This window comes from Gastrolobium bilobum, unplaced genomic scaffold, assembly GCF_033153095.1.
Source record: "Gastrolobium bilobum isolate Gb01-03AN ecotype WA unplaced genomic scaffold, APGP_CSIRO_Gbil_v1 utg3810, whole genome shotgun sequence".
Lineage (NCBI taxonomy): Eukaryota > Viridiplantae > Streptophyta > Magnoliopsida > Fabales > Fabaceae > Gastrolobium > Gastrolobium bilobum.
Genome location: NW_026899073.1, coordinates 378,313 through 505,591, shown reverse-complemented (window position 1 = coordinate 505,591; position 127,279 = coordinate 378,313). Strand labels below are relative to the sequence as shown.

Sequence of the window (127,279 nt, the reverse complement as noted above, 5' to 3'; positions counted from 1 at the left end):
TTTTTGATAACCTAATTCATTATGCAAGGCAACAAATTTGATTGTGATTGCCACATTTGCTCAGAGCAGACTGCCATTTTGACCACCTAGTTCGCTAGTACCAATAGCGAATTAGGTGGCTAGCAGAAATGTGCCACGTCTGCAAACGTAGTTTGCTCCATATCGTAGCGAATTTGCATGCGTGTCACTTTGAAAAAATTTACTATTCGCGTTATATTCGATAATTTTTTTTGAAAGGGTGGCAAATTGATCACTGTTCCACAAAGCAGACTATACAAATAATTTTTAAAATCATTTTAGGCTGGGCTAAATATAAGATCAAATTAACTCCAAAGGGTGGCACAATTGGTAAATAGATTGTGCCCAAGGAATAGATGAGTTAGTGGTAAAATTTTGTACGCTTTACACCATACACTAAACTATTTTTTTCACGGTTCATCGTTTCATGACTAGTCAGATTCGGGGTGGGTCCCGGGACTAAAGCTTTAAACTCCTCTCAAAGATGGTATTAGGGAGGATTGAACACATGCTCTCATCCTCACTTGCTCAATTCTCTAGAGTCAGCTAAGCTACCATCATTTGGTACACTAAAATATTCTATAACAAAAGTTTAACCAAATCTAAATAATTCAATTAATTCAACCACCGGTGATAACTCAGCATAACTATATACAAGAACATTATTTATACGAAATTAAAAATTGCTAGAAATTACCAAAAAAAATTGCTAGAAAATAAATAGCACTATCACACAAAAATCCAAAACGATCCATATTGTTGAGTTATTTATGTTCTTCCAAATTACCAAAAAAAAAGTGACCATATTGTTTATTTTTATTTTTATTTTTATTTTACAGATTTCACAGTAAATTTTATACATCATCCGAAGACTTCAATTTTGTTTTCGTCTGAATTTTATAAGAATACACAAGATGACGACCATATAAATTAATGTAAGTTGGTGACCAGAATAATTTGTTATCAATGTTTATTGAACTTATGGTCTTTATTCAGGTATATCTATTGTTGTCAATAAGTTAAAAATAGACATACCTTTTTTATAAAAACATAAAAGAATAAACATTAATCATAAGTAGCTATAATTATCAAGATTAGGGTCAACACGGTTGGATTCAATTTGGTTTGATATTTTATACTAAACTGTATCAAAAAGTGGTTCAATTCGAGCTAATTGGTTCACTTTAATAAATTAATTAATTATTGAATTGGTTCGGAAAAATAGTTTAATTCTTAGACTAATTCAGAAAAATATAATATGACTTACAAATATATATATATATATATATATATATATTATGATTTGAGGTCTGATCATGATTTGGTTCATTTGATTTTTTTCACTTTTAAGAAGGAATATGGTTCCGTTTCAAATCTAATCAAACCAAATTGATAAAGTATTTCAATTATTGACAAAATCAATTTTTTTTTTAAAAAGTTCAATTCTTGAATTAGTTCGAAGAAATTAATTTGTTTTTTAAGCAGATTTATTTGATTCATTGATTTTTTTTCACCAATCTATTCAAAACATCTCTAAAAGAGTAATAATGCATTTTTTTTTTCAAGAGGAAAAAGTCTCAATGTGTTGGACATAACTAGTTTCGAGGAAACTTCTCAATCATGTGGAAATACGGTCAATATATGTCCCCATGATTGAAAATGTCAACGTCTTGAAGAAAATATATGTTCTAGTCTTCGCTCGTTTATCTTATAATGGTCTTAATCGTAAATATCTTGCGATTTAAAGAGAAGGATAGATCCTGCACCTTTTTTATGATTTATAGGTCATACCACGTGCAATTAAAATTCAGGGTCTTGAAAAAAAGGACTAATCATCAAATAAATCGACAAATTATAGTCAAATACGTACTAAGAATTCAAGAACTTTTTTTTTTTTGAAAAAGAGAATTCAAGAACATTGTTAGAGTCGGCAAAACGGGCTCGGTTCGGCGGGCCAATCCGCTAAACAGAGCGGGGCAGGCTGAGTTTTTCAACCTATCTCAAAAGCGATATGGGACGAGCTCATTTTTTAGCAGGTTGATGGCGGTCATAGACGGGCTGAGACGAGTCAGTGCAAAATAGGCTCAGACTGGCGGGCCAACGCGCCAAAACGGGGTAGGACGGACTGAGTTTTTGAGCCCACTTTCAAAAATGGGGCGAGTCGTCCACTTTGCCACCTCTAAATTGTATAAGGAGAACGAAAGAAAGACGCGTACTTTCGCTAGTTGATACATCACTTGTGTAAATGGCAATCACACACGCATAGTATTTTCCCGAATAAAAATGAAAATAAACATCAACTATGGTTGAAATAGTGATGGAAAATTTAAATGATCATAACAAATTACAAGTTCAACTTTTATTCTTATGTTTAGTGTCGAGAAAATAAAGTTTTCTGAAATTCAAAATGATGTCAATTTAATATTAATTTGAATAAATAATAAATAATATTTTGAAAAAAATATTACAAGATAAAAAAAAATTCAAAACTTTTTTTTAAAATTTAAAACGACTTTTTTTGTGATAAAAACACCTTTTTCTTCATTAATATTCTTATAAAACAAAAGTAAATATTAAAATTGAGCAGTTAATTAAAAAATTAGAATTGAGGATATTTCAGTTTCCTGATAAGATACAAACGGACTAAAGAAATATGTGAATTTATACATAAGGATTATACGAAGAGTATCTAAAGAAGACAAAATAAAGGCAAAAAATGTACACGATCATTAAATTATTGCGAATTCGTATAAAAAAAATTATATGACACCGCTCGCTTAAATTTAATAATATACAAAACATATGTATGAATTATTATCTGTATAAATTGTTATTTATATAATATTATCATTTAAAAAAAAGTAATTTACCCTTTGCATTTGTGATTACTAATTATCTTATTTTTTAAGAGTAGTACATATATATATATACAATACTTCAACAGTTATGAGTGGATTGAAATATGAGATATTATATAAAAAATTTCCCTCTCTTAATTGTTAATACCTTCTTTCTTAGTCATCGATTTTTTTAAATGAATTTAGATATTTAATTAGAATAAAAAATGGCAGAAAATGATAAAAAAAAAAAAAGAGAAAAAAAAAAAGCTCCTGCTCTTGCTAAATAGAACAATATTCAAGGGATCTGCTACTGTTACTTCATTTAGATCTAAGGTTATTTTTTATAGAGGGGGTACATTAAAGGCTGCATATTTTAATGGGCAGACATATTGGAAAGTTTTGGCCACACCCCAGAAAAATATATAATACAGAAGTGATGTAGAAAGTTCTGTATGCGCTTGTCGTTTTCTCTATTATGTCTTGTCAACTAGAAGGTTAGTTTCCTACCTTCCAGTCCAGCGACTTCCTTTCCAAATTTTCTAGTTACAACATATTAATATCCTTCCTTAGAAATGTATAAAATAGCTGCTATTAACATTACTTAGATATAAATGGAATATATGATCATTTTAATTGCTTATCGTTATATAATCTAAAAATAAATGATTCCATATTAAATAATTAAATGTCAGAAACACAAACTGATATGTTTATTTCCTCATATTGAAGTCTCTCTTCGAGTGTATAGTCATCGGATCCTATATTTAATTCACAAAGAAATGCGCTTTGTTTGATTGATTGATTCAATATTAATGTAATTTACGTTTCTTATTTCCGACCGTGATCTGCTCAACATTGCTATCTAAAATTTTGGCTAAGTTTGAATACTTTATGTTATAGCAAATTACTACACTTAAACATCTTTTTCTGCAGTTAATACTGTGATAAGTATGATCTGCAGTAAGTCCAATACTACGTTATTTTGGACAGAAATCATGATATTTTTGTAATTTTAATTTATTTCAGGGTTATAATAATCTTTATATTTATAATTTTTTAAAATTTCAATACCAAAAGAACATCATTTAGAAATAGATGCAGATAACTTATATGCAGTAACTGCAGAAATATTTTTCCCATAAAATATATAAAAATTTCAAAGAAAGATTAAAAAAGTTATTGGAATTGACCCATATATCTTTATTTCCTCTGATCACTTGCTTAGGGGGACCGGAGACTTTGAACATTGAATTCAAATATTTTTCCTCTTGTACGGGATTATTTTCTCATCCTACTTTCCATTTAATATATCATTTCTTCTAATAAGTTGCTAGCTCTAAAATTGTACTCCGTGAACAATAATGTACAATGTATATAGAGGTAGTTGAGTGGAGATACCTTATACGTACGCATACAAAATACATTTTCTTCCAATATTCTTCTCAATAGTTTTAATTTAATATTAATTAATTTGACATGTGCCTATATTGAGAATTTGAGAGCATAGCTTGCTTTTCTTTTAATACATTTGTGGCAAGTCACTTTTGGTCGGAGTAGAACTTCTCATATTACTTACCAAAAAAATATAATTATAATTCAAAGAAATGTTAGAGATATTAATAAAAAATTATTAACGTGGTCTCATTTATAAATTTAAGTTTTTAGATTAAACTAATTTTTTTAACAAGCATATGCATTATATATGCTTCAAGTTCAGAAATTTTTTTGCGTAGGAAGATGTGTTAGAAATATTAATATAAAATAATGAATATGATCTTACTTATAAGCTTAAGCCTTTGAATTTAAATAATTCTTTAAAAAAATATTTTTTTGTTGTTCAATCACAAATAATCCTTCAAAATGAATATTTTTAAATTATAGAAAACAAACTTTTTTTTATTTTTTAAGTAGACGAAAATAATCTTTTTCATATTTAATATAACACAAATTAAGTTTATGAAAAAATGAGGAAAAATATGGAAACACGCAGACTTAATATATAATAGGATTCTCGAGTGAGGTCTACACTTGAGAACGGAGAAAATCATTTTGGAGAAGCTACCCTTGTACGATTCCATGGAGCTCGATCAAATTAACCTAATAACCAATAATAAAAAAAAACACATGCAAGAAAATTCAGTCGAACCACCACGCATGCATTAGATTAGTTGAAAGAAGACACTTTACTTACTCTAGAAACGGGAGACCGTAAAACTTTGGAGTGCGGATTGAGGACTAGAGTTCTAAAGTGACAGTAATGTTAAAAATATATAAAATACGAAACGAGTACTGACTACAAGGACGCAGTCATTTTAGAACGAAGGAGGCATGCAACCACCTAATGAAAGTGCCATATATATATATATATATATATATATATATATATATATATATATATATATATATATATAAAATGTAGGATCTTTTGACATTGGTGTCAAACTTAAAATTTAATATCTTATTTGAAAATCGTTAGATCAAAAAAGATCAATGGTGTCATATGCTTATAAAAAATTATACACCTCATCTTTTTTGATCTAACGGCTCTTAGATGAGGTGTCAAATTTCAAATTTGACACCAGTGTCAAAAGATTCTGCCTATATATATATATATATGAAAAAGTATTTTTACAGCTACTTTAGATAAGGTTATCTACAGCTACCATTTTTAATTAAGTATGACCGGTCATACTTATTTATAACAATAAAGCTGTTCTTTTTTTCTCTTTTCTCAGACACTGTCGGCTGACGTGGCGGAGAGAGAAAATACAATTTTAATGCATGACCGGTCATACTTAGTTAAGAAGGATAGCCGTAAACAACCTTACCTAAAATGACTACAAGAATATTTTCCTTATATATATATATATATATATATATATATATATATATATATATATATATATGAGATACATTGTACATAAATATAGTATCTAATGTTGGTGGTGTCCACGCAACAAATTTCATAGTCAATTCCTCCGATTTTCCAAATTTGTCATTTTCCCAAGCAATCTTCGATCTTTCTCGGAAGCCTCTTCCCTATCTTCCTGGCCTTAATTATTGATCGTCACTAAGTTGGAAAGCTATAAAAGCCAGCACTATGTACACATGATCATTACTCTTATCAAACCATAAACACATAAAAATTCATTTTTTGAGTGGATAACAATATAGCTTCTGTTAACTGTTATAGCCGTGTACGTGCAAATGGGAAAGCTCAGCGTCAGACATGACCCTAAACATCATGATTACCCCCACAACCAGTCCAAGACCTTAAAGGTCATGAATAAAAGTCTCAAGAAATCTGTTAAGATAACCTACATATCGAGTCCATTGTTGGTGAGGACCTGCGATGCTTCTGAGTTCCGATCAGTGGTTCAACAACTCACAGGCAAGGACTCCAATGATTTTATTGATGAAAGTCCACATGAGGATCCTGCAACATGGGACATGCAAGTTGGAGATCTACGTGCAACTGTTGCTGCAGGAGATCATGAGAATGGCTCGTCTTATTACAACAGATTAATGAATTCTCTCGAGTTCGATGAAGATCACTTCTGGAATGAAGTTGCTTACTCTGTTTTTCAGTCACCCTGTGTACTTGTATGAGTATAATCAAGCCATATTTATGATCAAATATAGGCTGTTGAGAATATTACATTTTGAGTAATTTTAATAATTTTGTACCAAATATGGGTAACAAGTAGGGGTGTTCGCGGTCTGTGTTGGATCGGTTTAGGAAGCAAAAATCATCCGATCCAATCCCTTCGGTTTGATCATGTAATCATGTAATCATCTATTCGGTTTGAATTTTTTTTCAAATCCGATCCGATCCGATCCAATTTTTTTCGGTTTGGATTGGATCAGTTTTCGATTTTTTGAAAATTCTAAAATTTATTTCATGATTATTGTGCAAATAACATCTTTTGTATATATTGACTTTGTAATTTTATTTTTTTTAAATATAAAAGCAGCATTAAACGATAATGTAGTTTTTTCTTTTTTGGCAATAAGATATGAAGCTCTACACAAATTAAATTTTGTTAATGAAATGTGACTAGGCTTTTTCTTGAGTTTAGTTGATGGGTTAATGAGTCTTTGGTTTAGAAATTTTTGGGCTATGATTAGGGAAAAACCCAAGTAGGTAGAGGGAAATTAATATATTGGATCGGTTTGGATTGGATCGGTTTTCATTGACCAATCCGAAAACCGATCCAATCCAATTAAAATTTGCGGTTTTTTTTTTTGTTTTCGATTTTTCAGTTTTCGATTTATTTGGTTATTGCGGTTTGAATCGGTTTGCATCGGTTGATGAACACTTATAGAGATCAGTGTGAATCTAAAATTTATCCAAAATAGATTATCTCGTATCTAATTTTAGAATGACATATAATGAATATCAGTCATTCAATAGCAAATTAATGCGCACAATTTTAGTGACAAAATTTATAAAATAAAAAAGAAGAAATATTCAAATTAATCCCTGATTATTGATCTAACATTGAATGGTTGAGATTCGTATAATCTAATCATTTTAAAATTAAGAGTAAATACCCTTTTTGGTCCTCAGAAAATTTCACGAGGCCCGTTTTAGTCCCTAGCAAATAAAAAGGCCTATCGTGGTCCCTCAAAAATTCAAAAGGATCCATTTAGTTGAAATCGTGGTCCCTCACAAATTCAAAAAAGACCCATATTAGTCCTCAAAAGGACTAAAATGGGTCCAATTTAAATTTTTTAGGGACCACGATGGGTCGTTTTATTTGCTAGGGACTAAAACAGGCCTCGTAAAATTTTCTGAGGATCAAAAAAGGTATTTACTCTAAAATTAAACATCAGAGAATCTATTTCTAAATTCTTTTAAATCCTTCTCTCTTTTTTCTGTGTTAAATGAAATGACAATTTCTTTGTCTTTTTAACTAGCAATTTCTTTTGTAAATTTTTAAATTTTTATTAAATTTAAATGATTACATATAATTTATAAAAAATTAATAGGATATTTTATGTTTCTAAAATTTGTCATAATTTAACCAAGTTTTTTATTATATGTTTTCTAATTATGAAATTATATTCGTATTCTTGAAATCTATAATAGCCTAATAGCTTCGGTAAATATAAATTTCGATTTATACTTTTTTATTGTAGATATCACCTGGTGTCTGCAACCCTAATGAGGCCTTCTAATGCGTTTTAAAGTTTGTCTCTCTCCACCCTCTCTAAGAATCATGACTTTCACGATTCAATCTAATCCAGTGTTTTTTGGAAAGGTCAAATCTAAAGGTCTAAGTTGCTACTAAATTGATTTAAACTTTTAAAAATATTAAAAATATAAAAAATTAAATTACAAATAATATTTAAAATTTTAATATTACTTGATTTGTTTCACCAAAAAAAAAAGTTGAGAAGATTATACAAAATTATGTTTAACTAATTTTTACGGGAAAAAATCAAATCGTTAAAATTTTCAGGAACAGTGACCATTTTGTCACGCTTGACAAAAAAATTTATGAAGTTGTCACACCAACAGTAAATTTTGCTAAAATGTCACGCGGCATATTTCGTTACACTGTGTAGCGAAATATGTTTGCAAATAATTCACTACACACTGTAGCGAAATATGCCATGTCAGGCTGCACAGTCAGTAAAAATGACACGTGTCAAGCAGGCAGAAATTCGCTACACTGGATAGCGAATTATGCTTGGATTCTACCTGCTTGACACATGTCATTTTTTGTTGACCATGCATCCTGACATGGCATATTTCGCTACACTGTGTAGCAAATTATTTGCAAACATATTTCGCTACACTGTGTAGCAAAATATGTCGCGTGGCATTTTGACAAAATTTACTGTTGACGTGGTAGTCTGGTAAATTTTTTTGCCAAACGTGACAAAATGGTCACTCTCCTTGAAATTATTACTGAATAATAAAGATCTTCAATGAAAGTGTTACTCAATAATAAATATTATTATTCAAGGACATAATAAAAAATGAGGACTTTAACGTTTTTGATATAGAACCAACTGATTAAGGATTATTGAGAAAATAATTAAAATATTACTTACATTTTGGTTGTATATTTATGTAAAAATACGATTTTATTAAAAAAATAAATTATGAAAAATCAATATTTCATCTAAAATATTTTAAGAAAGTGTTAAATATTTAATTACTAAAATATATTTAAACTCATTGAATATAATGAAAGAGATTAAATTTTCTGAAATTTTAATTTTGATGGCCCGTGGACCCACACAAGTCTTTATGTTGTGGGCATCTTAACCCTAACCCACATAAGCTAGGTGCTAACGTAGGGTTGACCCATGTGGGTTTTAACCCTACCCACGGAGATTTGAAGGCTCTAAAGAGAACAATGTGTACTTTTATGCATATCAATTTCATATTATATGAGTAAGCTAGCTTTAATAGAATTTTTCATCCTCCTCCTCTTTATTATTTTTATTATTATTGTAACTCGCCATCTAAAGATGTCACTTACACTGAAAGAAATGTAGTTGAGCTAACACACACATATATAGCTCATAGAACAATGTTCTCCATATGCAAAAGAACAAGATGTATCAACCATGGGCATTACAACACTCCCAAAATGCATCAGATTAGTCAACCATGGTTATTAACCATGTTAGGCGGATTCAAGTGTTAGAGAAGGGGGCAAGTGCCCACCCTTAAAATTTGATGCAAAAATATAAAAATATTTTTTTCTTAAAATTCAAATTTTTCTAATTTAATTTTGGGATAGGATATTGGAACAATCAAATAGTGTTACCACCAATATTACTACCAATTAATTTCACCATTAGATCGGTTATGTTGATCCAACGGTTATATTTATTTCTATCTTTGTATAGTTATGATTACCCATATTTAATACTTTATATTTATTTTCACCTTTGTATGATTATGATTTTTCATATTTAATGATTTTGCATTAAATATGGGGATCATAACCATACAAGATGAAAATAAATATAATTGTTAAATCAACATAATCGTTCTAACGATGGAATTGATTGACAGTAACATTAGTGGTAACCCTAGTTGATTGTTACGATATCTATATCCCTTTAATTTTCCTCCTATTTTATTTTCTCGTAAGTTTTTTTTTTCCTCCTCCACCTTCATTATCCAAACCTAACAGTGGAGAGCTCGTTTGCATCTACATACTGATTCATCTCCTCTCAAACCTCAATCTCCGTTATTAGAACTTGGAACATTTGTTTCTTTCTCCATCATCGGTCAAATTGAGTCGCAATCTGTCCAAATCTAGATCTAAACCAGACCCAGCCAGTCGGCACCTACTCGCAAGTCACGTTACAGACCAGACCCAGATCTATATGTACTTAAAGAGTGCCCACCCTTCATTAATTTCCTGGATCCGCCACTAGTTAGCATCAGCCAAAACGTCAGTGCAAAAGTAATCAAAACGTAATGTCCAATGTACACAATATCAAGCGTTCCTTAAGCTCCTATTAAAAAGGTGAGATGTGAATCCCAATTAATTGTAAAACTACTAAACATACTCTACCATAATTCGAGAACATGTATCGAATGACCTTATCTAATAATGAACAACTCAGTGGTATGATTCGTTAAGAAAGAACAACACCATTATATACATATAAGGATTCACTAGTCCTCTAAACTAATGTATAGACTCTTAGACCCAAATACAGCTATTGTATATGCATATCCCTTATGGACCTATATGTGTATCGAGTTCAAATACAGCGAAGGGTCCCTCATGAATTGTCACTAGGGGTGTAAATGGGTCAGGCTGGCCCAGCCCAGCCTACGGCTCGGCCTACATTGAGCCCAGCCCAGGCCCGGCCTTTCAGGAAAGTAGAGTAGGCTTAGGCTTATAAAAAAAAAATTTAATAAATAGGCCATAGGCCAATTTTGTCAAGCCCGGCCTACAGCCTTGTAGGCTGGCCTATTTAATTTATTAAAATAAAATAATAAAATAATATTTATTTTATGTGGCAAAGACACAAAGTACCAAATACCAATATCTCTTATTTTTTGTGCTATTTTATTTTATGAAAGGAAAACTTGTCTAATGTCTCCAAATTTTACATGTTGTTGCAGCTTAATACCATGTAGTAATGGGTACCTTGCTGAATTATGATGTTACTGATGAAGATCTTTCAATAATAATCTTCTTTCCCTTGTTTTGATGGTGGTTTAAAGATTTTTAAATGAATGACATTCTCTTGTAGACTTTATTTCAGCATCCAGTAATTGTATTTTTCTTATTTTTCCCATTTCTTTGACTCTATTCCTCTATGATATACATTCTAGAGCTGAGGTATTATGTTGACTCTTTCTTGTTTGTCATTTTTTTTTATGAGAAGTACTAGTGCATGCATGAATGGAAATTTCTTTGCTCTATACAATTATTGTTTTTGCTTAGTATATATAGTGGGAGGCCTACAAGGCCTGTAGGCCATGTCAGGCTTTCTTATTTTTGAAAATGGGCTGGGCTTGGCCTACAAATAAAGCCTTTAATAGGCCAGTAGGTCAGATAGGCTGATTTTTTTTTACGTAGGCTTGGGCCAGGATGGCCAAAGCCCAGCCCAGCCCAGCCCATTTACACCCCTAATTGTCACTATATATAGCACCTGATAACTCTTAGACATTATACCAGTAATTGTGATGTATAATGGAATTCCCATAGACATACATAATTAAACATGACAGTTATGTAAATAAAACCAATAACCAATAAACATGTTGATAGAAACACTAGATGGTAAAAAAAATTGTTCTAGAGGTCCTCGCTGAAGCGATCTGCACTAGCGAGGAAGACCTGAGAGAGCAGTCAAGAGAGGACTGCTTGATGGAGCAAACTAGCTCAGTGAGGAATGACAGAGATCACTCCTTTTGGGCGAGTAACACCATAATACAGAATGTGAGTTCTTCACTTTCCAGGGTTCAAATCCCAGTGTTACCAGTTCCAACATACCATGGTTTTATTGAAACACTAATGAAAGATTCATTTATCAAGTAGTGTGATTATGCATGAGCAGGGCAATTCAAAGTCAATAACGATTCCATATTTCTATCTTCCTTTCCTGAAAAAAGTGGAACAAACTAACACATAACCAACAAATAGATACATGTTTTCAGGGCTCAATTTCGAATCCCTAATGAAGTGATGAGCATGGTTGTTTTACAACTTACCTCCGTTGAATCCCTTTAGGTGGTTGATTTGAGGGTTGGATCCTTAACTTTTGAAAGTTGTTGCTCTTAAAGTGTGATGTATCCCTTAACTCTGCGTTTTCTTCAAGCTTCTTCTTCTCTCTTAAATCTCCTAAGCCACTAAGTTTAAGGAAATGGAGGTATGAGTGGTTTAGCTTTTAATAGGAGGAAAGGTTGGTGATTTTCGAAGAAAATTCTTAGTGATTTACTAAGACTCCGTTTCGATGGACTTTTTTTTTCTTCAAAAGCTGTTTTTTTTTAAGAAAAAAAAAGCACTTCTCGAAAAAAGTCTTTTTGGATGTCTGTTTTTAAAAAAAGCAGAAGTCATAAAAAAGTCAAAAAATAACTTTTTTCGGAAGCTAAAAATTTTAGCTTTTAAAATAAGCAGAAGTCAAAAGTCAAATATTTTTTTCAAAAATCAAATATTTTTTAAAAAATCTAAATAGCTGTAACTTTTAAAGAAAATACTTTTAAAATAAAGAAGTGATAAAAAAGACTTTTACAAAAAGGCAATACAAACGAACCCTAAGTCAGAAATTTGAGGAGGGGAGTAATTGCATGTGAAGTTTAAGTGGAATAAAAATTGAAGGAAGTAAGGTGTAGAAAAGATAAAACGAGAGATGGTGGAAAAGAATATGTAAGGAAGGAAGAGTGTGGGGGAGAATAATGCTATTTGCCCCCTCTTTTTTTTTTATACATAACAGTTACTCATTATTAAACCTTTGTTTTATTAAGAAGTTAAAGTTAAGATATTACCATTATTATTAGTTACATTTTATTTTATCAAATTTTTTAATAATGAAATTAATTAATATCATTTTATTGTAATATACTTTATTGTATTCTTTTTCATCAATCTAAACATAGCCTAAACACAAGTAAATTTATAGTAAGGTGGCATAATTAATTGATATAAAAATATACAATGAGCCTTGATAGAATTTGATTTTAAAATCCGTTTTTTTTTTTAAATTTTGGTCCAACCCCTCGATATAAACTGAAATTAAAAAGTTTTTAAATAAGTTTTTGTAGATTTAGAAAAAAAAAATTAGAATGTAAAAAATAAGCTTTTGATCACTATAAGATAATTGAAAATTAAAAAACAATATAATTAGAAACAATTTTATTAATATGATACAATTTGACTATGTTAGTGAGATTGTGGTGTCACATAGCAGCAGCACCGTGAGTCTTGCTAGGCCCATTACCGAGATTGTCACATGAAATACGGAAGTACATAATTGACTTGAGCAATTTTTTTATGGGAAAGTTTTTTCTCCTATAACCTAAAACAACGATGTTTTAGGATTTAAGAAGAAAAAAAATGAAGAGTATTTTAAAAAATTTATTTTACTTTTATATCATAAATTTTATTAAAATACTTTGGATTTTTTCCAACTACAAAATAATGTTGTTTTAAAAATTGCAAAACATAACTTTATCTTCTGTTGCTAAAAAAATATTAATCCCTTCTTTTATTCAAATAAATGCGGAATAACAATTACTATCAATAATAATTAATGAAATTCCAAAGAGGTGATGTGGGGGACGACTCGTGGTACCCTGACATGCAAAAATTTTGTAAAAAATGGATACGCTCTGACACGTTCCGAGACACGCTCGACACGCAGTCAATAATTTGGAACACGCGATCAACTCTCTGATACGTTTTTTCGACACGCAGTCAACTTTTACTGACATACGGTCAATGTTTCGACACACATCCAACACGTTTTTTTTTTACTCTTAATTTTATTTTATTAACTAAACATAAAAAAATAATTTATAAATCAATTTTTTTTTTTATGAAATTTGATTTTAAAAATTAACAAGGTACGAAAAATTATTTTTATTTTTATTTAAAAATTATGAAATTTAAATATTTGATTGGTTATTAAATATAAATTATATTATATATATTAAAAATATTATTTAATATCAAATCGTGTCGAAATATAATACTTTTTAAAATTAACGTGTCGTGTCGTATCGTGTCTCGTGTTCCGTATCAGTGTCAGTGCATCATAAGGGACGACGTTCAATTAACTATGGGTATAACTTATTATAAGTAATTTAATATTATTTATGGGTGTCAATTTTTATAAATTATCATTATATATGTATGTATAGTTAATCATGTAATTACGAATGAATAATTTATATTTTTAGAATTGATTTATGAATGATTGATTTCATATTTATAGGTGATTGATTCTGTAATTATTGATGAACAATAGAAAAAATATGTGTTTTTGACGAGAAATGAGATATTATATCTATTTTTTATATTTATTTTACTTATTCATCTTTAATATCATTAAATTAAAATCTAAAGAAGAAAGAGAAATAGTAAATATTAATGGAGATTTTGATTTAATAATATTTGAAATAAATAAATAAGATAAGCATAAAAAATTTCCTATTTTTTTATAAATATTCAAGCATCAAAAGTAATAAGAGTTTTATTTGATTACGGTGGCGGAAGTCAAATTTCTTACAACATTGTTGGCATAGATTGATCTTAGTTAGGGCCGTTGAAATTTTTTTCGTATTATCGGAAACTGAATTTTTTTAAATTTTAAATTTTCAGATATTATCGTAAACTAAAGGTAAAAATTATATTTTTAAAAGATCGAAATTTTTAGACAAATAAAAATTTCTATTGTACCAAACGCCCCCTTATTATCTTGTAATGGATTTTTTAACTCCATATCCAATTTTTTTTATTATTTATCTAATTCTATCAACAAGTGTCCTTACAGGTTTCTGCCCCATTTGATTTGACATTTACTTGTCTCTGCCCTTTCTAGAACTGCGTGTCCCCCCTCCCTTTAAAAGAATAAATTTTTGGTATTACTATGTACCTAGATTCAGTGCATCTCATTAATGAGAGCATTACACATCAGAGGAGAGAAAAAAAATTTAACAAAAATAAAATAAAATTAACTGACATTTCATATTTTTATTGGTGAGATGCACTGAATCTTTGGTACAACAGTAGTATAAATCCCCTCTAAAAAGTAGGTCAGAGGATAGATGAGAGAGAGTATCAAAATAATTATCTCTTTTATTTTTGGTATCCTAAAATGAATAATTATATCTTATTATATCATATCATAACATATTAAATTAGTAAAAAATTATGTCAATGCAATTCAAGATATGTTATTAGAAATTATAACAATTTATATATCAAACATTATTTTATAAAATATAATAAATAAGACATGAAATAAGGTTTGAATCAATAAACATGGTCAATTACATTACGGATTAATTCAAAACAATCGTCAATCAAATTTATGATTCATTAAATATGATCCAAGTATTCAAAAAAATTATGTGCTTTAAATATGAAAAATATTTTGAAATTGATTTATTGCAAAAAAATTATTTATAAATTTTCCCTTAATTATTAAGTGAGATTTGATTTTAATTTTTTTCTTATTTTTTGACATAATTATTTCTGATTGTTTTGCAATTAACATGTAAAGAGATATTTAATATTTATATCATAAAAAGTTGGATATTTTTCTATTTTAATAATTATAATTGAAAACATAATTTTTTATTCAGTATTTTTTTTTGTTTCACATCACATTTAACACACGCACACACACAAAATTATTTCCCCATTTTTTTATATATAATAGTTACTTATCAACCGAATCAACCGATTCCAACCGCGGTGACCAAATCGAAAAAACGTTAACTGAATAAATGGAGAATTGAAAACCGAAAAAAAATCACAAATTTTAATTGGATTGGATCGATTTCGGATTGATCGAAGAAAACCGATCCAATATATTAATTACTTTTTATCTACTTGGGCATTTCCCCAACCATAGCCCAAAAATTTCTAAACCCAAGAAAAAACCTAGTCACATCTCATCAACAAAATTTCATCTAAGTAGATTAATGTTATAAAAATTGGACCGACCCGGTCGACCCGAAAACCGGTGAACCGGTCATGTAACCGGTTCGATTTTCATATTGAATCGGTCATGTTACAGAACCGGTGGGACCCGGCCGGTTTTCGTAAAAATCGGTGACCCGGTCAGTTCAACTGGTGACCCAACCCGGTCTATGAAAAAAAAAAAATTATTTTCATAAATTAATGTCTTCTTATTTTTTTACTCTCAAACACAAATGATTTGTTTTCTTTTGAAATATTTGAGTGATTTGTAGCTTATTAACTTATATAGATTATATACCTACAACACTAATATTATCTTGATTATGCAATATGCAGAAAATTTTGATTTGATTTATAATTAGAGATATAGTTTACTGAACCTGAAATACTAGTATCACAAATATTATATGATCAATTTCATAATACAAATTTAATCACTCATTTACATGATCACCCATAAATATAAATTTAACCCCAAATTTCGATTTCATAAATACAAAATCAATTATCTAAACTTACATAATCAAACCCATTGGATGGGATAGCTTAAAAGTGATTGTTTGAACTCAAATTCGATAGTTCGATTCAAATTGCGAAAATTAGTATATCTCCAAAAAATATATATATATATATGATCAATCAATTATTATGTTAACACATAATTAATATCTATATAATCATCTGGGATGTAATCTGGACATCTCTGCTGAAAGAGGGACTACAGCGGGCTAATAAGTAGAAAGGTGAAGAAACAGCCAACGGTAGGGTTTCTTCATACATTCATTAATAAAAGAGTATATTTAAGTAAAATTGAATCTTCTAAGTTCCCTAAACTATCTTATGATTTAACTCAAAATAAAACAATCATGTCTTATATCAATTGATCTATGCAACAATTTAATTAAGACATGCTTGGAGATTGACGTATAACATAGATGATGCAACAATCTAATCTTTCTAATCTCTGGAGCCACATTTTATCAGATAAAACTAATCGAAGATGTAAGAAAAACAAAACTATTCACCTTAACCCGAAATAACCACGATATTTGACCACAAATTAGCGCAAGAACTAGAAGATGCATTAATTTATGTTACTACTGTAGAAAAGTCAAGGCAACGATTTTGATTGTTTCCCTTAAGCACCACAAAACCAAAAACAAACATTATCTAAGCAGGCATCAAAGTTTTTAACCCTAGCTACTACTTAATCTTCATTGCCTAGTTCTGGTAAACTAACTAATACAAGCTAAACTTTAACTAATACAAGCTAAACTTTGACAGTAATCAAAGCAATTTTTCACTGGCTAGTTCCCATCATCAGCAGATTTCAGGTAAAGGTTTTCACCACCTTCACCAGCATTTCGTCCTTCAGATGAACTCCCAATATCATGCTTGCTACTTCCAATGATACCCCTACCAGCACTGTGCAAACCCTCCCCAGAGGAACCTCGGGCAAAATCAGGAAACCCTCCAGAACTCATTGTTGCACTGCCTCCCACATTGACATTGTTGCCATCACCATGCAACATGTGAAGTCCTTGACTTCCACCACCTGAATTCATACCAAGTTGGCTGTGCAAGGCTTGCTGCTGTTGAAGTGCTGAGTAAGGCTGTTGAGTATACAGAAGGGAGGACCTTGCAGCCATTAGTTGCTGTTGTGTCAACTGTTGCGCCTGCTGACCCTGCAAGTAGTGTGCTCCCTGCTGCATCATTCCACCAGGAGGGTACTGCAGTATAAAACCCAAAATATTGACCATTAGTATTTAGTAGTACTGATATAACAGATGAAGTCTCTCTCTCTATCTCTCATATGAAAGAAGCACAAATTGTCTAGGAAAAGCAAGAGATTGATAGTGATCATTGTAATATACTAAGTGATCAATTATACTAATCAACGATCTGAATATCAAGCATGTACCTGACCAGGCATGGTGGGTGGTTGGGGTTGAGAATCAGCTATTGCAGCTAGGTACATGAGATTTCTCTGAAGCCTTGCTTGGTTCCTGAAATAGGGGCAAAAGGATTATGAATGAATGACCCTTTAACAAACCAACAATAGGGACAAGTATGTTAAATCAGACCCATGACAATTTAAGATGTTTGGGAGAAACTCCAATAATCCGTTCTTTCTCTATCTCTAAACAAACAAGCAGAAGTTTGATTTATAGAAGAAACCTTCCCAAGATGAATAAGTAAACTAAGATCATACTCAATTACTTCCAGCTGCATAGAACCGCGACCAAGCTTTATCCCACTCAGTGGGTTCAGCTATAAAGATCAATTAACATCATTCAGCTATATATCCAAAACCAAATTTTCAATATAACCATTTAAACCAAGGTCTTCTTTTCAACGGTTTCTCCTATTCTATTGTCTTCACTTCCAACAGCATAACACTTGCAGTCCGCAAGAAAACCTTAAAACACTGCAGATTCCTTCTGAACTCATATAGATTCAAAATTTCTAAGAGCTTTCGTGTAGCATTTGTTTTAATTAATGATTGGCTACTTCCAAAATGTTCACCCAAATAATACTAGAGAATATCAAATTTTATTAAGACTTCTATGAATAATGTCTCACGATGAAAGAGCTCAAAAATTCTTAAAATCAGTGTTCGAATCTTTTATTTAATTTTGCAATTATGTTCACATCCTAAAGCTATCCACGTAAGATCAACTTAATCGGCCTGCAATAGAAGCTCACAACAGAAAGTAGATATTTGTAAGTTTCAATGTCATGCAGATATATATTAAGTATGACACGAATCAGCCACGTACACACATTCTTTGCACACACACTATCATGTAATAAAGCTGAAATCCAAACATAATAGAGCAGTGCAATTTCAAATTCTATTCGTTAATTGGCTGATAAGCTTAAAATTTGCCATTATATCATTACATAATGTTGACGGGGTGGGAAATTCCCCGGTGTTGTGTTGCACCCTATCTAGCTGGCAAGGCTATTTTATAGTTAATTAGTTTGAGCCTAGTTATCAAGGCCCATTAGCTGGCATCTAACGATAAATGACCCTGCCAACCAGTTATTAAGAAATGAAAAACAATAAAATCAATTCAAATGACAGGAGAATTAGACTAATTCTTACTCGGCACACTCGTTCATCTTGCCAGCATTCTGGCTTTCCACAATCTTCAGAATTAAGGACTTGTTCTCATCCAGGAACTGCTTGTTGAATAAAAGGGGGTTAAGGGTCAAAAGAAAAAAGATAATATCATATAAATACTAGGAAAACATCCTAATGAATTGGAGGGTAAAGGCTAAAACGTCCTCGCTGAAAATATGAAAAATAGTTTATTTTAGTTGACTACATATAATAAACACTAAACCTTTTAAGGTATGTGAATTCTATACAAGTAATGTTTCCTAAATTTAAGAAACGTTCCATATGATGCAGCAAAGAGATGTCACCTAATCAAAATCTCAAAATCAAAAGCTGTAAGCTCAATCAATGACTATATGATAAAGAAGGAAGCACGAGGACTCGCAGTTGAATACAGAAGTAGGGGCGGGCATGATATCAAAATCCACTAAACTGAAAGGAAAATACTTCAAACATTCAGAGCACACCATGTTCAACAAATTATTCTAGGACCTAGAGCATTACAATACAAAGTCCAAGTGTCTAGACAATGTAATTAAAGCTAGTGATACAAAACAAAATAAGAAACATATCAAAAATAGGCCCAAGTATTGGTTTTGATGATTAAAGACAAGGATTTTGATCTGATCAACGGAGGGTAGCAGATTCAGATTGAGATAATGTAATCTGAACGGTGAGAAAAGCACAGGTCATCATAATAAAAGCTGTGAGGCAGGCAGCAGCATATAATATATTTGGAAAAAGCAAAGGAACCAAAACTGGGTTGGTGGGTGGGAGCAAAGAAAGAAATTGATGAGATTGTCTGGCAAAGACACCAACCCACATAGGATCAATTACGTAAACTGGTACCAGAAGCTGACAAGGGGGAAGAAGCAGAATAAAAGAGAAGAGATACTAATGAGTGAAAAAAAAAGCATCACAAGCGGTACTAAAAGTAGGCATAGAAGACCCACAAGCAGTGGTAAGACAAAAGGGCCCTGTGCAGAGAGATAGATGACTTGAGATTGTTGGCATGGTAGACCGACCAACAAGCAAAAGACATTGACTTGGAGAAGGAGATGAAGAGATAAATTAAACCTGTTGAATGTGATCAGTGGTGACGTTGTTTGGGTAGTAAGCTGCCATCATAGGCTGCATCTGCATCAGGTGCTGCTGCATTTTTTCACACACTCTTTTTATATATATATATATAATTTTTATATATATATAAATATCTCTCACTTCACTTAGTCACGCCACTTAGCGAGTCTTTCTTTCTTTCTTTCTTTCTCTATCAAGTTTGAGCTGAGCAGAGCAGGAAACACCCTCTGCAAGAGTGCAACTGCAAAGAGAAACAAAAGGGTCTGTGTTCCCACTTTTCCCTTCTCTTGGCAATTATAATGATGCTACCACACACGGAAGAAGATGTTAGAAAGCGTGACTAGAGAGAGAGAGAGAGAAAATAATGCTTTGGGTTTGGGGCCTTTATTTTGGTTCTATTACTATTTTGTTTGATTTGACTCTTTCTTCTCTCTGCTCCTCTCTAGAACTGCGTGTCCCCCCCTCCCTCTAAAAAGTAGGTCACGTGATAGATGAGAGAGAGAATCAAAATAATTATATCATATCATATTAAATTTTGTAGTAACAAATTATATCAATGCGTATCAAGATATGTTATTAGAAATTATAACAAATTTAATAAAATGTAATAAATAAGGATTGAATTGGAGGGATGTTCTTATAAAAAAAACTCACTACTAATTCATTGCCTATGTAATAACTAATAATTATTAGATGAATATTTTTTCTCTTTTCATAAATTTTTAAGTATTTTTTTTATCCAATAACGATTACATAAGTAACAAGTTTATAGTAAAAAATTTTTATAATAAGAGTATCCCTCCTCACCTTTAAACATGGTCAAGTACATAATGGATTAATTCAAAAATTTCGGTCAATCAAATTTATGATTCATTAAATATGATCCATGTATTCAAGAAAATTATCGTGATTTAAATACGAAATATATTTTGAAATTGATTTATTTTCAAATTTTTATTTATAAAACTTTGCTTTAATTATTAAGTAAGATACTTTTTTTGGTGGGATTATTAAGTAGGATTTAATTTTAAATATTTTCTTAATTTTAGGCATTAATTATTTCTGATTATAATGCAATTAATATGAAAAAACTGCATACCCAGATAAATAACTGTTACCCAAGTATCCAGGTGCCTCATCCGGTAAAAACTCAACTTGTACAAGAATAGTTATATTTCGCGAAATATACCGGATTGGAAGGAGATACTTAGGTATCTTTATGGTCAACGGTAAAACATGAACAAATTAATGTTATGTTTGTTGAAAAAGTTAAATTTTTGCCATACTTTATAAACCAAGTTAATTTGATAATTACAGTGGCCAAAAAGCCAAAGTACATATGGTACTTCATATTTATATTTATTATCTATATACTTAATAGATGCTTGATAATATTTTTCAACTAAATAACTATATTTTTATTCTCTAATTGTATTATTTATAATGAATGTGATGTGGCGTGTTTTGTTGGGATACGTATCTAGCATTTTTCATATAAGAATTTCTCGTAAAACAGAGAGTATCGCATATTAAACGTGACATTTTTGTCCGCTTTGGTCTCACCATATTAATGTTGATGACGTTGAGCTTGGGTAAGAGATTCCAATACTTCCATTCAAATCATTATTTCACGCGCTCTCTTTAACGCGTTCCACTCCTCTACTAATCTCTGTTAATTAACCTTGAAGTTCGTGCAAATCATTGCTCTCCTCTTTTTCTGTTTTCTTTTTATTCCATGTATTTTCTTTTTTGAATCTTTTATGCAATTAGGGATTTCTTTTCGCATGTACAGAAATAAAAAATATAAATCATTAAATGATAATTAAATATGGGAAATAGTTTTCTCCAACTGTAGGAGATAACTATCTCATGTCAGTGAGATATAAAAAGACGTGCCTGTAATTTTATTTCTTTTTTAATTTTTTTAACTTGTGGGCTCTACATTTTTTGTTAGTGTAGGAAAAAAAACTTCTCTCATGTTAAATGAGAGAAGTATTACCCATTAAATATATGTTGAAATTAAAAAAAAAGTTTAAATTTTTCTTATTCTTTGTTGTTAGATTTTTGTTGATATTCATAGTGTTAGCTCTAAATATTTATTAATAAAACCCTTATTATTATGGTTCTTAATAAATAACTATTTAATGTGTTTATCATATTATTCAATTGAAAATATGAAACATTGAGATATTAAGCAATATTATTAAAAAAGGCCCGGTCATTGATTCGGTTGAAGTACTGGGTCAGTGTCAATGGTTCAACCAGTGGGTCACTGGTTCAATCGCATGATCCGGTAATTATATGTAATTTTTTAATATAAATTAAAAAATTATAAACATACTCAAATATCTAAAACAAATGATAAAAATTTCAAATATTTTAATATAAAAAATAATAAATAATAAATCACATATTATTATCCAATAAAGAATCAAACAAAATATTATGATGTTGATACGGGGCTTTAGGTTCATGAAATGACATATCTAATTATAAATCAAATCAAAATTTTCTACATAATGCATAATTGAGATAATATTAGTGTTATAGGTACATAACTTATGTAAGTCAATAAGTAAAAAAGTATTCAAATATGTCTATTGGGATTTTTTTTTAAAGAAAATTGAATTTTTTTTTTGGGACCGGGTCGCATCGGTTCTGATACTTGGTCGATCCGTTGCTTTAACCGGACCAGTTACATGACCGATTATCAGTTATCGGGTCGACCCGGCCGGGTCGATCCGGTTTTTATTAACACTGATATTACTTATATATCTAATAATTTATTGTTAAATATTTCAATTAGTGCTCTTACGAAATTTGTAAGCAAATCCCTATTGTTATTTGCATCATCCTAAAATTTATTTACATTGATGCACTAACACTTGATCCACGGTGTATAGCTCCCAAATAATGAAATGGTTCAAAAATTATAGAATCAAATATAATTATGTAAATATGGTTGGCATTTAAAAGAAGCAACAATTTGAACTTTTAAAATATTACGCTTAAATCCAAGTTTAAATGAAGGTTCTTGTGTTTTGTTTGGGAAAAAAAAGAAAATTTGATATTTAAGATTTCAGAAGTATTTTGAATAATTTAATTGTAACTATTTATGTTTATAAGAGAGGTTATACTTACTATTTTTTTTTTATCTCTTACTACCAAATCTTAACCGTTGATTTGTGTCAATCTAACTATTATAATTTACTGGGAATTAATAATTGTGACCAAATAAATTATAACTGTTTAATTGACAAAAATCAATGGTTAAGATTTAATAGTAACAGATAATAAAAAAAATATAGTAAGTATAACCTTTCACGTTATTTATATACTTATTTATTCTTAAAAAATAATTATCGTTATATTTATTTTTAGAATTTTAAATTTTGAATTGATTTGATAATCAACCTATAAAAGGGTACTTAATAACTTTACCGTGGGAGTTAAATATTTTGTTATTTGATAATAAAAATTGAGAATCAAAGGTTTCTCTTTTACTAAATTCTATTTTTATATTTAGCCACTTTTTCGATCGATTTTGGCATCAGAATCATTCTTCGATTCTCAATTATAATAATCAAAATAATAAAATATTCAACTTCTTTAATAGAATTTTTAACATCATTTTATAAATTAATTATAAATCAATTCAGAATTTAAAATTTCAAAAATAAAGAAAATTTATAAAGATAAACATAATGATAACTAGCTCTAGAAAATAAAGAAAATTTCTTAAAATACAGATAATTAAGTATAATTAATCATTCAAAATACATCATAGATCTTAGATCTAAAAGCAAGATAAATTTATTACTTTTTTCAAAAAATTACAATTAATTTCATTGTTTCATTTCTGTTTTGGTTGTAATTTGTTAAATTTCAAATTACTATTTATTTTAACCTGTGAATCGTGTTTAACAGGCCATAATTTTATTTAACTCCAAATTTCTTAAATCAATTGATTAACTGGTTGAGCCATGGATAATGGTCAAGTGTTAGTGCATCAATGGATACGAGTAGTATAATGTTTTAGTTGGACATTATATTTTTCTTTTAATAGTTATATTATATAAGAAATGATATACTTACAACCTATTTTTGTTTATAATCTTTTACAATTAGATTTTAACCGTCGATTTCCGCCAATCAACTATTATCATTTATTGTGAATTAATAATTAATAAATAAATTTGATTTGATAAAATAATAACCATTGATTGGTGAAAATCAACGGTTAAAATATGTTTGTAAGACATTACAAACAAAAAAAAAGTTGTAAGTAAAAAAAAATCGTATTATATTTATTTGAAATTAAAATTATTCAATTTATATATTTAACTGATGTTTTTAAAATACTAATATTTTGTATAACAAGCAGTGGAGGAGCCAGTTAATTCATTGAGATAGGGTCAACAAAAATTTAATTGGACCTGACAATAAAATTTTTTCAAAAACTTCACCACAATCATTCGGTTAGGTTAAAAATATGGCTAATTTTCAAATATTAGCTCGAATTGAGCCCGAGCGTGCCCCTAAGTGATAAAAAGCACGTAAAACAAAAAAAAAAGTTCGTGAACAACCATAAACATAGTGCTATTTTAAATTGATGATTACATGAATTAAAATCAATAATGAGAAAATTAATTTTTTATATCATAAATCCATCCAAAATTTAAAGACTCACAAAGGAGTCTCTAAAAAGCAAAAAAAATAAAACTTTACAAAGATAATGTATCATATATGTCAATAATCTGAGTTGTAAGAAAATGCTCATGAAAAGAAACGATTTAATATATCTCAAGTATGATTTAGTTTGAGTTTGAATATAAAAAAAGAATCTTATAAGTTAAACACAATCCCAAAATCAGAAATTAAACTATATAAACTAACATTTTACAAATATTTAAGTTAGTAATTAATATTTAACACATATATAAAATTATGTGAATCATATTCAAAATATATTTTATCATGCTAACCCTTTAATTAAGTGTCTAAAAATAAGAAGCGACGGATTAGGAATTTCTGGTCCTACCTAAAAGGATTGAAAGAGTGCTATGTTGCATTGAATTGAAGAATAGTAGGGAGAATAATTGCCTGAATCTTGGTTTCCTAGTCACAAAGACATCGGATAAGTACCCCGGAAATTACAATGCCATTCCCATCAATCAAATCAATTGATTAGAAGAGTTGGGATTGGGGCCCAAAGGTTCACATGCATGCTCTTTTATAATTGAGAGTGTGTTGTCCCGTCCATTTCCAACTGTAATAAGAGTATGACCCTATGATTTCATGAACAAATACAAAGGGTCAAACTGAACTCAAACTTATCTCTTTACCCTACCACATACTTTCCAATGGTAACTTACGTGGGTCAGGCAATGGCAGGGCTCTGCTTGCTCTTATACACAAATACAACAATAACCTGTCTTCCCCCTTGTGGGTTTCTGCCTCTCTTTTGTTTTGCCTTTTAATGGGAAGCTCTCTTTCTAAGATTCCCACATCATAATATCTTACGCAGATAAATTATATCAATATATAAATATATATATATATATAAATGCAATACTGTATTGATCATCAATGTAGTCAAATCATAAAAGCAATTGATTTGTGTCTCAGTTCCTCAAACATGATGGGTGGTTAGGGTGTCACAATTGGTTTGTGTGCTTAAATTCCAATCCTGTCTTTTCCATCCATCCTTGCTTTTCTTTTCCATAGCCCCATGCTCCTGCTCCATGTAGGTCCTCTTCCCTTCTTCCTTCAACCAAGCAAATATCTATCACGCGCTTTCTCAATTCTCACTCTGCTTGCTTTGCTGGATATATATATATATATGTTTTTCTTTCACCTCCACCACCTTACTTTCCTTTTTTTCATTTCTTCTCTACGATAGTGTTTGGTTGAAGGTTTATTTTGGGATTGATGGAAAAGTGTAAGTGGATATTAGAAAATATCACGTTTGGTTCATGTTTTTTCAAAAAATACCAGACAAATAGGATAGATGGAAAAATGACTTTTGTGTTGATTTTTGGATGAAATTCACTGTTACAGAATACCACTTGAGATATGGTATTTTGAGATAACTGGATAAGTGAAAAAAACAGGTGTAAAGTTTCTCCCGAACATAGATTTTGCATATTTAAATAAATTTTCCTGGTAATATTTAGATCAACCAAACAATTTTTTTTACATTTTCCTACCAAACTCACTTTCCAACCATTTCCCTATCAATTACATTTCACTAGTAAAAAAAAATTTCTCCCGAACCAAACACTACCTAAGGCTTTTTGTTTTCTCTTCTTTTTTTGAAAGAGAGGGGAAAAAAATATCAATAAGTATTTTCTTTTAATTATTATAAAAATTCACAAATAATTTAATATGAACTCTTATAATTTTGATATATATAAATATATGTGATACCTATATCCAACTTAATTTTTTTTTTGAAATATATAGCACGCAACAGCATTTCCCAGAAGCTCTTGTTTTACAGAAACCCCACAACTTTTAACGGTACGAAATAGAATTTTACTTTTAATTACAAAATGCTGGGAAGTTTACAAAAGAAAGAAAGAAAAGAAAAGAAAATAATTGAGTGAATGGAACCAGGCTGAGTTATACCGAGAAAGAGACATGGGGAATACTCCAAAATCCATTGTTCAATGTTATTGAGAAGAGGGCCGACAGAAAATTTGAAGGTGAAATCTGAAACAAGAAAACTACGTCAACAAGTTAGATTTGAAATAAAAATCAAAGTAAAAACTAAAACAACGAAAGTGGTTGATTTAAGTACTACATACGTTATTTCATTTAAGTAATGTCTTGGATTCAAGGTATTGTAAATACAAAAAATTCTTTTTAGAAGAACTAGTCTTATCACAATACAATTTTTTTTTATTCGAATAGAATTATCTCTTATAAAAAAAATATAGTTAATTAAAAAAAAAAATTAAAAGGACACGTTGAGTGGAGTTTAATACAAGAATGAGATGACAGCTAAGAGTGGAGTGTGTTGATGGCACACTTTCACGCGTTTCGTGTTGTTTGCAAATTGCAATTGAAATTGCGATGTCAACACCACATTGCCTTTAGGTAGCATTAGTTACTTGCATCTTCCACCAGAGTCCACAGTTCTGAGGCCACGGCTCTTTACCTTAAATGCCTTTGCAATTAATGTGCGGTACTATAGTTTTTTTAGCTAACTCACTTCTGCACTTCACCATGTGACTTGTTGGGGGAAATGCCCCCCACACAGTTTTGACACTTTCTGTCGCCGATACACATTTCCATGCCTCAGAAACATTGAATGATTAGCTCACTAGGTACTGGTGACAAGATTACCCAACAACAACAGTAAAGATTCAAAGATCAATAGAAACATGATTGAGCTTGCGTTTGATTAAATTTTAGTATGATTACTTTTAAAAATACAATGTCAAACGAATTTTTTTGAAAAAAAGAATTGATATTAAAAGAATTAATTAATTTATGAATAATATTTTAAACTTTCATTTAGGATAGTTAATTTTATTTGAATAGTAAAGTAAAATTATTTTTGAAATGAAACTAGGAGACGTTTGGTACGAGAGATATTTTTTTTTATAGGAAAAAAAAGTTACAAAGAATATGACGAAATTTTTTTATCTTGGGCAAGCTACAAAAAGATGTTTGGTAGGAAAAAAAAATACCACATTTTGAATTTCATTTTGGATAGTTAATTTTATTTGAATAGTAAAGTAAAATTAGTTTTGAAATGAAACTATAGACAATTTTAAAAATCACATGAGTTTTACATCTAAGATTAGTTCTATTTCTACTTACCTAAAAAGTAAAAACAAAACAAAAAATCATATATTCAATTTTACTTACCACAATCGTGAATTAATCCAGAAAATACAGCCATGCAAACACAAATACTACAGTAAAATGGGGATATGTTGAACGCAACAAAAGTTTATAGTCTTTACAATCTAATCAAATAAACATGCTCAATTTTTCTTTTATTGATAGAAGTGGTAATTGAACACATAATTTAATTGTTCTGTCTTAGGGATAAATATGTCCAGTCATGTGATTGATATGTTAATATTGGATCAGTGTGCCCTTTCTCAGATACCAATAGAGGAGGTGCCTTAGAGAATATGGGATCAGTGTGCATTATAATAATAATAACGACGAGATAGCCAAAGGGTGGGGTGTGTGCATAGTGACAGCTAAGAAAGAGGATTAAGAATGTGTGTATCTTATTGGTTTAACCCCTTATTTATAAATGGATTACGTGGCAAGAGTGGACTTCTGGGCCTATAAGGGGTTCAATTGTTGATCCATTGCTGTCGTAGTAAGATTAATATAATTAAAGAATATTTTCTTAATTCCTTCTTAGCCGTTAGCCCTTCTATAATGTGGACCTTTGTCAAGTCCGTAACAGTTGTCCCCCAGCTCGGTAGTCTGGTTGTTCGGGCTCCCGGGATGTATATTATGTTGAGCTTTTATTCTATCTGATAGGTATAGATGGGTCATTATGCACCGCTTTTGATCATATTTGCAAATATTTTATTATTCTTAGTATTTGGAAGTCAGTCATGTTCTTGGTCCGAGCCTTGTTAGCCTTTGATATGTGACGTGTGGCTTTGGCTATCTTGTGTAAAATTCTTACCTCGAACATCCTCCTTTGCTTGCCTACCCGGTAGCCTGGGTGTCCGAAGTGAAGCATATTGAATTATTAATCTCGTTGATCAAACTTTCGTGACCGTAGTCTCTATTAGAAGTGGAGGAGTTTTCCCTTTAACCTCTTTGTCGGGGTATCTCGACCTTCCAGAGTTATGAAGTTTTAACTAGAATCCATGTATTATTGTCGATCCATTTTCCAGATTTATTCTTTCTTATTTCACTTTCTTTTGTGCCGGGCTTCATGAGCCGGGTACCGAGTATGCTATTATAATATTCCTCCCTCAATCTTTTTGGCCGAGGTACATAGCTCAGACTAGTTGACCAGTCTTTTTGACCGTCTTACCAAGATCTTGACTTATGAGGATTTCTGCTTTCCTCATTCAATTTTGATTGTTGTGTTGCTACACTTGCCCTCCAATTTGGGTGTCTGGAAATCCGGGTTGTTGGACTGCCGTGTTATTATATTCTGGTCATGTCTGGGCCCTTTTTGTTTGAAGACTTCTTATTGATACTGCAATATCTAAGTTTACTCTGGGATTCAATCCCATGTGCAAGTGACCAATATTACCCTCCAGCCTAGTAGTCTGGATGTTCGGGATGCCGGGATGTAATAGTTGTCAGGTAATCCTCTTGAGCCTCGCTCTGAATTTTGTTCTTTATGTATACCCTAGTTCATGCTTGGGGGATTTTGAGGGATTTTCTATTTGTGGTTCATCATCCAAATTATATCTCGGCCTCTGAATTAAGAGACCCGATCTTCATTTTTTGATCTTTATTGCAATATATGGCAGTTTCTATTATCTTTGACTTGACTTTTCGTCAAAAATATAGTAATTAGCCTCGGTTTTTATTAACCTTGGCTTACATTTTGACATGACCAAGGTCATATTATTCATATATGATGCGAAAATCTGTGATTATATCAACCCGGTTTTTATATACCGTAGCTTTATTTATTTGAGCTCGACTTATGTGTGGAGTCATGTCTATGAAGGTGTCTATATGTTCCTTCGTTATATTTTCTAACCCGGCTTCGTATGACGTGGCTATATCGGTCACAGACTTGGTTTTACCACAATCTTGCGATGATATCGCCTTCTGCTTTCACAGGTTTTGACTTGATCAGAGGAATTTTGACAAATTTAACCTCTTTGAATTCAACACACTTTGCCATGATGCTTTAGTATCTAAGCCCCGCTTCTTTCGTGATGGCTTTATCATTCGGGGTCGGCTTCTTTGGCCATGATCTTTGGCTTCTCTGTTCAATTTACTCCCGATTTCATGTATCAGGATTCTTTTGAGTTAGGAGAACTCCAACTTTGATGACATCTTGAGCTTGCTCATGATGAGCTCGGATGCCATGGTGTTGAAGTCTTTCTCTTATTGTTGACTTGGCCTTGGCCTAAGTCTTAATATTGCGAACGTGTTCAATATCTTGTGTATATCTAGCCCGGTTCATCTATCGTGGTTTTGACTATTTTTAACTCAGCTTTTTCACCTAAGTTTTAATATTTCGAAGGTGTTTCTGTCCTTCGATCTATTTAGCTTTGATTCTCCATCTACGACTTCTATTTTCGACCTGGCCAAGGTGGCGTTATCTGGACTCGGCTTATGTGCGGAGCCATATTTACAAAGGTATTTATTTGTTCCTTCGTTACATTAACCCAGATTTATATGGCGAGGTTAAATCGATTTCAGGCTGGGTTTCGCCAAAATCTCGTGGTGATATTGCCTCCCATTTTAGCACGACTTCTCTGTCGCGGCCATTATAGGTTTTGATTTCAACCAAAATCATTTTGACGATATGCACTTCTTCAAGTTCGGCTTACCTTGTCGCGTTGTTTTAGTATCTGAGCCCTGCTTCTTTTGCAGTGACCTTCATATCTGAGCCCCTGCTTCTTTTGCAGTGACTTTATCAAGTTGACTTGCAAGTCTTAAGTGTACCCCCCTCTCTTTTCTAAACTGGCTTCATATACTATGATTTCATAATACTTAACTTAGCTTTTTGCCAAAGTTTCAATTACTAAGGTGTCATGATGACTTGATCAGTGTTGCTTCACTATGCCCTTTAAATCTTAGCTCGATTAAGTCTAACGTAGCTTGCATGTATTGAATTGGTTAAAATCATTTTGTATCATAGAAGCATCCTGTTGCTATTCACGGCAAGTGCACCGATCGTACAAGTAATATATGATTAAGTAAGAGATCGTTCCCACGAGGATTACGGTTCAAGCACTAATTCGCTATCGCAAACTTAGTTGGACAATCGAAAGTGTATTTGGAAACAGGATTTGAATTGCAAAATTAAAATATTAAATATTAAGCTAATTACTTGCAAGAATTAAAGACAAGAAATTAAAGATGTGATTTAACTAATAAAATAAAAACGTAGCTAGGGGTTCGATTTCCTTTAATCTCCTTATTATGATTCGAAGTCCTTATTTACGTTAATCGTCCTTAATATCAATCTAACCAATTCTTTCGCGTGTTATTAGAGCTCAATCCCTTGTTACCCTAAAATCTTTACAAACTTGAAAGAACCCTAGTTCCCCGGTTATTCCCCAAGAATGCAAGCATTAAGTTCAAGAATCTTAAGGTTACGCAAATTCTATGTCTGTCCCTAGAATCATAGCGTTTACGATGAAGTTATCAGATATGGATCACACACCAACATCCCTATTGTCATGCATTTACCGATGATCATTATATAAGATTCAAGCCTATATAAAGCATTAAAAACAGATAACTTCATTCATGATAAAAAGGAAAATTAACGTATGAATTATTCAAAGCATAATAAATCGACTAAAATCCATCTAACCCTAACTACTTAAAGAACTAGCCGGACATGGCAAAATCAAGAACAAAAGAAAATAGAAAAGCTCCCCCAAACTCCATAAGTGATTGGTGGATCTTCAATATCTCCAGTGAAGACTTGACGTTGATCCGTCTCCGCCGCTCACGAACATGAATCTGATGTTTCTCCGCGTTCCTTCAGCCTCCGAGCACCCAAGAGTTGTTTAGCAATGTAAAAGTTATGTATTTCTGGTCCCCAATGGCCCTTTTATTGGCCAATAGTTCGTATCCTAGTAGAAAACTCGAATGGGCTTAAGTTGGGTCTGTCTGGGCGCTTAAGCCTGTTGTAGCGCGCTTAAGCGCCCTAGGACAGTGAATTCTGACTCGCGTTGCGCGCTGAAGCGCTCTGAAGGGCGCTTAAGCGCGCTCCTCGCGACAACATTTCCTTCTTGTGGCGCGCTTAAGCCCTGAGTTGGGGGCTTAAGCGCCCAAAGGCAGTAGCTATTTGTGTTTTTAGGGAGCTTAAGCTTCTGAATGGGGGCTTAAGCTCCCACTTCTAACAACTTGATAATCTTGATAAGATCTTCAAATATTTTTGTTTTGCTTTCCATCTATCCATATCTTATCTGATTTGATCTCCCTTTATCCAAATCTTCATATTTGAATCATTTGTTATCAATCCCTTTAAAAATAGCAAATATATTAATTAGTTCCAACAAACAGATAATGTTCATGATTATTAAATTAAACCCTAGTTTTTGACTTATTTAACTTGATATTTTATATTAATTTAGTCTATAAAATAAGATAAACTAAAGGTTTATCACATCCTCTTGTTTTGCCCGAACTCGGCTTAATGCTTTGGTGCATGCACTGTGCTATTATTCGAACCTGGATTAGATTCGTCTTCTCTTTATCTTGAATTTATATCTATTCCGGATTGGATTATCTCGGATTTATGAATAGAAACATATCAATAAATAAATAAACCGAATAAATCACTTTGTTTTTATTTCCTTTCAAAACCTGAATTCCCTAATTGGTTCGAAACAGAAGGGTACTTTGTCGGTGCTCTGTCAAAAGGATGTTTAAGGGAGTTAAATGACATCCTCCGAATTCAAAGAAAGTATCTCTCGACTTTCGGATCAAATTATTATGATATGAATTTACAACATTGTAGCTGCTCGATCTTTCCTAATAATTTCGTTACCAGAAATATTAGATGGTGGCGATGATCCGCCAGAGTCAACGGTGGAGCTGAAATACAGTTTTGTTAGAAAGAACCGACGTATATGTTTAATGTACAGAATCAATTATGAGGATCAATTCAGTTAAATTTATGTAATTAGTACCTTTTTCCATTTCATTTTCAACGTTGTCTCTATGTAATTATATAATATTACTCTTTTGTTGGGTTACGATAAAATTATTTTCATCAACCTTAAAATTACATCATTTTAGAAATTGTAGGTTGGGAGAATTAATTAATAGTATTTTGTTAAAATTCATACAACAAAACATAAATCAAAAATCTTAAAATAACCTTCATTAATTTTTCTAACTTCCAAAATGACGTAATTTTGAAGTTAATAGATATAATTTATCTTGTGGAAAAGCGATAAAGCCCCTTTCGTTTTGTTGAACTATATATTATATAACCAAATATTTTTTTTTTTTTTTTTTTAACTTTCTATTAAAAGTCTTGAGATAATTTTCAGCAATGTGAGACTGAAAAACGTTGACATAAATTACCTACAAATGGTCCCATGATTAATGTTCTAAACTAGTACCAAATATTGGAAAGTCGTTTACCACGACAAAGTCAAACCCTTCTTGAATAAAGTAGCGAAAGTAAATGTCAAAACCTGTTCTCGAAACACGGCATGCATGCATACCACTGCCAGCCCGCAAATTTGACGAGAATTAAGATACGGTTGATGAAGTAGCTAGAGGGAAACATGTAACGTGAAAGCCGGAAAAAAGGAAAGAAAGAAATAACTCATTTGTTGCATTTAAACCGAAGAATTATTACCTACAGGCTACAAATTAGATCCACGAGAAAAATAAAATCTCATTATATAAATTTTTTGCCCCTTCTGTAAAAAACTATTGCAATGCTCGATGGATCATTTTGAAAAACATGTAAATATATTTAGTTTCATGAATTACAGAACTGATCATAGGAGATACATGATATAACATGTATATGCTATATATATATATAGTAAATTTGAAAAAGAAAAGAAAAGAAAATAATATATAAGAATAATAAAATGAATGTAATTGTATAAAAAAAATTACAATGATGAAGTTAGTTGTAAATGTCCGATGAGTATTGGACAAAAATTAAGATATATAACACCAATATATTACGGTCATCTTTGAAAGGGTAGGCCAGTTAAGATCTTGAGCCCTTCTTTTGGGGTGTCATTAGCGTTAATAGAAGCTGCTCCAAACTTGGGAACAACATGGCCTGCAGCGAGGTTCATTTCACCCAAAGTGCAACGCCCTCTACTGCGTCCAGGTACGGTTGAGCATGGATTTTTTTGAGAAGACCGTACGGGTCCTCTTTGAAGTGACTGGATCACTAGATTCTTCTCCAACCATTGTTCCCCTTCTAATGTCCTTGCTCCCCATGTTTTCTCTAAACTCAATAGCAGAATCGTTGTGAATACCAACATCTTCATGGGGCAACCCATTTTGTGATGATGAGAGGAATTATCAAAAACACAAAAGAAGATTAGAGATGATGATAATATATGACGGTGTAGTGTATGTTTAATGGAATTCAATGATGTTTATATAAAGGTGAGCTTTGATTTTTTTGAATGTTTTAGTTGACCAAAATCCGCGGTTTGAAATGTTCAACATGGTTGCAGATAGTCTAAATCTAACACCCTGAATTTTCCTTTCAAATGCCAAGCATTCACATATGTAATACGTTAATGTTATTTTAATTAAGTCTTTGTTGAAAGAGTCCACTAATTATGTTAATATTTAAGTTAATTAAGTCTTAGTTCAACATTTCTACTTTCCGTCCTTTTTATTATTTTTCTTGTCATAGTATGATTTTTTTTCTTTCAAACTCTAGTGATGTACAATTCCAAGCTTGAAGTGTTGAATTAGTGTAAGAGCATGATGACTATGCCATGGAGAGTCCACATTTCTTTGGCCCACAATATAACTCTTTAAATGGGCTTGGGTTTGATTTTGCTCACAACTTTAATTTTCAATTTTTGGTGACATTTCATTTGTGTAGATAATAGTTACTTGTGAGTTAAGAAGTGTTCGGTCAGAATAAATCTTTGGTACTACTGCTGTACCTAAATTAAGTGCATCCCATGAATGAGAGCTTTACACATCAGAGGAGACAGAAAAAATTTGACAGAAAAAAAATATTTTAACTGACATGTAATATTTTCATTGGTGGGACGCACTGAATCTTTGGTACAACAGTAGTACCAAATATTTATTCGTTCGGTCACCGTTCAGCTGTGTAGCCGCAGTTTAATTTAAGCGGCTAAATTGAAAAGATTTATTTTTTTAAAATATTATATGAGAAAATTCATAAAAAAAATACTATATCAAAACGATAATTTATATGAAGGAATTATCTAAGAATATAATACCCCTTCCTTATTAAAGAATTATTCGTATTAACCCAGTGGAAATTGGATTCTCTCATGTGAAAAAGTAGTCGTGTTATTGATCACAGTCACTCATTAATGATGAAATAAGAGAGAAAAAAATGCATAACTTTTAAACGAGTGATTGTGATCAAATAACATGATCACATGACCACTTTTTCATATGAGAAGATCCATTACCAACCCATGTGTAGTTGGGATCAAGTTAACTTTAAAATTTGACTTGCAATAAAGGTAATAGATTTAATTACTGGGAGTCACAACTGCTGAAGAGAGTGAAAAGACTCAATCTCAAAATCAAATTAATCAAATTTATTAGAATTTTAGACACCGATTTATATTAAAATAAATTGTTTGTATTAAGTTACCATGTCATATATGATGTTCAAATCTCGTAAGTTTGAGTGGCCAAATTGGTCCATTTTATACTGTTAATGTAGGGGCCGAAAATAAATATTAAAATTATAAATGTTGTTAAGACTAATAAAAAGAGCTGATTATTATAATTTTTTAGTAAGGAATTAATTATTGAAATTAATAATATATTATTATTATAAAGATACAATCATATATAGAAAAATAACTATCTTATATTGCATAATATAAAATAATTATCTTACGCAATTGAGACAAGATAGTGAGATTTTTTTTTTTAAAAAGATAATAAACTTCATTATTTTGTTTCTATTACATAAAATCATCTTATATAATATAAGATAAATAGATCTCATATATATAATATATGAAAATATCAAAAATTAGGAAGGAGACAACCGCCGACCCATATCTGTTCCCTGGATCCGCACTGCATAAAGCAACGCTACGTGGCATTGTCTTAGTTAGTATAACCATGGGTGAACTGGGTAGGTGGTCAAGAATTCGCACCCTTTTTGTGGAACCATGGAAAATTGAAGTTAAATTTTTGTAAGTCAATATGTGGTTGCCTCATCAGCTATGATATTACCTATTGATTTTCTCCGTGCCTAGTTTAGTGCATTGGGTCAAGGACATTACGAAGTTGTTCGGAATAATTCAAATAAAAAGTTTTACTCTGTTTTAATGGAATAAATATTTTGATAAATATAAATAATGTATTTGTAAATATTATAATTAAATTGTAATCATTAGTGAAAAATATTCTATTAATAAACGCATTTAGTTCTATACACTTATCTTATGCCATCCTATATTACTGAATGTTGAAGAGGAAAAATACTAAACTTAATGCACTTAAGGTGATTAAGTCAATCACATTATTAACTAATAAATAAGTATTATATTTAATTAATAATTAACTATTATAATATACCATAATTAATAATATGATTGACTTGATATATCCAAGAGAGCCTTATTTCTCTTTTCCATATGCTTGATTTTTCCACTACTGAGTTGAGTACACTAAATTTATACAAAGTATTTATTATTGTAGAGAACCTAACTTCTCACTCCCAAATGCTTTTTTTTTCCACTACTTTTACTCACTTTTCAAAACAACTCCATTGGCAATGTAATCTTCTGTACTTGTGCTGTCGTTGAATATTCATCAAACGCAACCTTATATCTATACTTAATACTCGCCAAAATAATTGTTGAATAATTTTTATTTATTTTTTAAGGAAAAATAAATCTTATGTTGTAGGAGAATTCTAATATCATGTCATAAATACATCAAGTGTGAGACTCACCTATTTAAAATAAAAAACAAAAAACAAAAAAATGAGTTACACACCTTTTTATGGTGTGTGTAGAAAAGATTTGTTTTCTCATGCAACATTAGAAAAACAAGCCCTTTTCTTTTATGATATAAAGCATGAAGGTTTTTATCACTATTTCCAAAGTGCTTCCTTTAGATATCAAAATAGCACCCTTTCAGTCATAAAAATTAAAAGGTTCACTCTTTGAACACAACCCGCTTACCAACTGCGCCACCCTTAAAATTTTATAGAGATAAGCATGCTTTATCATAAAAACTAATATTATTTAATGATTTTAATGTTGTATTAAAGGAGGTGCCTTCATGTGCCATAGCCCATATATCCTACCTTGTTTCAATTTTTTCTTCTTTGATTTATCTAAAAAAATTAAAAATTATTCTTCATCCAACCGATAAAATACTTGCACTCGAACTTTTATCAATAAATCATATCGTCCTAAGATTAAATGAAAAAAAATATGAAATATGAAATGTGTTAATTTTTTATTTAATATTTTATAGTTATTAAAACGATATTTTAAGAGGATACTCCTCCTCATTCTTTTCTAAAATTAAGAACTTCATATATATTGGTCATAAGCCTCATGTATGCAATTGTTGCCAACTATACGAGACACAAACCACCGGTTTTTTAACAAAAACAATTCAAATATATTACAATAAAATATTTGATAATTATTTTTGTCGGATTAGATTAAGGAATTTACATTCATCATTTAACATGACACAAAAAAATTTCCTACACACAATATTTTATGAGTCCCACACTTTTTGAAGCAAAAAAAAAAAAAAAAACTACCGCACGCAAAACGAATCTCTATAACATTATACAATCATTTTTCCTACAACATAACTCTTAGATTAATGAAATTGACCAAGTAACTAGTAACTAAACGAGATATTCTCTTTATCGCAAGGGCTTTATTAATTTCATGGAAGCTCTCTCATGCTATAGAGACAATCATGTGTAGGATTTATCCACTTATAAAAAAAAGTAATACGAAAATAGATGTATGTGTAGAAGAGAAAAACACTCTCATATAACATAAAAATATATTTTGCCTTATCTTAAATATCAGAGTTTCGACCTTGGGCGAGAAAATGTATGTACAGCACGAAAAATCGACCACTCCTAAAACCCGGTCAAATTATAACTGTTCACAAAGTTTCAATTAGGCAAAAATTATTATGAGAATACCCTTATATTAAAAAATAAAAATAAAAAGGGAAGTTATACTAACTTGAAAACACCACCATACCACAGAAGAATGAAGTTGTCTTACTAAGGCTTGAAGAGAATCAACAACATTATGGAGTGCACTGTTTCACTCTACATTTCTTTTCTTTCTAATCTCCCTATCTAAATTCATCACTTTCAAAATAAGGCAAGCAGGGGAGGAAAACATCGCATAATTTTATTAATGAAGCCTCACATATCCATGCCATTGGGGCAATATTTATACAAACAACTGGAGCAAATAACGTCCATATAATTTTTTTTTCACAGAATCAGTATAACATACTAATGTTAGTTCACTTTGTTTCCAAAACACTCACTCCGAAACCAATTAAACAAGCAATCAGTCATTGCTTGTTTAGTATTTTACAATGCAAAAACGGAAAAAGAAAAATTGCAAAATGACATTTCAAATGGCCAGATGAAAACCTTACCAATTCAATGCAGCAAAATGTCCAATCAAACTAACCCCAAATAAAAAGGCAAAGGAGAAAGTGGGGAAAAAACTCTCCATACCATATAATTTGATAGCAAGCTATTGTTACTGTACAGTTGCACTTGCAACCAGTCTCGGTAACCTGGTTCAGTATTGTACAATGTACCTTCCTCCTGGTCGCTGAGCATTGGTATATGAATCTGTAAATATAAACAAGCAAATATTTACTAAAAAAAAATGCAAACAACCAAAAGGTAAAATTTTTGTATAAAATGTACTAAAATCTGATGCAAAATTGCAAACCGCTTGGATTAAGTAATTTGACTCAAGACGCCGTCATTGCATTTTACAACATACGACAAACGATGAGAGAGAAATATTCACAACAAATGTCCTATATCAAGTAAATAATCTTAATATGATGACAATTCGCTCTTTATAGAAAATACATATACTATATTTGAACACTGCACCATCTATTTGGCAGTAACAACATTATATGTTCCTAAAACTCAGACTATTAGACATGTGGAGTGAAGATTTAACTTCATATATGATGACCACAGTCATTATTTACTTAAATTTTGGTCTCTCTAGAAAACCAAGCTTCAGTTGTTCATATATGTATCAGGCAGTTTTCTTAGTCTGCAAATAAACATGTTTTGAATATATCTGCCATGACCATGAGGTAAAAAACTTAGAAGCATACTTATGAGATTCTGCATGGCATCGGATTTGACATGACCTTAGATATATTGATTAATGATCTTCCCATTCATTAGTTGACTCTCAACCAACAAAAAATCTATAGGGCATAACAGACACGAAATAATTGGTTACAATATGCTGAATTAATTTTTTTCCACATTATCCTATGATTTCACACTTGTTAACTATAGTTAGTCTCTATCCATATAAGTAATTACATGATTAATCTATAAACAATCACTAAAATCTACCAACTAAAGCAATAATCTATTCCTCAAAACAAAATTCCACTTCCTCTAATCTACGACTGCATATTAAAATTCATAACTTTCAGAATTGAATCATACTTTCGTCTGGAATCCTTTTCACTCCAGAACAGAACAGCAGTGACATACGAACTACCAACTTGATTTACTTTATTTCCTAACTGCATGTTATCTCAACATTGATATTCCTTCCCCTCAAAAACCAAAAATCATTAATATAACAACACAAGCAGGTCAATTTATAGACAGCTATTTATTATTTGTTAATTTGTAGTAGTGTTATAAGACAACATAAAAAAATCACCCAATTATTGCCCAATTAGAAAATGATATTTTTTATTTGTGACCTACTCAAGTCAATGAAATTTGCCTTTTTGAAACAGGTCACTAAGCATTTATCAAACTTAGTCAAACATTTTCCTCCATACTTAATATCGTAAACCACATACTTATAATGCACAAATTTCTTTACAAATTAGTCCAAACAAACAAAACAGAAAAAGCAAAATGGATCAATCTAATTTCAATGAAGAAAAATAAGAAAAGAAATGCTTTGATTTGTTGCCTAACAGTTCAGCAGTAACTACTGACCTTATATACAGCTTCAAGCAACAGGTTGATCTATTTCTCTTATCCCAATCCTACGTAATTGTTGCAGGTGATCAGCTATTTCCTGCAATAATTTAAGCCCTTCGTCTCTATTGCTCAGTAAGTTGATAGCATGCTCAAGGAAACTTTGGTCTTCCTCAAGAACTTGCAACCTTCTAATAAAATCTGAAATCAAACTTCCAACAGAAACTAAATCATTATTTCCACGGAGCACAGGGAAGCTATGTCTATTGTACCCAAGTTCCCCTTTTTGCTGGCAAATTGGGGTCTTCTTGGATGAGGGATCATCACCCATGACATCTGAATTTAATTTAAGTGAAGAAACAGAATCTTGCATTAGAAAATTATTGTCTAGCTTTTCACAGTTTTTTGGGGATTCCTTTTCAGCATATTCATAATTTAGCCAATTGTCTTGAGATTGATGAATATTAAGGAAAAAGTAAACTTGCTTCTCCAACTTCTTCAAACGTTGGGAAATATATAGCCTTTCATCTTGAAACTCCAATGTTGAACTTTTAACATTCTTTTCCTCCAAAGATGTGAGTAGAACTTCGACTTTGTCAGGGATATTAGGAATTTCTGTAAGTGACTTTCCAACGCCGCTTTCATCATTTTCAATAAAAATACACTCTGAATGATCCAATCCAATATCTTTCACCTTCATTTTAGAGTTTGTGTACACCATGTTCTCTTGCACTGATTCATCAGGTAATTTCTTCCTATAAAACCCAAGCTTTGCTTCCAAGTCTTCTATCTCTTTCTCCTTCTCAGCAAGAAGGTAGTTCGCTTTTTGCAAAGCTTCTGTTTCATACTCTGACTGCTCATCCATCATTCTTAAGTACTGCAAGGCTTCCATATGTAATGCTGCCTTTTCTTCCTGCAGCCTAGTGATCATGGCTAATGCTTGATTTGCAGCAACTGCAGAAGCATTTCTTTCTTCCTCCAATTCTTTGTACAAAGCACTCATAAGTTTCCTGTCATGTTCAACTTGTCTTTTTAGCCTGTCAACCGAGCTTTCACCTTCAATTTCACTGACAATGCTTCCATCAAGAGACAAACCAGACTCATTTCGCTCAAGCGAAATCATTTTTTGAAGGATCTGCATTCCAGCAGAGTTAGAAACATCAGAAGTCTTCACCTCATCACTATTTACAGAAAACCTAGGACTCATGTCATTAACAGACAGATCAGTCCCTCGAGAGGCAGAAAATTGTGACAACAACATCTTCAAATCTTCACTAATTTTTGTAGAATCTTTCCCAAGCCAATGTTCCGCAAGCTTACCAGACAGCTGTCTTCCTCTGTTGCTGATAGCTAGTTTATAAGCATCGCCAAGATCCAGTAAAATGGGATTTTGCTGACCAATATCACTATAAACAGAGGTTGGTTCTAAACCTGCTTCAGATGTTGTCAGCTTATTGCCTGACTTAATGTTTTCCACACAGTCCATGGTGGGTCTTTGCTCAGATGTCAGCCTCACTTCATCATCTATAAAATAAAAATAGTATTATGATTTTTTTTTCATTAAAAAAATGGAAAATAGGTTTATGGTCAGCAGAAAAGCTCATGTAATTATGGACTTAAGATAGTGAAAAACTAGGGTTTTCAGTTATATAAAGGTATAATGAATTTTTTTCTTTTTTTAAAAAAACGACTTGGATATTAATAACTAAGTCATTCCTTTTCATCAATTTTTTGCAAAGAATTATAACATACTCCTCCATCCTTCAAATCCAATTGTTACATGGTACAGAAAAGCAACAGCTAAAAATAACTTACAGTTTTCACTTGATACTTCAACAGGGACTCCCATCTTATTTGATAATGTAGGGACATCATAAAAGGAAATAGGCTCACTTGATGAAGGACATACAGAATTTCTTTCAACCTGCTGCCAATCAGGTTTCCCCAAACCATTCCCACTTTCCATTGTTGCTGCTGCAGATTTAGTACCATGAATATCTGTCTTTTCTAATTGCATTTCTGACTCAGGTGGTGATTGCTCAAGTATAGAAGCTGAAGACCTATGCTTCCCTGAAACCAAATCCTCAGGTAAATCAATGGTGCAAGGCTGTTCACATGGAACTTTTATATCTTCCTTGGTATCGTCCGTTCCACGAATTGGTATGCTTATACTATCATTATCATCAGATAAGGGAATTTCAGATTCGGACTCAGTATCTGAAGTAATCTTGAGTTCTGTGTAGCCTACATGAGACAAAGGATCCACCTGATTATTTCTCAGGTGTGCAGCTCCGGCTGATACAAATGGTTTTGCTCTCCTTTTCTTACGAAAATTGTTTCCAACAAGATCTGATACATCAAAATCAGCAGCATCAGACCCAGTTGACTTGGTGAATACCAACCTTTGATCATAACCATTTAAAACCCATTGCTTATCACAACAAGAACAGTGTTTTTCATCAATCACATGCTCGCCAAGCAATGGAACCTGATCAAATCTGGCTTCAGATTCCTCCCCTAATTTACCCTCCAATAATTGGTAAGTTTCAGCATTGGATTTATTGATGGTAGCAAAAGAGAAGAGGCAACTTTCACACATTCTTTGAACATTTGCAAGCTTATCATGTGCACGACAAAGAACTAAAGAAGAAATCTCCGACTTATGGCCACCACAAATCAAGTCCCAATAGTATCCTCTTTTCTCCTTGCCTAACACATGATCAAGCCTTGAGCAGAACAAGCATGGTGTTTGTAATTTGCAATAACCAGCAAACTTTGTAATAACATAAGAGAATATGGCATCAATAAACAGGAAAAAGATCAGCAACCATTCGAGGAAAGCTGAAGCCAAGGCTGTGGTAACACTTGTGGAGAGGTTATGCCAGTCAGAAGATGAAACTCCCCTGGTAGTCATTGTACAACCAACTCAAGTGACCTCAAAAAAAGAAACCAATTACTTGAAAGTTGAAACGGACAAACTTCGACCTTCTTCCCGGTATGATATAAACAATTCAAGGCAAAAGGTTGAAACTGAATACAATTAGGAAGGAAAAAAAGAAAAAGCAAGATTAGAAAGATTGTTTATTTGCTTACTATCCCCATCCAATAATCAGAAATTTTATCAAAATCAATATTGAATTGACAGTATTGGTCAGAAAGAGAGAGAGGGTGGCAGTGCATAAACAGGTTTCATAAAACAAGATCAAGCATTGAAAACTGAAAGTAGTCAGAACAATTATTTTGATCGTAATGTACACTCTAAGTGAGATGCTAAATTAGAAAATAATGAATCAAAACCCAGAAAATCCTGATGTACACAAAAACGTTCAGGTAAAAAAGTAAGAGAAACAAACTGAACCATAAAATCCTATTGCTACCAATAATTTAAGCAGTTGAAACGTAATTGAAACTTTCTATGTATAAGGTAGATAATTAAATAAGGCACGAGATATAAGAGAATCAGATCAAAAAAGGAGTTACTAGTTACTAGTTAATAGTTATTACTTATAACAGGAACTGAAGGCAATAGAAAAAATCATCCATAGAAGCAGAAACAGAAAATGAAGTGAAATATACCTTATATGATGTGAATATTGAGAGAAAGAGAGTTGAATCAGATTGAGAGAACAATATAAGCCATTAGCAGGAACAGGAAGTTTGAGGTAAGAGACCGATCCACACAAAGTAAACCAACCAACCAAAAGGTTGAAGCTTTCCAACGGAAATCCACGCAGGATTCACATTAACTTTTTGTTTCTTTGGAAAATTAAAAGAAAAAAAAGGTAATGAAGCCGACCAAGACAAAAGGTGGCAAGTTGAAGGGCGGTGATGAGTGATGACTGATCACTGATCAGAGAGAGAAAATATTCAAATGCCGAAAATACCCCAAAAAGAGAAAATAAAAAAATAAAAAAAAAATGAAACAACATTACAGCAACATCGGAAGATTAGAAAACAAGGAACCTATGATTTAGCTATTCAAAGAACAGAGAACATTCCGAAAAAAACAGTGCAGTTGCAGATGATGTTTCTCTTTCAAACTTCAGTATTCATTGAAGAGACTAACATGCTGAAGCAAGAAACATAACGTGCGAGGATGAAATTGACAAAAGTTTATATTTATAAATTTTATAAAATTCTAAACGTATGACAGTTATATTAACTGTAATTTATAAAAAAAAAAATTGTAAGCCGAATCGATTGACAGAAACTAAACATATGTAACAAAAAGAGATTTTTAACTTTTTTTTTTTTTTTTAGTAAATACCATTTTTGATCTCCATCAAATTTTACGATATCCGCTTTAGTTCCTAGCAAATGCTATTTGTGGTTCCTAAAAAATTCAAAATGGACCAATTTTGTTGAAATTGTGGTTCTTCGCAAATTTAAAAAAGATCCACATTAGTCTCTAAAAGAGGACTAAAATGGGTCTACTTTGAATTTTTTAGGGACCACGAATAGCTTTTTTATTTCCTAAGACTAAAGCGGGCATCGTAAAATTTGTTGAAGACCGAAAAATGTATTTACTCTTTTTTTTAATAATTTTTTTTATGAAATTCTAACTTATTTTATAGAACTATTTAACAAAATGCAAAAAAGCATAAATTTTTTTTACTTAAACTCTATTTTCGTTTATAATTTTTTATAATTATATCTTAACTGTTGATTTTCGTTAATTAATAATTTTTTTTTTGCAAATCAAATTTATTAATTAATTATTAATTTATAATAAATAATAACTATTAATTGACAAAAATCAACGGTTAAGATATAATTATAAGAAATTATAAATATACCCTTCCTCAAAAAGCAAAATTAAAAAGCCAATTCGTAAGAGAGAAACAAAAGACGAAAGTTTCAATTTTTTCATTCGTGTATATTTTTTAGGGAGTTATCAATAGAATCAGGCATGACATGTCAAATTGTCAATATTCAAACTTCAAAGGTTAAAAAATATGACATGTCAAATTGTCAATATTCAAACTTCAAAGGTGAAAAAATAAGCAACACATGGGAGTGAGTCAAGTAATTATTTATAATGTAACAAAAAAAAAAACTTTTGGAAAGGAGAACTAATGGTAGGTTGAAAAGATGAAAGTTGAAACAGACGAGTGCTATATGGAGGAGATTGAGCAATGGTAAAAAAAAATAAGCTATGGTCTTGTTATTAATGTTAGACTACTAGTACTTGACTTGCCTCCATGCTTAAGAGTAAGTAACTTCGCTTCTTCTCGCCACCTTTCGCCGGCAGCTTTATTTGATAATGTTATGCTTCACAGAATTTGACAAAATACTACAATGCCAACATCTCATTATCTCATATGCTTTTATGGCCAAAAAAGACGTTTTCTCCACTTCCCTTACGTTTTTGTCCCCTTTAATAATACAAAGATAAGAAAAATAAAATGCCCATTTATGATTGTATGGGTAGCCCTAACAATTTCATTTGTCTTTTATGGGGTTTTTTTTTTTTTTTTTTTCCATCACGGTGATGATGACTCTTTAAGTGAAAATTCTTATTTAGATGCTACTTATTACATTCTTGAATATTTCATTTTAAAATTGACATGTATAAATACGTTATTTAGATATGAATACATTTTTAGCATAAGTTCCATAACTTAACGCATGTTCAATATTGAATTGAGTGTTTATGATACACATTATTTTAGTTAGAATTATTATTTAGATACTTTTTTTTTTTATTAATTTCTTATGTGGCCGATAACATTTTTCCTAATCCCCACCACAGGCATAACCTGAATATTAAATAGGAACAAAGATGTGTCCCGCAACGTCAACTTTGTTGTTGCCTCAGCAAAAGCTGCAGCAAATTAGCTGAAATCAAAAAACTTTGGCTGTCTACGTTTCAATACTTATCAAGTTCTTGTGTCTCACTTCTGCATCAACTATAATAAGGATTTGATTCTGATCCCTAGTTAATATAAAAGTTTTTTTAGACCAACATTTAATGCCATGCCAATATAAAGCACATGGATACAAGTTATTTCTTGGAATAAATGAGATTTTTGAAACAATTTTGACTACGAACAAGGAAGCTATAAGTAATGTAACTCGGAATTTCATATAGAGTTCAATCATGCCTCAGAATGATTGCTAATTTGTTATACAAATTTTTGTACCAAGGGTTTGAATCCCTCTCTTTTTATTTCCGTTGACGACCCCCTATGAAATGATATAACCTATTTGTTATCCATATGAAATATTACCATGAGCAAATTGTATCCGTTGAACAAATATAGGTTGGATTAAGATTTATTTATGTACTACACATCATTGAATGAGTTTGATTAGGAGAATAATTATTTGAAAATCTCTTTTAATTATATATCAATGCAATTTAATAGTAGTGTAAAAAAGTTTACAATAAAATTAAATTAAACTCTATTGAAATTTATCAAACCCTGTACATGATAAATATGTAAGATAATCTCCAAGGATAGCTCAATTGACAATTGAGCTTTCAAGGATTTGCTTGGGTCAGGGATTCAAATCTTGTCTCAAGCAAATTCTTGGAAAAATTTTGGGGGCCAGAGGACGTGCCTCTGTCCTCGAAGGGGGATTAGTCTCATCATTCCTCTAGTAGCGAAGCTCAATGCACCCGTTGTTCTAATGAGGGGTAGCCTTCGGGCTGTACTCTAAGGATAAGGTGACCGAAGGAGGTTGAATGGTATGTCAGATAACATTTCATTCATGTATTAAGTCTATAAAAATTTAATTTGTTTTTGAAAGGTAAACAAATTTACTCAATAACAAAACAATTATTGTAATTATGATATCTAGAACTATATGGTTGGTGTGATCTTTACACTACTTTACAAAATTGCATTCCCTATTTTGCTTTTGATAATTGATGAGCTTTTAAAAGTTTGAATAAATATATTTATCTAAAAAAGAAAGAATGAATGAAAGAAAGAAAATCACATATGTCTAATTAGTGTTGACTAGTGTCTTAAGTAAAAATAAAATAAAATATTATTAATTTAATAACTATTAACTAAACATAACTTTTTTGAAAATAAAAATTGATTTCAGTCACGTTCAAAATTGGGCGTGACCGCTCATGCCATGCATGAGGGGTGATATAGGAGAGAGACACGCCCTACATGGGGCGTGAGTCAAGAGGAGAGAGACGTGCCCAACCTGGGACGTGAGTGAGGAGATAGAAATGCCCAACATGGGGTGTGACCAGGGACCTTAACCTGCATTATTTGGGCGTGATTAACCCAGTTCTCCACTATTTAAACCATTCTCATCGCCACACTCTTCATAACTCAGCGACAACGTGTGGGATATCATCATCAGGGGGTCCCTCCTGCAGTTTACCGCTTTGAGTCTTCAGCGCTCGAATCTTATCCTCGTTCCACACGGCCTGTGAAACGTGCATGCGTTGTGTCCTACTTCAGAGTACCTCCCACTTGTATGGGCCACGAAGGACATGTGTGGTGGAATCGGAAGGCTCAGGCTCATGCTCGGATGTAAACCGAGGAGACTTGGATGATGCCGAATCAGCCATAATAATATATTATTAAAAATTAAAAAATTGATTGTTATAATGAATTTAATTTCAAATAATTTACATGCTTAGTCTAAATTTTTTTTAAGTATGTGTGCATGTATTATAAAGGATTTATAGTTCTCCTTTAATTACAGAAGTTTAAATCTTTCCGACAGACACAGTTCGGGTGGATCCCACATATATAAAAAAAGAAAAAAAGAAGCACGAAGATCGAAGGGTCAACGAGAATGAATTTTCTTCTGCAGTTGAATAAGAAGTATAACTCCTAAGTAAGGGTGTTAACGGGCTAAGCCTGTGTTTAAATGTGTCAGCCTGACCCCAAGCATATTACTTGTTATAAATATAATTATCAGCATGTGGCCTGACTTATTTACAAAAAATAAAAACCTGGTTTAGCCTGTTTAAAAAAATAAGACATTAAAAATTTATCTAAACAGAATATACAATCAACAACACTGGTAATTACATAAATATTCATAAATTCAATGTATATCCAAACAGCATAATATAGAACAAAATCATTCAAAAAATCTATTTAACCAATAAAATGGGGTGAATGAATTGAGGAGAAAGAGAAGGTTATTACAAGTAGTATAAAAAATATATAAAATAATAATAATAATATACTAGGCCAGCCTGAAAGGCTCTAAGGCCGAACTTTTGAATTGGAGCCTAAAACCTTTTTATTAAACGAGCTTTTATACAAGTTTAAGCATGGAGCCAACAACCAATTTTAAACATGTAAGCTCTGCCCTTCACCAGTCGAGCCAAAGGTCCCTGGTTCGTTTAGCACCTCTACTCCTCAGTAACTAACAATTTCCTACGTCACTAATAATTTCCTGCGTCAATAACAATATCCTACGTCAATAGTATAACATATCATTGTTGTAATTTAAAAAGGAGAATATTATACTTACTACTTCTTATTACCAAATATTAACCATTGATTTCCGCTAATCTAGTTATTATAATTTATTAAGTCATGTTTATTAATTAATTAGTAATTCTCAATAAATTATAACCGCTAGATTAACGAAAATCAACGGTTAAGATTTGGTAGTAAGAGGTAGTAAAAAAAAAGTAGTAAGTATAACCTCCCCCATTTAAAAATATAGAAAACAGATATTGAGACTTACTTGATCGGTAGAGATTTGTTACGCAAAAGACTCAAGGAGAAATCTAGAGAGAACTCGTAGCAATATCTTAGAAAGAATGTGTGAAGCGAAAAATGAGAGTATACATAGGGTTTCCTAATCATGCCCCATATTGGGCGTGTCTCTCTCTTTGCTCACGTCCCAAGCTGGACGTGTCTCTCTCCTCATTACTCACGCCCCATGCAGGACGTGTCTCTCTCCTAAGTCATGCCTCATGTTGGGCACGAGGGGTCACACCCTATTTTAAGCATGATTGAATACAATAGGTCCATTTTTTAATTTTATAATAACTATATTTTTGTAAACAATTATTAAAATAGTAATATTTTAAAAAATAATTCCGGTGTCATAAAAGGATGTGTATTCGCGATCTTGTCCAAATTGAAAGTTTAAATTAGAATTGGGGCAAAACAGTAATTGGGAGAAAAGCAAAAGAGGAGAACCTGATTTCGTTTGACCTAAATACCCTGATTCTGTTTTGTTGTGGTATTGTGAACCCTGCCTCTTCTGCCCCTCTAATTCCCAATCTTCCTCTCTTCTCCTTACCCTTCTTCCCCTAATTCCGATTTTCTCCATTTCCCCGCCATTTTTTCAAATTCCCGTTTCTTATCACTCAATCACAAATCACAACACCCCTTCTTCTTTCTTCGATCCGGCTTTTCATCATTACCCATACCATACCCCTTTGGATTTCGATATAGGGTTGCGCTTCCTCTTTTGCAAGTCGAAACCTTTCAGGTAATTTTATTGTGATTCTCGTTATTAAGAATATTTTTGTCTTGTTATTGTGAATTGTTGGGGGATATAGTTTGCAAATTCGGCATTTTGATTTAAGTTTAATAATCGCTTCAAATTCTGGTGATGATTTTGTATTACCATCAAATTTTGTCCTTTTTCGTTTACCTGCTTCACCGGTAAAGCTGTGTGAGGTGATCTTCACCGGTGGTGTAATGTTGGAGTCTTGTTATTTGATGGGGTAGTTTGACTTGAGTTTACTGGAGTCTTCACTCTTAAGCTCAATGCATTTATATTTTATTTTATTTTTTAAATTTGATTGCAAAATTGATTTGTAGTTTTCAATTCTCTGCAATTAAAAGGTGGTGGTTTTCACTGTGAGGCTGCCCAGGAATTCGGTTCACATGATTTGAATTTGTTGCTGGGACGTTTATGAATTAATAAAAATGCAAATGGACTGTTTGTGGTTGTTAATATTATATAACCATGGATTTGCATTTTTGTAATCCCAGTAGTGCAATTGTAAAGAACACTTGATGTTGCATTATTTATAATTTGGCATTTGCAATGCATGATAGTGCTAAGTGCTAACTGATAGGTCCTTAAAGGTGGACAGCATGTTGTGTGTGTGTTTTTATGCATCCCATCTTTGTAGCTGCTTCTCATTTTGTATGTATTTCATATTTTTGTGGGAGTTGGTGATAGTGATATATCTTCACCCCCTTGCCTCGTTTGAACTATTTTTTTGCTGTGGTTTGAGGTTCAATATATTGGCCTGACTTTAGTTGTATTAAACCTTCAAATTTTACTTTTTGTTTGATTTTATCTAACTTTCCTATTGTCATCTGTGGGTCCTTGCAGCAGGTGTTCTTTCCACAAATTGTTTTTGTTACATATAGTAATTTATGTCTTCAATGGCTAACCATGATTTGATACTTGGCCAAAGCCACAATTTAGCACTTGGCCATGACCAGCAATTGGTTCTGGGTCATAACCATAATTTGGGCCTCAGCCAGAACCATGATTTGGATTTGGGACAAACCAGTGAACATCATTTGGATCTGGGACAAACCCATGATCACGAACTGGGCTTGGGACATGCCCATGACCATGAATTAGGTTTAGGACAGAACCATGATGATGAAGGAAATGATGTTCACACTTTTGGGCATGAGAATGAGTTAGCCATGGATCAAAAACCTGAGCATGATGACCATGAGTTGCCCCTTCCTGAACAAAGTCATGAGTTGGCTCTATCAGAGAACAATGATTTGACTGTTTCAGAAAACCAAGAACTTGATGAGAACATGGCCCTGACTGTGCTCCAGAACCCGGAAATGAGTATTGATTCTGCTGAAGATATGGGTGTTCATGAATCCCAGCTTATGGTTACTTCCACGCCCCCTGTAATTCAGGCTCGTACATTAGCTATATGTCCTAATTATGAAGTGTCAGTTGGACAAGAATTCCCTGATGTCAAAAGTTGCCGGAGGGCATTGAGGGATACAGCAATTGCTCTGCACTTTGAGATACAAACTATAAAATCTGACAAGACCCGCTTTACTGCTAGATGTGCAAGTGAAGGATGTCCCTGGCGCATTCATGCAGCAAAGCTCCCTGGGGTTCCAACGTTTACTATTAGGACAATCCACGAGAGTCATACATGTGGAGGAATTTCACATCTTGGCCATCAGCAAGCCTCAGTTCAATGGGTTGCTAGTTCTGTGGAGCAAAGACTGAGGGAGAACCCTAATTGCAAGCCAAAGGAGATATTGGAAGAGATTCATAGGGTTCATGGTATCACTTTATCATACAAGCAAGCATGGAGAGGCAAGGAGCGTATCATGGCTGCAATGCGTGGATCTTTTGAAGAAGGATACCGCTTGCTTCCTCAATACTGTGAACAGGTGAAACGCACAAACCCGGGCAGTATTGCATCTGTTTATGGAAACCCAACTGATAATTGCTTTCAACGCCTCTTCATATCCTTTCAAGCTTCAATATATGGCTTCTTAAATGCTTGTCGACCACTTTTGGGGCTTGATAGAACGAATTTAAAGAGCAAGTATCTTGGTACATTACTTCTTGCTACTGGATTTGATGGTGATGGAGCTCTCTTTCCTCTGGCATTTGGTGTTGTTGATGAGGAGAATGATGATAATTGGATGTGGTTTCTGTCTGAACTTCACAACCTGCTTGAGATTAATACGGAAAACATGCCAAGGCTTACAATTTTGTCTGACAGGCAGAAGGGAATTGTGGATGGAGTGGAAGCAAATTTTCCCACTGCTTTTCATGGATTTTGTATGCGTCACTTGACTGACAGCTTTCGCAAGGAATTTAATAATGCAATGCTTGTTAATCTTCTATGGGAAGCAGCTCATGCTCTTACTGTAATTGAATTTGAAGCAAAAATTTTAGAGATTGAAGAGATATCGCAAGATGCTGCATATTGGATTCGAAGAATTCCACCCCGTTTGTGGGCTACTGCATATTTTGAGGGGCAAAGGTTTGGTCATTTGACAGCTAACATAGTTGAATCTTTAAACACATGGATATTAGATGCATCTGGCCTTCCGATAATTCAAATGATGGAATGCATTAGAAGGCAGCTGATGACTTGGTTTAATGAGCGCAGAGAGACCAGTATGCAGTGGACATCTATACTTGTACCTTCTGCTGAGAGACATGTCGCAGAGGCTCTTGAACGTGCACGCACATATCAGGTGCTTCGTGCCAATGAAGCTGAATTTGAAGTTATATCTCATGAAGGAACAAATATTGTTGATATTAGGAATCGTTGCTGTCTTTGTCGCGGGTGGCAGCTGTATGGTTTGCCTTGTGCACATGCTGTGGCTGCACTTCTCTCCTGTAGACAGAATGTCCATAGATTCACAGAAAGCTGTTTTACTGTTGCAACTTATCGGAAGACATACTCACAGACCATACATCCAATTCCTGATAAATCTCTCTGGAAGGAGTTTTCTGAGGGTGATGTAAATGCTACCAAAGCTGATCAAGTTACTATTAACCCTCCTAAATCACTAAGACCACCTGGGCGACCTAGAAAGAAACGAGTTCGTGCAGAAGACCGCGGGCGTGTAAAACGTGTGGTGCATTGTAGTCGTTGCAATCAAACAGGTCACTTTAGAACCACATGTGCAGCTCCCATCTAAGTCTCATGTTACCACTCCTCTGTGCAAAGGGTTCTCCAGTTATTATGATTATCTATTTAGGCTTTATAGCTTAGTTCGTCAAGCAAATTGTGTATTTGATTTCCTTGACATTTAATGTGAAGTAATTTGTTGCTGCTGCCCTATGTATATATAGTGTAGTCAAATAATTGACATTATTAATTATTCGCTCAACAGACTCTTATTTCCAAGCTACAATTCTGAATTTGACTAACATAACCGGTTCCTAGAAGTCTCAGCGATAGAGACTCCGAATTCGCTCACTTCACAGTAGAGTAGTATAACGTCTTACTGTCTTGGTCCGTGAATCTGTGTTCTGTGCCAAAAAAGAAGGGGGAAAACAACTACATTTGACTTTAGCTAAAAGCATTCCTTTAGGTTGATTATTTGATTGTCTTCAGTCTTTTTTGGTTATTCAGTAGTTGAGAAATTGTGGCAAGTCAAGAAACAATTGAGATTTCGTGTTCAATTCAGAAGTAAAAACAATAACCTTGTTTTTGTTCCATTTTACTTGGGCTTCCAAAATTGCAACAAAAATAGCATTTAGGAACTTTTATAAAGACCAGCTGTATAATGATTTTCGTTGATAATGAACAATTACAAAATTGCGTTAAAACCATAGAACATAATTGCAAATATGTAATTAGAAACACGACTAATAAACATCACATGTTGGTCCCTGTTAATAATTCCCCCAAACTTTTTTAATTTGTATTATTTTGTTAAATTAGAAAATGCAAATACATCCTCATCCTTATCGCACCCTAATTACAAATAAGGGGATAGGTGGCTCGACAGAGCATCATATCCTCATCACACACAATTCTGAAAGACAGACTGCACTGATTGAGCTACAAGCTCGCTGGCATTTCCCATAGTATTTAACTAGTATGTAATTTATGCAAAACTAAGAAGGGACATAGGTGCACCAACTATATCGATTCATATAAAAAGTTAATAATACATCAGAAGACCACGAATAATTTAACCTTTCCAGATGACTACCAATACAAACGGAACAATAGTGTCATACACAAATCACAATTTTTATATAATTCAGAAACAAAGCATTAGCAGTGTCCTAATATTTGTTAAGTTATTACATAAATCTGTTCCCAGCATTCTACATTTCAATTATGGCAGCTTTAGTTGCACTGCTGAGCTTAGTACCCATAATTTGCACCATAAACTGAGCCATAGCCTCCAGCATGTCCTGGATTGGAAGGTGGAGAAGCATAGACAGAACCATGAGCCGGGTAAGAATTGTATCCTTGGTCTGGAGCAGGCCCACCTGTTTGTGGCTGTGCTGGTGTTGCAGCTTCAGCCATAAAATTCTGCACCACATATTTCATAATTACATTGCTTGATTGCCATGCAAAATTAATTATGCGAAGTAAATCAGTTCAAACATCGACAACAAATATCCAGCAAGATTAGCATTAAGCTCAGAAAGTTTTCAGCCTTTCTTTTGAAACAAATTGAGAAAAGAAAGAAAACGCTTGTAATGAAATGAAATAAGACAGGAAGTAGCAGATGATCTTCTCACGTCAAGCAAACAAGAGGGTGAATACGAAGAGAAATTTATAAAATTACAAATTTACTCGCAATGGGAAGGGTAATTGTGTAATGTAGAAATTCAACAACTTAAATTTCCATCTTCACTTTCACTCCTTTTTTAGATAAAAGACTAATGTTGATGAATCAATTAGGTGCCCAGTAAATACTGCCAACAGCTTTTCACTGAATAATTTCATTCTACTAAGAAGAGAAAAAAGTCTCACCACAGCTAAAAATATTTACAAAACAAGCAGCATGTTAAGGTTTGAAAAAGTTTTAAATTAATTAAAAGAACAAGATCAAGATTACCTGTATCAATTGCTGCGCTGTTTGGACTTGAGAAGCAGTTCCACTAATTTCAACTGTCATCTCCCCTGGAACACCTCTCGTTTCTTGTATGGTAACAGTAGCCCCACTAACTCGTCTAATGTAGCTTATGCTTGTCCCAGCTGTTCCAATAACAGCATCAGCATAAGATAGAGGAATTTGCATTTGCTGTGTGATCTGCCGAAATAGCAAGACAAATAATTTGTACTGACAAAAATGTAATAACTTTTATAAAGAGCAAGAACACAGGTTCATCTTTTCATACTACTCGAATTCAGAGAGAAAGCCATGTGTGTGTGTGTGTGTGAGAGAGAGAGAGAGAGAAAGAGGAGGAGTATTTGGAATCTGAATTAGTATATTGTGATCTGAGAAACAAGATACAAAGCACTCTAATATATAGAGTGAGTTAGCTGACTCAGCTAACGAGTCAGATCTAACAGACTAACAGATAGCTAACCAAATCTGTAACTAACTAAGAATAAGAATAACAGATACACACAAACACACTAGACAATTGCTACTACAATTACAGTAACACAACTAAGCAATAATAAGCTATATATCTAATACATACAACATACTGCTTCCTTTTGGGAATTACTAGAAAATAGATCAGCAATAACAATAAAGTACCTGTGTGACTATGGAAGGTGCAGATTGCGTATTTGAAGATGCATGAACACCTATTGAAGCATCTCTTCCATAGGCAGATATACCGTGATGGGGCTGTTTGTCCACCGGAGGAGGAGGCATCTCAGCTGGTGGATAGTAACTATCAAGTTGTCGAGGAGGTGGCATGTATTGAGTAGGTCCAAAACCAGGACCTCCACCAGCATTTGGAGGAAGACCCTGAGGTGGACCCCATGATTGGTGGGGTGGTATGTGCTCCACATGATGGGGATTAGCCATTTGCATCTGAGAAAGAATAATTTAGTTGCATTTCTCGGCTTATTATGAAGATAGATTCTTCACAAGTGTAACATTAAATCACAAACTTACATTCATTTCAAAAATTGGTATTACACTGCGATCAACTAAAAACTTCCTAAGCTGGGATGCAATAAGCTCCACTGCCTTATGCACTCCAGTGGGATCCCCTACTACTTCAACCATCCTGTCATCCTGAAGAGCAAAAATAGGCAGGTCTTCTGCAGAAGAGAAAGATGTGCAGATGCTTAGCAACTGAGAATGTCAAACAGTCCACCCAAGGACCAAAATACAAAGATTCGAAAAAAGATTCAAATTTCCAGTAATACTTTATTTAAAAGTAAAAATCAAAATACTAGAAGTAATAGCTGTTATTTGGTCTGTAATTTATTCATAACACTCCCTTTGAATTGTATCCTAGATATAATTTTCAGTTAAAAAAGGATAAGCAAGGAAGATTCCCGAATGCCAAAGTTCAAAACTAATTAGGTCATAGTGATCTAGATTAGAATGTCAAAAATGAGATCATGATTATTTTCCTTACAACAGAATTAGCAAATGGATATTAAGTGGTACTGATAGGAGTTAGTGATACATATCTGACAGCTTTCATGATATCAATAATAGCGAAAATGGTAAATGAAACAGTGGCAAGAATGTTATGACACTCGTGACAAAAAGAAAAAGCCAAGGAAGCAGTTTGTTATATGATTTGTGGAGGGTAACCAACTTCGCCTCATCTCAGGGAATGGCCTTAAAAGCATATTCAAACAATTGCTCTATTACAGCTCTAGTACCCAGTGCATGAGGCTCAACCTTCCCTATGATCAAAATAATGGAAAGCAAAATTTGAAACAAAAACTACAATGAAGTACACAGAATTACACTGTTCTAAAATAATGAAGATAATAATGCAACAATTGGAAAAGAAAATTTTATATGAAATATTAGCAAGAACCTGCTCCAAGAACTCTGACTATACAATTTGATGCTTCTTGGATAGATTTTACAGTTCCTCCTTGTTTCCCAATTAAACTTCCTGCTTGTGAAGCTGCCACTAGTAGTTTTGTAGAAACCTTGCCTGCCACACCCAAAGGAGCATGGGTAAAATCACTCTCTAAACCATCAATAATCCGTTTATGAACCCTCAATAAGCCATCCACAGCAGGAGGAAGGGAAGAATCGGGCTCCTCTTTGGCTGATACCATTACCTAATCAAAATGAACAAATAACACAGTCAGCCTATCCTTGTCCTAAACATTCTCTCCAAAGTCTATATATTACAAGAATACAGAATATAGAGTGGCAAACGAAAAATTCATCTTTAACCAACCAAAACACTAATTACCAAGAACATTACATGTCGCCTACAATCTCAGCAAGAAAGCATACAAGCAAGCAATTTTAATAATAAAAAAACTGTAATAATTTAGACAATTCAAAAAAACAGCCAATCCTCTATCTGTAATTTTTTCTTCCCCAATTAATCCCTATAATATCCTCACCTGCCAGCAAAGTGCCAGAAGGGATCCTTTACCATCAGATAAGTTTTGTAACAGTCCTACGGCTCATTATAATCAAGACCTTAACTGGACAACTCTTACACCTAATTAATCTACTTTACCCAACCTCATCTGATAGCAGTATCTGAAAATTAAAATGTTAAACTACATTTTGTTTAAGTACCAACTATAGCAGCACACTGCTCATTATGATCAACTGGGCATGATAATATTGCAAAGTTCAGATTCCAGATGGATAAATGGAGCACAATTTAGATGAGATCTTAATGAGCGTCTTCTTTAAATAATAATAAATGAAACATGAATATATCTAATGTACAATTAAAGATTGTATAGCCTGACTTTCTTCATCTGGCTAAGATCCCTCTCCCCATTTTCCTTTCTCTGCCCTCCACCAATATATGGAATAATTCCACACTTTATGTATCTTTTCCTAGCCCTCTACCTTTTTTCTTTCTTGAGAAGTGAACCATAAGCATACCAAAAGCCAATAGAACACATATTACATGTTCTTCCCCAGCCCTTTACCAATATATGCCAACAACTCAAAATGTCCCATATACCATGAGAAATGGTCCTTACTACTTTTATTCAATCAACTAAAGCAGGCTCAGAATTTCCCAAATCAGCATCTTGGAAAAATGGAAGCCTCATACTGGAACATAATCATTCTAATCGGTCAATAATTTGTGACATGACACAATATGTAGGATGCATATCACAGTAAAAATGTCTTCTAATTCTTCAATGATTGAGTCTTTGTTCACAATAGTGCATTTTAGCTAATTGTAGCAATAGTGAGGCCAATGTTCTCTATTGAAGAACTATATGATAACATATGGATCATTAACACATAGAGAAGCTCCATGTGTTAAAAAGAAAATTGATTGATGATAGACTTACGTAGTTTTCTAATCCTTTTTCTTCTAATAACATGTATGACAATCAAAAGCCTTTAGTTTTGATACTTGATGGTTTCAGTATTGTATTAAAGTCAGTTATAAGCTTCATTTCATTGCTTGAAATCTGCGGCAAGACATCAATCATCCAGGTTTTGAATTTACCAGCTGGAATGCAGAGCTTCGTGGTACAAAATGTCTACATGTTAATAAACTTTTCAGCACTTTGCAATGCTCAATGCTGATCCCTGCATCTGGAACTTTGGTTCTTCAGTATTGGGATCTAATTGATGATTGAGTCGTTGCCTTTAAAATTGGAACATTGAACCTGCACAGATTCATTTTCTGTTAGAATTAAATTCATATTTTATGGATTCTTGCCATCATACTTCTTTTTTGAATTTGCTTCATCTTTTTTGTATTAGTTCTTTTTTTTCTTCTTTTCATTGTAGCACATGAGTAAGGTCACGCCTTAGAGTTTAGACTTAAGACCATGAACAGGCTATAGGTGATTTTATTTGTTGTTGTAATTCTTTAATTTAAATTTCTAGCTACAACAAGGGGAGACTGGAAATTGTCATGAAAGATTGCTGGAGGAAAGAAAGCCACAATCTGTTCTTTATAACATCTTTGACAGACAGAGACAGATACAATTATACTGGATAATTAGCAGCACTACGAATTGCACCAAAATGATGCCTGAAACATAAATTCCAGATCTTCAGAAGGATTCAAACCTCCAACATGTAATGGAACTGCAACTCTCTCCCAATATTTTCTAATCTAAAAATTTCTAAGCAGTTTGTTTCGCAGAATAAATAGGAAGTACCTCAATATCCACGTAAGTATTTACCACATTAGCCCTTATATTTGAAAAGCAGACATACATCGGTTCATACAGATTTCCTTTATTTATGTTGTATTTATCTAATGATAGACAAAGTATGGACAAGAGATGTAACTCAATTCTATAATTGCAAGTAATGACTACAATCACTAAGAAACTCCATAAAAAACCGGATAGCTCTAATATTATTCTACTACTCCAATTATAAAAAATAAAAAAAAAATAAAAAAACCCTTGATCAAAAGCTTTTAAAATAATAAACTAAGCCAAATATGGATAAAAAAAAGAAATGCACAAAAAAGCATACAAAAGAATTCCAGATCAATACTTTAATAGCAACCAGCTGAAGCAACAAAAAGAACACCATTCCTCCCAAAGTTGCATTTAACCAGTCAGAAACTTACATATAAGGTGAATTGATAAAGTTAGGGTGAAAGTGAGAAATGATGATACTTACAGCCCTCTCTGCAGTTCCGGGGGGACCATCAAGAATTTTAATACGAGCTCGTGTCTCCTCTACAATTTTTTTAATAAACTCTCCTTTACGTCCAATTATACCCCCAACCTTCTGAGCAGGAACTAACATCCTGAACACACTCTCCCCGGGCCACCCTGGCCATTTCTTCTCAGGCTCAGCAACACCAACAGGCTCCTCAACCTGCCCTTCGTTTTGTTCGGGCTCTACAGAGTTCTCAATTATTTGCTCCGCGTCATGTTCACCTGTGTTCTGATCAACTTCAGCCATACGGGTTTCACTGATTCCACTACCAAAACACAAAAATAAATAAATAATGTTACAGATATGGCAGAAACATCACATGCAATCTCGAAACGAAAGTTCAGATTAACTGGATCTAGAAAGCTTTCTCGGGGGTAAAGTCACTAATACACATGAGAAACGAATAATCAACAACCAAATCAATTACTGAACAAGTCACTGTACAGTGGCGTGATTATTGGTAGTTAAAATTACCTTGATTACGAGGTAGAGCAACAATTACAAGTTTGGGGGAGTTAGAATGATGGAATCTAGGGTTTCGGGTTGAGGAAAGAGCAGAAAGGAAAGGAAAGTAAAGGTGAGGTGAGGGTGAGGTGAGGTAAATATATAGATATGACTCTGATGGAACATATAAAGAGAGGATATCGCGGTGTGGGGTGCCTGGTGGCATCAGCCAAGTACCTACTCCACCAGTATCTTTGCATATTTGGAGAAAATCTTCTCTAAAATATATATGAGAAAAATGTGTATCATTTTAAATGGGAGAAAGAGATAGATAAAGAAGGAGAGAGTGGATAAAAAAATATAAAGACGTAGGTCTCATCTCTTTATGAGAGTGAAAAGATATAAATTATGTCATTTAAAAGGACAAACATTTTTTGTTCTTTTTCTAATATATACAGGCTACGTTGCATTTACAACAAAAAATAAATTAAATTTATAATATTTGTTAATTTTGCAAATAAACATAACATATCTTGTTTATTCATATTAAATTCAATAAAATGATAATCATAATCTAACGAATCTAATAATTGAAACTAAAAACGTCAAGCAATGTTGTTGGAGTGTCGAAAAATATCGAAATGTCGGAAAGTGTCGAATACGACACGCCATATATTTTGAAATGTCGATGCATCATAGGAGATAGATAATAATACAAGAAAAAATTGAAATTTATAAGAAATTATACAAAAAAAATATAGGTTAAAATGAAAACAAAATCTTTTATATCCCATGATACTGAAGAAATTTCTTTCTCTCACAACTTTAAACTATTACATTGCAATAAATAAAAGAAACTTTTTTAAACTGTATATAAAAATGAAGCTAATAGTATATAAATAAATGTAATTTTATCTGCACTGCTATAAAAAAATCACTTTTTTGTTTTTCTTTCTCAAAAACCATCATTGTTAATTATTTATTTAATAGTTTAAAAAATATATGTATGATAAAATTGTGTATATATATGGGAGTTACTAATCTCATGTTGATTGTTGATTGAGATAGTACTCTCATATTGGTGAGACAAATATGTGGGATCCATAATTTAAAAAAATAAAAATAAAAAGTTGACACAAAATTCAATGGACGTATAACATAAGATAGTTTATCTCCTGTTATCAAAAAAAAAAAAAAAGATAGTTTATCTCCAACGACATGAAATAAATATTTCTCTATATATATAAGGAAATTATTTTCTTATATTACATGAGAAGAATTATCTCATGTAGCAAAGAGACAATATTACAAGCGAGATCCACAAGTAAGAGGAGAAAAAAAAAATAGAGGTGAAATCCATTTTTATTTTATCTATGTAGGAACTTGGCTTCTCCCATGTGAAATGAGAAAATATAACCTATATATATATATTGGTTCAATGTTTTCATTTATATTGGTTCGTTTTTTCTGCAGTAAATGCAGATAAGTTATCTGCATTGAGCCCAAAATGACGTCGTTTTGTGGTAGAAATCAAGGTGTTTTGTAATTATAATTTATTCCAAGATTATAACAGTCTTTATTATTATAATTTTTTAATCTTTCAAACCAAAATGACATCGTTTGGGAGTAAATGTAAATACTTTATCTACATTCACCGTAGAAACATTAAAGTTATAGGTAAGTAAAATTATCTTCAGACCAATATAAGAAACACTAAACCCTATAATATACATATACATGGGACATGATCATTTGACACAAATATCAAATAAAAAATTTGACAACTTATTTGAGGATCGTTGGACCAAGATAGATCAACGATGTCACATGCTTACAAATCAGAGTTGTTAGATCAAGACAAAATCAATGACTCTCATATGAGGTGTCAAAAGTTACACTCTCAATCTTGGCCGCAGATTTTATTCATATCTAATCATCCTAATTTATTAGATATGTTAGATGTTAGATGCAAGCAAATCAATGATTAAGATTTGGTATAAAACTTATTATTATATCGATGTAAGAAAAACTTGCCTTTTTTAATTATGATTATTTTTAAATATTTTTAACTTTTCATATTTAATTATAAATATTTTTTAACATTTTAACTATTACTTATTTTTTATTATAAAAAATAAAAATGAAAAATTATATGCTTATATATCATTAGATTGTGAAATGAATTGTTTAACTACTAAATAAAATTTGTAAGTCTTTTTTTCTAATTAAAATTATGGGGAAAATGTTTATTATTTTAAATGACACAATATTGTATAATTTTTAATAGAACTACGTTGTGTTGGTCTGTTCTGTCATTTTTTATAAAATTAAGAAGAAAAAGAAAGTGGATGAGAGAGAATGTAAAAACACAACAAAACGACGTAGTTTCATTAAAAATGACATAACTTTATGTCATTTAAGATGATAAACACTTTTTCCTAAAATTATATATTTCTTTAAATTTCCTTAATATTAATTTTATCCTAAATAAAAATTGCGTATCGAAACGTATTGGTGATTGAGCATTTAATATCTCTTATTAAATACTCATAATTATTTAAAGAAGTAAATAATAAATAGTTTCTATGATTGTAATATACCGAGCACATTTTTTTTTATTCAATGCTCTATTTTTATTTTTTGGGTAGGATATTTTAACAATTAATTAGTGTTACTACCAATCAGTTTCACCGATCGATTATGTGGATCAGTTATGTTTATTCACATCTTTGTATGGTTATGGTTCCCCATATTTATTGTGAAAACATTAAATATGGAAAATTATAACCATACAAAGATGAAAAATAAATATTAAATATTAAATATGAAAAATCATAATCATATAAAGATAGAAATAAATATAACCGTTGCATCAACATAATCGGTCTAACAGTAAAATTGGGCAAAAAAATTAATTTATTACTTTTTTAATAAAAAATTACGAATAAATAGTCGTTTTGCAAAAAATTACGAACCTATAGCACCCAAACACGCCCACATGGGGCGTGTTCTGATGGAGAGAGACACGCCCATGTGGGGCGTGAGCTTATGAAGAAAACACGCCCAAGGTAGGGCGTGTGTGGGAGGAGAGAGACACGCCCAGGGTAGGGCGTGAGCTTCTGAAGAAAACACGGCCAAGGTAGGGCGTGTTCTCCGCGGAGTATATAAATCTGTTTTTCACTTTTTTACCTCATTTCCACCCTCTCATCCTCTCTCTAAACCTCATCCTCCTCCTTCTCTCTACATTTCTTTTTCTTTTGGAGGGTTTTGCGCAGCGAAGCTCTGTCTCTCTCTCATGTAAGTCCCTATTTATTGTTTATTTTTTTATTAACAGCAATTAATATATGATAGTTATTAGCGACTTAGATAATTGTTAGGGGGTTAGAAAAATATTTGTGACTTTATTTAATTGTTAGGGGGTTAGAAAAATATTAGTGACCTATGTAAGAGAATTGTGATGTGACTTATGTATTAGATATGGACTTAAAAATTAATTAGTTACTTCTAAATTGGTATATGTTGGTTTTATGACTTATTTGCACACTTAGAAATTAGTTTGTGACAATAAATATTTTTTTATGAATGACACTTGCAAACATATTGACCTTTCAATTAACCACATTATAATTAAGGCTAGTAAAAAAAGAATACCGTATGCAATATTAATTTAAATTGAATTTGAATTATTTAATGTATTGAAATATATTTTTAGAATAATGTAATGTTAAATGAATTTATTGTCAATGATGTTAATTTAATTGAAATTAATATAACAATTGAAGTTAGTTAAATGCTATTTAATTAAGTGCAATTAAATTTTATTTAGTGTAAATTAATATAATATCAATAGTAATTTGGGTACATCTTTTTCATTTGTAGTAGTATTCTATTATGGCCCATTCGTCTTCATCAGAGTCCTCGCGCTCTGGATCCGATGGTGATCTTGAGCCATTTGATCCTTGTACGCATGTACTTCCTGGACCATATAGGTGGGAGGTACTCCATAAGAGGACACATCGCAGTCACGTTTCACAAGTTGTGTGGAACGAGGATACGGTCAAGGGGTTAAAGACGAGGCGAGGGAAACTTCAGGGGGGACCCCATCATGATGATATACCAGACGTTGTCGCTGACTATTTGACACAGGCTGGGTTCATACACGTGGCACGTATGAGTCATGTTCAGGTATGTAATGTTTAAATTACTTAATTAAATTACCGTATGTGGACTTTGTATAATTGTTGTTTTTCCTTCAGATCGATACCCCCTTGATCTCTGCTTTGGTTGGGCGTTGGAGACCGGAGACACATACGTTTCACATGACGCAGGGAGAGATGACCGTTACATTACAGGACGTGGCTGGTATACTTGGTTTGCCTACTGACGGGCAGGCAGTTACCGGATCTACAGCGTTGGATTGGATTGCTATGTGTCAGCAGGTTTTTGGGACTGCCCCTGTTGCGGGCACAGACATTCATGGAGGCGATCTACGTATTTCTTACTTAGACAAGATATATGTTGATTGGTTTACAGTAGCACACAATCCAGAGGAGGTGAGGCGTTACACCAAGGCACACATTTTGCGGCTATTAGGCTCATGGTTAGTGTGTGACAGATCAGGTGGCAGCAAAATTGCTTGTTGTTACGTTCCACTGCTTGCAGGGGACTTTACGGATATTGGCGGATACAGTTGGGGGTCTGCGATTCTCGCCCATCTCTTTAGACATTTATGTGTGGCAACAAACCCGCGGACTGTTAATCTGGGTGGTTGTCACATAGTGCTGCAGATATGGGCTTGGATTAGATTCCCCACCATTGCACCACCTATCCCGCAGCCTACCCACTCGGAGTGGCATTTTGGTCAAAATCCACCATGCAAGGAGTATATCCTGCGAACAATTTAAAAAAACACAGTTGACGCTTAACGAAAAACTACAACATTTTAATTCACCAATCATAGTGTGCAACATACCTATATTCATCAGGCTAGCCTTCAATTTGTCATTTCTAAATCGTTGATTAAAATTGCTTGCAACATGTCGCAGGCAAAACACATGAAATGCATGGGGTGGCTGCCATAGGGGATTATTTTCAACAGCCGATAATATGCTAACATGTCGGTCTGAAATTAGACATATATTATGCGCTTGTGTGACATGCTGACGAAGATTGGTAAGGAAGTATGACCAAGCCTCCAATGTCTCACCCTCAACAACGGCAAATGCAAGTGGCACACATTCATTATTACCATCTTGAGCTGTGGCAATCAATAACTTTCCCTTATATTTTCTGTATAGATGAGTGCCATCAATTTGTATCATTGGTTTGCAAAATTTAAATGCCTCGCAACATTGTCTGAAAGTCCAGAAACAACGAACAAATACACGTTTTCCGGTAACCAACTGCCCCGCAACAAAACAATCCTTTGTTTGAATATTGTAAAAGGAACTTGGTGAAAAACGAAGCATATATTCACACCAGCTGGGTAAAAATGCATAGGATTCCTCCCAATCACCATATAACATTGTCATTGCTTTCTGCTTCGCATACCATGCCTTTTGATATGAAACTTTGAATCCATATGAATGAGTTATCCTCTCCTGAACGAGCGAAATGGCCAGTGAAGGTTCCTTTTTTATCATCTCTGAATTACAAAAGCTGGATATAAACATTAACAGAACAACAGGTATATCAACTGCAATTTTAATCAGCTTTTTAATGTGAAATTACGTACCTACTACAAGTGCTGCAATAACGTCAGAATCAAGTTGTCGATGATCTTGAGAAAGATGGTCATTCAAGCAATTGTGCTTCCCACCCCATTTCGTTACCTTCCAATTTTCACCATACGTTGGTTTAATTACCCTGACCCTCCACGGGCAACCTTGGACGTGTGCACAACATTTCATGCTTAATTTTATGGGAGTGCTCTCAACCACAATTGCTTCTTGATGCTCCTTCATGAGGTAGCGCTTGATTGCCATCTGAGCCTCTTTTTTGGATGTAAATTGTTGGTTAACAAACAACTTTTCTCCCAATTGCCAAGGACCCAGGATTGAACCCGAACTCTGCGTCCATGATTGTGCCTTACTCGGATAATCCCAATCAATATATGTGTAATGTGGAATTTCTGACCAAAAAGGAACAACAGGTGCATCGCCTACATGTACTACGTAATAATAATAATAGAATTGAATTATTTTCTTAATCAAAAATTGCAACAACCAAACTGTCAGTATATTAATTGATAGCATACCTTCAGGATGTTCTAGTACTTGACTCGATGTTGTGCCATGATGTACAACCATACGAGACTCCCCCAAATCATGCAATGGTTGAAGTTCAGTACCAGACCTGCCACATTCTTCGTCATTGTCCGATGCACACGCATCCTCTAAAAGAAGACGATCCTCCATTGCAATATTTTCCTCATCATCTTCGTCATACTCCTCATCCATAACCCAAGTAGGGTCATGTTCATCTTCCTCAGACATGTTAACAGTAGGAGCAGCAGATGATGATGCATTAAGAGGAGAAGTAGACCTAACTGACCTCATTGGTATGACAACTTCCTCCGCGGTTATAGTATCCACATACAACTCTAAGAAATCCTTTCTACACTGGTTCAAGAACTCTTCCATTACCATATCGATGTCTTCGTCATCGACCACTTGCAAGCTAATGTATTGTTCACATTGCCATAATCTTGTCGTGACAAGAGTGATCAATTGGTTGTCTTGAAGACATAATTTTTTATGTATTTTCTGATGTAGCTCAGCAACCGTTGAGTTTCGTTTAATACGTGATGGTCTTTTCTCCCCTACAAAAATAACACCACGACGACCTTCTCTTTCCTACCGTTAAAATATAGAACAACACGAATAGTATCAGAATTCACACTCATTTTTAAAATCAAAATTTAAAAAGATAAAACAAAATATGAGTAAACAAGTGCAAACTATCAGAGAGTTTAGCATAACAATGACAGAATTGTGAAGAATGTGTAGGGGGTGGGTGTTTAAATAGCAGTCAGTTTAGTCACTCACGCCCATATTTGGGCGTGTCTACCACACTGAACACGCCCTACCCTGGGCGTGTCTCTCTCCTGCCACACACGCCCTAACTTGGGCGTGTCTCTTTCAGAAGCTCACGCCCCACATGAGCGTGTCTCTCTCCATCAGAACACGCCCCATGTGGACGTGTTTGAGTGCTATAGATTCGTAATTTTTTGCAAAACGACTACTTATTTGTAATTTTTTATTAAAAAATAATAAATTAATTTTTTTGCCAGTAAAATTGATTGATATTAATAATGGTAACAGTAATTGTTTGATAGAATATCTTTTCCCTTGTTTCTTGTGCATTCGATTCAAATCCCAAGAAACTTAGTCTACATCATAGAATACATAACAAGAGAACAACTTCCTTATGCCGATATAACTAGGTTTAACAAACGCGCGAAGCAAGAGGAGTTTTGGAATTTCTATGCCTGCTGAAATATACGAATCGAACACATCAGATTCGGCATCTAGATTGGTTGAGGAAGGCTAAGGCGCTGATTTAATTCGAAAACAACCAATTTAAAGTGACAGATTCACTTTGGTTGTTTTTAACTACATGAGGTGATGTTCATTTTTTGTTTCCATGACATAACATTATATATGTTAACTACATGAGGTGCACATTGACCGAGCTCGCTATATTTGTCATTATATATGTTAACTACATGAGGTGCCCATATTTGTCATTTATTGTCAAACTTCTCAGATTTCCCCAAAACAATCTCAATCTAGAAAATCATGAAAAAATGATCTATTTATTATAACACATTTTTTGTTCCCCTCTTTTAAAAGGACTAACTAGGCCTGCTAGAAACTAAAATCCATTTGGTACCCACCTTAGCCTTCTGCGCCAGACGACCTTTGTTCTCATCCTTCTTGCCAACTGAAGATGTCAAAACTTCTGTTCCATCCCTAAATTAATTTATTAGGATAACTACAACCATCATGCATATGAGATATTAATAACAAACAAGGAGAAGAAATCATACTCTTCTCAGTAGCAAGTCCATTGTTCTTCAAAATCTGGACTGTAGAGAAACACGCCAACTTAATGACCATGAATATACAAATGGATTCAAAACTATGGGATAATTAAGGAGTAAATGGAGCATTGAAAGTTTGTTTAGTTGATGAGAAGATTATATCAGCTGGACAATACGTGTGCAAACGCATTCTTTCAGTGTTCAGTATCCAACATACAATTTCACTTAATTTTGGATGTAGCACCAGCTATATGCCATAATTTTATCATGACTAAGGAACAATCAAAATGAGAGGGTGTTTGTACCCGGAAAAACAAAAGAGGGTGCAAGTATAACTCCTTGAATGTGTAAACCATCAGAAACAATGCGGTATTTGCATCAGTATAAAAAAGGAAGACAAAAATGACAAAATATATCTCTCTTTTTCTTTTGTTACAAAATATATCTTTCTTTCTTTCTTTCTTTTTTGTTTACAAATAATATCTCTTTTAACCATATATACCTTGGCGAGATTGACGTAAAAGAAAAGGGGTTTCTTGGTCTTGGAAACTTGAATTCTGTTCCTCTTATGGGATTCAGTGTTAATGCTTGGAGTTACAGCGGCAGCAACCGTGGCCATTATTGTACGTTGTCCTCTATCTTACCATCTATGTCGGTGAAGTAGCAGAATTCGGTTGAATGTTGATAAATAATAACAATTAACAATGAATGTTATAGGATAGAATAGAACACGTGGCGGTGTTTGTTTGATGGGATGTGTACGGGGTAAACTGTAAAATTCGTTCGTTAATTAATGTTAGATTCAAACGATAGGATAGAGAGTTGTAAACAGTTGCGATTCTGTTAAAAGGAGAGAGAAACTCTTCATGGTCGTTATTTTTTCAAGTGGTTTGCCGAATATGTCCCTTCTTTACTGCGCATACTCTACCCAATCGTGTTTGAGTGGGCCAAGTCGGCTTAAGCCCAATATAAGAAGACCATATCATAAAGGCCTCATTGTCCAATCTTTATGATTTTCATTTTTCAGTCCATGACATAGCATTATTCTTATGTATTATCAAGGAAAAAATATTTTTCATGTTGTAGGAGAATTATTTTTTCCTATCAGTGACTCTTCAATCTTTGTTCAGCATTTTTTTCAATTAGATATCAGTCTCTCACAAAATATATCTATAGCATGAGAAAATTTGCCTCCACTGTATGAAAAAATTGAAACTCATTATCAAGAGATCATAAAAAGATTATTTTTCATAAATTCGCTAGGCTTAACATAGAAAAGTTTTCATGGAGCAGTCTGGAAAACAAAACTAGAAGAAGACAAAAAAAACCCTATTCATCATTATACTCATTATTTTTTCATTAATTTTGCATCTACAATAAAATTCAAGTTATTTTCTCCAAACCCAAAACAATATCATTTTGAGATTTAAGATTAAAAATAAAGAGTATTTTAATAAATTTCATAATACAAAGAGGAATGTAAAATTTTAAAAATACCATTTATTTTTAGTCGTAAACTCCAAAATAATGTCGTTTTAAATTTGCAGGGGATAATTTTCTTTCCTATCACGTGAGAAATATTTTTTTTCTATTTCAAAGAAAAAATATTTATCATTTTAAGTGAAACAACTGTATTTTAGTACATATTTGATGGTTTTTTTTATCTTCTCTCTTCTCCATAAAATGAAAAAGGAGTAAAAAAAAGTATTATGAAAAAGAGAGAAGTTAAAAAATCACCAAAACACGGTTGTTTCACTAAAAAAACATAAAATTATATCCTCTAAGATGAATAACACTTTTATCATATTTAAACCATAGACAATTAACAAATAACGCCCTCACCGTCTCAACCAACATTCATGATTTTTTTAATATATTTACTTTATCTTAAATTTTTCAACGTCACTTCGAATTCTAACAAACTTTTATTTTTTGAGTTTTGTCGTTGTTATCATAAATAAAAAAGCGATCAGATTACTAAAAAAAAAAAAAGCGATCACGGATAACCAATAAAAAAAAACCCTGATTGAACGAAACTAAATAAGATATATTTCATATAACATATCTACTATGAATGGTTAATGTACAAATAATGCGCGTTACAAATTGTTTTGCTGGGTTACCTAATTCTGATTCTGATGCATGCATGTGTGCATAGTCGCAGCCAAAATAAAAAGGACCATTACTACAACCCCATCAACATATATAATGCACTTTCTATCCCCTAAATAAAAGAAACCAACAATGAAAAGAAAGGGAATGAATCAATTGTCCCCTTGTGCTGCTTTCTTGATATATTCACACTTAATTTGCAAAACCAGGGGCATATATGCAACAGTAAAAAGGCAAGGTCCCAACATTGTTGTTATTACGATAATCTTTTTGACAACTTTTTTTGGTCCATACAAGTCTTTTTGACAACTTTATTTGGTTGTATATGGCTATATGCACGCACCTAGGTCGGCAACATTGGTTTGGTGGTCCAGACAAAATAAAAAAATCAGTCGCAGTATCTCTATCCCAAGGAGAAGTTGCATTCTATATACCTTAATTAACTTTGCTTCACTTTGATGATCCCTTCAACATGTCGGTCATGTAGAGATTATTTCCAAACGTGTTGTAGGGCCAAATAAATTTGATTCTTGTTATGCTCGATTCGTGGAGCCACACGAATGAGTCCATAAATGATTAGTCCATTTCTTAGGGATAATCAATAACGAAGTGTGCTAGAAGAGCATTGACACCCGCAACCCCCAAATGACACACCACCAAATAAAAGCGAATATATGTTCAATTTATACTAATGTGAATTTAAAAAAAAAAATATATACTAAATATTAGCGGTTAATTCTTATTATATTTAACGGTTGTAATTTTTTAGAAATTAATAATTTACATAATTTTTTTATAACTGTTATATGTTAGTAGGATCAATAATTAATAATGAATTTAAGACTTTTTGAATTAAAATTAAATCCATTACGGTGTAGCTTAAAGATGATAATTGCTTGAAAAATTAGTCTCACATCAAGTTAAAGACATGCATGTCTTCTTCTTTTATTTAATATATATGACGTATCGAGTAAGCAACTCATATTTGATTGATTGTTGATGGAAACATGGAATCCGCCCAAATTAACAAAATCATGATTATTTCTGAATCTATCCAATTTAATTATGTGATATATATAAACCCTCAATTTTGATTATATGTGATTAATTTATGGGAAAAATGTTTCTGCAGTTAATGCAGATAAGTTATCTGCATTTATTCCCAAAGCGACGTCGTTTTGGTATTGAATCTTAAAAAATTATAAATATAAAGACTATTATAACCCTGAAATAAATTAAAATTACAAAAATACCATAATTTTCGTCACAAAACGACGTCATATTAGTTTGCTGCAGATAATTTATCTGCAGAGTAACTGCAGAAAAAGCTAACCCTTAATTTATTATAGGAAGGAGGACTATGGGGTCTAACACTTTTTGTTTTTGACAAAGTTCGAATGCCTTTTGTGAATGAAATTGTATGTTAATCTATTTTTTAATTCTATTCTTTCCTTCAACATCTTAATCTTTTTCATATCGTTTGATTGGTTGGGCATCAGCGTGGAACACTTTGGTCTCCATCTTTGGCATTGGCCTTTTTAAAGTTTATCATTTTTTGAGATAATTGACTAATCGTTTCATTGATTAAGCTTCCACGTCTCGTTTTGACGATGATCTACTAGTACTGTCTTTGGAAGAGGTTTGAAACTTTAATCCCGGGACTAGTCACGAAGCGATAATCGATTGAAATATCTCAAAAAAAAACAAAAACAAAAACAAATCAGCAATGTGTCCCGTGACATTATTAGGCTAATATAAACTATTTACATAATAATATATTATCCAACGTAAGTTCATTATACATTAAATCATCCACTAATTGAGAAGCTATATTTTTAGATGGCTCTTGGGTAGTCACCATATATATCACCAAGGCTCTTGGCAGTCATCATATATATCACCATATATATTTTTAGAGAGTTCTTCGACAGTCACCATAGATATTTCTCTTACCTTATACTTTACATCTATCATTTTTATTGACTTGAATATCAAAGTATCTTGCAGGTGCACTACCCTTATATCACCAGGGCGCTCAGAGGAGCCTCTAGTAACAATAATCGTCAAGTTTGCCCATGAAAGCTCAAACACAATCTCTCATTAATTATATTCACGTATCCACATCTAAACACATATTATAACATATAAAATTAACCATAAAGCTGAGTTTATAATAACACAATTCATTTGCATAAAATTCACCCATTAAATAAACAATGTATTATTCAAAATAAATATACAATCTGAAAGTGTCATAGGGTGAGGGGAGAAACTGCAATACTAACCAAACATCTTAAAGCATATAATACTGATTGAGCATAACATGTGTTAGGTGACACTTAGATGTCATTCTTTATTTAACATATCATTGAAATCACATTTAAGTGAATAAGAGATGCATAACTATGTAATCAATTAAGTTTATATAAAGTCAGGTTAATGTAACTAGAAATGTTTTGCAGTTCACTTCTGAGCTGCAGTTATCAATTTAATAATGTATCATAATTTTGATACAAACATTTTCATTCATTTTTTAATAAGTTTGTTTTTTCTAAAGTTACTTTAGATAACTTTATCTCATGTTCACCAAAACGACGTCATTTTAGGATGGAAATCATGGTATTTTTGTAATTTTAATGTATTTCAGGGTTATAATAGTCTTTATAATTTTAATTTTTTAATTTTTCAACCTCAAAACGACGCCTTTTCGATGAACATTAGTCAAAGTTATCTAAAGTAACATTAGATACTTTTTTAATATAAAAAACTGTTTGAATGGTGGAAATCTCTCCGGTTAAAACTTGGCTTCGAAGAAGGTTATCCCAATTTAATCACTTTAAAAAATGAGGGTAGGGGGGCAGTGGCGGACCCAGGATATTATGTTTATGTCTGTACAATTAGTGGCAGGGGTTCGGGGGCAGCGCCCCCGAAATTTTTTTTTGTAAAGAAAGTTTAAATCAATCGCTGCTTTTAGTGATTTTGCAGTAGTATCTGAAACATGAATTATGCCAATAAAACATTCAACAATGGACCCCTTTCTGTTTACATACCGAAGTACAACTTCCATTTGTTCTTTAATTGCAACATCACGAGCTTCATCAACTAGCAAGGAAAAGTAATCATTGCCGAGATCAGTAATTATTGCTTTAACAGTCAAATCAGCACAAGCTTGAGCAAGATCTTTCTGAATTTTTGGTGAAGTCATTTTGTGATTATCGGGGGCATTTTGCAAGACCACATGACTCATCTCCTTATTTGGCTTAGTATAAAACTTTAGAGTTTCAAGAAATAAACCTTGTTTATTTGAACTTTCAGATTCATCATGTCCCCGAAAAGGCTGACCATTTCGTAGTAAGTATCTAGCACAATCTAAAGAAGCTTTCAGGCGAATACAGTAATCAATTCTTTGTTGTTCAGAAATATTTGAAAAGGCAATATCAATATGTTGGTTTTGCTTCATCAAATCTTGACCAGCTTGATAAGATCTATTGTGAACACTCCTATGATCTCCAACATGAACTTTGATTCTATCCTTCTTCTGCCAATTTTTGAACCACACACCGACAAATGCCTCCTTCGCTGAACCACTACCTCTAACCTCTATATCAAATAGATAACAATATAAGCAAAAACATGCATCTCGTGATACACTATACTCCAACCAAGAACCAAATTCTTCATACCACTTAGAATTGAATCTACGCATTTTTCCAAACATTTCCGTTTGATGGAATGGTTTAAGAATTGGTTGAGTTGGACCCTTGAGCAAATAAGCTCTCCGAATATCCTCTCTCTCTATAGGATTTGATGTCATTGAATAAAGTGAAGGTCTTTTTCCTGGATCCGCTTCAAGATTTTCTATATTAATTTTTGCTTCAGGTGGTGATTGAAAACTTTGAAATTGAGATGCTTGTGGTGGTACACTTTGTCTTTGAGATTGAGAAGAATTTTCAACAATTGAAACATTTTGTCTATGAGGTTCATAGGATTCAGGTTCTGTATTTGTTCTCTTTTGACGTTTGAAATAAGATTGTATCCCTGACATAATTTTTCCAAGACCTGTGAAGGGTACAGAAAAATAATAGAGAGAATAAGTTAGTACTTTTTATCCCAAATAAATATTATATGGATTCAAAATTGCATTATGGATTCAAAATTCACTATATCTGCCTGATATGATCAACGGACTTCCAAATGACAGGTCTGGAATATGAAATGGGAACAACTGCAATAATCAAAATATAGTTTAAACTTCAAATATCAAAGAGATATAACATATAAACATTTGATAATGACAGATGATAGATAAATATATATTTGATAAAAGTCCTTTTCCTTACCCAATACTTTATTATCTAATTATTTGAATATTAGGTTGCTCTTACAAACTTTGATACGTATAATAGAGAGAATCCCAAGATTTCAAACTTGGTGTTAAAAAGCCGTTTCTTATTAATTAAATAACCAAAAGGCTGGGGACTATGAGGCTTTCATTTATATTTTTGTTGAGGCAAATGTTTGTGGAAAACTTTTATGCTTAAAGGAAATGCTTTTCTCAAATTCACAACTAGTGGGGAACTTTATTCACATTCTGTTCTAAGAATAAATTGAGTAATTAGCTCATTATAATATGATTGAACCAAACTATTTAGATGTGAACAATGATGTATATTTAGATTGAACCAAGCTATATTTATAGATTTTATCTAACCGACTTTTCCTAATATATATTATAATATTTAAACTTCTACCACTTTCTTCAATTTTCCACAGCCTTCTTTTTCTTCTTGCTTTTCGAAATTGTCTTCTCTTCTTTTTTTGTTTCTTTGACTAATTTATATTATTTAACCAACTTCTACAACTTTCTACCAATCTGTTGCCAATTTCCGTGTTTTTCTGGTAGATGGTAGATAGCTCTTATAGCTTCTTCATTTTTCTAGACTAACAATAGGAAAAAATTGATTTCCAACAATTAGGACTCAAATGAAATGAAAGCTCACAGAGCCATAAAGTTATAAAATGGCAATGACAAAAGAACCAAGAACTACACAACAAAAGAACTAAGAACTACACAGCAACAAAAAAAACAACAAAAAAATTAATGAGGTGGAGCTTGCCTCAAAAGCCAAATCTGCTTGCCTCAAAAAAATTAGAGTTTTGATGTGCTTGCCCTCAAATCTGCGCTCAAGCTGCGCTGAATGGAAGGAAAGATGCTGAATGGAAGCCAAATCTGCGCTCAAATCCGCTTGCCCTCTTTTGCAGAAAGAAAAATGAGTGAGAGCGTAGGGTGAGAGAGGCTTGCCCTCTTTTGCAGAAAGAAAAATGAGTGACAGAGGTACGGTGAGAGGCTTAGCTGTGAGAGAAAGTATAAAAAAAAAAAAAAAAAATAAATTTACAAATTTCCTGTGTCCGCATGTGCGGTCATTTGACCCAACGTGGGTCCGCGCCTGGGGGGGGTTGAATAACAGTCCGATTGAATGACTTGTTTATTTCTCCAGAAGTTTTATATATATATATATATAAAGCACTTTTCATTCTAAGTAAGTGTTTGGTGATTGGTCAGTTTTTAAAGAATGCAAAAGAAAAAGAAATGGTTAAAATTCAATTTTTTTAGCTAAAATATAAAGCATTAAAAAAATTCAGAATTTAAAAATCAAGTATTTTTCTCAAAGTCCAAATTTACCCCCAATTCTAACCTATATACCCAAACATTATCAGTTATCACCATTGGATGATAATTAATTAAAACGAACCAACCTAATTTTCCAACACGACATAGACTGTTTTATTTTGGAGTTTCCTTCTTCTCTCCGTCTAATTATAATGATGACAGCGCGATGTATCTTAAAACAATAAATTAATCCAGTTTATAGATTAACAAATGATAATGAGATGCGAATGATCAAACAGCAAAGATTTGAATATTAATTACTGTTAGAGAAACCAAATTGTCAACAATGGTATTTTAATGGCCTCAATTCTCAATGAAAGAGAATAAAAGTAAAATAAATGGATCTCTTTTCTTTTTATTGTTACCGTGTACCAATTACACGAAATTAAGATATTGTTATATTGTAGTGACTGTGTCTCACAGAGCAAGCGTGACAGAGGGGGTAATTAATTAACTGCGAAGTCTAAACTTTTCTAAACTAACGGTGCAATCTTTTTGACTTTGTAAAAGTATTGAAAGCAGTGAGATATTGGAATGTTCAAATTAAAAGTGATGGCCAAAAAAGTATGTTATGCTTGAAAGATAGGTTGGTCGGGATTAATGACTTTCTCTACCTAAGTTTTTGAGTTATCTTGTTAGATTGGTGAGAGTATAATATCATACAGTGTCCGGAAAATGGAAAAGTAATAGGACAAACAAAGCATCTTTTAAGCCTTCATTTTCCTCGCCAGTGTGAAACCCGTGAAAGAAGCAAGAAAAAAGGAATCTTTGCAAGTCAGAGTTATACTAATATACCTTTCAAGTTCAACAATGTTAGGAAGGATAATAGATTATCAGTAAACATCTTTTTTTGTCCTTGACAATATCTACGAAATCTTTTCTAGTCCCTGACAATAAAAAAGGATCAAATTGGTCTTTAAAATTATGAAAAAAGAACTACATTAGTCCTTATGTCAACTCCTCCGTCACTAACGTGGCCCTTTTTTGTTAACTTTTTTACATACTGTTAAGGACCAATTTGATTCTTTTTTATTGCCAAAGACTAAAAAAAATTTCATAAATATTTTCAGGATAAAAAAAAATGTTTACTCTAGATTCTCATTCACTTTTAGACAACTTGACAAAAATGTACAAGTATAAATGCTAACAAATCACGACACAACTAGCTAATAGCTATAGAGCTAGGCTCAAGCCTGCAACAGCATCGTGTGACTAGGATTTGACTTTAATGAGTGGTACGGTAACAAGCACCGACAGGTTAATTTTTGTGAAAAATACGTGTTCAACATCAATAGTTTTGAGTCTTTTGACACGGATCAACCGTTTATGCACGTTCAAATTTTTTTAATTAAATATAAAAAATTAATTTATAAATTAAATATTTTCTTATTAAAAAATTTGATATGAAAAATTATTTTTACTTTATATTTATTTTAAAAAATTTAAATGTTTGATTAATTATATGTCTTATCATGTACTGTATTAATATAAATTATATTAATACATATTAAAAATATTATTTAATATTAAAAATATATCCTAACATATTAAAATTTAATATTTTTTAAAATTAATATGTCAGAATATCATGTCTCGTGTCGATATTGGTGCAACATTGTACATAAAAAAGTCTATAGTTATGTATGATAGATTGAAAAATTAAGAAAAATAAATTTAATAACATTCATTTTTATTTATTTATATATTCAGGCTGACTGAGCTTGTTATGAGCGTATTTTTGTTGCTCCATGAGTCCCTGTGCATCATTCCCAAAAGTAGAAAAAAATTAGGGCATGAAAGTAAATAAATAAAGCAATACGAAAAAAAATATCATAAAAAATTTCTATTTTGAAAAAATGGAACACCGAATGCACGTGCTCCCCATCCACAAATTCTCGATTTAAGTTTGACTCTATTATTTATAAAATAAATGAATACATAAAAAAAGAAAACATCTTTTGGGCAGCCGCAGGTGATGATACATTGATACTGTTGGTATAGAACTTTAATTTATATAGGTGATGAATTATTTGTTCAATTAATTTAAACCAGTACAAGGGGTTGTCAATATTCCATAATTGATTAAATACTACGGACTACTTGAACTTCCGCATTAAATAACAAGATTACCAAATAAACAACTATGAGTACGTGGAGGATTCCTGTCTCTCATTCACACACCTTCAAGAAACATTTTTAATCAGAAATCTGCAGTACTTTATTTGGTTAACAATTAATAAGATTAGTAAATTTTGATACTGAATTTATAAACAGTCTCTAAATTTGAAAAAGCTTTTAATTTATGAATTTGAAATGGATCAGAATGATATAGATAAATTCAAACCTCCTCTGCAGCTTCAAATTCAAAATTGTAAGGGCGGTTTGGAAGAGGAGCAAACCGAGAAAAAAAGAGAGGAAAAAAAGTGGGTACTGTCACTGTGCCTCAACGAACGAGGTGGGAAAAGGTGCTCGAGAAGTACCGAACCAGCCCTCGTTCAAAAATTAAGCATATCTAGCAATAGGAACTGATCGCATTTTGTTTTTGTTTATATACCGGCAATTAAAAGCATCTAACTAGAAACTCGACAACCTAGCTAGCTACATATAGCTCAAGTTCACAATTTCCGTTGTCTTCCATATTTTAGCACTCTATGCTCTCTCTACTCTTTCAAGCCTATATGTTTAGCGTTTCACATAAATGATTTAAAATATGTCATCATCAAGATAATTCCTTTTGCAAAAGAAGAAGAAATAAAAAACATGAAATACGCTTGCTTGTAAGTGAAACTTGTTTTGGGGAGAAAAAAACACAAGCACAGCGCATACCCGCCCTTTTACTCAATTTATCAAATCGAGTTTTGAATTTGATTATCGAGGCACGTTTTTATTTATTCCCTTGTCTTGAAATAATAATAGTTATCGTAATGGATAATTTGCACCATTGTTATTAAAATTGGATGGGATCGGTTGGTACGATCGGTTGATCCAGAAAAAATCCCATCAATCAGTTTGGTTCAAGCAATGGATTGGTTACACAATTAAACTAGTATCAAATTGGTGAACCAATGATGAACCGTGGTTTGACCAGTGCCGAAATGTTATAAATTGAACTCTTATAATGGGAATGGACAATGTAGCAATGACCACTAGGTTACACTATTATTGGTTAAAATAAATACACATTTTAAATAGAGAAAAATATTTGTGCTTTTAAAGAACATAAAATTATATTATTTTAAATGAGAGAAATGCACAAATTAATATTTTTTATTTAAATTTAAAAATTACTCACTTTCTCTCCATGATTTCTATTGCTTGTGTTTTTTTTCTTACTTAAAATTACACAACTCTATGTTCTTTAAAAGAGCCAACATCAAATCCTCTAAAATATTTATTATATAATTTATAATTATAATTATAACAGATTGAACCATTACCCACCCGTTAAACCAATAATTCATTGAACCAATACTTTCGATTGCGTTGATGACAGGTTGGAGTTAAATTACATTAGTAATTATTTGCACTAATGCAAATTGGCTGATCCATAAAATTTCAATTTATACTCAGGAATATATCAGTGGAACGTTACACGAAGTGGAAAATTCAAGTGTATAAAAAACAAAATAACTCTATGGAATTGATAAAACTTAATGGCAGTTAGTTAATTAATTGCCAAAAATTTAAGGGCATACTCATTTTTTAAAACCCAAAAATTGAGGGAAATTGTTCCATATATATATATATATATGGGTTTTATTTTTCTTATGTTGCATGAGACAAGTTGTCTCATGCAACACACGAAAAATGAGTGGGACCCATTACAATAAAGAGAGAGAAAATAAAAAAGTGGGTCCCATCTATTTTTTTTTGTGTTACATGAGACAACTTGTCTCATGCAACATAAGAAAAATAAAACCCTATATATATATATATATATATAGGTAAAAGTTTTCTTATGTAGTAGAAGATAAGAGTTATCTTCTACACACTCATTGGTACAGGTGGGGTCCATTTTTACGCGAAGAGAGAGAAAAAGTAAAGTGGGACTATCTTGAATTTGTGTGAGTAGGAAATAAATTATATTTTATGCAACATAAGAATAATAAATCCCTATATATATATATATATATATATATATATATATATATATGATAAAATCATTTTTGTAGCCGCTTTACGTACAACAACAACAAGTGTATGGTTATGATTCCTCACATTTAATGATTTATCCTTTGTATGTTTATTATTTCCCGCATTTAATGCTTTCAAGTATATATATATGAAAAATATTTGATTGATGCACTTACAACAACTTTTGTTTGAAAGTAAGCTTCACCTAAAATTATTTCTTAAATGGAGGAGAAAATTCTAACACTTATATATTCATTCATTTATAAAATAAGTTTCGCTGTTTACTCAACTGGATTGAGAAATTTTTTCATTTCCATTGATTGATGACATACCTGACACACAATGAATACATTTTCAAGCTGTTAGTTCTGAAGGTTGATTTTGGTGTTTATTTAAAGAAAAAAAGAAATATCGTATTAAACTTTTAAAATTACATATTAAATCATAAAAATTGAAATTCGAGCCAAAAAAAATATGCAACTCACCCAATGGGTGCAGCTCAGTTGGTAACTTCGCGCTGAGTTAGTGGGGTTGGACATGTGTTCGATTCCTGCTGAATGCATTCTTGGGGAGGGGGCTGAACCTTTAGCCATCACTGATCCCCCGCACTCCGGATTAGTCTCATAGCCGGCTCAAAGAGTCGAAGCTCGTGGGGATACCGGAGGGAGCCAACTCGCCTCAAAGAGGTAATTAGGGTTGGATAACTCAAAAAAAAAAAAATATGCAACTCTTATCGGTCTATAAATTTTATAATTAAACTTATAAACTTTTTTTATTTAATCTACAATATTTAATATAAAGCCTATAATTGTAAAATAATACAGCTTTACAATTTTACTTTTTTGGATTATGTTTTTCTCATGTTGTAGAGAAGAATTTCTTCTTCCCTGCGGACAAAACAAATAGATGGTCTCACATATTTATTGTAGCCTCATATATTTTTAATGGGCTCCACTCCTTTATTGTGTTAACAAGAGAAGAAATTATTTTCTCATGATATGAGAAAAATATATCTCTTATTTTTTTTATGGAGTATGAAGCTTGGAATTTATGACAATCGACAATGACAGAACAGAACTATCAACCACGTAATGCATATCTTTCTATCAAAACACTTCCACATATTCAAGTAATAGAGGTTAATCCGCATTTGTCTTCATCAAAACTAACACTATATCCATGTTAGAGTCTAGTCTACATATAGCTTCTAAATTCAAAAACGAAATCGGGAAAATTTGTGAGAGAAAAAAAATATTAACTTAGATAGAATAATACGATAATGGATTCACCCAATAACTTAAACTTCTAAGTAGAATTGTTTCTTTACACATGCTACCATAATATTTATGACTTGCACAGAATATTAAATCTGTCACGTGATTTTATGGCAGCATCAACGATAAATACGAGTTTTAATTGCATGAGCATGACAATGTCGCACTTGAGCAGCTAGCTAAGCATCATTGTTTTATTTTATTTTTATCGCCGAATCATGTGTAAATATATAATTTAATTTTTATAATATTTTATTTATACTACTTGTTTTTTAAAAAATATGTCAATATAAATTAATTTTAAAAATACAAACTTATTAACAAATTAACAATTTAATGAGATTAACTTATTAATAACTTAATGATCTTGATAATAATTTAATCAAATGTATATTTATTCACCATACTTTCATGTTTAGTCAAAAGGTCAAGTAGTAAGCAATTATTAGAGAAGGGAATGGGTTTGTATATGCTTGCGGATCCTTACTCGACAAGCTGAGGGAGATTGATTCTTAAATCTGTCCCTTCAGACGACAACTTTTAATCATTAAACTCGTGCAATCAAAATTCTCGCTTTACTTTAGCTGATATGCTATTTTACATTTAAATACACCTATTATTTTTAATGAATTACGTTTATATCTTAAGTATTTGGAATGCATTCAACAGCTTTTATTTAAATAATACATTCGACAAAAATTTTAGGAAAAAAAAAGGACTCATTAACACGTTAGGCGAGGGATATAAAAGGCAGTTTCAGGATTGGGGATACTAATTAAGGAATTTAAATTAGAAAATAAAAAGACGAACATTCTTCGCCAGGAAATAAAAGAAAGTTCACGTGAGGGAGGGCAAATACGTCATTGGACAAAAGTTGTCGCATTTGCCGAATCTCCGACAAATTAGACGAGGCCTATAATTTCTTACTTAAATTAAAATTTAGTTTATATTATATTAAATTAAATTTAAATAGTTAAAAAATAATAATAATCTGACACGAGATTAAAAAATTATGAAAAGTCTTTTCCAAAAAGATTCTGATAGGAAAAAGAAGAGACTTTGACCGTACTCACACAGTTCTAAGCCAAAACGTCACCGTGACAAATGAATGACACGAAATCTGAGACCATCAAATTTATTGTAAGTGGCAGCCAATTTTGTGGCCAAATGAGTCAGAACGCTCAACTAAACCAAGACACATGCCAGAATTCGTTATTAGTGGGAACGAGTTTTTAGAGTCACATGAAATTTTGGTAATTTTACTATAAAATTTTTGAAGATCATAATTTTTTATTTGAATGTTTAACTCAGGTAATTTTTTTATTCTATTTAAATTTTTAAGATTTATGTGCTGATAATTTTTCAGAGTATTATTTGTTAGTATTGAAAAGTAAAAAAATAAAATAACATCATTTATAAAGATAAAATATATCAAACGAAGCACAAAAAAGTATTTTCTGGAGAAAAAAATTTGACCCGTGAATCTACCAGCGCATAGATCTTAAAAAGTTAAAAAGAATAAAAGAAAATATCTAATTCGAACATCTGATACAAACTGTTATGGAATATTTTCATATCCTAACCATCTACCCAATGATCCCTTAAAGGATAATTCTCCAATTCTTCTAACAATATAAAACAGTAAGACACAACTAAGGATAGAGTCCCTATTTCAACAGAAAGGAAGTTAAATCCTACTACAACAGGGAGATCTACACAAGTCCAAGAGTTATAAATAAGAGGTTAAAGACCTCAGGTATACGGTCTGAACTCATTTACTACTTCTGCCCACACCCAAGTCTCGGCTATAAGCCTATTGCTTGTCCGCAGTGATGGGGATATTGGCTATAAGCCAACTAAGATACCTATCCATAGGATATCTCTGAGCGCTTACCCTTGAGGTATCATTATACGGTTTAATAGAACCGAACACAAACGTTATGGCCTTATGAAGTTCTACGAAAAAATTTTAAAATTTTGTACCACGTGTCAACATCATGTGAGTTGGGATCCTTAAACTTGATGCCACATCGGATGACTTGTTTGACCACTAAACTCGATGTCAATAGCAATGATTTTGATGACCAGATTCCATGTCATGTGGCGAATGAAACCCAGTGCAACTGGAAGCAGATTTGATACCATGGCAGTTTGACAAAATTTTAAGAAACACGACATTGATGTAAATATTTTTTGGAGAAACATGACAACATGATCGAAGTTCCGAGAAAGAACTACAAAACTTTTGTTTTCGCGCATAACCAACTGCAGCCACTTTGGTTATATGATTCATTTATTTTGAAGATATATAGTAAAAGGGAAAAATGTTTTTAAAATTTACTTTAGGTAATCTTCTCCGTAGCACGCAATTTTAACTATATCTTACCAATAAGAGATAGTTATAATGAAAAAATTATTTTCTCTCCCCCACATCAGCCAGCAATGTATGAGAAGAGAGAAAGATTTTTTATTATTATTATAACTATGTCTTACTAGTAAGACATAGTTAAAGTCGTGCGTTGCAAATAATTTATTTAAAGTAGAGATGTTCATCAACCGATCCAAACCGATTCAAACTGCGGTGACCGAACCGAAAAATCGAAAAATCAAAAACCGAAAAAAAAACAATAAATTTTAATTGAATTTGATCAGTTTTCGGATTGGTTATCGATCCAATATTAATTCTCCTCTACCTACTTAGGTCTTTCCTTAATCATAGCCCAAAAATTTCTAAATCCAATATCCATTATCACATCAACTAAATTACTAAACCCAAAGAAAAGTCTAGTCACATCTCATCAACAAAATTTTATCTGTGTAGAGCTTCATATCTCATTGTTAAAAAAGAAGAAGCTATAAACCCAAAGAAAAGTCTAGTCACATCTCATCAACAAAATTTTATCTGTGTAGAGCTTCATATCTCATTGTTAAAAAAGAAGAAGCTATATTATCGTTTACTAATACTTTTATATTTCAATTTTTTTTTTACCAACTCAATATATACAAAAGATGTTATTTGCACAATAATCATAAAACAAATTTTAGAATTTTCAAAAAATCAAAAATCGATCTAATCTAAATTGAAAAAAATTGGATTGGATCATATTAGATTTGAAAAAAATCCAAACCGAATGGATGATTACATGATCAAACCAAAGGAATTAGATCACATGATTTTTGTTTCTAAAATTGATCCAATTTAGATCACAAATACCCCTAATCTAAAGTAGCTGTACAAAAAGTTAATCCATAGAAAAATTAGAAAAAAATTATTATTAGAAGTTGCCCTTGGGTAAGGGCGTTAGCAATTGAAATTCTTGCCACCCAAAACCACGTTGGTTTCCAGTCAATACCGTATAGCAATGAGGTTGTGATTTAACAAAAAGGTCAACGGTTTCGGCACGCTTCATAACAAAGCTTTGCTTTCAATCTCCAAAATATTACTGTTTTCTGACTCATTTCAAACATAGAGCATGTTAACATTATTGTTTTTCTAACAACTGGCTTACTGAATAAGATAATTCGCGGATTTTTTTTATACTATAAGATTAAGGGAATGTACTGCATTAAGATTTTAAAAGAATTTTTTGAAATAAATTTTTTTATAGATTTTAAAAGATCAATTCGTATTGAAAAGACTTTAAAGACTTTTTCAAAATATTTTTTTTTACAATCAAGATTTCATAACATTAGATTTTAAAGTATTTTAATATAATTTATCAGATTTTAAAGGACAATATGGACTCATAAGATTTTAAAAAATTATACAAATTTTTAAAAAAATTCAAAATTACAAGGGTTAACAAAAAAATAACATAGAAATGCAATGATATTAATAAAAAAAAGTAAAACTTAATATAATTTTCTCAATTAGTAAAATTCATGATAAAATTTCGTTTGGAATTTTTTTTAATTGATCTTGTAAACCTTGGAATTTTTATTCTATGTGATGATAGTTTTCTAACTATATATCATATGTCTGTTTTCATTGAGTATTCCAAGAAAATTTTGAATCTGAATTTCTGGGTTTTATTACATGAAAATTTAGAAAAATTTTCAAATTATTTTCAATTGATACATTGAAACCTTAAATTGCTTTTGGGCTTTTGAAAAACAAGCCTTAGTGATCTATTGATGTAAAAATTGTTTGAAATCGTTTCTTGTAGCGAATGAATTTCGTTCATGAATATATTGTTATGAAACATAGATATTATAAAAGTTTCAATCTTGCTTTAAATAGATCTTGTTTTGTTGATGTAAAACAAAAATTGGTTTCAGAGTTTTTGTTCCCGTGTTATTTTTTCACTATTTTATGTTGTTTTTAATACAAAAATCACACATTTTTGTGTTAAGAAAATTGCGACCAATAGCTTGAATCATTTTTTAAACTTCTAAAAACTCTCAAAAATTTGCTATTTTCGAGATAGATTATATTAAAATCTTGTTGGGTTGTTGTTTCTTAGTTGTTTTGCGATGAAAATTGCTCAAAAATCTGCTGTTTTTGAGTTTTGACGAAGCTCCCATGACGAAACCTGTTTTCGAGAAGGTCGACCCGCCAAAGGAAGAAGAAGATACTGCAATAGAGAAATCTCAAAAAATCTTAGGGGTTAGGATGAGATTGTGAGAGAGACATCCTATTTATATTTCTCAAAGTATCACGAAATTCACACCAATAGAAATTCATTAAAATTGTTACATTTTTGAATACCAATGTTAATACCAAATTACATAATAATTTTAATAATAATTTATAATTTAATATTAATTTAGACCAAATTGAGCCATTTGGCTAGTTTAATGCCCTAATCTGATATTTACTTGATGAAATAATATTTTATTTACACGATTAAATAATTAATATATAATTTAAATTGTTTTTTTAATCAATCAACCAGGTAAATGGGTAGAGGTCTGAAAGTGCATTATACTTTTTTTGATAAATAATGTGCAGGAAAAAGATTATATTTACAAATTTTTTATTTATAAATTCTTACACAAATTATATTATGTTTGACCGGTCATACTTTGTTAGTGTATGACCGATCAGACTTAGTATAATTTGTAAAAAAAAGATTTGTAAACGGATCCTTCTCCTTACACTTATATAATTATAAGTATATTATAAAGAGGTAAGATCCTTTGACACCGTTGTCAAATTTGAAGTTTGACACCTCATCTGAGAGCTGTTAGATAAAAAAGATCAATGATGTCACATGTTTACAAATCAAAGTCGTTGATATTTTTTGATCTAACGTCTCTTAGATGAGGTGACAAACTTTAAATTTGACACCGGTATCAAAAGATCTGCCTCTATTATAAATAGTTTACATAGTTTTAATTATTAAATTAAAGGTTTGGGTTAATGAATAAAAGTAGAAGGTATATTAATTTCTTTTTAAAATTTTGCGATATTAAATGCGTATAATGCTTTAATAACTATTTTAAGAAATATTTGATGAGTATATTTTTTTTTTTATTTCTTCATTATTTCATCCATTGCCTTATTAATCTGATTCGTTGTTATGTCTGCTACTTGTCGGTTTTTGTTTCTTCGATTTCTCATTTATTTTCTTCGATTTCTCATTTATTTTCTTCCTCATTTGCCATTAAGTTGGATTGAATTTTCCTCATGAGAGAGAGAGAGAGACAGAGAGAGAGAGAGTTGTTTTCCATTGGACTAGAACGGTCGCACTGTTCAAATGTCACTGTCATTTTTAGTTTTTACACCGTCAATTTTACAATTCACTAACAAAAGGAGAAAAGAGAAAAAATGAAAAATAAAAACCACGAGAATGAAGTCTCTATATATAACCATTAACCAACGAAGGAACGTTAACAAATTATAAAAAAGAAAAACCTTCCTAAAGAGAAGGAATATCATACATAAATTTCGGATTTCGCACGTAGGTACAGAAAATAAAAACCAAGCACAGAAACAGAGAGAGAGAGAGAGACAGAGACAGAGAGAGAGAGAGAGAGAGAGAGAGAGAGAGAGACAGAGGGGAAGAGAAGAAGGAAGGCTTGGACTCGAGATCTTGTCAGATCGAAGCGCAACTGCAACTGGAAGCGAGATTGTGGTGCGTTTCCTAACCATTATTCTTTCTTTGTGTTTTTTTTTGTTTCACAATCTATGCAATGTGGCTCTCGATCTTTCATATTTCATGTTGCTTTTGGAGATCTCTTTTTCTTGTAATTTTGGGTGTGGAAAAGTTAGCTCACAACGGAAGGAGGCTGTTTTTCTTTTATTTGTTTGAACTTTTCGAATTAACTGTTGCTGATTACATAATATGATATGATACGATAGCAGTAATTTTGAGTGCTTTCCCTTCTGACTCGTTTTTCTTCTCCCGGCAGCTTCCAGTTAATTTTATTAAACGAATGGTGAATTTTGTTGTTGGAATGCTCATATATATGTCCCTCTTTTTGTTAATCTTAACAAACCAAAACGTGTTGTCTTCATTGACTTTATTATCGTTTTTACCATTCTAGGATGTAAATAGATTTTCTGGAATCGCCTTTTTGTGATCTTGGGCTCCATTAAAACTTGCATGCATATATCCGAATGATTCTGAAGTATATTCTGGAGTCGTGCCTTCGAATGTCTATCTTACCCCTTTTCTCTCGTTCCTCGTCAAATCACATTGAAAACCGATCATTTTTCTTTATTTATTTAAAAGGATTCAGGAGTGGTTGGTAAAATGGCCAAATATCGCATTAAAACTATGGTCATATGAACAGAGATTCTGCTGGAATAGAATTTTTCTTTTCAAGTAGGGTAGTCTCTTGGATCTTTTTTGGTAAGATAACGAGGTGTCCCCATCCCCGTTGGGTGTGGGTCTAATCCCCATTCGGTGTCGGCATAGCCTTGGCCACAAGATGCTTCCAGTGTGTCTCCTATATATATATATCTAGCTAGTAGCAAATTGTCATCTATCTGATTGTGTTCAGTGTTGAACGAGTTCCAGCTTTCATGTGGAGAATGTCCAAAAATCAATATCTAAAATTTTATTTAATTTATAATAATATATTTGTTTGTTTTCAATTTCTATTTGCATCGGAATTTCTTTAATATTTATACCTCCATCTAATGTATTTTTGGCTTCTTTTTAATTTGAAATACCTTTGTTCCCTTTGTTGCTTTTATATCTGCTGTTTGTATTTTTATCTTTATATCTTGATGTTCTGGCCGGCCCAATCGGTCAGCCCAATACCACTGGCCTAATGACAAAGGCCCATATGACCCCAACAGCATGCCAGATACCTCATCCAAAGACACCAAAATGTCTTACATTGGGGCACTCTGCCCTTCCTTTTGTCTACTCAGACACCAAAATGCCATACTGGCAAGACTCCCCTCTCACCTTCCCCTGCACAGCATGGTAGCGGCTGCAAAGTGCATTGCTCCTGCAAGGCTAGGCTACCATGGCTCTTCCCCATATTAGTTGACTTGGTCCACTCTCCCACTAAGATGGAGTCTAACCGTAACTATAAATACCCCCTCCTTCTTCACCATGCAAACACAAAATATCACTACTTTTATGAGATGTTATTCTGTCAATTTGGAGAGCCATTGTAGCCATTCTAAACCACCCCCCATTGTTACACACAGCACCTGAGACCTCTTTGCATAGTTTTGGTCTATACCATTGCTGTCAAGGACACCCCTATAGTGATATAACACACCCCTTGGGGTTACATACGTGGCTCTTACCTCACTAACAGTTCTGTTTCTTTACTGGTCGTGTTTTTCATTTTTTATTGCCATCTTTCTAGGTTTAAGGTGGTAAATATCAGTGAAGTAGTTCTGGCACTGTACAGATTCAGGTGTAGGTGTGTGTTTGTGTCTGTATACCAAAAGAAGAAATTTATTTGTTAGTTTGGCTTGTATCTCAAGCTTTCGGATATGCATGGAAGAGAGATGAATCTCTTCACTACGTCGTGTTGTTTGGTTCATCTTTTTGCTCTTGCATGCAATAATGTACACCATACTTTAGGAAGACATCTGTTCCTGTAACATAGAATGCTTCTGTATGAATCTTCTTAATCTATCCTTGTTCCAGGAGACATAATTTAAAATTCTACTTTGCATGTCAGAGTCTTTGATTTTCTAATCAACATCAACCACTTATTCTAAGTTTTTTTGTTACTTACCCTGTAACTTATACCATGCAGTGTCATGGGGAGAGAAGTTACTGGCATACAGGTTCTGGACCAGAAGCCAAATGGTAATGTAGGGGCTTCAAATGGTAATTTTAGTGATAGAGTGCGTGTTTCTCCCAAAATTGCAGCGATGGTTCAAGCAATGGATCATGAGATAAAGGAATCTAGTGAAGCTAATTCTTTTGTCGAGAAACATCATTTGAAGAAAGATGTTTTGAGTGCCAAACGCACGAACTTAAGTGCTGACTTGCCTGAAGAGAAGAATGAGAAATCTGAAGTACTGAAGAAGGATGAAAATAAAGAATTAACCTCACCTGCTGCGATATCAGTTTCTGTGGATAAAGAGCATACAAGCCCCTCTGCTTCACAGCCAGTTGATCAGGCTACTGAAAAGCATGTCACCTACACACATACTGTTGATACTGAAGCTGTTACAACTGGTCTGAACTTGTCGCCAATGGATAACAAAATGCACTCACCTATTTCCTCAAAGAATTCACAGGTATTTTGTCACATTTTGAAATTTCAAGTATGAACTACTTAATTTCATGTGTTTTGAGAACTGAGTCTAGTATGCAAAGTGGTCCTAGCATATGTTATGTATAAAAGTTGTTATATTGAATTGTTTCCAATAACACTCCGGAAATGAGAAAATGAAATTGTATAAGAACTAAGATCTACTTTTTGCTTTTAATGGATGTTTTCTTGCATGATATATGTTTCTGACCGAGGACTTGTTTTCCCTCCTGCCACCATCTAAACAAATAATTATGCTACAAGACTCCTTTTATAAAATAAGCATATAATTCACATGAATTGTGCTATAAAGTTATTCTACAAGACTCCTTTTAAAGCACAAAATTGAGATGATTGATATGCCATGATTTAAATGATTAGAGTCTTGTATTTCTACTACCTGCTAAGGAGAGATTAGGTTTAACGGGTTGCACAGGGTCAATTTCAAATTCAACCAGTGCCAAAAAAAATCTTTACGTACCAAACAAATACAAGTAGCCTTAATTCAGATTGAATGTCTTAATAGGAACCTTTCTAACTATGACTGTGCAGAACTCGCTACCGATAAAATATATTGCTTGGTAATTTTGCTCATTTGCTAGAATTTCCATGTTAAGACTTGCATGCTTATATGTCTTGAGGTTTGTAGGGATGCTTTGCAATTACATGTAGCTATTTGTGTGTGAGATAGAGTGAATGAGTGTTTTATGAGATTACTGATAAGCAAATTCTTATCCATTTTCTCAGCCAAACTCGCCTTTTTCATCAAAGAAGCCCGTGCAACATGATGATAAGGAGCACCATGGGGATGAAGATAATTGGTCTGTTGCTTCCTCGTATCCTTAAAACTTGAAAATTTTTATAGTTTAATCTGAATAAAGCAAGTTTTAGGTATATTGGGAAACCCTTAGAATCTGCCATACTGAATACTACCGAAGATCAAACGGTTCTTTTATGAATTTTAATAAAAACTATTTGGAAGCCCCCAAATAGAGTTACATTTTACTTGTATTTAAATATAATATGGCAGTAGTTCTCATTTGTTCTTTAACCTTAAATAGTAGCGCCACATCTGCACGCACTGCTAGATCTAAGGTAACTGTAGGTTCAGCCCCTACATTTAGATGCGTGAATCGTGCAGAGAAAAGGAGGGAGGTATTGTTTTACTGAACATTTAATTCTGATGCTGATTGTATTCCTAGTTTGTATTATCCGTTGAATCTAATCAGTGGTCTTGGTTCTTATGGTCACTTTGATTTATCTATCCAGTATTATATGAAGTTAGAGGAGAAAAATCGAGCTCTTGAAGAAGAAAAAATCCAGTATGAGGCAAGGCGAAAGGTACAGTGGTCTTTCTCTTGTTTCCTGCTGGCACACCCTTGTGTGGTTTTTTTATTTTTCACTATTTTCTTTTCTTTTTGTCTCTTCCTTGTGAGAGAAGCATCTCATCACTTAAGCCAAAGCCTTGGTTTATGCCCATGTACATGGGTGACTTTTTGTTTTCTGTTTATCATCCCAGGTTACCTTTTGCATATTGAATTGACTGAATAACTTTCTGTTTATATAATAACCTGTATAGGAAGAGGAAGAAGCAGCCCTTAAGCAGTTGAGAAAGAACTTGGTCATTAAAGCAAAACCAGTACCAAGCTTCTACTATGAGGGTCCTCCCCCAAAGGCTGAACTCAAGAAGGTACTCTTTCCTCTTTTCCATCTTTCTTTTCCAAGTCTCAGGATGAATATGAAAGTACCATTTAGAATTTCAGAATTTGCATGAGTAGACCGAAGGAATACAATACAATAGGAATGTTAAAATGGACGACAATGTAAGCAATGCAAATTTGACAATAGGATACACGATGGCTATAGTACTTATTCTTGTCATGATCATGTCATTTTTACATCTTTTAGGAATGGAAGAGACAGAATCTTAAATTAGTTAATAGCCTTTGTTTCAGTTGGAAAAACTTTTCATTCCCTTTCCTTTGATGGCAGCTGCCACTGACTCGCCCCAAGTCACCAAAACTATCTCGGAGAAGGAGCTGTGGTGATGCTGTCAACTCATCTCCAGAAGTTTGTGCTCGAGCACGGCTCAGTGTTGGGACTAGTCTTAAAAACGGAACCGGTAGCCCTGTCACTCAAAAAAATAAGGACGTAGTCACTGGACGAAACAGCAATGGCACTTGCAAAACCAAAGAACGACCAAAATTGGATAAGGAAACAAAAACAGCTTCTCCTCAAATCACCGAGCAGACAAATGCGGACGTATCAGTCCAATCTTGAGCTTCAGAAAGATTTTACTGACCACCAGTTGAGAGGAAAATAGCCTTCATTTTCCTTGGTAACACCAGATGGGGATATTTCAATAGATGGCCTTATTTTCTTTTCATCTGGACTCACATTTTTTAAGTTTGTTTTTTATCTTGAAGTGTATATGTTTTGTAAGTTATATCGGCACTCATAATCTTATATATAAATAGTTCTTTAATGTAAGATGTGTATCTACGAAATTTGATATTTCCTCAGAACGCTACGGGACTTGATAAGGGAAATTTATATGAAATATATTCCTTTTTGTAGGACTTATTTTATGAGTGCTAAATTTCGTGTCCAATGTGTCTTTTTTCTATTAGGCGATAAAAGTAGCTGGATTGGACGTTGTTATTGGGAGAATACATCATGATCATGTGATACTTGTTAAATCAATCGATTTGTTTCAAGTCTAATCTTCCAATATTATTCCCCTCGCGTAGTTAAAAATAAAAAAAATACAGAAAATAAAAGGTAATACAATCTATTTTTGTTTACAACTTCTTACAATCACATCTTAATCGTTGATTTTTGTCAATCAACGGTTAAGATTTTCGCAAATCAAAATTATTAATTTACAATAAATAACAATCATTGATTGATGGAAATTAACGATTAAAATGTTATTGTAAGAGTTTGTAAATAGAAAGTAAATATTTAAAAATTGCAACTTTCCTGCTAAATAATATTATCACGAAGGGAACGTAAAAAAAAAAAGACCTTCTAATAAAGGGATTAGTGGTTAATGATGATTAATAGATATAATCTTACTAAAATAAATAAAAATCCTAATCCATGCACAGGGTTGAACCAACTCCATTCTCTGAAGTCTGAACCAGCAACCATGGTTGCTCTGAACCTCAACACATCGAAAGTATTATTACCCTTTGCCTTGTGGCCCTCCACAAGTTCAAGTGTGAGTACTGGTGCATTTGGCGTGGTGATGATGGAAGCCCAAAAGCAAAAACCTTCGTCTTCCAAAACCCGCAGGAAATCATCATCTTATGGAACCTCTCGAAGATCAATTCTGAAGAAAACCTTCAAGCAAGAGCAAGTGACCTTCACCGCTTCATTCTCAGATGACCCACTTGTTGCCATTATCGGTGGTGGCATCTCCGGTCTCATTTGCGCCCTCTTCTTAGAGAAACGTGGTGTTCGCTCCACTGTATTCGACACCGTTAGTCTCACTCTTCACTTAATTACCTTCACCATTTCATTATTCTAAAGGGTTACTTTGTTTTATTACCTATATTAGGGTATTCATGGACTTGGAGGAAGAATGGGAACCAGGGTTATTGATCCTCCTCCTCATCCGTTGATATTTGATCATGCGGCTCAATTCTTTACTGTAAGTGATTCTCGGTTTGCTGAGCTTGTTAATGCTTGGATAGACAAGGGTTTGGTCCGTGAGTGGCAGGGTACCATAGGAGAGCTTCAGAATGGTGGTCACTTTGTTCCATTTGTACCCTCTCCTCCAAGATATATAGCTACAAATGGAATGCGGTTCCTTGCTGATTCTTTATTGTCTGAGGTTATTTCTGATTAGAACAATTAACGAGTAAAATGCATTGCTGCTATTCCCATGTTGTTGCCTGATAAGAATATAATTGTTGGTGCAGACTAGCATGGTAAATTTAGTGAGGCCATGCTGGATTAGCAAACTGGAACCATTCAATGGGATGTGGCACTTGAGTGAAAATGGGAAACCTTGTGGGAGCTTCGATGCAATTGTTATTGCACACAATGGTAACTTATTATGTCCATCTTAAGCATATCTTTTCATAGCTTTGCTTCCTTGCAAAAATGATTTATAGATGGACTTTATTTTTTTATCTTAAAGGGGAAAAAAAAAGGGTTCTGCCTTTACTTGTCCGGGTGTCTGTTTGGATTGCTATTCTGAAATTGTATGGCAATCTGAAAATTTATACAATTTTTGGCTTCTTGTGCACTGTTATCAGCCTGGAGTGCCCTTCTGTAAACAGTCATCCATTTTCTGGCTTCTTCTATTAACTATTGCTCTGTTTGCCAACAGGAAAATGTGCAAATCGCTTGCTTATGACATCGGGATTACCATTAATTGCAAAACAAATGAAGGTCAATCAAGGATATCCCCTGTTCAGTTCATTTGATTTAATAAACTAGTCCACTTTTCAGCTTCATTTACTGTTAAGGCAGAGTTATATTCATCTCATACTGTTTCTTGTTTCTGTTGTATTGTCCATCACTCCATTGTGTTAGAGGTTGGAGTTGAGTTCAATATGGGCCCTTCTTGCAGCATTTGAGGACCCTCTTCCTCTTCCAGGTTGCACAGAAGTTCCTTTTGAAGGAGCTTTTGTGAGAGGAGTTGATTCAGTGTCATGGATGGCCAATAATACCAAGAAACTACGGACTTCCCAGAGTGGTGGTCCTCACTGTTGGACCTTTCTGAGCACTGCCGCTTATGGAAAACAGAACAAGGTTCCACAGGTAGGTGGTTGATTTTCAGTACAGTATGATATACGACTTAGTTTCACAAGTGTTAGATTGGCTTTAGGCTTACAGTCATTATTTTTGGGGGGATTGGAGGAGGAATATTAATGATAATAATATATCATTACCTTACCTGGAATTATACTTGAAAGGGATTTGATTAATTTATTAATAACCTATAGCATGCAATCTTTTTCTTTTTGTCCTCCCATGTTTAATAACTGAAATTTGAACCAACTTCTGTGTATCAGGAAAACATCCCTACTGCTACAGCAGAAAAGGTAAAGGCAGGTATGCTAGAGGGTGTTGAGGCTGCCCTTGGATTATCAAAGGGGTCACTTCCAAAACCTTTTTATACTAGGCTCCAACTATGGTGAGGGCCATATCTTGAAGTATTGGTGTTAGTTGCTTTGAAATGTCCTGCCATAGTTTTGGCAAAGTTGGGGTTAGAGAGCTTTTTTCTTGTTTGTGCTAATAAGGTAGGTAACCCAGAACTAGCATGTTCAAGCTGCGTACTTTGCATATGTAGTCTATGAATGAGGTAATTGGGTCAATAAGGAAGGGAAAAAAGAGCAAAACAGTAAACAAGATGGTTCAATAGAATTAAAAGTATTAGCAATTTACTTGAATCAGCTTACTTGGATCAGATCAAGTTTAAAGAAAGGACCTTAAATGATGAGGAATATACTTGAGCTGGAAGATGAGGATGTGAATATTAAATGCATATTTTTAGTAATGCCATTTGGGAAGAGTTACAGAAAAATTATAAACTCATTTGACCATCATGTAGCTTCTCAAACAATACGATTGCTTGACAATCAAAAAGTTAATTACACATGTTCCCTCAGTAGCATTTCTTGTGTGATTGTTCTCGGCCACAGCTAATCCTCAACAGACTAGATGGGATATTATTTTATTGTCTCAGTATCTAAAATGTCAGAATGGTAGCTCTAGAACACTGTATGTCTGTTTAATTGATTTTAAATTATAAGTATGTTATTCTGAGATTTGCAGGGGTGCAGCTCTTCCAACCAATACACCTGGAATTCCTTGCATCTTTGATCCCTTTGGGAGGGCTGGGATATGTGGTGATTGGCTGCTAGGTTCTAATATAGAGGCAGCAGTCTTAAGTGGAATCGCTCTAGCTAACCATGTATGCCACTTTCACTTTGACATGTCAATTTCTGTCATTTGTTTACTGCAATTTTTAAATATTCTAATCGGATATCTTCACCGTAAGTAGTTCTGTTTTACTCGATTATGAATGGCTTTAACATATCCTTTCGTTGTTCAAAATTGGGTTGGACATTTTTGTCACAGATTGCAGACTATTTCCAAAGCCCCGGAACAGACCATGAAGAGTTTGCTATTGGTTTGAATCATGAGTTTCAACCACTGGAAGGCCATGATATTGGACAATTCCCAGGTTTGGGGTCAGAAGAAAAGATGAATGAAGCCCCAGTATACAAACTTGCCAAGTAGGCCGTAGTTCTCATGAAGCAGATCCTCTAGTAACAGAAAACTCATTTCATATGCACGCAAAGAAATGCCCTTGAAAGTAGCGTCACTGGGTATCAGTGGAAGATTTAACTTGATACACAAACTATCGTTGGGGTAATAGGGGCCTTATCTTCCTCAGCAGCGACGTGACATGGCACATAATGGTAATTTACTTGTCTCTTTTGAAGAAAGAGATAATGGCATTCTTGTGTTTATGGGAATGAAAAAAATTGAGTCCCCGAATGAAATTTTGAGAAATTAATAAAACCCTCATTCTCGTCCATTACAATTAATTTTCTTTTCAATTTCCAGGTCAGAGAAAACATTAAATTTGAATCGTTAGGAACTGTATTAAATGCAATTTTTGCCTTTAAAATAAGAAACAAAACACTGTAACTGTACATTTCTACCGAACTACTCTTTCTAGTTTTTACACAGCATTTTTTGTACATAATATAACCCAACTGAAATTATGTAAACGAACAAATAATCCGAGTGCTTTCTATACAGAACTGCAGATACATGACAACATGAATGATGTTCAGATTTTGTAGAAACAAAAACTGACAGAGTATAAATAATATTCATATATATAGCAAAACATGATAGGCAGGAGGAAAATATAGAAATTAGAAACCCAACAAATAAAAGGAGCAATCGAAGTATTTTACACTTTGAAGCAACGCAAAAAAGCCGGTTTTATTTGCTTGAATTCCATGGCTTCCTTAAAAGAACCAAGCTCTTTCTCCTAGAGCTAAACAACCATGCAGAGCATTTCTTTTCATCGTCCATTTTGATTGACAAATTGTGAGAAGATAGCAGCAGTCGAATTCTCAATGGAATCCTGGCTAAGCTCATGCTCATACTCACTTCCAAGGCTCAGGTTTTTATAATGGCTTGCCATGTCGGTATTTCCCAAGCTTATTTCTTCAAACTCACTTTGGTCAACACGTGCAGAGTGAGTTGAACCATCACGGTTTTCTTGCAGGTTGAGAGCAAATTCAAGATTCCACAGCAGATCATTCATGGAGGGACGATCACCTCCATGATCAGACAAGCACTTTTCAGCTGTGTCTGCAAACTTCTTCAAGCTTTCTGGATGAATCTGTCCTTTGATATGGGGGTCAATAATATCCTCCAGTGTTCCTTTTTGTTTGCAGAGCAATGCCCATTCCGCAAGACTAACGTGTTCCTTTGGAAGGCTAGGATTTAGAACAGGCCTGGCACAGAGGGCTTCAAACAGAACAACCCCAAATGAGTAGACATCAGACTTCTCAGTCAACTGTTGCCTCCTGAAGTATTCAGGATCCAAGTAGCCAAAACTGCCCTTCACCACTGTACTAACATGACCATTTTTCATATCTGGACCCGTTTTTGACAACCCAAAATCCGAAACCTTGGCAGCCCAGTTTTCATCCAAGAGAATGTTTGTTGTTTTGACATCTCTATGAATGATGGTGTACTTAGCCCCTGTGTGAAGGTAGTGAAGCCCTCTTGCAGCTCCAATGCAGATCTCCAGCCTTTGCTTCCATGATAGAGTAGACACAGGCTTGTTGCCCTTGTATAGATGTTCCCTAAAGGTGCCGAGAGCCATGTAGTCATAAACCAGACACATCTCATCATCTTCCTCGCAAAATCCCATCAAGGACACCAAATGCTTGTGTCTCAGCTTGGAAAGCATCTCAATTTCAGTCCGGAATTCATTAACTCCTTGTTCTGATTGTGGGTTCGACCTCTTAATTGCCACTTTCATTCCACTATCAATAACACCCTTGTAAACCTTTCCAAATCCACCAACACCAATGACGTTGGACTCATCAAAATTCTTGGTTGCTTGCTTTATCTCTTGTAAGGAGAAATAGCGGCAAAGACCTTGAGCCCCGGCGGATAGGTTGGCACTACCATAGCTCTTCCCAGATATGGTGGATTTGCTGCCAGTTGAGCTTGAGTTCCCATAGATGGGCAGCCAGCTTGTGTGCGTGTGTGACCCCGGAAGTCTCTTCTTCTTGTGGTAGACAGCAACGCATATTGCAGCCATTAACGCAAAACCTGCAGCACCTCCAGCAGCTCCACCAATAATGACATTCTTATCATATGCTTTGTGGTTTTGGAAACTCGTTTCCTCTTCATGCTTGAGGAGCATGTCCGAAGGCTGAGGATTGGGGCCAGACAAGTCTGTGTCATTGAGCTTGAATATCTCCACCCCATTGAGTATGGCATCATAAAACTCTGGCTTTGTATCAGGTGCTGGATGAAGAGCAAGCCAGAGCTGCTCATCTCCCTCCCCATCTTGGACATATACAACATAGTCCTTGTAAGTTGGCACACCTTTGCCTCCTGTCCACCCATTCACATCAGCTTGAGCTTGTGCTGTTTGGTTGTTCACGAAGATATTGAAAACAATCTCGTTAACTTTGGAATAATAGTAATCACAGAAATGCAACCTCGCCAGGTACATGGAATTTGGATCAACTTGGAAAATCCACGTGAGATTGTAGCCCATGTTTACATCCTTATTGGTACCCATTGATCTTGACGTGGAGTAGACATCAGAAGGAGCAATGTACTGTGGCATGGTCTGGTAGTTGATTTTGACATCCTTGGTAGCTTGGTTGGTGACACCAGTGGCTGCACCATAAAGGTAAGGTGTGTCATCGTACCACATCCTTGTAAGGCCAGAGTCTTGTGTTGGAGATATATACTGTCCACCAACGTTTAGTCTGAACATGGTTTGCAAATTCAAACTTTTGACGTCCACGGTTTGCTCAGTGTACCCGACCAATGCAGCTGAATCAAACAACTCGGGCATTTGGATCAACTGAATGCCATTGACAAAAGCAAAAGCCCCGTTGTACTTGTCAGAAGGCTTGAAGGTAAGAGTCAAACTATCTGAATTCAAAGGTGCAAGGGAATACTCTCTGTCAATGTAAGCTTGTGAGAGGGCCTCACAAGTGATTGAGGCGCTGAAATTGCTGAGGAGCGTAACCCCATTTGCAGTCACGGAGAAATATGAATCGGAGGGGTTGAAACTGCCATAAAGAGAGGGATAAAAATGGAGCCTGAGCCAATAGCGCTTATCAGGTTGAACAGGGAATTTGTATGTTGCCTCGGATGTGAAAACTCGAGCTGACATGTATGGAACCTCAGACAAAACGGAAGGGTCTTGGTAGGAGGCTTTGGATGTGAATGAATTTGTACCTTCTACCAGGAACTTATTATCAGGGCTCCATTGCCTTCCATCACCATCCTTGGCACCACCTTCTTCCAACCCACAATCCAAGATCAATGACCCTGGGTCCTCTATAGGTGCAGCATTAATGCCATTTAATGAAACAGAGATACAAACAAGAGAAAGCAAGAGGCTTGCAATGGTATGCATGATTCAATAGGTTTGGGCGTACAGGAAAATATGCTGGGTGACAAAAAGTTAACAAGACAAGAAGGGTTTTCCTGTACCCCCAAAAGAGGAAAATGGCTTCTTGGTTTTTCTTTGTGCTCTGATGGTAGAGGGGTTCTAGTTTAAGCCATCCTAATCAACTATGGATACTCAAGCAACTAAAGGCCTACCTGGGTTGGAGGTACCAAACCAGGAGGCAAGAAGGGAGAGATGAGGTTTCTATTATTTTCTGTATTATGACAACTCAGTTTTGCTCTTTCGTTCTGAATTCCAATTTTGGTAAATAATTTTTTATTTTTTGGATTTTTCTTTTTTCTTTTCCACACTTAAGAATGGGAGGTGGGGAGCAAGAATCGTAATTGAGTGAATTGGATTGGTTACAAAGAGGTTTGAATTTGAGACAGATGATCAGTCTAAGCTATATTTAGCATTAGATTCGCCTAGAATTTGTGGACTACTTGTTTGTTCACACAGTCTGTCATTACACACACTCTGAAAACGAGGTAGAAAAGAAATAACAATCTAGATGCTTCTTCTCACAAACAACTTCAAAACTCAAACACTCTGTCTCTCATACCCCTAAAACGAACGCACATGATATCTACACAACAGAATCTGTTCAAGTTTCGTCCTAACTGCTAAAACGTTAAATCATATTAACAGGCATATTTTTAGGAAATCTTCTTATTTTGCGTATTATTCATTTTTCATACGTATAATTTTCGGTACATTATATTTATAATTTTATAGAACGTGATTTTTCATATTTAATTATTATCCCGGATATACTAAGTTTTACAAAGTATTTTTAATGCAAATTTTTGAATATAAATGAAGAGAATGTCAAAAATTAATTTTAGTTTTGTTATGCGATATTACTACTATTGAAATAATTTTTCTCTCTTATCAAAATTTACCTTTATTCAATTGAATTATTAATTTAAGTTTCTTGAATTATAATAAGCTACCCTGATGCATTTAATGATATAAATAGTTGTTGTTATTTTAATGATATAATAATGTATAAATAGATAGATAAAGCTATTGTTATTTTAATTATTTACATTAATGTAATTAACTTTAAGCCATGCATACCGGCTTTTTCACCCTTTTGCCCCTTATTAATTAATTAATAACCATTTTGCCCCTGATTTGAAACTATCTACCAATTTGTCCCTCTTTAATCGACTACCTTGCATTTTTAATCGACTAAACGGTTGTTGAGAGATTTAATCGACTAAATCTCCCTACTTAATCGATTACAATCATACTGACTTATTTTTTTTTTGGTCAAATATGAAGATTTAGTCGACTAAATATGAAGATTTAGTCGACTAAATAGGGAGATTTAGTCGACTAAATCTCCCAGCAGCCATTTTTTGTCTGTTTTGACCATTTAGTCGATTAAAAATGCAAGGTAATCGACTAAAGAGGGGCAGATTGATAAATAGTTTCGAATCAGGGGCAAAATGGTTATTAATTAATTAATAAGGGATAAAAGGGTGAAAAAGCCCATGCATATCCCTTAAAATAATTTAAACTTTTATTTATTTATTTTGGTTTGAGAGTAATAATATTTACGCATCAACTAATGTTTGTTTATTATTAAAAGGAGTAATGTGAGAATGATGTAAAATTCAATATTGTTAGTTGTGTTAGTGATATTATAATTGCAAATATGGTTGACACATATTATGCATTAAGAGCACAGTGACACAGGGGCAACAGCAACACAATAGATAAACTTTGATACAAAGGCAATGACATTGATGACACATCAGGTGTCAAGTGCATGATCAGTTGCATGCATGCAGAGCTATGTAGCAAGAGAAGACCCTCTTAAATTTGGGTATGGTTTAAGGAAGCATATTCTGGTTTGTGAGGAAGATTCTACGTACCCCAAATGTAGGAGCACAGCATATATACAACAACATATATACTCTATTAAATATTCCTCACCATGTTCCTCCTATTATTAACTCTGCCGACAGTTACAAATGAATGGTCGAATATCAAACAGTTAAACCCCCCATTAATAGGCTCCTATTTAAATAGCTCCTCCATTTCCCACTTTCACCATTCATTCATTCATTCCACGCTTTTAAATTTAATCAACCCTTCACGGCGGCGCGGCGAGGCGGCATCCTCCTTGTATAGCTGCCTCTGCCACCACCATATACTTTAATATATTTCATCTGCTTTTTTAATTTCAATCATCTAATTCCCTTCCCCAACAATAAAGAAAAACAAATATATATATATATATATACACATACCAATATTTATTTTTGGCTAGCTATCCCTTTGCATTATATACATATATAAAAATAAATATAGGAATGAGCGAAGAAGATCAGCAACTCCATCAAAGAGAGTTATCAGCGTACGAATCAGAAGAAGATCAGGAGTTGCAGCAGCAGCATACGCCATTGGCACCCCCGGGGTGGAAGAAAAGGAAGCGTCTTTCGAAGCAGTTATCAATGAGGGAAAGAGCAGGAGACATTGCTTGGGAGAGAAGGCGCCGCCAGATTTATCGGCAAGATCGAAGGAGGAACAGTATTCACAATTGTGATGACCTCACAGATGAAGACCTACACGAGCTTAAAGGTTGTATTGAATTGGGTTTTGGATTCAATGAGGAAGATGGCCAGAAACTATGCAACACCTTGCCCGCTCTTGACCTATATTTCGCCGTGAACCGCCAGCTATCACCCAGTCCTGTCTCTACCCCTAATTATAATAATTGTGCCTCTTCATACTTTGGAACGTCCCTTATCAATGCTGACTCTGATCCTTCTTGGAAGATTTGTAGCCCAGGTGAGTCAATTATTATAGATTATATATACTTTTTATTTTGTTATTATATTATTGTTCCCATGCATGCATGCATGCATGCTTGCTGTTGCATCGCCACGGATACAAGATAAAGGACAGGGAAATATCTATTGTGCAACCGTGGCACAATACACTCCATGCGACTAACCAATCAACATGGAGCAAGGAGCTCTATTGTTCGTACGAAAAAAGAAGAAAATATTTTTTAATCCACTTGTCATTTTCTTAATTGCATATGTATATACTACTGCCGTGTAGAAGATGATCTCTAGGACAGGGCATGATATGACAGTACACTCTGATACGTTAATTCTAAAAAGTATTAGATTTTGACACATTAAGATATGTTTTAATATTAAATAATATTCTTAATTTATATAGTGTATATTATATATAATATTTAATAATCTAACAAAAATTGAAGCTAAACTTATAATATCTATCAATTTTGCAAAGAAACATAAAATATCCCAAATATTTATATTAAATTCTATAAAACGGTAATCGTAATTCAACGAATCTAATAGCTAAAACTAAAAACGCAACACAACACAACCTTTGAACCCTTTTTTGAGTCTCTATAATGCATGTTGAAGTATCGGACACGACACGTCAGAATTTTTGAAGTATCGGTACATCATAACATGCATACATGCCCATTCATAATGATTTATGTACGGGGATATAGTTTCTTCATGTTGCATAATACAAAATATCTCATACAACGTTCAAAAAAGTGAATGGGCCCCTAAAAAAGAGAGATAAAGAAAACAAGTGAGCCCTATTTACTTTTTTTGTATGTTGCATGAGATAAATTGTCTCATTCAATGCAATATAAGAAAAATATTTTTCTTTATTTATTTATTTCATTTCAGCCAAAATTAATGCATGTTGGTATTTGATGTGAATGATTAAAATTATTTCATGTTTTTGGTCAATGTGTTCACGTTGTAATTTGTTGTAATGCAGGGGATGACCCTGAACATATAAAGACCAAGTTAAGGCACTGGGCTCAGGCTGTCGCTTGTTCTGTAATGCAGTCTCATTGAAGTGTGGGATGATTTGTACAGAGGGAGATTCTAGAGAGATGTACAGAGAACCAGCAACAAAAGTCCGAAACAGAAACTAGACAGAGAAAAGGAGTCGCAGCTTCAAGTTTCTTTCTATTTCTTGCGTTTCTGGGCAGTTAAAAAAAAATAGAAAATCAAAAGACGAAAAAACACACCAAAAAATAAAAAAAATACAAAAACAGTGCAGCTTTCTTTGGGGTTTTTGTTGGAGCTAAACAAACGCAATGGTTGGCTCCAATTTGAATATTGGTTAGAAGATTACGGTCTCTATTCAATCATCCCATTTTTCCTTTTTCCTTTTTTTGTCTTTGTATGTAATTTTTTGGATGTGGAACTGTCTCTCCGAGGGTCTATTCTTGTAAACAATTTTGAGCCACTGGCAAAAACCACAGCATAGAGATGTCTTTTTTGACCATAATTCAAATGAAATGTATTTGCATATAAAATTCAAATTTAAGATGATGAAGCTTGTATTATAAAATGCATCTACTTACCTATGATTTTTAGATGATAAGGTTATGCATGGTAGTTAAAATGAGGATTTTACCAAAAATCAGAAGAGGATAAAAAATCGTAAAACGTAAAATCTTAACGTAAGAAAAATCGTAAAATCGTAAAAGCGTTTGAAATTTTGGTATAATCGCTTTGATTGGAAAAAATCGTAAAATCTAAGATTTAAATCGAAATTTTAACTACCGTGAGGTTATGTGAAAATTTTGTGATTGTTTTTTTTTTTTTTCATAAACATTAAATAGAAGGACATAGGGATAAACATATAATTTTAACGTGAAAAGGTTGTGCCAAATTTCTTACAACTATAATTTCGACTACACATTAACTAACAAAAATCAGAAATTGTTTTTGAAGAAAGGACATCTAAAATACGGAAAAATAAGGGGGCCTGAACCTAAAAACCTTGTAAAAGAGGGTAAGAAAAACAAACGGCAAACATATCAATAACAATATTGAGAGAAAAAAATATAAAGATGTTAAATAGCATGTATACGTACTAACTCCAACTTTGAAATTAATTAAATTCTAAAGTATGTTTACACTCCGACCTTACAGAAAACACCACAAGAACATACGTTAATTCTGCACTGACACAAGAGTATTTAATATGAAATATATGACACTCTCTTCCAAATGCTACGCTTTCAGCCAGCAGTATCATCATTTGAAGGAAAACTTGGATATAAAGGGAAAAGAAAAAGAAAAAGAAAACTCCCTATTAAATTCTGAACTAGCTAGGATGAAGTGAGAACAATTCTTGTAAGCACGCATCCTATCCTTAGCATATTTTCAAAACTGTATAAAATATTCTTGCATACTTCATGGCCTACAGGAAACATGAGCTAAATATAAATGTCATCATATTATATGTTGTATAAGATTTTAGCTTTAAAACTGCCATTGTAAAATCTCACTCGAAATTATCGACGGACCTGCATGTTTGCAACTGTGTGCAAGGGCACACATAAAATTTCAGGAAAAAGAGAGAGAATAAAATACATTTTGATCCTCAACAAAAATTACGGGACCTAATTTAATTTCTTAGAAAAAAAAGTCAAACCTTTGAAATTTCAAAATAGACTTAGTTAATCAAAATCGTGATCCCTCTGACATTAAAAAAAAATCCATATTAATCCCTCAAAAGGATTAACACGGGTCTATTTTTTAACGGCCTAGATTACTATTTTTTTATGTTAAGTTGAAATTTTCTTTTCTTTTCTTGTTTATTTTAATTTTTTTTAATACATTTTAAATTTTCTTTCATTTTTTTCTGAGGCAGTCTAAATGTGCACACATTTTTCTAGATTCGCCAGTGCTCCAAATAGTTGTTTTACTACAAACATTAGCCGTTTCTTTTATAAATTTTTTCACTCTATTTGCCTTCAATTATTCTAAGTAAGCAGTGCGTCAAATATTTTCCCCAACCGCGGGTGAATTCAATGCAGAGTTATTAAACCCGGACTGACCCAGCTGGGTCGATCTGAGAATCGGTAAATCGGTCATATAACTGGTCTGGTTGAAGCAACGGACCGGCCATGCATCAGAACCGGTGTGACCCGGTCCGACCCGGCCGGTTTTTATAAAAACCGGTGACCCGGTCAGTTAACCGGTGATCCGGCCCGGTCCCAAAAAAAAATTACATATTTTTTGTTTTCAAAAAAAAAATCATAATGGACATATTTGAATATTTTTTTTGCTTATTGACTTACATAAGTTATGTACCTACAACACTAATGTTATCTCAATTATGTACTATGCAGAAAATTTTGAATTAATTTATAGTTAGAGATGTCATTTTCTGAACTTAAAGTCTTATATCACGATCGTTATATTTTTGTTTGATCTTTTATTGGATAATAATATGTGATTTATTATTTTTTATATTAAATTATTTGAAATTTTTATCATTTTTTTTAGATATTTGAGTATGTTTGTAATTTTTTAATATAAATTATAAAATTCATATAATTATCGGGTCATGCGATTGAACCAGTGACCCACTGGTTGAACCAGTGACCCAGTACCTCGACCGGGTCGATGACCGAGCCGGTTTTAATAACATTGATTCAATCCACCACCATACCTTATCTTTTTGTTGCAATTTCATGTCTCATTTTTTATAACAAAAAATGAAGTATTATTAGCTGCTTTATGAATATTCATTTTTTTCTTGAATACAATGATGCTATGTAGCACTAATACTGACACAGGACACGTGACACGACACGACACTCCGACACGTTAATTCTAAAAAATGTTAGATTTCGATACGTTAGGACACATTTTGATATTAAATAATATTTTTAATTTATGATTATATTTAATATTCAATAATTTAACAAAAAAATTAAACTAAACTTATAATATTCATAAATTTTGCAAAGAAACAAGAGATATCCCAAATATTTATATTAAATTCAATAAAATGGTAATCGTAATTCAACGAATATAATGGTTAGAACTCAAAACTCAACGCAACGCAACGCAATCTTTGAACTTTTTTAAAAATTTTATAACGCATGTTGAAGTGTCGAAGTGTCGATGAGTGTCGGACACGATACGTCAGAATTTTTGAAGTGTCACTACTTCATAGCAACGATGAGTTCAAGGTTTGAATTTATACTCATGGGTCAAGGCCTTTCAAGCTTTCGCCACTAACTCACTCTTAGTGACTTATACGTATTATTTTTTTTAAGTTGCAACTAATATATATTAATATGCTGTTCAATTGAGAAAATAGACGACATTTTCGTAGAGTTATAGGCATCAGTAATAATTAGCAGCGTTCAATAAGATTAAAGTTGGGTTGCGCATCAGTTTGGGCTTTGAACTGTTGAAATATTATTGAGGCCCAACTAAAACTAATAATAATAATAATAATTTAGCGGACCTAACATAACACAGAAACCCCAAATCTATACTGAACCAAAAAAATAAAAAAAACGACAGCTGAATGTCAAACTCAGAGTCAAACCTAGTTTTGGCCAGTGGAGTTGCAGTTGTTTTTTCTGTGTTTCGTGGCATAATATATCCTTAAAAAAAAAAAAAAAAAAAAAAAAGAGAGGAAAGAGAGTGAGTGTGAGAATTAAAAAGGTTTTGGTTTCTTCGGAGACATAAAACCAAAACCCCAGACACTGTAGTGTCCAAAATCAAAATAGTGGAAGCGAGAGGTTTTACTTTTTGTGAAGTAAGAAAACCCTTTATTCTTCTTCTCTTTCCGTTGCTATGGCTCCCGATGCTTCCGACGCACTTGCAGGTAAAATCTCTCTCTCTCTCTCTCTCATTCACTCTGTATGGAATATTATTGTTACTCTTTCTCCGTTTACAATTACAAGGTTTTCTTCTCTGTCGTTGTAGTGAGACAGAAAGTTCAACTATTTCTCAACGCTGCTTGTTCCGGCAATCTTGATCTCCTAAAGAGTAACCTTATTTTCGTTCTTTGTTTCTACAATGCTTTTGGCCTTTTATCTCATTTCATCTCTGTTACTATGGTAGAATTGGCGGGGCAGCTAGATGAGGGAAAGGATTTACCTAAGACAGTGGAAGCAATAAAGGACGCAAACAAGCGAGGAGCACTTCATTTTGCCGCTCGAGAAGGCCAAACTGAGGTTTGCAACTACCTCTTAGAGGAACTCAACCTTCATGTAGATTCTAAAGATGACGATGGTTTGTGCCTGTGCTTGTCCTTGTGCTTCTGCTTCTCTCTCATATTTATTGTTCATTCTTTTGTGCTAACTTTTCCAATTTGCTTTTATTGCTTTTTAGGCGAGACTGCTCTCATTCATGCTGCTCGTCAGGGACACACAGCCACTGCTAAATATCTTATTGACCGTGCTGCTGATCCTACTATAGCTAGCAATTTAGGGGCTACGGCCTTGCACCATTCTGCAGGGATAGGTATGTTCTATTTAATTACCTTTCTACATACTTGTGTGAGAAAATATATTTGATTTATATCTGCTTTCATTATCTCTTCATTATGCTATTTTATAAAAGTTTGGACACCTTTTTACTCTTTTTCTGATGATTTTGTTGTATTCTGTGCTTTTTTGCAGGAGATACTGAGCTGCTCAAGCATTTGCTGTCCAGAGGAATTAATCCTGATTTAGAAAGTGATGCAGGAACTCCTTTGGTTTGGGCTGCTGGTCATGCCCAACAAGCTGCTGTCAGTGTTCTGTTAGAACATGGTGCAAATGTATGCCCTCTTTTATTTATTTATTTATTTATTTTTTGTGTTTCTTTTTAATAATATAGTTGATTGGAAGGTTTGATGCTAAATAGTGTTCTGAGGTGCTCCCCGACTACTTTGTCTTTTAATTGGATATGCAGAGTATCATATGGCGTATTAACTTCTGGTTCTGTGGACTTATGAAGTATTACTCATTCGACCACATGTTAATAATCAATATGCTGTAGTTGCGGAAACTTTTCTTATTTCCATGTCAATAATTCTATGATTTGATTACTGCTAGTCAGCGTAACATTTATCAATTTGCATTGTCATTGAGATCTGTTTGCTTAAACAGTTCACTAGGCTTAAATCTTAATCATCCTAGGATTAATTTATTCTTTTTGCTTGATTCTTAAATACCTAATAAGACAATGCCTTAGAGCTTGTTTATTTTGCACACTAGAACTTATTTGTGCTATAGTGCCTTTTTTCGTGTGTGTAATATGCTTGTAACATGGTGTGGTTAAACAAATGATCTTTCATAAATCATAAGTATGCTGTGTTCAAGATTTTAATTTTAGTTTTTCGATTTATATTTTATAGAATGGCACTATTCTAATAGTATAATAGTTATAATATTTTTCCTTTCATCTTGTTGATGTTATTTTGCAGCCTAATGCTGAAACTGATGATGGTATTACCCCACTCCTTTCATCCGTGGCAGCCAATTCTCTAGCATGCTTAGAGCTGTTAATTCAGGTTTTGCATCCTTTTCAACTTGTCAACTCTGACTTTATCAGCCAGCAAATTAACTATATCATATATCTATTTATTTTGGATCTACGAAACATGGAATAATATAACACATGATACGTTATATATATATACTCCAACGTGGAAATCGTAGCAAATTTATCAGTATATATGATGGGATACATTGTAGATTATAAATAAATATATACAACTGACATCCTTCATAAGGATCAAGGATATAAGTAATGATTTGATACTGAACGACTTATCATAGGAGCGCAGTAATGCCATAAAAAAGGAACTTTTTGTATGACAATGCAATCAGGTTGAAAATCTATTTTCATGTTCTATATTCATAGGGTTTAGTTATTTTAAAGTATATATCCCCAGTATTACAAAAATGTACTGGGAAAGAGCGCTAGTGGGAGGGACATATGTAATATGGATTGAATCTGGGTAATGAAAAGAGAAGGTGGAGCCATGTTGGTAAAATATGTTCAGATTTATTCAAATCTGGATTGAACCTTGTGTTTTGATGAAATTTTGTTAAAGAATGCACTTTTTCTTGAAAGATGTCTCTGTACTCTAGAGGTAAGCGGTAGACATACCCATCCATCCCTTGATGTTTATGTAAGTACTGTAGAAGTTTTGTTATGTGCAATCCAAATGAATATGGATTTAGGGGGGAAATTTTTGTATACAATATACAAGGATAGTAAAGACTATTGCAATTGAGATCTCATTTAGGAGAGCAAGTAGATAATGTTTTTTATTCGAACAAAATGTGGTAAGTTACGTAGTAAAGACTTTCTATTACATCTGGTTTTAAACAATTTTTTGTGGTTTTCTGTGGATGTGTATGTGTGGGTAAGGTGTTACTTTCTTCCTATACGTTCTTTGTCTCGTGCTCCATCTATATCCTTATATTTGAATCTTATCGTGTTCAGGCAGGTGGTAAAGTAAATGTTAGTGCTGGTGGAGCAACTCCTTTGCACATTGCAGCTGATAATGGAAGTCTAGAACTTATAAATTGCTTATTGAAAGCTGGAGCTGATCCTAATATCTCTGACGAGGTGAGACCGATTTATCTTTTTGTCTCATAACCTTCAATTGTTATTGTAGGAATCAATGACTAACAAAATAGTGCTTAGAGTCCACTTATCTAGGAACCCTATAGTCCTAAGAATACCAAAACTGTAATCAGTTTTATTTATGTTTTCAAGTTCCTTCCAAACTTTCAATATAATTCCTATCTCTTTGCTTGTCACGTGCCGTACTTATGGTTGTGGTGATATTTGGAATAACGTTTGACCTCTGTTTGCATCACAGGATGGTGTCAAGCCAATACAGGTTGCAGCTGCTAGGGGCAATCGTGGAGCTGTTGACATATTGTTCCCCTTGACGTCCAAAATTGATACTGTTCCTACTTGGACTATTGACGGGATACTTGAGTATATGCAATCTGAAACTAAAAAGCAACAGGTACTGAAATCCTAAATTTTTCTTTTATGTCCAACTGGACTGAGCTAAGCCATATCACTGCTGTGAGAACGTCAAACAACTATGCTTTCTTTTGAATGAGGTAGTATGAAACTATGTTTGCAATAATTATAGCATTATCTTAAAATACAAGGATTTGTCTTGTAGATTTGTAGGTTGTCCAAAATAAGTATGTTCTGCATTTTTTGTCACAAAGAAGAGGATGGTCTCTAGAATTTCACTGTAGCTTTCTAAATTAAAATGGCAAAGAACATAAGATATCATCTGCACAAGCCAACCAGCAAATATTCCATCCTCCAACATAGAATTGGCTCTATATACTTCCGCCACTAAAATTATCAATTCTTTAACTGGTTCTGGTGGCAAATTAGTATATAGTCTTGATCATATTCTGCACAATGTCTAGAATAAAAAATGAACAACTGATGCTTTCTGATGATAGTTTGCATGTTGTCTGATGTAATGGATTTCTTGGTCTTTTTACTAAGTATTAAGGGAAATATGCAGGATGAATTGGTAAATGCTAAAGAAACTAATCGGCCCAAGGATGCTGTTTTTCAGGAGCAAAATGTCCCTGAGGTGTGCTTTTCTCTTATTAAATATATATTACCTACATCTTTTCTTTTTTAATTGGATTGATTACAGTTGTAATAGATTGTAAATAGCTGCGCACATATTGTCAACATATCTAGGTGGCACCTGAAGCCAAAAAGAGAGCAGCAGAAGCAAAATCAAGAGCGGATGAGGCCTTTAAAAGCAAAGACTATCATATGGCTATAGATTCTTATACTCAAGTAAAGTCTCATGATCTCTCATTTGACTCTTGAATGTCTTCCTGTTCTGTAACTTATTTATTGAGTACTTTTCTTGCACAATTTCAGATCATACCTCCTGTTAGTCATACGTCTCGCTAATGTTTCTGTGCAGTGTCTACTGGCATGAGCATGCTTATCTAGTGTATTTAGAGAAAAATATTTGCCTGTATTGTATCTTCATTCTATTTCTATATGATGATCAATTTATGAAATGATGTTTTCTTTCTTGGAAATGTATTAACAGGCAATTGATCTGGACCCCACTGATGCTACTTTGCTATCCAATAGAAGTCTTTGTTGGATTAGATTGGGTCAAGCTGAGCATGCTTTAGCTGATGCAAAGGCGTGCAGAGCATTAAGACCAGATTGGCCAAAAGCTTGTTATAGGGAAGGGGCAGCTTTGCGTGTGTTGCAGGCATGTTATCTAGTAACCCTTTGCTATTGACATTAGCAGCAGGATACGTGATTCACATCTCTAAAACTTTACTTGGCTATCCATTTGCAGAAGTTTGATGAAGCTGCAAATGCTTTTTATGAGGGAGTAAAGCTTGATCCCGAAAATAAGGAGCTTGTAAATGCGTTCAGGTCTTCATAATATTTTATTTGTTAACACCTGTTGGTATATAGACGCTACACTATGCACAAGTAAATAATATGATAACCCAGTTTTAGGATAATGCCTATTGCTTTTCTCTGTGGCATGGTTTTGAGGCAAACTTATAGCAAATTACAGAAACATGCTTCATAAACTTGTGGAGCATTGTGTAGGAGAGCGCTGATGTGTGATGACTTATGAAAGTAAGAAGAGCTTTAAAATCACCAGATAAGGATGAACCTGAATAGACACAAGTTAATTCTGTCAAACTAAAATTGGAACAGAAGAAAAGAGCGTGTAACTAGTGACATTATAATAGAAAATATTGCATCCTTTGTTCAACAGATGTGATGTCAAGTGATTAATAGATAGATCATGCAATTTACATTGTCAACCTAGCACATAGGAGTCTTTAATCTGCTTGTCAGCTCATGAATGTATCTCATTGTGTATCATCTTTTACAGGGAAGCTGTCGAAGCTGGGAGGCAATTTCATGGCAGAGCTGAAAATAATTCATAGTTGGGCCTTTGCTAATGCCCTGTTGCAGAGAGAAGAGACTAAAACATTGCAGATAGTATATCCTTGTTCATGTAATCCTATTTTTCCCAAAAAAAGTGTTATGTGTTTTCTTTCATGAGGTACAGGCGTACAGTTAGGTAGTAATCTATTTCATTAAAATATAAATAGTAATTAAAATGGTTGAGCTTATGTGACATCTTGGAAATCGTTGAGGCATTAGTACATTTATTAACATGGCAATGGGAACAATTGCATATCATCAAATTTCAATCACCAGTTTTAATTTTGGTGACTCTGAATGATTTCACGGGTATTTCTTTGAGATTGTTGTAATTATAGACAGTTAATGCTAGTTCTGCTACTGTTTAATTTTAAAGAGAGAATCCTTCTATACTCTTTGTTTTTATGAGAGTATCAATATTAGTGGCTAATATATACTTACGGATCAAATTCAATTGAAATATAAATATAAAAATAACTTAATGTATTCTATATTTCAAATAAATAAGATAGAACTTCTTGAAACCACCTCAAAAATATGTCTGAATGAAAAAGAAAAATAACTATTAAGACAAGTAAATCTCCCTAATTTTATTTGATTTTTGACTATTTCGCTTAATGACACATTTGGTGGAGGTTAAACTTAAATTACTTTTTGAGTAAATTTTGTATCTTTTTAAAATTGGAGATGAAAATTTCAAAATCAGTTTGTTTGTTTTTTTGTTAAATCAAAAATTCAGTTTCTTTTCTTTTCTCGTAACAACAATTCAAGATTCAAAAGGGCAGTCTGTGTTCAAGTTATTATTAACATAATGTATAATTTGTTGAAATTTCTAAAGCGTTATGACTCGCTCTTTCCTGCTTTCCTAATTCTGGGTTTGGTTTTGTCTACAAAAAAGCGTTGTCATTAACCAGAGTGTATAATTTGTCATAATTTCTAAGCGTTGCATCTGATTCCTTTATTAATAGATTAGAAGAAAACTTAGTCCATTATTGATAAGAAGCTGCCTACTGCAAACAATTAGTAATAGAATAGGTAATATCAAATTTATTATTGCTAATTCGAATTCGAGTTTGGTAGGATTATATAAACGACAAAATTTTCTTTGTTAAGTTTTAACACAATTATATACCCAAGACTCAAATTTGAAAATACTGATTAAGTTAAAACAACTCATCGCCAGTTAACCCAACCCAGGTAATAATTATGCCACATTGGTAATTGCGTGAGATCCCCTAAATGACCGCAGTGCCCACAACAGAAAGTAGTGTACGCCCTGCGAAGGGTTTCAATTTCCATCTAATAAACAAATGATGGAGAGAAGCAAGAAGCCAAATGAAGGCAAAAGGGAGAAGGGAACAAATGAAAAGCAAGATACCAAAAATAAATTAAAAGAGACCACTGAAAAAAAAAAAAAAATCCAATGGTACCGTACAAAAAACCTTGAAACCAACAAGAAGAAAGCTATTAATCCTCCTCAAGATTGATGGATTCCTTAAACTTCCCGTACAAAATTTTCTTAAGTTCAGCCATCTGAGCAAGCACAGATTCTTTCTCCTCTAAAAGCTTTTCCAATTTCTGGCTTGTCACCTCTTTCATTTGTTCTATCCTGTTCTCAACTTCATCCTTTGGCACATGAGCAAAAACCTCCCCTATTTGAAATCGAACTTCCTCTTCATCTGTGAGAATCAACTCATTGCTTGCATCCTCCAAATTATCATTTGTTTCCTAAAAAAAAAAGTTGAATTTTAATCATAACACCAGATAAAACATGCCTACAATGCACTTGCCACTGCAGTAGGCTTGTATGCCATTGAAATTAGATAACATGCTGAGACTTGCAAATCAGATATTTCACTAATGACTTAATCTCGTTAAGCCAAAGAGAGAATCCAAAAGACAGATGAATAATAAACTCTAATCATATGTATAATACATGTCGGATAAGACGTTCGTTTTTTATTTATTGTTTTTAAAAGAAAAGGCTTGTGCATAATGCTTACACAAACCAAATTAGAAAGGGCATAATCGATCAAATCATAATAGCTCAACTGGTGCATGGAAGCTGAGCAGACGGAGGTAAGAGTATGTGTTCCCATTTTTGAAGGAACTTAAAACTTTAATCCTGAACTCATCCCAAATAAAATATCCTCACGTGGAGGATATCTGTGGTTTATGAAAAAAAAAAAAAGAGCATAATCAACAAGCCCACATGATAAATTTTGGTGGTTGTAATCATAGGACTTGGTCAAGCACTCGAATAAAATCTGATTGGCTTTTCCCCTTGACTGTTCTATTTTCCCTTTCTCCCTCTTCATCCAATCTATTAAGTAGCGCAGGTTCCATCTATTTCTCAAAATTACATGTTACATAAAAGTCCTTTTGTCAATTGCTAGTGTTTGAGGAGTTGGCAAAATTGTTAAACTTTACCAAATCAATTGCTTCATTCCTGAAACAATTTATCCCTAATGCTGAAGCAATTAAGTGTCTTGAAGACCTATCCTCCAAGGACAGTATTATCACACAGTCAGATCATGCTAAAGAGAACAATTCACAAGATCCTGCATCAACATAATAAGTATAGAAATTGACAACATTCTTAGCGAAACACAAATAAATGATAATGATTTAGACGCACGTGGATAATTTAGCTGCATTGCATAAACACATAATCTTTTATATATTACCTTAGCGATTTTGATGTCATCTTCAAGATCGCGAAAGCGATTATTCAACCTTCCGAATTTGTTGATATTCTGTTGATCCTCCCATGTTACATCCGCATCAGATCCTTCGCCCTTTTCGGATCATAATCAGAATTCACAACAAAGAACAAGAACATCCATTAAATTAGGGTTTTTCTTAGATTACCTGCTGCATTCTTCTATTTTGATTCAATCAGGGCTTTTTGATGGAGCTACCTTCAGCTACACAGGTCACCTTCACTCTTCTTACTTTCGGAGCTAACTCCCTCAACACAATTTTTAAATGAAAAAAATATTAAGATGTAATTTATTTATTTTTTTCTTTATCATATATTTGTAACAACTTTTGTATTAAATAACTACCTCTCTAAAATCAAAGATGACAGATTTAGGTAGTGTTTGTTTCAAGTTTTCTGAAAATATACCTAGCATTCTTCATTGGGTTTCAATGTTGTCCTCATTTGGTACAAATTTGGTACAAGTATTTTAAGATTTTTCCCATCAATCGGTGTTGCCTAGAAATCATGATTTATGTGAAAAAAGCAAAGAGGAACACTGTGCAAGTTTACCATTGCAATGTGGTATTTCAAAATAAAACTGGGTAAATGAGGAAAGTGGACATGCAAAATGACAATATTATCCTTCTGATTAGAGTATATGTGTGCACAAAATTTAATTATAAGGTTATTTTCGTCATTTGATTTTATTTTTCCATCAATATTTTAACTTCAACAAATACAGACTCACAAAATTTAATCCAATTTTTTTGGTAATATTTCGATCAACCAAACTATTTTTTTTTAACTTTCCTACTACACTCATTTTTCAACCATATTCTTAGTAAATGTATTTACCTAGTAAAAAAATATATATCTTTTACCAAACACCCCCCTAGCTTTTACACATGTACATATTTTTTCTTTTCTATGAACATTTTTTCCACATGGATTGTTATAAGACTAGTTGTTTATATATATATATATCATGATTAAAAAAACTTTCTAAACAATTGTCTTTTTTAAACTTTGATAATTTTCTCAAAAGTGTGGGTTGATGCTTAAATAATTAGTTTTATAACCATACCTATAAAGACAACAATTTTTCATTCTTAACTTTTAAATTATCAACGGAAAATAAATAACAATTAAGATATAGGAAAACTATAGGTTTACATAGCTAACTCACTAGCGCTCGCGTAACTATCTTGATTCTTAAGAAGGGAAATATATCATTGTGTCAATAAGTAATATTCTAATAATAACATCAAATAAAAGCATATGGTGCATAATTGGAGGGCACACATTTTCAAGTTCTGAGAAACAAATAAAAAGGATACATATTATATTAGTATGGAAGAAATTAAATGAACAAATGTCTCTGAGAGAATGTTATCAAATAGTTGAATATCTATGTGAAGAAATGGAAGCAAAATAATATAACAAGGGTAGTAGTGTGTGGACTATCTCAATCAGGCAAGGCCCTTCGACAATATGATAAAACCATCACAAAGTCCTTGGCCGAGGAGCCCACAGATGCCGGCATTTTTTTAGAGGTTGAAGCTGTGCGGAACCACAGATCTACTAAGTTATGCAGTTGCAAAGATGGAAGCACGGGTTGACCCCGGCACATTATTTCCACCTGTAGAAAACAGTATCAAACCATGCCATGCCACCAATAGTGAACCAGCAAATATAATTATTGTTTCAATTAGAATGAAACAGTGAGGTTAGTACTTTGTAGACAATTTTTTCAAAACAAAAGATAAATAAATAATCAAATAACAAGCCTGCAAATTATAATGTAATTGAACCATTGACTCCATTAACAGAGTTGGGCATCGGCTAGGGGGAGCCCAAAATAAAGGAGACTATCAAATGAGTCTATGCAACAAACTCATAATAAAGGAGTCCAACATCATATCATTGGGTTTATGGGTTTTTTTTACTTATATGTACTATGTTTAGTTCATTCCTTTCTGATGTGGTCTTTTTTTATCACTCGTACTTGAATTCCCAACAACTAGATCATCAACCAACAGTTGGGGCACTCAATTGGCTGTGCTGCATACTTGTACATTTGTACTAATTTGCTGTTTTTAACATGCCCTAAATTCTAGCTTTCAAAGTAGCCCTAATTTCTTATAATAGCCGCAGACAAAGTCAAAAGACTTGCTCTACGTTGCTTGCCCTCCTGGAGCAATGTTTTAGTCAGATAATAACACAATATTCATATAGCAAATTTAGAACCAAGCACTCTTACTATAATTACAACCTTCAACCAAGAAAACAAATGTAGAGAAATAAAGAAAAAAAGTAGAAAACATGATAAAAAAGAGGGGGAGGGGTGAGTATGGCAAACGTTCTTAGTTGTAAGAATGGCCTCACCTCTACTTCGCTGGCAAGATTAAGTTTCTTCACAAGGTACTTTCGAATAAATGAGACAGGAACAGTACCATCCCTGGGATGAGATTAGAAACAAGTAGTTATACATACCTAGGTACTATCCCAATTGATTATTAATAAATTCATAATAGATTCAAAAAGTTTAGATGAGAAAGGAAAAAGTAAAAAAAAATGCAGGAAACAACCAACACATTTCAAATAATTCAGTATGGCAGCTAAGTTCTCCTTTGCTAAAACTGTGACTTAGACAATGATCACGAATCTGCCCATATGGAATAACACATCAAAGCCAAATCAAGGAGTGACTCTATCAAAACGCCATCTATAAGGAAGACCGTGTGCTCATCAAATACATCACAAATGTTATAGACAAAAAACAATATTAAGTGCAAAACATATTTCACCCCTAGTGATGCCGACAGCCTCAAGTTCTTAATAGAAACCATTTGAACTATAGATTTTCTAAGGTAACAGTAGGGTAAAAGCTTAAACACGTTTGTACCCGGAAAAAAAAAAAAAAATCTTAAACACGTCAGAGATAACATACAATCATCAAAGACATATTTCTAGATAATCCCGTAAGTACACAGATAAGATGAACTTGTCAGAGATAAATAATACAGAACATTTTAAAAGATGAAACTACAACAGAACGGCTCCAACTCCTTCTGAAGTACCTCTCCGCTGACTAATTCAAATAAGGACAAAAAGAAACAATATAAAAGAGTTTCATTCATTCAGCACAAATTAAGTATTTAAAGGTTTTAAAATCATTTAGTGATTGCCAACAGCATCAATCATGCAGTGAAATAATAACCTAAAATAGAAACGAGTACAATGATGGAGAACAAGGTGAAAAAATAATTACAATAGAGATAATAAAATTAATGAGAAAAGGAAACAAAATGAGTCAGTTATTGTAGTTTCTATGGCATGTCTGAGAAAAGGAAGACATATATAAATTCAAGCTGTTTAAAAAGTTTAAATTTCCTTTACATCCATTAAACTACAACTATAACTATATCTATATACAAAACTACTTTTCTCTGAAGCTGTGGCTCTTCTCAACAAATTGCTCCAAAATTTAAGTTTCAAGTAACTCAGATTATTTTTTACCCATATGCTACCAGAACAATAGATTTCTTAGAATGCCACATGGAAGCGATTGCCACCATTACAGAGGTCATTTACATCAGAGAGGGTTGGGAATCCCCTCTATACAGAAAAGCAATTTGTTTATGATACCACAAATTATGGGGAAACATAAATATTATGCTCAGGAGGCAGGGTGCATTATATCCCACTTCTATAAACATAAACCTAATAGGTAGTAATGTTGCACATGAAGTTAACATCTCTTCAAATGCTACAGAGAACTGACAATCTTCTAGATGTCTAAACTAACAACTCAAGAAACACAAGTAAACTTAGAGAAAAAAGGCCATAATAACCAATTATGTTGGAGAGAAAGGAAAAAAAAAGGTTGAAAAGTGAATGGGTAACTAACTATACATTCATACCATTTAGCACTTTTCTATTTAAAAAGGAAAATTTCTTATCTGAGAGGCACATATCTTTCATGCAGTCTTTTTAATTTCCCTCCTGGATTTCTCTTTGAAATTTAGATTTTAGCCAAGCTAAAGTGAAACTGGACTTTAATTAGACCTACAGACTTCAAAATACCTTTTATTAAATTATAAATAACCATACAAAACCATATTTTTGTATCTTCTTAAATTTTATTGACATTTAGCCCAATTTTGAGACCAAAAAAATGGGAGAGGGGGGATTCCATCGTGCCAATTCACAGGCCAAAGTTATACTTGCAAAAAAGGTCAAGCAAAAACTTGGGGGGATGGGGGGGTTTGAAGCAGAAAGATAATGGGAGTTGAAAGAATTACTTTATTCTTAAATAACATGCTGAGATCTGTGGCAAGGGAACATCTCCTTTCCTGAGCAATAACATCAATCCAAAGCTTTAGGGTCCACAGAAGGTAAACATTTTATAATTTATAAGATCTCTTCATGTAAAAAAAAGTAACTTACTGGTCTTCGGAAGCAACTAATGAAAACCAAATAGGACAGTTTTTCCTGTTGCACTTGCCCCCTGTTGCATCTAACATGACTTGGGTTGAGGCAGACATCTCAGATCCTGCTGCTCTTTTCTGACTAGCAGGACGTAGCCTTCTTCGCTTCACTGGCCCTGAAGGAAATGTGTTTCCATCCTTGTTATCTCCAAACTTTGTTTTATGTCCATTATCCTTGTTTTTGGTTTTAGGCATGTGTAATTCCCTCTGGACAGAAGCAGGTGGCTCTGATTTGGTTGTAATTTCAGGAATCTCTACTCCCCCATGAGGAGTAGTTGGAGACTCTAATTTGGCATGAGGAGTCCCTTGTGAATTTGACCTGGACGACTTTGTTCTGTTGGCTGCTTCAACAAGACAGTTCAAGGGCGTCCAGAGATCAGCCTTCCCTTCTGTAAGGTCCATACTGTTCTCTGTATCTTCATTGGGCCTATGCTTCTTAGAAGACTCAGCTATGGAAGAATCCTACAAGAACATAATGATCATGCATGAAAATTATCACATGAAATAGAGTCATAAATAATAATTTCCTAGGACTCCATGAAGCAACAAGTTAAAGACCAACCACAAACAGAAAAGTCCTGGGGTCCCATATATATCCCACACCTGACTTTCATTTTGAGCAATCATATGAACTGAAGCAGAGACTGAACTTACCAGAATATCTTCACCATTTGTTTCACCATTTGTTTCTTCCTTCTTTATGGATTCTTCAAGAATAAAATTGCATGCACGTAAAGCAGCAGCCTTTCTAGTACCAGTTTTTGTTCTCTTTCCTGTAAAGCCAGTCTGCGTTGAAACTTTGGGAGCACTTACTACCAATGATGAAAGTGATCTTTCCTTCCTTTTCGCTGGCAGGGATATTGAAGGAACAACTTCTTGGGCTTTGATCTTTCTTCGTTTAAAAGGGAATATTTTGGCTCTAATATCTTGCAAATTGTGGTCTGGCCTGCAGATAATTAATAGGAACACATGATGACTAGGCATCTGATTTTTAAGTTCCATAAAAAAATTTATGCATGCGATCATTTAAGAAAAAGTCATTCAAGTTTAAAAGACAGGTTCAACTAAAAAGGGGGTCTAATATGCTTGAAAATGAGGAAGATGTCATTAGCGGGAATTTCACATTGACTACTGCATAAACACCAGTCTTCACTCTTAACCAAAGATCATTTGTGGCAGATGAAATGCTCCATTTATTTCTTAATGAAGATATGTCCGAACCAGATGGAAATGCACATGTAAGATGCAATTTCAATAAAATGCTAAGCTGTGGGGAACTTTTACAATTTAGGCGGAGGAATGCCTCATAAAATAAAGCAGAGAATATTTGATAAATCAAAAGTCCAAATGGTTATGTTTGGTCAACAGTTACAATTATATCTTGCAATGTTTAAAACACATGCAGCAAATAGCACTTTATGATTTGTGAGAAAGTATTAAAAAATATCATTTCTAAAAATGGGGAAAAAGCAGATATCCTACTAAAAGAAAGAAATTTAACTAAAAAATACAGAAATATTTAATACAATAAACAAATGAAAGAGACTTAACGCCTTAAAATTTAGTGTCAACTTAGGAAAATTGCACAGCAAGAGTAATAAGTTTTAGAATAAGAAAGAAAAAGGTAGAGATTGATCATATGCATAGCTAAATCTGTAATGCATGTACTCTTGTACAAACAAAAGATAGATGCTAAGAGAGAACGATGTAGAAGAAGAAGAAGCACAACTGAACAAACAGATATTAACATGTCTACAGCCAGGCATTACAGCAGCATGTTTGTTTAGTTCAATTCAAAAAAGTCACAAGCCACACAAATTACTATACTAAATTAGCAATCAAAGACAAAAATGAACCTGAGTTTTTCCACGGGAAGGCAACCCAGATCAATATTGCAAACTGGACAGCAATCCATCTCCTCATCTGAAAGTTTCTCATATATGCACTTCCTGCAAACTGGTGCACGGTTCATTGTTCAAAGTATTGCTCAAAAAGATATTCGAAGTGGTCAAAATTAGATCTCAGAAGATGTTCTGAAGGTGTATGCGCATAATTCAATAATGCCATAAATATAATGTGCTGTTGGAATTGTAAAATCAACGTATCATGAAATTCCATTGCATCCATGCTTATCAACAAGATTATCTGAATGTACTTAACAGTCAAATGACCCAGAAAGAGGGTTTTGTTCTGCTGGCATTTGAGCATAACTTCATAAGAGATTATCCCAAGTAAAAGTAAAGATGGGGATGACAATAATGATATCACCAATGCTTCGTATCTAGAAGGGAAAATAACCGAGAAATTGAAAGAAGACAGAACTTACACAATTAAGACGATTTCATTCCTGACCAGTCAAACCATAGAATTCCATACAACCAGTAAAGCACAGAAATAAAAATGATAATTTGATGTATGGGGTCAGTTAATGTTTAACGTTATTGTTCGATCACCGTAACATAGCTACTGTTTAACGTTCATGCTATACATAAGTAAATAATGAAGAGTAAATAATAGTTATAAATATAATTAAGACCAGGAGGACCCCAGGATCATGAATGAATAGAGTGAATGGATGTTAACCCAAATAATGAAAGCTATGATAATTGAATAATAATTACGGAAAGATAAACAAGAAGGATTAAGTATAAGAAGGAATGCTGCGTTGGTGCGACGTTGAAAATTCGAAAGAGAAAAGGCATAATACAGAAACACCCAACAGGCAATACGAATCAGAAGAGAAATAAAATCAAATTGGGAAGGGAAGGGGAATCAATCGGGGTTGCTATACGCAAAGCATGAAATGAAGAAACCCAGATCGAAAGAAGAAAGAGTTGAGAGACGAACACGTGTGAAGACAGAGAGATATGGTGGTAGCATCTTTCAATAGCTTATGGCAAAGAGGGCATGTCATGCATGCTTCCAGCGTTTGCCTCTTCACTTTCACCACCATCTCCTTCACATTCGTTTTGATGCCAATGGACGTGGAACAGCTACGGATCTGACCAAATCCTGAGACTGGGTTCGGATTGTTATTACCACGTTAAATTTTGAGGTACGATACGAAGGTGAAGAGAAGAGAAGAAAGAAAGAGCATAACGCTACTCCCACTTCTTAAGAAACCAACGCCTTTTTGTGCTGTGCGTGTTGTGATGTGTTGTGTCGTATGTTTTATATCCGCGACAACACTGAGTTCGAGTTCGATTGTTACTATTTTACTGCACACTGACTTTGCACCAACTGTGTGTTCCCTTTGCGGCTATTGCTATGGGCATTCGACAACTGTTCTGCTAAATCCTCCACCACGTTTTTCACTCTTTATCCTCCTTTTTCTTACCGCTTTGCAATCACGCTCTCTCTCTTTTTTACCCAAAACAACACCTACATCGTCACTCCTATAACAATATTAGAAAAAGACTTCAATTTTTCCTAGTTTTGACCGTGTCTCTATTATATTATAGCGTTTTATGATTTATGTGATAGGAAATAAAAATATTATCTCGTATATTTTTATGTGAATATAAAAAATATTAAACTCTATATTATAGAAAAATATTATATTTATAAACTTTTTGTTTACAAATTCTTACAACTTACACTAAGTATGATCGGTCATACTTCAATCAAGAATGTATGATCGGTCATGTTTAGTGTAATTTGTAAAAAAAAATTGTAAATGAATCGTTCCACTATATTATATATATGAAATCAATGTGGCAAACATAGCTAGCGAGTTGTTTTGCAAGAGAAATGAAAATATGGTTGCACAACTAGTTTGGTTAAAACAGTCAGGTAATGTTTATTGCTCATTTAATATTGATTGGTGAGGATAGGAATGGTGAAATACTCGTGTGTTTTCAAAATGAGAACTGTTACAAATAAAAATAAAAATAAAACTCACAAACTAATTATTTTTAACTACATTCATGAGCAGAGTTCTAATATTTACACATATTTCGTGTCATTTAACCGCTTGTTAAACTGTTTTAACCACTTGCTGACAAACCTGCATGATTTGGCTACATATACGAATCTCCTACACTTACGGTAGTTGGTTTATAACTAAATTTGTGCATCAATACCTGAAAGCTATGTGGTAATTAGTGGATTCCAAGTAAAGAGTTACCGTCCTATCTTCCTTGACGAAGGAGTAAAATCCATTTATTTTTAAAATTTCCTTGTTGTTTATCTATAATTGGATCAATGTATAAGGGCGGCTACTTCTATTGGCACTTCTTCGAAGGGTTATTCAGTTCATTTGGACACGTCTCTTAAATTTATTTTATGATTCATATTAGAATATCACAGATGAATTACAATTAAATTCTCCTATCATATCTATGCACTTTTTAGACCCCTGCGAATCCATCCTTCCATTGAGCAATTGCACCAACATTGTTTAGCTTGAGGTCAAAGGATACACGTGCATTTGCGATCGACATTTAGCTGCTCTGTCTTTCTGTTATTGATGCCATCCCGATGGAGCTAATGTAATTACAGGCGACGCGTTCTACTTGTGAAGTTTGATGATTGTTAATTGACCATTCTCCATAGCAGCTAGCTACATGAAAATATGAATGTGACAAAGATGTGACAACATCATATTTTCAAGTACATAGAAAGCTTCGAAAAAGTGTACTCATATCTTTCTTGTATTTAGTCATTTTTTATCCAATTTGCTTCTGTGTTCAATCTGATCATATCCTTCATTCGATATAAATTATATACAGCAACATAGCAAGAAATTGATTACCAACGAACAAGCATACTATTACTGATAATAATTATACTGCTATGATACACCGTGTTATGGTCATATAATCGGCTCCTCTGTATTCAGGACAACGTTAGAAGGTTGAACCAAACTGTACCATGAGATGTAACAGGTCCAACATAATAAACCCGTCTTGACAAAACAATTTTATTTGCTATTATTATTTTGTGATCGTTTAGATTACTAATTACTATTATTGTTCATTCACCATTTTCATTCTCCAATCATTGTCGACATCTTCTGATCACTGTTATCATGGCATCTTTCCATTACCGTCGTCACAGCCTCACAGGCATTATCTGATCACCGTCATTGCCAGCACTTCCTTTGATCTCTGCTATTGTTTTCTTATCACTCTCGTTACCAGCATCCTCGGATCACTGTTATCACTAGCATTATCTGGTTACCTTCGTAATAGCTGTTGTCCTTTGATCTTTGTCGTTGTTAATGTTTTCTAACTATTGTACTAGTGCACTCCTACCACGCTTGCAATCACATTTGTTTAGCTTCCGTTATCATGAGCGATAATTTATATTAGGGATATATTTTTCTTATGTTGTAGGAAAAAAACTACCTCATGTTGTAGAAACAAAAGTATAAGTGAAAAAAGAAAAAAGAGTGGTGGGATCCAATCCATTTTTGTGTGTGTAGGAGAGTTATTTATCTCATGTAAAATAAGATAAACATAACCCTTTATATTATTATTATAAAAAGACAATGGCAGTTTTGGTTGGATGATCCCACTAAAAATACAAAAATACCAACCTAATAAAATTACATAATTTATTGCCAATTTTTTAGTTGAAATGTCAATTTTTTTGCTTCCGGGGACAATGGTCTAATATAACAGCCTTAAGACCCTATATTTTGTTTGTAAGATCAATTTTTTATTGTTTATCTTCATGCCTTCTGGTGTTATAATTGCATTTTCTTTGATTTCTTCAGAATCTTATTTTCTCATTTAGCTGTTATTTAGCAGGAGACACAATAAATTAATTAATGTGTTATTTGTCTTTAGCATTTGGTCCCAACTAATAATTGATAATTATTACTGACCTTTTTTCTTTGCCAACAAAGTCAAAACTTAAATATTCTTCTCGTGAGTTCTGACATGACAATCTGTACAAATTTTTAATGATTATAAAAAGAAAATTAGATAATCAATCAATATAAAATAAAATTCTAAACAAATTTGATAGGTAGAGTGAATATATACATTACTAACTGAACTCTTCTTTGTGTACAATGAAAAAGTCAGCTTTCCACATTAATTGGAGAGGGTAGCAGACCAAGAACAAAACATGTCATATATGCTAGCAGGTTGAATATGGTAAATAATAGTTATCTCTAATTGGGTGCAATGAACGGGTGAAACACTTTTTTTATGAATAGCATCGCTTGTCTTTCACTTTTTAAAAGCACTTTCAAAATTTTGTCTTCACAAACTATGTTGCATATCATATAGTAGAACATATTTTCATATTTTAAAGGGGAACGGGGCCCCACCTTAGCCCCTATGTAGGTCTGCCCCTGCATGAGAGACATATTCTTATAATAACTACTGAAGATTTAATCCGACAATTCAAGCTCTACTAAAAATTATTTATAATAATTTAAACTATTATTTATTTATTAATTTAATTTTAATTGTTAGATATTTTTTTATGAAACATCTAAACAATAGTTTAATACAATTCAGAATTGTAATTTTATAATGTCATCAATTTCAATTAAGATAGAACTGGTATCTAATTATAATTCTATTTTGTCGTCCAAATAGGTCATAAGAAATTTTACCATTTTTACAATAATGAACTCTCTTTTTTTTCTTTTTCTTTTTTAATAATTACTGGTTCTAAAAGCCCAAAACTACTAAACCAAACGAGAAAGGAAAAAACCCTCGTAACCTCTTTAAGAAGGGAATAAGAGATAGGGAATGAGTTTCTAAACTTGATAACCCAGAGACCCACCCTGATCAAAATTAGCAAGATGGTCTACAACCTGATACCTTTCATATATGGAAAAAGAAGTATTCTTGTTTCCTTTTTAGACGATTTAGAAAAAAATTTACTGATAAAACTTTGTGTAAATCTAAAAAGTTATTTTTTTTTTTGTCTTCAGTCACATCGTTAACATGTAAAGTAAAAAAAAAAAAAAACCTTTTTAGATTTACACAAAATCTTACCGATTAGACTTTGTGTAAACCATTAAAATGACACAATTTATATCTTTTTAAAGTACATTGACTGAATCCTTCGTATATAGGCATTATATTTAATAGAATAAACTTTAATTTAATATATAAGAATATAATATATATTGTACTTTTTTTTGCCCCTTTCTTTCGAGATAATTTATTGTGAACCAAGACCACCATTTTTTAAGTGGTCCCTTAGTGTAAGTAAGAAGGTAAAATTAAAAAAGAAGAAAAATAAGTAAAAAGAAAAAGAAAAAATTGATGATGTGAGAAGGAGCACCAAAAAATTCAGTGATCCTGGACCATATTAAATATTTCCCTTTCTTTCATTCCCTATTTAGTACAGACCGCTTGTAATTGTTGATTTGTTGTTAAGATGGAAAATTGTTATAGGATTGTTTCTGTCCCCAAAATTTTCGAAACCACATGCGGCTTGGACATAGTTTCAGTTCAGCAGCCCCTCCATCATAAATTTCATTGACCTCTTCCACTTTGTACTTTGTATATTAGCATATGTGTCCGTATTATTACTGGATGATATTTGATATGTATGTCCGGATCCGAGTTTGTCTCGGACGATCTTGCCCCAGTAGTTCTACGATCTCTAATGCAACGTAAGTTGGGTACTTGTAAGCCTTTATTTGTATTCGACACATATATGCTGACCAGCACGGCACGTATATGAGTGGTAATGGATTAGGACATGTAAGTTACGTGTCAACCGTAGTTTTAATGGCGAGGCAAGAAATTTTGTGTGGGTGTATCGTATATTTTTTTATTATAATTATTATAGGTGTAACGTATAGATAGATATCATATTCATAAAATACAATTCACTTTCAAAATGTCTTGGT

General features: G+C 33.1%; 13 protein-coding genes across 15 annotated transcripts; 6 read left to right on the top strand and 7 right to left on the bottom strand.

Moving 5' to 3' along the window:
- Window positions 1–17,080: 17,080 nt before the first annotated feature.
- Window positions 17,081–20,417, bottom strand: LOC133286967 (GRF1-interacting factor 1). Its single transcript, XM_061484507.1, has 4 exons — window positions 20,196–20,417; window positions 19,104–19,180; window positions 17,916–18,000; window positions 17,081–17,724 (listed from the first exon to the last, which is right to left on the bottom strand). The coding sequence occupies exons 1-4, from the start codon at window positions 20,274–20,276 to the stop codon at window positions 17,302–17,304; spliced, it is 666 nt and encodes a 221-aa protein (XP_061340491.1). The 5' UTR covers window positions 20,277–20,417; the 3' UTR covers window positions 17,081–17,301.
- Window positions 20,418–38,468: 18,051 nt separating this feature from the next.
- On the bottom strand, window positions 38,469–43,967 carry LOC133286959 (myosin-binding protein 1). Its single transcript, XM_061484493.1, has 4 exons — window positions 43,834–43,967; window positions 42,073–43,287; window positions 40,276–41,781; window positions 38,469–38,910 (listed from the first exon to the last, which is right to left on the bottom strand). The coding sequence occupies exons 2-3, from the start codon at window positions 43,169–43,171 to the stop codon at window positions 40,289–40,291; spliced, it is 2,592 nt and encodes an 863-aa protein (XP_061340477.1). The 5' UTR covers window positions 43,172–43,287; window positions 43,834–43,967; the 3' UTR covers window positions 38,469–38,910; window positions 40,276–40,288.
- Window positions 43,968–49,481: 5,514 nt separating this feature from the next.
- Window positions 49,482–52,997, top strand: LOC133286965 (uncharacterized). 2 transcript variants are annotated; one of them, XM_061484505.1, is made up of 2 exons: window positions 49,482–49,689; window positions 50,551–52,997. In XM_061484505.1, exon 2 carries the CDS (start codon window positions 50,592–50,594, stop codon window positions 52,860–52,862), a length of 2,271 nt encoding a protein of 756 aa, XP_061340489.1. In that variant the 5' UTR covers window positions 49,482–49,689; window positions 50,551–50,591; the 3' UTR covers window positions 52,863–52,997. The 2 variants fall into 2 exon arrangements, with proteins under 2 accessions (XP_061340489.1, XP_061340488.1); XM_061484504.1 differs by having other exon boundaries at window positions 50,548–52,997.
- Window positions 52,998–53,804: 807 nt separating this feature from the next.
- Window positions 53,805–60,072, bottom strand: LOC133286932 (flowering locus K homology domain). The gene is made up of 7 exons (XM_061484444.1): window positions 59,934–60,072; window positions 59,418–59,724; window positions 56,650–56,902; window positions 55,764–55,912; window positions 55,398–55,679; window positions 54,747–54,941; window positions 53,805–54,214 (listed from the first exon to the last, which is right to left on the bottom strand). The coding sequence occupies exons 2-7, from the start codon at window positions 59,703–59,705 to the stop codon at window positions 54,044–54,046; spliced, it is 1,338 nt and encodes a 445-aa protein (XP_061340428.1). The 5' UTR covers window positions 59,706–59,724; window positions 59,934–60,072; the 3' UTR covers window positions 53,805–54,043.
- A 3,722-nt stretch (window positions 60,073–63,794) lies between these two features.
- LOC133286982 (protein MAIN-LIKE 2-like) lies at window positions 63,795–64,626 on the top strand. The gene is made up of 3 exons (XM_061484523.1): window positions 63,795–64,088; window positions 64,160–64,503; window positions 64,566–64,626. Exons 1-3 carry the CDS (start codon window positions 63,795–63,797, stop codon window positions 64,624–64,626), a joined length of 699 nt encoding a protein of 232 aa, XP_061340507.1.
- Window positions 64,627–73,016: 8,390 nt separating this feature from the next.
- On the bottom strand, window positions 73,017–74,104 carry LOC133286981 (uncharacterized). Its single transcript, XM_061484522.1, has 2 exons — window positions 73,110–74,104; window positions 73,017–73,050 (listed from the first exon to the last, which is right to left on the bottom strand). The coding sequence occupies exons 1-2, from the start codon at window positions 74,102–74,104 to the stop codon at window positions 73,017–73,019; spliced, it is 1,029 nt and encodes a 342-aa protein (XP_061340506.1).
- A 12,933-nt stretch (window positions 74,105–87,037) lies between these two features.
- On the top strand, window positions 87,038–92,354 carry LOC133286955 (protein WVD2-like 2). 2 transcript variants are annotated; one of them, XM_061484489.1, is made up of 7 exons: window positions 87,038–87,215; window positions 89,311–89,800; window positions 90,562–90,650; window positions 90,879–90,969; window positions 91,084–91,155; window positions 91,394–91,504; window positions 91,807–92,354. In XM_061484489.1, the coding sequence occupies exons 2-7, from the start codon at window positions 89,315–89,317 to the stop codon at window positions 92,092–92,094; spliced, it is 1,137 nt and encodes a 378-aa protein (XP_061340473.1). In that variant the 5' UTR covers window positions 87,038–87,215; window positions 89,311–89,314; the 3' UTR covers window positions 92,095–92,354. The 2 variants fall into 2 exon arrangements, with proteins under 2 accessions (XP_061340473.1, XP_061340472.1); XM_061484488.1 differs by having other exon boundaries at window positions 90,876–90,969.
- Window positions 92,355–92,950: 596 nt separating this feature from the next.
- LOC133286957 (uncharacterized) lies at window positions 92,951–96,459 on the top strand. Its single transcript, XM_061484491.1, has 8 exons — window positions 92,951–93,298; window positions 93,377–93,652; window positions 93,741–93,867; window positions 94,154–94,215; window positions 94,360–94,587; window positions 94,842–94,963; window positions 95,605–95,743; window positions 95,911–96,459. Exons 1-8 carry the CDS (start codon window positions 92,966–92,968, stop codon window positions 96,070–96,072), a joined length of 1,449 nt encoding a protein of 482 aa, XP_061340475.1. The 5' UTR covers window positions 92,951–92,965; the 3' UTR covers window positions 96,073–96,459.
- Window positions 96,460–96,871: 412 nt separating this feature from the next.
- On the bottom strand, window positions 96,872–99,698 carry LOC133286911 (receptor-like protein kinase ANXUR1). Its single transcript, XM_061484409.1, has one exon. The coding sequence runs from the start codon at window positions 99,467–99,469 to the stop codon at window positions 96,872–96,874; it is 2,598 nt and encodes an 865-aa protein (XP_061340393.1). The 5' UTR covers window positions 99,470–99,698.
- Window positions 99,699–101,826: 2,128 nt separating this feature from the next.
- LOC133286980 (uncharacterized) lies at window positions 101,827–103,371 on the top strand. The gene is made up of 2 exons (XM_061484519.1): window positions 101,827–102,304; window positions 103,292–103,371. Exons 1-2 carry the CDS (start codon window positions 101,827–101,829, stop codon window positions 103,369–103,371), a joined length of 558 nt encoding a protein of 185 aa, XP_061340503.1.
- Window positions 103,372–106,979: 3,608 nt separating this feature from the next.
- LOC133286941 (uncharacterized) lies at window positions 106,980–112,565 on the top strand. Its single transcript, XM_061484455.1, has 13 exons — window positions 106,980–107,161; window positions 107,263–107,325; window positions 107,401–107,571; window positions 107,671–107,802; window positions 107,961–108,100; window positions 108,749–108,835; window positions 109,777–109,902; window positions 110,159–110,311; window positions 110,837–110,908; window positions 111,022–111,123; window positions 111,389–111,559; window positions 111,650–111,729; window positions 112,205–112,565. The coding sequence occupies exons 1-13, from the start codon at window positions 107,131–107,133 to the stop codon at window positions 112,257–112,259; spliced, it is 1,383 nt and encodes a 460-aa protein (XP_061340439.1). The 5' UTR covers window positions 106,980–107,130; the 3' UTR covers window positions 112,260–112,565.
- A 1,014-nt stretch (window positions 112,566–113,579) lies between these two features.
- On the bottom strand, window positions 113,580–119,500 carry LOC133286917 (probable prefoldin subunit 4). Its single transcript, XM_061484419.1, has 3 exons — window positions 119,468–119,500; window positions 114,948–115,051; window positions 113,580–113,988 (listed from the first exon to the last, which is right to left on the bottom strand). The coding sequence occupies exons 1-3, from the start codon at window positions 119,481–119,483 to the stop codon at window positions 113,728–113,730; spliced, it is 381 nt and encodes a 126-aa protein (XP_061340403.1). The 5' UTR covers window positions 119,484–119,500; the 3' UTR covers window positions 113,580–113,727.
- LOC133286916 (E3 ubiquitin protein ligase DRIP2-like) lies at window positions 116,319–122,582 on the bottom strand. The gene is made up of 7 exons (XM_061484418.1): window positions 122,302–122,582; window positions 121,311–121,410; window positions 120,109–120,400; window positions 119,414–119,916; window positions 119,269–119,319; window positions 117,350–117,422; window positions 116,319–116,603 (listed from the first exon to the last, which is right to left on the bottom strand). The coding sequence occupies exons 1-7, from the start codon at window positions 122,405–122,407 to the stop codon at window positions 116,430–116,432; spliced, it is 1,299 nt and encodes a 432-aa protein (XP_061340402.1). The 5' UTR covers window positions 122,408–122,582; the 3' UTR covers window positions 116,319–116,429.
- Window positions 122,583–127,279: the final 4,697 nt, after the last annotated feature.

Coding starts and splice junctions, on each gene's coding strand:
- LOC133286982 (XM_061484523.1), top strand. CDS start 63,795: ATGGCCCATTCGTCTTCATCAGAGTCCTCGCGCTCTGGATCCGATGGT. Junction 64,089..64,159: donor CACGTATGAGTCATGTTCAG/GTATGTAATGTT, acceptor TTTTTCCTTCAG/ATCGATACCCCCTTGATCTC. Junction 64,504..64,565: donor TTGCGGCTATTAGGCTCATG/GTTAGTGTGTGA, acceptor CACTGCTTGCAG/GGGACTTTACGGATATTGGC.
- LOC133286941 (XM_061484455.1), top strand. CDS start 107,131: ATGGCTCCCGATGCTTCCGACGCACTTGCAG. Junction 107,572..107,670: donor AGATTCTAAAGATGACGATG/GTTTGTGCCTGT, acceptor ATTGCTTTTTAG/GCGAGACTGCTCTCATTCAT. Junction 110,312..110,836: donor CTGAAACTAAAAAGCAACAG/GTACTGAAATCC, acceptor GGAAATATGCAG/GATGAATTGGTAAATGCTAA.
- LOC133286911 (XM_061484409.1), bottom strand. CDS start 99,469: ATGCATACCATTGCAAGCCTCTTGCTTTCTCTTGTTTGTATCTCTGTT.
- LOC133286917 (XM_061484419.1), bottom strand. Junction 113,989..114,947: donor ATGACATCAAAATCGCTAAG/GTAATATATAAA, acceptor TTTTTTTTTTAG/GAAACAAATGATAATTTGGA.
- LOC133286955 (XM_061484488.1), top strand. CDS start 89,315: ATGGGGAGAGAAGTTACTGGCATACAGGTTCTGGACCAGAAGCCAAAT. Junction 90,651..90,875: donor AATTGGTCTGTTGCTTCCTC/GTATCCTTAAAA, acceptor AACCTTAAATAG/TAGCGCCACATCTGCACGCA. Junction 91,505..91,806: donor CAAAGGCTGAACTCAAGAAG/GTACTCTTTCCT, acceptor CTTTGATGGCAG/CTGCCACTGACTCGCCCCAA.
- LOC133286932 (XM_061484444.1), bottom strand. CDS start 59,705: ATGGCTGAAGTTGATCAGAACACAGGTGAACATGACGCGGAGCAAATA. Junction 56,903..59,417: donor CCGGAACTGCAGAGAGGGCT/GTAAGTATCATC, acceptor CATTTTGATTAG/GTAATGGTATCAGCCAAAGA. Junction 54,942..55,397: donor CACCTTCCATAGTCACACAG/GTACTTTATTGT, acceptor CTATTTCGGCAG/ATCACACAGCAAATGCAAAT.
- LOC133286959 (XM_061484493.1), bottom strand. CDS start 43,171: ATGACTACCAGGGGAGTTTCATCTTCTGACTGGCATAACCTCTCCACA. Junction 41,782..42,072: donor TGAAGTATCAAGTGAAAACT/GTAAGTTATTTT, acceptor TTTATTTTATAG/ATGATGAAGTGAGGCTGACA.
- LOC133286965 (XM_061484505.1), top strand. CDS start 50,592: ATGTCTTCAATGGCTAACCATGATTTGATACTTGGCCAAAGCCACAAT.
- LOC133286957 (XM_061484491.1), top strand. CDS start 92,966: ATGGTTGCTCTGAACCTCAACACATCGAAAGTATTATTACCCTTTGCC. Junction 94,588..94,841: donor AACAGAACAAGGTTCCACAG/GTAGGTGGTTGA, acceptor TCTGTGTATCAG/GAAAACATCCCTACTGCTAC. Junction 95,744..95,910: donor GAATCGCTCTAGCTAACCAT/GTATGCCACTTT, acceptor TTTTTGTCACAG/ATTGCAGACTATTTCCAAAG.
- LOC133286980 (XM_061484519.1), top strand. CDS start 101,827: ATGAGCGAAGAAGATCAGCAACTCCATCAAAGAGAGTTATCAGCGTAC. Junction 102,305..103,291: donor TTGGAAGATTTGTAGCCCAG/GTGAGTCAATTA, acceptor GTTGTAATGCAG/GGGATGACCCTGAACATATA.
- LOC133286967 (XM_061484507.1), bottom strand. CDS start 20,276: ATGCAGCAGCACCTGATGCAGATGCAGCCTATGATGGCAGCTTACTAC. Junction 19,181..20,195: donor CCACTGATCACATTCAACAG/GTTTAATTTATC, acceptor TTCAACAAGCAG/TTCCTGGATGAGAACAAGTC. Junction 18,001..19,103: donor AAGATGAACGAGTGTGCCGA/GTAAGAATTAGT, acceptor CCCCTATTTCAG/GAACCAAGCAAGGCTTCAGA.
- LOC133286916 (XM_061484418.1), bottom strand. CDS start 122,407: ATGGTGGTGAAAGTGAAGAGGCAAACGCTGGAAGCATGCATGACATGC. Junction 121,411..122,301: donor ATCTCTCTGTCTTCACACGT/GTTCGTCTCTCA, acceptor ACCGTGCACCAG/TTTGCAGGAAGTGCATATAT. Junction 116,604..117,349: donor ATCTTGCCAGCGAAGTAGAG/GTGAGGCCATTC, acceptor TGTTTTCTACAG/GTGGAAATAATGTGCCGGGG.
- LOC133286981 (XM_061484522.1), bottom strand. CDS start 74,104: ATGTCAGGGATACAATCTTATTTCAAACGTCAAAAGAGAACAAATACA. Junction 73,051..73,109: donor CAAATGGAAGTTGTACTTCG/GTATGTAAACAG, acceptor TTCATGTTTCAG/ATACTACTGCAAAATCACTA.